This window comes from Hypanus sabinus, chromosome 10, assembly GCF_030144855.1.
Source record: "Hypanus sabinus isolate sHypSab1 chromosome 10, sHypSab1.hap1, whole genome shotgun sequence".
NCBI lineage: Eukaryota > Metazoa > Chordata > Chondrichthyes > Myliobatiformes > Dasyatidae > Hypanus > Hypanus sabinus.
The window spans coordinates 29,525,851-29,670,029 of record NC_082715.1 but is presented as its reverse complement, the minus strand read 5'-3'; the positions used below and the strand labels follow the sequence as shown (position 1 = coordinate 29,670,029).

The 144,179-nt window shown below is 41.9% G+C and overlaps 1 protein-coding gene across 1 annotated transcript; it reads left to right on the top strand.

Annotated features, from left to right (window-relative positions):
* The first annotated feature begins 26,383 nt into the window (after positions 1–26,383).
* LOC132400537 (adhesion G protein-coupled receptor F4-like) lies at positions 26,384–143,037 on the top strand. Its single transcript, XM_059981579.1, has 16 exons — positions 26,384–26,963; positions 53,513–53,568; positions 53,713–53,851; positions 66,008–66,074; positions 68,767–68,931; positions 88,247–88,627; positions 92,976–93,082; positions 95,639–95,697; positions 101,076–101,194; positions 102,933–103,105; positions 108,241–108,405; positions 122,395–123,771; positions 124,942–124,983; positions 125,071–125,127; positions 136,887–136,953; positions 139,185–143,037. Exons 3-16 carry the CDS (start codon positions 53,738–53,740, stop codon positions 139,256–139,258), a joined length of 2,967 nt encoding a protein of 988 aa, XP_059837562.1. The 5' UTR covers positions 26,384–26,963; positions 53,513–53,568; positions 53,713–53,737; the 3' UTR covers positions 139,259–143,037.
* The last annotated feature ends 1,142 nt before the right edge of the window (positions 143,038–144,179 follow it).

Sequence of the window (144,179 nt, the reverse complement as noted above, 5' to 3'; positions counted from 1 at the left end):
AGCACAGCCTCTCCTCTTGTAGGCTTATCTACATAGTATGTCAAGGAACCTTCATGAACATACCTAACAAGCTCCACCCCATTTTAACCCTTTGCCCTAGGGATATGCCAATCAATATTGAGGAAATTAAAATCTCCCATCATGACAACTACACACCTTTGCAGATCCAGGATCTGGATATCCCTGTTACTAGGGCGGCCTATAAAACACACCCATTAAAATTATTGACCCCTTTCTGTTCTTAACCTCCACCCACAGAGACTCCGTAGACAACCTCTCTGTGGCATCCAAATTTTCTGCAGCAGTGACACTATCTCTGAACAACAGTGCCACACCCCCATCTCTTTTGCCTCCCTCCCTGTCCCTCTGAAACATCTAAAACCCAGCACTTCAAATAACCATTCCTGTCCCTGAGCCATCCAAGTCTCTGAAATGGCAGCCACATCATAGCTCCAAGTACTGATCCATGCTGTAAGCTCATCCGCTTTGTTCACAACACTCCTTGCGTTAAAACAGACACATTTCAAACCTTCGGTCTGGGGGCATCCCTTCTCTATCATCTGTCTATCCTCCTTCTCGCACTGTCTACAAGATTTCTCTATTTCTGAGCCAACCTTCCCTTCCCAGTAATTTGATGGTGCATTCAATCACAGCCGCTTCTGTGGGGTCAACCAGATAGTTTTTATGATCACAAGACTCTGCTGGACATTAAGAACTTCAAATACTGCAGGTCTGCTGTATCAGTGAGTTGCTTGTTGGCGGCGAAATGGAAGGAACTGGACTTGGTTTGGATTGTGATACTGCCTGCGTCAGAGAGGCTTCGGAGGAGTCGGTACACGGAGGTGTTGTACCGTCTAACAGTGAGTGATCATCTTAGTCACTTTTCTTGTGATTGCAAGACCCCGGCTAGACATTGCTAATGTGGAATGCTGCAAGTCCAGTTCACTGATTTATCGGCAGATGGCCAGGGACCTCTGTGACCTCGATTGAGGCAAGGACTAGACCTCATCCCACAGCGTCGTCCTTGACAGCCGCCCAGGAGAGAGGCATCAGATTCCGCATGCTCCACTGGGGTCAGTGTGGCGTGGCAACCAAACTGGAGTTGTTGCTAACCCACCCCTCCACCCACTGCCAGAGTTCACTCAGCGGAAGGCAAGCTGTCTTTTGTTCGGCTACAGGGTCCTGGACTCTATATTTTTCAAAAGTTTCAAAAGGTACATTTAATGTCAGAGAAATGTATACAATATACATCATAAAATTCTCTTTCCTTGCAAACATCCAGGAAAACAGAGGATTGCCCCAAAGAAGGAATGACAGTTAAATGTTAGAACCCCAAAGTCCCCCCCAGCTCCCCAATCCCACGCATAAGCAGCAGCAAAGCAAGAAACCCACCCCCCAGCAATAAAAAACATTGGTGCCCCCACCACACTGAGCACTCAATCGTGCAGCAAGGCACCAATAAAGACATGTAGTACCCCAAAGATTACTCGTTCACCTGGTAATTCAACATACCACAGGCTCTCTCTCTCCCTAATAGGGGAAAAAGAGCTATGCACTTTTCACAGCGAGAGTGCAGACAGAACAAAACAACTCACTGATCTACGATGTTAAACATCTGTTGGGTCGCTTTTTCCTAGCTCTGTGCCCGAGGAACTCAGGTCTCTGGGCACACAGCCAGTATCCAGCTCACTGCTTATGATCTTCCGTCTCCAACAACGCGCCAGTTTCTTGCAGCGGCACTGACCTCGAGTTGGCCGACCTTCAGAGCCACAGAATCCCGAAACCCTGAAGGTGCACTAGTCTTCTGGGCTGCGACCTTGATGTATCGAATAGCCGCCGGGCATGAAGCACTGCAAGCGGGACCCATTCCCGCAAAGAACCACAGTCAGTATGTAACTCCAGGTCAGGGTATCCAATTGAACTCTGAAGAGGGAAGAATAGAGATATTAAAGATAGAAATAGAGCTGTTTCAGAAGGGAAGAGTCACGGTTAGGCACCAGGACTTGCTGTTTTTATGTGACTGTAACTTACTGACATCTTGTATGTGCTATATGTGCCTTATGCTGTGTGTGATGTTGGTGCAGTGTTTTGTTCCTGCTCCAGAGTGACACTATTTCATTTGGCATTGGTATTTAGGTATGGTCTTATGGAATGACAATTAAACTTGAACTTGAATATTGGAAATTGTTGAATTCATTGTTAGATCTTGAAGATAAAGCTTGCATGCAGCATTATTGACATTGTGGGAGACCAACAAGTCAGAACAGAGATAAGATGGAGAACTAAAGTGACAAGTGACTGAATGTCAGCTTTATCCTTGCGGGCTGAATGGACATGTTCTGTAAAGCAGCCTGATTTCCATTTGGAGTTCCTGATGTACAGGAGACCACATAGTGAGCAGCAGATGCAGGATACTGAACTGCAGGAAGTTCAAGAGAATTGCTACTTAACCTGTTAGGCAACAGAGAACGACGGGTAAGTGGACAGGTATTGCAACTCCTGTGCGCGCGTGGGGTGTGTATGCGTGTGTGTGTGTTGTCGATGGTGGAGTTGTCGGGGCGCCGACATGACAAGCTCTTTGCACCGATCTTTTTGGTGATTGCTCATCGGATGGCGTGTCTTGGGCATCTGAAACCTGGCGGAGCCCATCCCTCTCCAGGTTTTTTTTATGAGGTCGAGTTGCTAGCTCGACATTCACGGATGGAGTGCGTGTAATGGAGTCGGCCGGATTCGAGCTTCGGACCTCTTACGCAGAAGTTCAGCACTGATGCCACTATGTCACCGGCATGACATAGCGAGTGGATATTGATTGAAGTGAAGAGTGAACGATGGATTTTAATGCAATAGTAGTCCTTTTGTAAAGCTAAAAGAGAAAGGTGGAGAGTAGCTGTTTCTGACATCACATTGGAGCTATCATAAATTAGGGAGGATGATCTGTTTGCTGATGGCAGCTCCTGGGGTAAAGGTGAAGCCAATCCTCCCTCTGGGAAGGACTGGGTGGTGATAAGGAAAAGGCAGAAAGTGCAGAAAGTATAGCAGATGTGTATCACCCCACCTGCTCAAAATGGTGCAGGAAGTATCAGGAATGAGGCAGAGGGAAGATCTCTGAAGAACGGGCATGCAGCAGGACACAATGGATGTGGAGAATTTGGGGCAATGGAATGAAAACCATAAATAAGGCAGGATGGACGAGAATGTAGTTAAAACATAGAAACATAGAAAACCTACTGCACAATACAGGCCCTTCGACCCACAAAGCTGTGCCGAACATGTTCCTACCTTAGAAATTACCTAGGCTTACCCATTGCCCTCTATTTTTCTGAGCTCCACATACCTGTCCAGGAGACTCTTAAAAGACCCTATTGTATCCGCCTCCACCATTGTCACCAGCAGTTGAGGTGACAATAAAAGTTTAAGAGCTTGTGGTGGATATTAATCATTAACCTTGCCGCTGAGGTAAAAGTGCATAAGTAAAATAGGGGAAGAATCAGAAGTGGACCTGGCCAATGTGAATGGGAATCAACAGGAAAGGTAAACAAGGATTTGAGTCAGTACAGGGAACATAGCATATATCTAGGTAATATTTAGATCCGGGATGATAAATAGCAAGGATTAAAGGTGAAAAGGAAAAGAAAAAAAATGTTTTTTTAAATTTGAATACAGGTAGCTTCCATACCAAGTTAAACAAAGTAATGACACAAAGACATCACAAAAACATGTTTACAAAGTGATCAAAGTTGCAGATGAACTATTACAGAAACTTAGTTGTAACAAGGGCAGGATGGACTTGAAGTAGCAGGGTTTAGATGCTTCAAAAGGGACAGGGTGGAAGGTTAAAAGCATTTGGGAAAGGTGTGATGAAATAACATTCGGATGATGTGCTAGCTGCAGAAATGAAGGATGTCGTGGAGGTGGCATCTACTGAGTTGGTGTAAGTGGAAGTCAGAAATGGGAAGGGAGCAATTACTCCATCAGGAGTGTTCTTCAGCCACATCCACCATCACCACCACCACCGCCCAACAGGGACATTAAGGAGCAGATCATTAGGCAACTTCTGGAAAGGTCCAAAAATAACAGATTGTTTTCTTGGGTGTCTTCAACTTCCCTCAATTTTATTGGCACCTCCTCAGTGCAAGAGGTTTAAATTATGCAGAATTTGTTAGTTGTGTCCAAGAAGGATTCCCAACACAATATGTGGATAGGCCAACTGGAGGAGAGGCCATACTGGATCTAATACTGGACGATGAACATGGTCAGTTGACTGATCTCTCAGTGAACAAACATTATGAAAGTGGTGAGCTTTAGCATACCATTGGACAAGGATGGGAGCAGATTGTATGAGTAAGTTTTAATTTTGAGAGGACTACTTATTAAACAGTATTAAGCAGGAACTTGGGAGCATAAATTGGGAAATGCACAGCAGAAATGTGGGGGCTGTTTAGGGAGCACTTGAATGGGGTTCTGGATAGGTTTGGCCCACTAAAGCAGAGTAAGCATGGAGAGAAGTTCTTGTTGCCAAGAAAGGTGGGACATTTAGTTAAGAGGAAAGGGCAACTATAATTAAGGTTTAATAGTCAAATAGGGCTCTTGAGAGTTATATGGCAGCCAGAAAGGAGCTTAAGAAGGGACTGATCAGGCTGCACTTGGAGTATTGTTAACAGTTTTGGGCCCCATATCTCAGAAAGGATATATTGTCATTGGAGAGAGTGCAGAGGAGGTTCATGATGATTATTCAGGGAGTGAAGGGGTTAACTATGAGGAGAGTTTGGTACTTTTGGGCCTGTACTGACTGGAATTTAGAAGAACGTGGTGGGAGTGTCTCATTGCAATGTACTGAATGTTGAAAGGACTAAATAAGGTGAATATAGAGAAGATGTTTCCTATGGTGGGGATATTCAGAACTAGAGGGCACAGCCTCAGAATTGAGGGGTGACCCTTTAGAACAGAGGTAAGGAGGGATACTTTTAGCCCAAGAGTGGTGAATCTGAGGTATGCTCTGTCATAACAGCTGTGGAGGCCAAGACCATGGGTATATTTAAAGTGGTTAAGGGCTGGAGATGAAGGAATCTGACAGGACAGGAGAGTGGACCAGTGAAGAAAGGGAAGAAGGAGAGGACCTGGGGAAGTGCTATGTAGGTGAGAAGAGGTCAAAGGCCAGAGTGAGAGATAGGCAAAATTTAAAAAAACTGCTTGCACTGATTAAATGCTGGTTAAATGCAAGTATCTTAACTTGAAAAACTGAATTTGAATCAATCTAGCTAGAGCTAAGAAACAGCAAGGGATTGAAAGCATTAAGGGTTATTATTTATAGCTGCTCCAAATGTAGTGGTTATCCACAGCATTGTATGAATTAGGAGATTACAGGCACTTGTAGCAAGGGTATTAGAAAAACCATAGAAGAATATGCTTTCTTATACTAGCAAACCAAACTAGCAGTTATTTGATGGAGCCCAATACCAGTATGAAACAGTTCTCTAGAACACCTTGTTGAGTAACCAACTATGAAACGGGCTATTGCAGATCCAATAAAGGGCAATGAAAAAATACTTAATTAATAATCCTGCTGTTTATATGGAGGAGTGAGCATGATTGAAGTTCTCATAAAGACCAAACGAGATTTATTTACAGGATCTTACCTCTAAATAAAACAAATCGACTCAGTCAGAATCAAAAACAGTTTACTATCACATATACCGTGTAATTTGTTATTCATTCCTTATTTATTTTCATACCTTTTAACGTAATGGTAGATTGGTAGATAAAATGTTATAAAACTAAATAATGCATAACATTTAAACAATTGTTAAATAGTTTGCAACTTTTGTACACTCAGTGGCCACTTTATTAATTTTTAATTCAAGCCAATCATGTGGCAGCAACTCAATGCATAAAAGCATGCAGACATGGTCAAGAAGTTAACTTGTTGTTCAGACCAAGCATCAGAAAGGGACAAAAATGTGATCTAAGTGACTTTGACTGTGGAATGATCGTTGGTGCCAGATGGGTTGTTTTTGAATATCTCAGACACTTCTGACCTCCAAGGATTTTCACACACAGCAAACTCTCGAGCTTGGTCAGAATGGTATGACAAACAAAAAAAAACATCCAGGGAATGCCATTTCTGTGGGCAAAAATGCCTTGATCATGAGAGAGGTTAGAGGAGAAGGGACAGGCTGGTTCAAGCTGACAGGAAGGCGACAGTAACTCAAAGATCCATGCGTTACAACAGTGATGTGCAGAACATCTCTGAATGGACTCATCACGTCTGACCTTAAAGTGAATAGGCTACAGCAGCAGAAGGCCACATTGGAGACAACTCCTTTACTTAACAAAGTGGCCACTGAATGTATCCCTTCAAGAGCAACAACAGGAAGAGTGGTTTGAATTCTGGCTAACCAAAAAAAAGATAAAGGTAGTATTAGTTAAGACAAAAAATATGTTGCGAAAAGGAACAGCATAACTAAGTGCTGAAAAACAATTCCAACTGAACAAAGGAACATGGCTTTGAAAAGGGAAAAAATGAGAAACATTAAAGCATACTATGAGAGCTTCCATCGATACAAAAATGGAAAGGTTAGTACTGCTGCTACTTTACAGATTGAGAGGAGAAATTACATTGCAGGATAAGGAAATGGCAGAGAAAATATGCAAGTATGTTGCCTTTACAAAGAACTCAATGCAAAGAACTCAGTTCACTCAACCTGTTTTCATAAGGCATGCTCCCCAATCCAGGCAACGTCCTTGTAAATATCCTCTGCACCCTTTCTATGGCTTCCACATCCTTCCTATAGTGAGGTGACCAGAACTGAGCACAGAACTCCAAGTAGGGTCTAACCAGGGTCCTATATTAGCTGCAACATTACCTCTCAGCTCCTAAATTCAATTCCATAATTGATGAAGGCCAATACACCATATGACTTCTTAATCACAGGGTCAACCTACGCAGCTGCTTTGAGCGTGCTATGGACTTGGACCACAAAATCCCTCCGATCCTCCACACTGCCAAGAGTCTTACCATTAATACTATATTCTGCCATCATATTTGACCTACCAAAATGAACCACTTCACACTTATCTGGGTTGAAATCCATCTGCCACTTCTCAGCCCAGTTTTGCATCCTATCAATGTCCTGCTGTAAACTCTGACAGCACTCCACACGATCCACAACACCTCTAACCTTTGTGTCATCAGCAAACTTACTAACCCATCCCTCCACTTCCTCATCCAGGTCATTTATAAAAATCATGAAAAGTAAGGGTCCCAGAACAGATCCCTGAGGCACACCACTGGTGACCGACCTCCATGCAGAATATGACCCATCTAGAACCACTCTTTGTCTTCTGTGGGCAAGCCAGTTCTGGATCCACAATGCAATGTCCCCTTGGATCCCATGCCTCCTTAGTTTTTCAGTAAGCCTAGCATGGGTTACCTTGTTGAATGCCTTGCTGAAATCCATATACACTACATCTACTGTTCTTCCTTCACCAATGTGTTTAGCCATATCCTCTAAAAATTCAATCAGGCACGTAAGGCAGGACCTGCCCTTGACAAAGCCATGCTGACTATTCCTGATCATATTATACATTTCCAAATGTTTCTAAATCCTGCCTCTCAGGATCTTCTCCCATCAACTTACCAACCACTGAGGTAAGACTCACTGGTCTATAATTTTCTAGGCTATCTCTACTCCCTTTCTTGAATAAAGGAACAGCATCCCCAGCCCTCCAATCCTATGGAACCTCTCCCATCCCCATTGATGGGATCATTGCAAGAGTCTCAGCAATTTCCTCCTTCACCTCCCACATTAGCCTGGGGTACATCTCATCCGGTCCCGGTGTCTTATCCAACTTGATGCCTTCCAAAAGCTCCAGCACATCCTCTTTCTGAATATCTACATGCTCAATCTTTTCAGTCTTCTGCAAGTCATCACTACAATCACCAAGATCCTTTTCCATAGTGAATACCGAAGTAAAGTATTTGTTAAGTACCTCTGCTATTTCTTCCAGTTCCATACACACTTTCCCACTGTCACACTTGATAGGTCCTATTCTTCCATATCTTATTCTCTGGCTCTTCATATACTTGTAAGAATGCCTTGGGGTTTTCCTTAATCCTGCCCACCAAGGCCTTCTCATGGCCCCTTCTGGCTCTCCTAATTTCCTTCTTAAGCTCCTCCCTGTTGGCCTTACAATCTTCTAGATCTCTAACACTATCTTGCTTTCTGAACCTTTTGTAAGCTTTTCTTTTCTTCTTGACTAGATTTATTACAGCCCTTGTACACCACGGTTCCTGTACCCTACCATAACTTCCCTGTCTCATTGGAACGTACCTATGCAGAACTCCATACAAATATCCCCTGAACATTTTCCACATTTTTTCTGTACTTTTCCCTGAGAACATCTGTTTCCAATTTAAGCTTCCAATTTCCTGTCTGATAGCCTCATAATTCCCCTTACTCCAATTAAACATTTTTCTAATTTGTCTGTTCCTATCTCCCTGCAATGCTATTGTAAAGGAGATAGAATTATGATCACTGTCTTCAAAATACTCTCCCACTGAGAGATCTGACACCTGAACAGGTTCATTTCCCAATACCAAATCAAGTACAGCCTCTCCTCTTGTAAGCTTATCTACATAGTATGTCAAGGAACCTTCATGAGCACACCTAAAAAGCACCACCCCATTTTAACCCTTTGCTCTAGAGATATACCAATCAATATTGAGGAAATTAAAATCTCTCATCATGACAACTGTGTTATTATTACATCTTTCCAGGATCTGTTTCTCTATCTGCTCCTCGATATCCCTGTTACTATTGGGCAGCCTATAAAAAACACCCAGTAAAGTTATTGACCCCTTCCTGTTTCTAACCTCCACCCACAGAGACTCTGTAGACAATCCCTCCATGGCATCCACCTCTTCTGCAGCCATGACATTATCTCTGATCAGTAGTGCCATGCCCCCACCTCTTCTGCCTCCCTCCCTGTCCTTTCTGAAACATATAAGACCCAGCACTTGAAATTATTATTTATGTCCCTGAGCCATCCAAGTCTCTGTAATGGCTACCACATTGTAGCTCCAAGTACTAATCCATGTTCTAAGCTCATCCACTTTGTTCACACCCCTTGTGTTAAAATAGACACATCACAAACCTTCGGTCTGAGCGCGTCCCTCCTCTATCACCTGCCTATCCACCCTCTCGCACTGTCTAAAAGCTTTCTCTATTTGTGAGCCAACCTTCTCTTCTTGGTAATTTGACGGTGTGTTCATTCACAGTGGTTTCAGTGTTTGAATACAAAAATAAGAATATGAATCAGACTCAAGTTTAATATTACCAGCATGTGTCGTGAAATTTGTTAACATTGAACTACATGATAAATAAATATAGAGAAAAAACTGAATTACAGTAGGTATATATAGATATATGTATAGATCTCTTAAATAGTTAAGTTAAAATAAGTAGTGCAAGAAACAAATAGAAGGTAGTGAGGTTGTGTTCATGGGTTCAATGTCCATTTAGAAATAATAAAAAAAAGATAATAGTACATATATAATAAATAAATAAATAAACAATAAATATCAAGAAGATGAGATGAAGAGTCCTTGAAAGTGAGTCGATTGGGGTAAGTGCAGTGAAGTTATTCCCTTTGAAGTCAACTATACAAATAAATGTTTTGAAATTGTATCTAATCATCCTCTGTTGTCTTTGTGTTACAGAGTACAAAACTTCACGTATTTTGAATTCAGAGAATTCCTCTTGGAGATTTAATTAAGGGAGATTCCTGCCTTGTGCTGAATTATGAACATTTAAGATTACGATCTCCACATGGCTCATTCAAGATTACAACTGTAACCCTCTCACCCTAGACTCATAATGATTTAAGTATTACTTTAAATACAAGCTAACAGCAACATTCTGGAAGACCCTTGTGGAGGCCCCATGTGCCCTAAGAGGCTAGACTGCGCAGGCACATGATGTAGTGCGCTAATGGTTTAAAAAAAGAGAGGAATTTTTCAACGGTCTTTTTAAATCGAAGCAAGAGGCTGAGAGTGAAGGACTAAAGGCATCTTGGAGAGAAGTCTTTTTTTTTACTGCTCGGGGAAAAGAGGCTGGACTGCGCAGGCGCGTGACTTAGTGCACCAAAGGTTTAAAGAAAGATCGCCATATACAGCGGCCATCATCGGAGCGAACTGAGTCAGCGTGGGACGGCTTTGGCTCAACAGGGTTCAATGTGAACAGGCAGAGGTGAGGGTAGGTTCCGGTAAGTTTTGTTTTGTTTTGTTTAGAGTATAGAGAATACCAGGCAGGATGTTGGAATGCTCCTCTTGCAGAATGTGGGAAGTCAGGAAAACATCTGGTATCCCTGACAATGACACCTGCAAGAAGTGAATCCAGCTGCAGCTCCTAACAAACTGCGTTAGGGAACTGGAGCAGGAGCAGGATGACCTCCGGATCATTTGGGAGAATGAGGAGGTTTTAGATAGTAGTTTCAGGGATGTGGTTCCACCAAAGGAGCAGCACACAGGTAATTGGGTTACCGTCAAGCGAGGGAAGGGGAAAGGGTAGGTCATTCCCTGTGGCCATTCTCCTCAACAACAAGTATACCGATTTGGATACTGTTGGAGGGCTTGACTTACCTGGGACAAGCTGCGGCAGCCGGATCTCTGGCACTGAGTCTGGTTCTGCAGTGCAGAAGGGAGGGTGGAAGAAGAGAGGAGTGGTAGTGATAGGAGACTCAATAGTTAGAGGTACATACAAGAGGTTCTGTGATCGTGACATGGTTTGTTGCCTCCTGGGTGCCAGAGTCAGGGATGTCTCTGATCGCATGCACAGCATTCTGAAATGGGAGGGTGAGCAGCCAGATGTCATGGTACATGTCGGTACCAATGACATAGGAAGGAAGAGTGAGGAGGTTCTGAAGAGAGACTATAAAGAGCTTGATAGGAAGTTAAAAAGCAGGACCTCAAGGGTGGTAATCTCAGGATTGATACCTGTCCCATGTGCCAGTGAGGGTATAAATAGGATGCTCTGGAGGATGAACACGTGTGAACAGGATCATTGGGACCTCTTCCGGGGCAGGTGGGACCTGTACAAGAGAGACAGGTTACACCTGAACTACAAGGGGACCAATGTCCTTGCAGGGAAGTTTGTTAGTGCTATTGTTATTGTTAGTGCTTTCCTGCCCTTTTGGACAGAAAAGGAATGGAAGGTTATGGGTTGAGTGCGGTCAGTGGGACTAGGTGAGAGTAAGCATTTGGCACAGACTAGAAGGGCTGAGATGGCCTGTTTCCATGCTGTAATTGTTATATGGTACATGGTTATATGGTGTTTAAACTAGATTTGCAGAAGGGTGGGAACCAGAGTGCCAGAGCAGATAGTGGAGCGGAGGTGAAAAAAATGATGTTAATTGTTCATGCAAAGTTACAAATAAATGACTTGCTTCCAAGGAAAAAAAGTTAATCTTTTCCCTCTTAATGACCTTCTTAGTTTCCTTTTGTAAGCTTTTAAAAACTTCCCAATCTTCTGTCTTCCCACTAATTTTTGCTTCTTTGTATGCACTCTCCTTTGCTTTTACTTTGGCTTTGACTTCTGTTGTCAGCCACAGTTGCATCCTTTTTCCATTCGAAAATTTCTTCTTCATTACAATATATATCTGTCTTGCACCTTCCTCATTTCTCGCATAAATACCAGCCACTGTGCTCTGCCGTCCTTCCCGCTAGTGTCCCTTTCCAGTCAACCTTGGCCACCTCCTCTCTCATGCCACTGTAATTTCCTTTACTCCACTGAAATACCGACACATCGGATTTCGGCTCCTCTTTCTCAAATTTCACAGTGAACTCAAATCGTGTTGCAATCACTGCCTCCTACTTCACCTCAATCTCTCTAATTACCTCTGGTTCAATACACAATACCCAATCCAATACAGCTGATCCCCTAATAGGCTCAACAACAAGCTATTCTAAAAAGCCATCTTGTAGATATTCTACAAATTCTCTCTCTTAAGATCCAGTGCTGACTTGATTTTCCCAATCCACTCGCATGGTAAAATCCCCCACAATTATCATAACACTGCCCTTCTGGCAAGCCTTTTCTATTCCCTATTGTAATTTGTAGTCCACATCACTGCAGCTGTTAGGAGGCCTGTATATAACTGCCATCAGGGTCCTTTTACCCCTGCGATTTCTTACCTCAACCCATAAAGATTCTGCACCTTCCAATCCTATGCCACCTCTTTCTAATGATTTAATATCATTTCTTACCAATAAAGTATCAGTGCCTATCCTTCCGATACACCGTGTATCCTTAGACGTTCAGCTCCCAGGGACATGCATCCTTTAGCCACGTCTCAGAGATGGCTGCAATATCATACCTGCCAATCTGTAACTGTACAACAATATCATCCACCTTATTCCTTATGCTGCTTGCATTTAAGTATAACACCCTAAGTCCAGTATTTGGTACTTTGTGCTCTGATTGCACAGCAACTCATCCCAATGGCTGCAAATTTGCCCCATCACCTGTCTGTCCTTCCTGACATCTTTACTGCTCACTATCATAGATTTATTTCTGTTTTCCCCCTCCTTTGCTCTATCATTCCAGTTCCCATCCCCCTGCCAAATTAATTTAAACCCTCCTTAATAGCTCTGTTAAACCTTCCCGCCAGGATATTGATCCCCTTCGGGTTCAGGTGTAACCATCCTTTTTGAACAGGTAATACTTCCCTCTGAAGAGATCCCAATGATCTAAGAATCTGAAGGCCTGCCCCCTGCACCAGTCTCTGAGCCACACATTCATCTGCCTGATCCTACTATTCTTGCCCTCGCTAGCATGTGGCGCAGGTAGCAATCCTGAGATTACTACCCTGGAGGTCCTGCTTCTCAGCTTCCTTACTAACTCCTGGAAATCTCTCTTCAGGACCTTCTCCCTTTTCCTATCTATGTCATTGGTACAACATGTACCAAGACAGCTGGCTGCTCACCCTCTCCCTTCAGAATATTTTGGACCCGAACCAACACATTCCGTGCCTTAGCACCTGGGAGGCAATACACCATGTGGGTATCTCTACCAGGCTCACAGAATCTCCTGTCTGTTCCCCTGACTATGGAATCCCCAATGACTACCGCATTCCTCTTCTCCCTCCTTCCCTCCTGCACAACACTGCCAGGCTCACTGCCAGAGACCCGGTCACCGTGGCCCTCCCCTGTCAGGTCATCCCCCTCAACAGCATCCAAAACGATATACTTGTTGCTGAGGGGGCAGCCAAAGGGGTGCTCCCCACTATCCCGGCATTTCCCTTCCCTCTCCTGACAGTCACCCAGTTTTCTGACCCCTGTAGCCTAGGGATGACTACCTCTCTGTAGCTACTTTCTATCACCTCTTCACTTTCCCTAATAAGTAGTCATCAAGCGGCAGCTCCAGGTCCCTAACACGGTCTCTGAAGAGCTGCATCTTGGTGCATTGGGCACAGATGTGGCCATCGGGGAGGCTGGAGATCTCCCAGGATTCCCACGTCTGACACCCTGAACAAAGCACTAACCCTGCAGACATGCTACCTAATTCTACAGGAATGAAACAAGGAAAAGTCAGTCTACTCACCCACTTACCTCGCCAAACACACAAACTTTTTAAACCATTAGCTCGTACCATTAGCTGTGTGAGCCCTGCTGTTCCTCTGTCTGTCCGGACTGATTCGCCAAGGGGAGAAAAAGAGTTGGTGCCTTGCTCTCGCCTCTGCCTGTTACCGCCAAAGCCCATTGAGCCAAAGCCCTACACTCTGCTGCCACTCACTCCACTTTAAGGGGAACATTAAAGGCGGCTTCTTCACACAGAGAGTGGTGGGTGTGTGGAGTGTGTGGCTGCCAGTTGAAGTGGTAAATTTGGGCTCACTTTTAACATTTAAGAAAAACTTGGACAGGTACATGGATGAGAGCTGTATGGAGAGATATGGTCCAGGTGCAGGTAATTGGGACTAGGCAGAAAAATGTTTCTGCACAGCCAAGAAGGGCCAAAAGGCCTGTTTCTGTGCTGTAATGTTCTATGGTTCTATAAAAGTGTAAGTGTTTCTTTAAGGGAAATTAAGATTATTACTTGTCTGAGTACTGACACACTCATGCAAATTTATCATTCACCAGGAAGCAATAATGTAACTCATACCACTATAAACTGAGATTAAAGTTATATAAACAAAATATTTGGAATTGGCAGAGGGGAAGAAGCTGCTCCTGAATCACTGAATGTGTGCCTTAGGGCTTGTGTACCTCCTAACTGGCAGTAACAATTAGAAGAGGGCATGTCCTGGGTGATGGGGGTCCTTAATAATAGACACCTCCTTTCTGAGACATTGCTCCTTGAAGTTGTCTTGGACACTATGGAGGCTAGTATCAAGATGGAGCTGACTAATTTTACAACTTTTTGTAGCTTCTTTCAATCCTGTGCAGTAGCCACCCCCCCCACCCCTCCCATACCAGACAGTGATGCTCTCCATGGTACATCTGTAGAAGTTTTAGAGTTTCTTAAGTGACAAACCAAATCTCCTCAAACTTCTAATGAAATATAGCTGCTGTCTTGCCTTCTTTATAGCTGCATCAATATGTTGGAACCAGGTTAGATGCTCAGAGATCTTGACTCCCAGGAACTTGAAACTGCTCACTCTCTCCACTTCTGATTCCTCCATGAAGATAGGTTCCCTTGTCCTACCCTTTCTGAAGTCTACATTCAGCTCTTTGGTTTCACTGACATTGAGTGCAAGGTTGTTGCTGCGACACCACTCCACTTGCTGGCATATCTCGCTCCTCTACACCCTCTCATCTCAATTTGAGATTCGGCAAACAATGGCTGCATCATTAGCAAATTTATATATGGCATTTGAGCTATGCCTAGCCACACAGTCATGGGTACAGAAGGAGTAGAGCAGTGGACTAAGCACTCATCCCTGAGGTGCACCAGCAAGTTGAGAATCCAATTGCAGAGCGAGGTACAGAGGCCCAGGTTCCATAGCTTATTGGTCAGGATTTAGGAATGATGGTGATACAGGCTGAGCTATAGTCAATGAACAACATCCTGACATAGTTGCTTGTATTGTTCTTGTGATCTAAAACCATGTGAAGAGCCATTGACATTGCGTCTGCTGTAGACATATTGTATTGATATGTAAATTACAATAGATCCAGGTCCTTGCTGAGGCAGGAATTGATTCTGACCATGACCAATTTCTCAAAGCATTTCATCACTGTAGATGTGAGTGCTACTGGACAACATTAATTACGGCAGCTCACACTACTCTTCTTGGGCATTGGTGTATTTTTTGCCCTTTTAAAGCAGTTGGGAACTTCCAGTTGTAGCAATGAGAATGTCCTTGAATACTCCCGCCAGCTGGTTGGCACAAATTTTTCAGAGCCTTACCAAATACTCCACTGAGGCCTGCCACCTTACAAAAGTTCATCCTTCTGAAAGACAGCCTGATATTGGCTTCCAAGACAGCGATCACAGGGTCACTGGGTGCAGCAAGGATCTGTAGTTATATTCTTTCTTTCAAAACAAGCATAAAAGGCATTGAGCATATCTGGTAGTGAGACATTGCTGCCATTCACGCTATTGGATTTTGCTTTGTAGGGAGTAATGTCCTGCAAACTTGCCAAAGTTGATGCATATCCGATGTTGCCTCCGACTTAGCTCAGAATTCTTTCTTCGCTCTTGAAATAGTCGTCTGCAAGATTGGACACAGTAAAAGTGTTCGCACACAGGTCCAGAGTGGAGCTTGAGAAACCCGGTCTCCTTAAAAGAGGAGTACTGTCTTGCGGAGTGGCCATCGTTGGGAGTGGTCTGAGTCAGTGGTAAGGCTTCAGCTCAACAGGCTTTGGCGAGGACAGGTGAGGCGAGGTAAGTAGGTAAGTTTATTTCTTATTTCTTTTTCCTATTTCACTCTTGAAAGATTAGTGGGTATGTCTGCAAGGCCAGTTCTGGGTGTCAGATGTGGGATTTCCAGGAGACTTCCAGCTTCCTGGATGGCCACATCTGCACAAGGTGCATCAAGATGCAGCTCCTTAGAAAACATGTTAGAAACAGGAGCTGCAATTCAATGACCTTTCGCTTGTTAGGGAAAGTGAGTAGCTGTTAGAGAGGAGCTACAGGGAGGTAGTCTCCTCAAGCCTACAGGAGACTGATAAATGGGTTACAGTCCAGAGAGGTAAGGGAAAACATCAGATAGTGGAGTCCCCTGTGGCTTTCTCCCTCAACAAAAAGTACTCCTCCACTTTGAGTACTGTTGGGGATGACAACCTACCTGGCGGAAGCAACAGTGGCCATGCCTCTGGCACTGAGTCTGGCCTTGTGGCTCAGAAGGGTAGGGAACTGAAGATGATGGCAGCAGTATTAGGGGACTCTATAGTGCGGGAGTTGGATAGACTATTCTGTGGACACAAAAAATAAAGAAGGATGGTAGTTTGCCTCCCAGATGCCAGGGTCCACGATGTTTCTGAACGCATCAGTAATATCCTAAAAAGGGAGGGTGAGCAGCCAGAAGTGGTGGTACATATTGGTACCAAAGACAGGCAGAAAAAGGGAGGAGGTCCTGAAAAAAGAGTATAGGGAGTTAGGAAGGAAGTTGAGAAACTGGACCTCAAGGGTAGTAATGTGACCGTCAGGTTAAGACCATAAGATCATAAGGCATAGGAGCAGAATTAGGCCACTCAGCCATTGAGTCTGCTCTGCCATTACACCATGGCTCATTCTAGAGCCCACATACTTGCCTTTTCACCATATCCTTTGATGCCCTGACCGATCAGGAAATGATCAACTTCCACCTTACATATACCCACTGATTTCGCCTCCACTCCAGTCTGAGGCAGAGTGTTCCACAGATTTACTACTCTCCAAATAAAAAAATTCCTCCATACGTCTGTTCTAAAAAGTTGCCCCTCAACTGTGAGGTTGTGCCTGCTAGTTCTGGGTACCCTCACCATAGGAAACATCCTCTCCACATCCACCTTTTTCAGTCCTTTCAACATTCTTTCGGTTTTAATGAGACCCTTCCCCACCACATTCTTCTGAATTCCAGTGAGTACAGGCTCAAAGATACCAAATGCTCCTCTTATGTTAACCCCTTCATTCCCAGAATCATCCTTGTGAACCCCCTCCGGATTCTTTCCAATGACAACACATCCTTTCTGAGATCTGGGGCTCAACACTGTTGACAATACTCCAAGTACAGCCTGAATAGTGTCTGATAAAGCCTCAGCATTATCTCCTTGCTTTTATATTCTATTCCCCTTGAAATAAATACCAACATTGCATTTGCCCTCTTTACCACAGACTCAACCTGTAAATTAACCATTTGGGAGTCTTGCACGAGGACTCCTAAGAATTTAGAAGAATGCGGGGGATTCCATTGAAGCCTACTGAACATTGAAAGGACTAGATAGGGTGGAAGTGGAGAGGATGTGCCCTATGGTGGAGGTGTCCAGAACTAGAGTGCACAGCTTCAAAATTGAGGGGGCGACCCTTTAGAACAGAGGTAAGGAGGAATTTTTTTTAGCGAGAGAGTAGGGAGTCTGTGGAATACTCTAAAACAGACAGCTATTGAAACCAAACTGTGGGTACAGTTAAAGTGAGAATTGATAGTTTTGTGATTGGGGGCATCACAGGGCATCAAAAGTTATGGCAAAAAGCAGGTGAATGGAGTTGAGTCGGATCCAGGGTCAGCCATGATAGACTGGCAGATTAAACTTGATGGGCTGAATGGCCTGATTCAGTTCCTATCACTTATGTTCTTATACCTGGTTTTCTTCTACAGGCTTAACCAGACTTAAATGCCACAGATCTAGCCCTCAATAGACAACAAACCTCCTGGTTCTTCATTGTCTTTTGGTTTGGAATGTACAACAAATTTTCATAGGCCTCTTTCATACACCCTCTTTCACTCATGTTTCAATGAAGTAGGTAACAATGGCAGCATACTCACCCAGGTTCAAAGAGGAATCTGTCAATATGGTGCAGTTCACTGATTCACCATTTTCTTCCGCTATATTCATTGTCTGTTTCCCTTCTCCACCTTGCTTCAAACCCCTTTGATCCCGTGTTCCCTGTAGAAAATCGCTACCCCATTCTTTTCCGCGCTCTCTCTCGAATGTTCTTGACAAATCCTGTTGGCTAAGTCAACAAGTATAGCTTATTAATCAACTGAATTTTTATTTTAAACAGCAAAAAGAATTAAATACCTGATAGCATAAATGGAACATTTATTGCGTTTTGAAAAATCTGCAGAAAATAAAATGCCCAACAGCATCACAAACAAGAGAAAATCTGCAGATGCTGGAAATCCAAGCAACACAGACAAAATGCTGGAGGAACTCAGCAGGCCAGGCATCATCCATGGAAAAAAGTACAGTTGACCTTTTGGCCTGAATTGACTGTGCTTTTTTCCATGGATGCTGCCTGGCCTGCTGAGTTCCTCCAGCATTTTGTGTGTGTTACCCAACAACATAACTATATTAATAAAATAAAGCATAGTCTTAAAACAGACTATTACACAATAAATAAAGCCAATCAATAGCATGCATTTAGACTTTCAGAAGGAACTTAAGTCAGGGAATGTGACACTGGGTGATATGCTGCCTGCCATTCAGGATTGGTCAATGAAAGCAAAATTGAGAATTGTAATAAACTGTTATTACTCTGGCTTGGTTGTGTAACTAGTAAAGTTACACAACCTCTATGATGGAATCCAGCTTTTCATGAGCACCCCCTCACTCAATGTCGGTAAGACCAAGTAATTGATTATTTATTTCAGGAGGAGGAAACCCTGAGCTGTGTGATCAGAAGCGGAGAGGGTCAGCCACTTTAAATTCCTCTATGTTATCATTTCGGAGGGCCTGCCTGGCCCCAGCACATAAGGGCCATTATGAAGAAAGCACGGCAGTGACTCTACTTCCTTAAAACTTTGTGAAGATTTTGCATGACATCTAAAACTTTGACAAGCTTCCATTGATGTGTGGTGGAGAGTGTATTGATTGGTAGCGTCAAGGCCTGGTATGGAAACACCAATGTCCTTGAATGGAGAATCTCAAAAAATAGTGGACATGGTCAAGTCCATCAAAGGTAAACCCCTCCCCACTACTGCGCACTTCTGCATGGAGAGTTGTCGCAGGAAAGCAACATCCATCAAGGACCTTCAACTCAATCCATGTTTTTTGATCGCTGCTGCCTTCAGGAGGAAGATGCAGGAGTCCCAGGACCCCCACCACCAGGTTCATGAACAGTTATTAGCCCTCAGTGATCAGGCTTTTGAATCAGAGGGTATAACTTCACTCATCCCATCTCCGAACTGTTCCCACAATCTATGCACTCACTTTCAAGGACTTTTCTTCTCTTGTTATCAATATTTATTGTTTATTTATTTATCATTATTTTGGTTGACTGCTTTTTCATTTCTGTATTTACAGTTTGTTCTCCTTTGCATAATGATTGTTTGCCTGTCCTTTATGGTGCGGTCTTTCATGGATTCTGTGGTATTTCTTGAATTTACTGTAGATGCCTGCAAGAAAATGAATCTCAGGCTTGTATATGGTGACATATATGTACTTTGATAATAAATATACTTTGAACTATGAACTTTGGTAAAAACAAAAATATCTGAGTACTTTTTGAAAGATAACACTGTTCAGAAGGCCTGGGTGCCTTTGTACATGATTTACTGAAGCTTGTGCAGTTATTGAAAATGAATGATATTCCTTCTGAATATATATTTCTAAAGAAGCATTTGTCTATACCCAATATATTGAAGTAAACTATGCAAATGAATTGTCTGAAACTGCATCGAATCACCCTCTGTTGCCTTTGGACCTCCATTGCAAAATGGTTTGAGATTTAGAGATTACTTGCTCTAACCACACAGAGCCCTGGTAAGACTGGACCTGTGTCCAGGAATGCTTTCTCTATTTACAGATTGATATACTTGCAATAGAAGGATTGACACCAGGGAAAAGGGAAATGGCCCTTTTGCTGAGAAAACATGAAGCAGAATGCAGTGATACTCTCTTACGGTTAAAAGGAAGAGAGGGGATCCTGGTAAATCTCAGATGATCAAATTCTTATGGAGTATGAATGGTTAGAAGCTTGGTTAATGGGATGCCCAAACACAAAGGTCATAATCCCAAAACAGGAGATCAGCAATTCAGAATTCAGAGGAGACATTTCTTTACCCAGCTAGCAATAAATGTTTGAAACCAAATCCGAGGGAGCTGCCACATCTCAGTCAATGATGAGGTTTTAAGTGTGAGAGATTTTTGGTTATTCAGGATGTCAAGGGAAATGGGTCTGTTAGTACAGGATGACAAACCATAAATTCCGGTGTATAATCTGAGAACTTGGCCCTAAATTTTGGTCCTAAAATTAGGGGGTTGGCTTATACAGAGGGTGCCAACTTTGGAAAAACGAATACACGGAAAACAGGTTGTATTTATTGGCTGTTTTTTGAGTCAAATTTGTTCCACTGTCGACACATTAACTCTTTGCTTTGTTTAAACTCACATCTAGTGGCTGGAGCACGGCCATCAAACCACAAAGCAATGCTGCTTTTATCTCACCTGACAAGCGTGCTTTGAACACGTCCCAGACAAGTAGCGACTTTTCCTTCCTGACACCTTCGGGACGTCGACACCACACCTCTTTAACCCGCTTCAAGCAACCCGCTTCATCCATCCAGCAGCGTTCTTGACCATAAACAACACCCCACGGGAATTTTCTAAGCAATCTTTGTTTTTTGTCTCAACACTAGATCACGTCTATTCATAAATCCGAAGCACTAACTTCGCGTAGCTTTGAAATTTTTGCTGACATCACGGTGTTTTTCCTCCCATTTCAACGCTTGAACTCGAATCATTTCTCTGGTAACAATGTATCAGGACGATCGCTGGTGATTCACCCACTCAAACATTTTCTTCCAGTTCTGGCCACTGGCATGTTTTCCCGCGGTTTGCACATTCAGCCTTTGGCATTTCCCTCAGCGTGTCCTCTACCTTTCTCCACTCTCTCACTTTCTCTCGTTTACACTAAACTTATTAGCAGCTGCAGAATTATTCGTCCTTTAGGAAAATCAATAACCTTCAGCTTGAAGCCAGCATCATATCGCATTTGTTTTAATCTTTTGTACATGGCGGTCACAAACTCAATACTGAGTACACATGCTGATCCCGCCACCCTGTGCTATGTTTTAACGAGATTACGATGGGCGCTAAATGGGGTTACATTTCAGAGGATTCTTTACCATTGGAGACCTAATCCAAAATTTCTCTCCCTAATTTATTTATTAAGAATTCGCCTATAATGCTCTACAATGTGTAGGCCTGTTTTCTTAGCAGGTACTGGTTCACAAAATTTCCAGGGTCCGGTTCTGGCAAAGCTGAGTTCTGGCATGTGAGATCTTGTGATTTTTTCTGGTTAAATCAAAAACTGCTACAAAAGGGGTCGGCTTATACAAAGGTAACAGGAAAAAGTCACTTTTTTTAACCTTGAAAATGGGGGGTGGGGTTGGCTGATACTCTAGAATATACGGTAAAAGAGCAGTCATGATTCTCCTGGATGGTGGAGAGTGAGAACGATGCTGAAGGGCTATTTCTTGTTCCTACTTGTTAAGCTTTTATCCTGGTACGTTTCCCAGGTGGCATGCTAGCATTGTGGCTTGCACAAAGCTTTACAGTAGCAGCAACCTGGGTCAATTCACGGCACTGTCTGTCAGGAGTTTGTATGCTTGCACATAAGGACTTTGTGGGTTTCCTCTGGGTGCTTTGTTTTCCTCCCACAGTCTAAATTGCCCCATGATTATGCAAGGATTAAATCATGAGATTGCTGGGCAGCGTGATTCAAAGGGCTCAAAGGGCCTACTTTATGCAGTATCTTAATAAGTAAATATATATCAGGTAAGGATTATTTCCAGGAAGTGAAAGCTAAGCTAACTATCCTTGACATTCAATGGCATTATCACTGATGTCTTATGGATATCCCTTTGTCAAATGGTGCAAGCTGAATCATCTGCAGCTCAACAGCAGTGAGTGGAAAGGAGATGGTAATGGACTTTGGGAAGGCTACGCCTGCACTACTCCCTGTTGCTACTGATGGTGAGGACCTACAAATACCTGGGGGTGCACCTGGATGACAAACTTGAGTGGAGCACCAACATCGAGGCTGTGAAGGGCCAGAGTTGCCTCTACTTCCTGAGGAGACTGATGTTCTTTGGAGTATGCAGGCCTCTTCTTCACCTGTTCTACTAGTCTGTTGTCGCCAGTACAATCTTCTAAGCAGTGGTGTGCTGGGGCAATGGCATCAACACCGGTGATGCCAACAGGCTCAATAAACTGATTAGAAAGGCTGGCTCTGTTATAGGACTCAAACTGGACACACTGAAGGCTGTGGTAGAACAAGGGCCTCTACGAAAAATTCTGGCAATTCTGAAAAATGTTTCTCACTCTCTGCACGCCACCTTAGCTGAACAGAAGCACACTTTTAGTAATAGACTAAGACAACAGCTATGTGTCTACTGAAGTCTGAGTGCATATTTGGAGGGCCTTCTGTGAATAGTGAACAGTTCTCTGCCTCTACTTCCTGTACCAGGAACTACAGTTTGGTGTTTAACAATCATGAAGTCCATCATGTGACAAATTGCTGTGACCCCACACTGAATTTCACACTACTCAGAGCATCATTCCACTGACCATTTGCGGTGTATTCTGATTTTAAGTTACACAGGCTAGCTGGAGATCAGCTTGGTTACTGGTGAAATGGCTGCTCCACTCCTCCCCAGTGCTGCTGGTACTATTGGAACAGGTGAGCCTTACCCCAGCATGCCCCTAGTCCCTGCCCGAGAGACTAACCCTCTCAGAGGACACAACCCATTGTTGAATAGAAATGCTGGACTCCCTTGGAGGGTACCACAGAAGCAGGAGGGCACCATAGGCAAGGATCACGGTCATCATTACGTGCCCCAGTGGTCGGCGATCATTCATGGTCAGATGAATGTTCTTGGCAAATTTTTCTACAGAAGTGCAGTGGTGTATCTAAGTTATGGCAGTTGTGACATGTGCCTTGGGTGCCACTTAAAGGGGGCATCACTGAGCAGTTTCTACTAAAGTCAGACAAGCCATCCTCAGATAGTGAAAAAAGAATTTTCTTCAGATGTATGATCTGTCTTTGATTATCATGGGTGAGAAGCACTGGGATGGCCTTATTTCGGAGCATTGTGTAAGAAGACCATGAAACGTTTCTTCACGAAGAAGAAGGAAAATGGAGCTGAAGGACAGAAGAGAAGACAGTTAGAGGTGGAGGTAGCCAAGAAGTCGAGCAAGTTCTTCATGCCCTTCTTTGAAAAGCCCGGAACAAGTAATTCGACACGTTCCATGGAGTCGCCTGCACCTGCTACAAGTTTGTTAGAATCTGAAGGTGGATCAAGTACAAATGTGTCACAAACTGAGGAGGAAGTCAAGTCAGATAAATCCGAATATGACGAGATTAAGAGTGAGGCAGCCACAGAGAACGTGGACGTGACAGGAGGGGAAGACGATGGCAGTGGTGGTGATGTTGGGTTTATTGATGAGATTGAACCTGACGACACTGAACCTAGTGAACTGGATGGTGTCAAAGAGCCTCGAACTGTCATACCAGAAGTGATTGAACAGCATGGCATTGGTCTTCTGAAGTTCGACAAGGAAACTGGAAAAGCAGTTCTGCCTGATGCATTGAGAACAGATTTAATAAAGCTGGGTTCAAAGTATTTCCATAACAGTGAGGGGCCCTTCCTACCAACAAATAACTGCTCAGTGAACAAAACTTGGTTCAAGAGGAAATTGGGAAATGGTCGTGGTGAGGAAGTGAGTCTCTCATGGCTGATCTATTCCCCTTCTAAAGAGTCTGCATTTTGCCTCTGTTGTCTTCTCTATTCCTGGTCAGACCATCAATCCTCATTGGAGCAGGAAAGTGGATTCAACCAGTGGAAAGCACCTGAAAGGATTAGTATTCATGAAAATGCCAAGAATCATCGGGAATGCTTCACACAGTGGAAAGAAATGGAAAGAAATTTAGCTGGTAACAGAGGAGTTATTGACACAGTATTTCAGTCACAGATTGAGAAGGTAAAGCAGAAGTGGCATGATATCATGACGAGAATCCTTCACTGCATAAAATTCCTTACGACTCAGAACCTGGTTTTGCGAGGACACAGGGAGTCACTTCAGCTAGACGATGACTCTAATGTGGGAAATTTCCTTGGCTTACTGAAAGTACTGGCCATCTTTGACCCTGTCATAAAAGAACACCCCACTCATTTAGAAAGTCATCCTGGATCCATGTCTTATCTTTCACCGGGCATCCAGAACAAATTCATCCACATGATGGCATCCTCCATTCGTGAGAATTTACTGAGAAGCATTCATAAAGCCAAGTACTATGGACTTATGTTCGACTCAACTCCTGATCAGGCACACTGTGAGCAGATGTCAGAAGTAGTGAGGTATGTGGAAGTTGATTTTGAGAGGAAAACAGTCCATGTTAGAAAGTCCTTCCTTGGTTTTATCCAGATAAGCCAGAAGGATGCTGAGAGCTTGGTTGAATATATCCTGAAACAGCTAGAGAAGGATGAAATGGAGCTACAAGATTGTCGGTCACAGTGCTATGACAACATTGCCTGTGATGACTGGACACAGAAGTGGTGTTCATCAAAGAATAAGTGAGAAAAACAACCTGGCAGTGTTTGTGAATTGCGACAATCACTCACTCAACTTGATGGGTATACATGCAGCCAAGCAGGATACAATGATGGTCATATTTTTTGGAACCATTGAAGCTCTCTATGTGTTTTTCTCTCGTTCAACACAGCACTGGGAAAAACGCAAAGATGCTGTGCCTGTGGTTGTTAAGTCGGAGTCCGAAACCAGGTGGAGTGCAAGGACAGAAGCAGAGAAGCCTGTCAACAACTACCTTGAGGAGATACTTTAAGTTCTCCAGGACATGATAGACAATGAAAACAAAACCAATGAAACAAAAAGTGACACAAGGCAGCTGTACAACCGTATGTTGAGTTACGATTTTCTGATTTTGCTAGGATTTTGGAACAAAGTACTCATTCGCATTGACCATATTCAAAAGAGGCTGCAGGATCCTAGCATGAACTTCCACAATGCTGCCCTGGATTTGAGAGCACTCAAAGATCATTTTTATGATGAAAGAGAAATGTTGGTCAGTGAGTCACTCAAAGAAGGAGTCGGTCTCTATCAAGAATGGAATATGGAAATTGAAAGATGTCTGAGATGAAAGAAACGAATGGCTCAGGAGAATTTGAGAGATGCTGGGAGGAAATGGAAAGAGTCATGAAGGGAACACTCGACCATCTTCACAGAGAAATGGACGAAAGGCTCACTCATTTGCACAACACTGATGCCAAGTTTGGGTTCCTTCTTGATGTCGAGGGACTGTGTTACGGCGCTGACAGTAACGACCTAAAGAAGAAGAGCGAAAATTTGGGTGAATTGTACAGCTCTGATGTTGATGGACAGCAGCTATATGAAGAAATTTTGGATTGCAGATTGTTGCTGTCAAGGTGAGTCAACATGAAAATATCTAGACATGAAGAGCTTCTTGAATTTATTGTTTAGTATGGAGATGAAAGCATCTTCCCCAATCTTCACATTGCTACTCAGATAACGCTAACCATCGCAGTTTCCATCGCCAGCTGTGAGAGATCATTCAGCAAGTTAATAATATTTTGTTCCAGTGAAACAAGAAGTGATGCAAGGCAGCGGTACAACCGCATGTTGAGTTACAATTTTCTGATTTTGCTAGGATTTTGGAATACCAGGGACCAGGAGCAGTACTTTATAGCCTCCATCGGTCAAGGCAGACTCTGTGATCTTGCTCTGCTGAGTGTAGAAGGAGAAGAAACTAAAAAAAACTGTCTTTGATCATATCATAGACCAATTTGCATCAGTGAAAGCAAGGAAGGTGCAGTTATTACTTTAATGCAGTGCCACAATTTTTTAATTAAAAGATTAACGAGCTTGACTTGTATTTTTGAGCTGATATTATGGTAAAGTTATCTAAAAGATGGGCGTCAGATGTTTGAATAGGGGCGCAATTTCAGTGCTTGCCCTTACGTAGATACGCCCCTGCAGAAACGGTTTGCTATTGCCTCCTGGCTAGCCATTATCAATACTCTTCACAGATTGGCCTGCCTGGCGTCAGTGTTTAACCAGGAGCTGCTCAGACGATCATCCACCACGTCCTCTCATGACTTCACGTGACCCTGACTGGCGGGGGTGGGGTGGGGGTCTAAACAGGCGCTCACCTTGCCCAAGGGCGACCTGCAGGCTCGTGGAGGGAGGAAACGCCTCACACCTCCTTTGGTGGAGACATACGGAGGACTTCACGCTTTTAAACACCCGAAGGAAAGGATAATATTTTTAATATGTGGAAGAAGTAAATTTGCATAGATTTTAATGAACACAATGTATTTAGTTAGATAAATACATAAATCATATAGGGTGTTGCTAGGTAACTTGTGCTGCTTCGTCCTTCTGTTTAGACTCAGGCAGCGGAACTATAGTCACCAAATATGAACGTTCCAACTGTCATGATGAAAGATAAATCGGTGTCTTAGAGAATCAAAACTTTGTGATCACCACAAACACATAAAAGTAAATGGAATGAGCCTCGGGTTGAGAATACATTCTCTGACTTAAAGGCTTTGCGCCAGAACTCACAGCTCCTCGGTCCCTGATATTGTTTTCCAGTAGCTGGTAGATTTTGCCAGTGGGTAGTGCCGTGTTTGAGGGGGCAGGGCTTCATTCGCCCGAAGTGCTTCTTCGCAGCAGACGAGGAAGTAGTTATTTAAAAACGACAAATCTCTTCAGAGGTTTCCCGCGATCGGCACCGGTGGTGGGCATTGATCGGAAACATCATCTTTCATTCCAGCGGAAAAAGGTAAGAATGGAAAGATGTTTATAAAACCAAAACTTAACGCTAAAGATTTTTTTTTTTTAAAAATTCGCATAACTTTACAAGATTTCCTTTGCCTGTTAATGAGAATGTACACAGGGAGTACATCAATTTACTGAGCTTTTGAGGAAGGCAGGTCTCCTTCGCCCTTCGAAGCTCTTTGCCTCCTTGATCATGAAACAACGGCGGGCTTTTGGGACACTTCTTCCACTATCCAGAAAAGTAGCTGTGTTACTTTTCAGTGACACCCTAGTGCGAATTGTGGACAGATTGATTCTTTGCGGAGAACAATTCCAGTCTGATGTGGCTTGCTTTAAAACAGCTAAGGTTGTCTATTAAACTACAGAGCTAATTAGTGCCAAACAAATCATCTGTATAATATACAAAATAATATAGTTGGAATAAGGATAATATAAGACTAAAACACTCAAAATACTGGGGCTCAGCAGGTTAGGCAGCATTTAGCAGGCCTGATGAAGCCGGAAACCTCGACCGTTTATTCCCCTCCATAGATGCTGCCTGACCTGCTGAGCTCCCCCAGCATTTTCTATGTGTGTTCACTCTGGATTTCCAGTATCTGCAGAATCTCTTGTGCTTACTGCAACCAGACAGAGACGAGGCAGGGGGAATAGGAAGAAGTAGAGATAGAGAGTAGGAAGAACCTTATTATTCCAAGCTGTTCAGTACAACCACTACACTACCATTTACCCGCACCTGTGGAAAATTACCAAGTCTTGTTAAGATAAAACCAGGACAAATCCAAAATGGCTAATTATTGACCAAGCCAATCTCACTAATTACTGACCATCTTACACTCTTACTCATTGGCAGAGTAGTTGACGGTGCGGTCGCGTAGCAATTAAGTATTAAAACATAAAACAGTACAGTATGTTACGTACCCCGTAACTGGGTGTCTGACCAGCAGAGAAAGAAGAATCTGTTGGAGTCTAGTGGTACCAACCTAAAGGTGTTTATTAGTAAACTACACAATAAAATATCAAAAATGGAAATATACATATAAAACAAGTTAGCAGTAATAAACCTAAAAGTGTAGGAATAATAATAAGCAATAATAAACAAGTTCTATCGATGTCTAGGGGTAAATGAATTGTCATAGGAAAGTATAGAGTTCAATTCATAAATGCTGAAGTAGTTATGGTTGTTGTATTGAAATTGTTGGAGAGAGAGAGAGAGAGAGAGCGAGCAAGATGCAACAGCAGCCAAACCTTTTGTGGCTTTCTTAATCCGTCGTGTTGTTGTGGCCATTCAGTTATGACCCCTCTGGTCTTCAGCTAGACCGTTCTTCTGTGGTGGACTCGTCACTCTGGCATGAGTGGACACACACACACAAGTCCCCACCGGCCCTGCTGTAACACTGTGAGCTTTACTGACCGATCTCCCGATTCGGTCTCCGAAGCCCCCACCTTTCTGTGGGTTCCCAACACTCAGTCAGTGTCCACTGGTGTTTCTGAAGGGTGTCTCTCCAGACCTGTCTTTTATCCCCACTCACGGGGTCTCAGCTATCCATCAACCCTGAATGACCGTGTCCATCAAATCAGGCCACTCCTGCTATCTCCTGAGGAATGTTAACGAGCAAAGTAAAGTTCTTGTATTGGAATGTAAATAATCCAGGAAGAGTTAAAATACAGTAAATCAACAGTCTCTCTCCTCCTGTTATCTGTAGCAAATGTTCTTGTCTGTGTTTCATATCTCTCTCTCATGAGCAGCATAGCAACAGCAATAGTTCATAGTTCTCGGGGGGAGGGGAAATGGTTAACTCTGCACCCCATTGTCCATCAGGTCTGTCCATCACTCATAACATCCCCATCCTTCTGGAAATTTTCACCAGGGTGAAAATTAACTAATAAAGCGTATTTCTGAATTACAGAGTTTAACAAAATACAGAAGTGGTCTTAACTACAAGAATAATACAGATACACTTTCAAATTAACATCTAGATAAACAATCAGCAATTACATTGTCACTCCCCTTTACATGTTGTATTTTAATATCGAATTCCTGTAACAACAGACTCCAACTTAATAACCTCCTATTTTTATTTTTCATGTTAGCCAAAAATACCGAAGGGTTGTGATCTTAGTTTTGGTGTATATTACAAAGTGTGAACCAATACATGTGTGATCATAATGTAATACATTATAGAGGTTTGTGCAAATACTAATCTCTATTTTAGTTTTAAACTTAACATTCAATGTTCCATGATGTCGTCTTTATTATTCACATTCTTTGTTCAAAAAAAAAGAAATTCCCGCAAAACCAGATCCTGTTATTCAAAGTAGCATTTGGTCAACCATTGCCTCTTCTCCACTTAACTCTCACGTGGTTAGCTTGCTCACCAGCTTGGAACAGGCCTTCACAGACTCCTTTCACAGGAGCTATCTTATCACCAATGTTTTCCAAACTAAGCCCATTTGCTGAACTTCCAAACCACTCATTAATTTTAAGCAGGTCATTAATTTTATCTTCAGGATCTTTCATTCTGTTAGTTTTTTGTTTAACATCTGCAGGTGATCCCTCTTGGTCAAAACAACACTTTAAGTTCTGCCTCTCCAAATCACATCCTTGAACAACATCACCAAGTTGTTTATCCATAAATTCCAAAACAAACTGTAATTGACTCACAGGCACCTTGTTAACAAGCCACTGTTCAGTTAACGGTTCCTTCACTTTTGTCAGCAGTTCTGACACCAAACGCGACTTTAAATTTTCTTTATTCAAAAGTCTAGGAACAACACTTTTCCCTTTCTTTTCAATAATATTCACATCACCAGCTTTCATCTCATTACTAACTTTTAACACAAGGGACTGAGAATTCTCACTTTCTCCCGGTGCCACGGTTAACCCTTTCTTCACTGAACCAAGTCCATCTGACCCAAAAGGATTGCATTCCTTTTCAACTAAATCAGATACCTCATATTATTTCTGAGCTTCCACACTAGGTTCAGTACCCTGTGACTCACATCCTTCACATCCTGAACACAAGCAAATGGGACATCTGCCTCTCCTAGGCTTTCAATACCAGTCCCTTTTTCAAATTCTAAGTTCCCCTGATCCTCCCAGTTACTCTCTAGGCAACTCCCCTTCAGAGTAAACTCAACCTTGCGGGTTAAGACAACTTTGTCTGCCAACCCAGCAGACTCCCTCAAGGTAGCGGCATCCTTTTCATCTTGGACTGCTGTCATGTCATCGGGAACACACTTAACTTCTTCAACTGCAAACAGCTCTGTCAAACCAGATAGATCATTCGTGTCCAACCCTGGACCTTCTAATTGCCTCATCTGTTTCTCATCTTTACTCTGTGCCTCCATAACCTCCTTCCTCACTCCCAAGTGTCCACTTATGAACCAGGTTCAAAATCTCGTTCCTTGACAACACTAAATCTGCTTCATCTCCCTTACTTTCCTTAGCTCTGCTATTCTCCATTTTACCATGCTCTAACCTCTCCTGGTACAAGATCGATAAAAACGTCTCTGCTAAATCAACACTGGACTATTTAAACTGGCTCCTTTCTCAGCCACCTTTCTAGACATGCTGCGAGTGATTGCACATGCGGGATAAATCTTGGAATCTATGGGCGGAACCTCAGCATTTAGCGTCTTACTTGTTAATTTCACTGCTGAATACACATCCCCAGTATCTCTCCAGATCCGCACTGGAACTAGGGTTTCACCCTCCTTCACAGACACCATCCCTTCTGAGATAAACTTCTCACGCCCCTCTTGTGCTCTATCTAACTTTGTCTTCCCCATTGATCTGTTGACCGACTCAATGCAACCAGTCGGGATTGCCGTTTTCCCTTTTCCTGTCTCCTTCTTCGGAGCAAAGCACTTAGATGCTATATGACCAGCTTTCCCACAATTATAACACGTAGAGTTGGGAACCATCCTACCAGCCTGTTTTTCCTCCTCCTTACCTTTTCCACTAGCTCCCAGCTTATTCTCTGCCTTAGCCGGTGGGCTTTCTCTGCCATCCCTATTGCCTTTCTGGTAGCTCTTATTTAGGGAAAACTTTGTTTTGTGGGTCAAGGCATACTCGTCTGCTAATCTGGCAGTCACAGATAGAGTCATTGTCTCCTTCTCATCCAAATACATCTTCATACCTTCAGGGATACAACCTTTGAACTGCTCCATCAGTATTAACTGTAATAGTTTATCATAATCTCCAATGACCCCTTTTGAAGTGCACCAATGCTCACAATACATTTGCATCTCATGGGCAAACTCTGAATACGTGTGGTTCCACGGCTTTCTCAAGTTCCGGAACTTCTGCTGGTATGCCTCTGGCACCAACTCATAACTCCTCAATACAGACCTTTTTACTTCCTCATAATCCTTAGACTCATCCGTGGACAATGCCGAATATGCTTGCTGAGCCTTCCCCCTAAGTATGCTCTGTAACAGAACAGCCCATTTCCCCTTAGGCCAGTTCTGATTCACAGCCACTTTCTCAAAATGAAGGAAGAACTTATCGACATCCATCTCCTCGAATGGAGGTACCAATTGGATCTCCTGACCAATCTTCAACCCCTCATTTGGGGTTGCAACCCGGTCTCTTCCCTGCGATGCCTTTAACCTCTCCATTTCCAGCGCAAACTGCCTCTCTTTCTCTCTGTCCTCCCTCTGCTTTACAGCTTCTATCTCCTTTATCTGGAGTATCTGGAGCTCATGCTCCCTTTTCTCCTTCTCCATAGCCAACCTTAATCTTTCTATCTGTATCTGAAGCTCACCCTCGACTGTTTTTTCTCTCAGGGAACAGGTCCAATACATCCGACGTGAACACAACCTCGGATACATAATGCACAGCTATTGCTCTCTGTATATCCAACTTACTCATCAACAATTTCACCGCCGAGAGATTTAATCATTTTGCAACGCTCACCAATTCCACCTTCTTGGCATCCTCTAATGCCCCCGAAGTCGGGTCTTTAAAAAATTTGTCAATTTCCATCTCTGCTGGTTTCCTGTCTGGTTATCCACACAACCAGATCAGATCAGGGACTTTTATCCCGATTCACTGGCCCCCCAATTTGGTAATCAAATCCCGGATGAGCCCCCAATGCTCTGCCATTTGATCATGGCAGATTTATTATCCCTCTCAACCCCATTTTCATGCCTTCACCCCATATTCTTTGACACGCTTATGAATCAAAAACCTATCAAATTATATTCAATGTCTTAGTCTGTGCAAAGAATTCCACAGGCTCAGTTCCATCTGGCTAAAGAAATTCCTCTTCTTCTCTGTTCTAAAGGGACGTTCTTGTATTTTGAGTCTGTGCCCTCTGGTCCTTGACTCTCCTATTAATGGAAACATCCTCTCCATGTCCACTCTATGTAGGCCTTTCAATATTCCACAGGTTTCAATGAGATGTTACAAAGTGAATTAGAATAGAGGAATTAGAATGAGGGATATGTCATGAAAATTGTTGTACTGCAGCGGCAGTTCAGTGCAATGCTTAAAAACAGTTTGTTGCAATTATATATATATATACACACACAGTATGTTGTCTGAGATTTATTAACTTTCAGCCTTTTCAGTTGAAGCAGGAGCTCACTTACTAAGATCTCTAAGTCACTTAATACAACCTTATTTTTCTCTACACTTACTGCCGGCTTGGTAACATCTTGACAGGTGAATACTTCAGCAAAGTATGAGTTAACAGTATTCACTATATCCTTCTCTGCATAATTTAAAACTCCACTATTATTCCTATAACAGTTAAGTTCCTTCTTGATTTTTCTTTTATTACTAAAGTATTGAAAACAATTGTAAGGGTCAACCTTAGCATTATCAGCAACTAAGCAGGCTGAATGAAGTGTTAGAAGCACTTTTGATTGGAGGATTGAATTAGTTTGCCAAAGTGATCCTTCTGGAAAATGTCCTGGGTCTTTAACCAAACTCAGAGTAGCAAGCTTGGAATGAAGGATTTGAAGCTTTATCTGCAACCTGACAATCTATTTTGCATAATAGATTTTAGTGTCACCTGTTTCTGTGTTCAAATTCCATTTCAGCTGCCAGGTAATGCTAATCAATTCTTGAATTTTAATTCCAAAATTATTTTGTTTAACAGGAGAATTAGGGATTCACACAGATCTTTTGCCAGAATTCAGCATTGGGATGTTTGAAACACCAGGGACATTGCAGGATATCCTGACTGGCTACTACCAGCACCCTGGCTGTCCTCAGGCACATCCCCGGAGGCTCCTTTCACTCATGTTTTGTAACACACCAATTGCTTCCACAAAGGAGAAGCATCATTGCATCTGCTTTACAGCGTAAATTGGACAAAGTTGGTAGAATAGGATTTCCCCTAAAAGAGGCGTTACTTCCTAAAATATGCTAATATTGTCAGTGTTGTATTGGAGGTCCTCCAGCCATATTGTATATTCTTGCCTAACATGGATATTCATATTTTCAATAATAACTTTACTATAAAGACAGCAAAAGCTGAGATGTGATTTATTTTATAGCATGTTAGTTTATTATGAACCGTCATCACACTCTAGCAATGTTGGAAGTTAATTGTCACCTATGCTGTATTATTTCTCTGATGGAACAGAAATATTGTAATTTCTATTAATTTATTTCTTTTATCCAGCTCACAACATGAGGGAGTAAACATTTTTATGTTGTGTCTCCGCCGCAATGTACAAGCCATAAGGAAGGGAATTGTGGAAGGTTATTGCTCAAACACTAAGACTGTATACATAATTCTTTTGTATATTTGCATCTACAGTCAGATACAACGTCAGATCACAGTGTATTGATAAATCTGATGGCCTGGTGAAAGAAGCTGTCCATAGCCAGTTGGTTCTGTCCTTAATGCTGTGGTACAGTTTACTAGTTGGAGCAGCTGAAACAGTTTGTGGTTGGATTGGCTGAGGTCTCTGATGACCTCTGGGCCCTTTTTAAGACCTGCTGCTGTAGAGGTCCTGAATAGAGGAAAGTTCACACAGATGCACTGGGCTGTCCACACCACTCCCTGCAGTGTCCTGCGATTGAGGGTAGTACAGTTCCCATACCAGGCAGTGACACAGCCAGTCAGGATGCTGATTTTACAACAAATTCCTGTTTCACTAAACTTCTACAGTATGATGTTCTGTCTGCTCTCAGGTACAGTAATCAGATCTCTTCACCAGGGAACAATATAGAGATCACCTACAGAAAAAGCCAACGGCTCCTCAAAACTCTCTCTCAAGTAGGATTAAATGTTACAAACCCTAAGCCTCCTCTCATTAGTACACACTTAGTTTTGTCAAGCTGTCGATTAGTTTTCTAGCTGAATAGCATATTGGCTCCACCTAAACTGCATTCTGACAGTTCACTGGCTTGTAACAACTCCTATCACCTAAAATGAACTCCCATTCTATTCTTTGCAAATAACTGTTCAACTACTCAAGGCACTCAAAACATTGAATGCTGCTGTCACCAAACAAGAAACAGTTCACCATGGTGCATTTCAAATCATAGTCAGGGATTTCAGTCAGGTTTGTTTGATGAAGCCTCTGTCCAGTTATCATCAGCATATAACCTGCAGTGCCAGGGGTCCCTATACACCAGAGCACTGCTATACCACGATAAGGAATTCCTACCAATCTGTGCCTAGACCGCATTTCAGAAAATCTGATCACTTGGCTGTCGTTCTCCTACAAGCAGAGGCTCCAGAGATAAGGACAATAAAGAGGTAATCATAGGAGACAAAGGAGCAGCTCCAGGATTGCTTCAAGTCAGTAGACTGGGCTGTGTTCAAGGACTCATCAGATGATCTGAATTAATACACTATGGTAGCCACAGTTTTTATAAAAACAGTTGTAGACAAGAGCCTCCACAAGATCATTCAGAGACTTCCCAAACCTGAAACCGTGGATGAACCATGAGATCTGCAATTTGCTGAGAGCCTGATCAGTCGCATTCAGGTCTAGTAATCAAATAAGATACAAGTGGTCCAGGTACAATCTCTGGAAAGTCATCTCACTGTCGAATTGGCAATTCTGGACCAGTCTTGAATCACTGAAGGATCCTCGACAGCAGTGGCAGTGCTTGAATGTTATCACCTCCTGCAAAGTGACATAGGTGATTACAAGGCTTTCCTCCAGATGAGCTTAATTCCTTCTGTGCTCACTTTGACCAGCAAAACCTGGAGGAGCCATCTCAAACTCACATACAGCCTCTGATGACCCTGTGATTTCAGTATCTGAGGCTGGCATGAGAGCATCCTTCAGGAAGATAAACCCGCAGAAAGCATCCGGCTCAGATGCTAGACCTGGCTGAGTACTAAAGACCTTGCTGATCAACAGGTAGGAGTGTTCACTGATAGCTTGAACATCTTGTTTCAGCAGCCTTAGGTACCCACCTGCTTCAAGCAGGCTTCAATTATACCGGTGCCTAAGAAGAATGTGGTAACCTGCCTCAATAACTACTTAAGTTCATTGTATGAAGTGCTTTGAGAGTTTGCTGACGAAACATATCAACTCCAGCCTAAGGACTTGGATCCACTCCAATTTGCCTACTGGCACAACAGATCTACGGCAGATGCCATTTTGTTGAGTCTTCATTCAACCACGGAACATCTGGACTGCAAAGATGGATACATCAGGATGCTCTTTATTGACCACAGCTTGTATTTAATACTAACATCCCCTCAAAGCTTATCAATAAACTTCAATACCTTGGCCTCAATACATCCTTTTACGATCAGATCCTCAATTTCCTTACTTGCAGACCCAGTCTTTCAGATTGGCAACATCTACCCCACAATCTCCATCAGCACACATGTACAACAAGGCTGTGTGCTTCACCCCTGCTCTACGCCCTTTGTACTTAGGACTGTGAAGCTAAGCACAGCTCCAATGCCATATTTGAGTTTACTAGTACACCACTGTTGTGGCCAAATCAAATGTGTGTAGTGACAAATCAGCATATAGGAGGGAGATTGAAAATCTGGTTGTATGTTGAGTGGTGCCATAACAAACACCTCTCATTCAATGTGAGCAAGACCAAGGAGCTGATTATTGACTTCAGGAGGAAGAAACTGGAAGTTTCTATTTTTTTCTCTTTCTACTCTTCCTCCTTTTTCCAGTCAAGTTTTAAATAATCAAAGTTTCCTAAAATAATAATGATTGATTTTGCTCATTTTCTGTCATTTTACAGATCTTCTTACATTTATTAGCCTGCAGTATATTCTGCCTAGAGTTCAACATCCCAATATGACAATTTCTCTTTTATTAAGTGTTTAACTATACAATTACATATTCTTTTTCTCAATCAAGTTAAGTTTATTGCCACTTAACTCTAGATGTGTATATCTTCGAATGAGACGACGTTTCTCCAGACCAGGGTGTAAAGCACAATAGTACACATAACACATATAACACACACTAACTTAGGAAAGTAAGAATTAAATCTACAAATGAATTACACATAAATAAAGTACAGTGCATAAATTAAATATTGTAAGGTACAGAAATTAATTGGTGACATTTCAAATACGATAAGGCAGGGAGATAAAAAAAAAAACCTAATGGCATGAGGGAAGAAATTGTTTCCCATGCTGACCATTCTAGTCTTTATACATCAGAGTCTTCTGCCTGATGGTAGAAAGTCAGAGAGAATGCTGGATGGATGGGTGGGATCCTTAATAATACTAAGTGTCTATGGAAAGGAATTAACAGTTTATGTTTTGGGCCGAGACCCTTTCATGCTGGAAAACCTCTAGTAAGTACTGTACATCCTTTCAATTTGAGAAAGACCATGCATTCTAATGTGATCGTTGGCTTTCCAACAATTTGAATGTGCATCCCCTAATACCATGTTCTGTAATCCCGTCCAACCTCCTTTTATATGTCACCTTTGCAATGTCTTCTGAAAAACACTCCATCCACAATTGATCAATCCTCAAATAACTCTATAAAATAGCTGTTGAATATGTTGACTTGGTTTGTTTTCTAACCGTCTAGCTGTTTTTTTTCTGTCTTGTAGATTCCAGTCACTTGTCAACAGGTGAACAGCCAGGGGTCATGGTACTTATTGGTACCAATGACATAGGTAGGAAAAGAAAGGAGGTTCTGAAAGCAGACTACAGGGAGTTAGGAAGGAAGTTGAGAAGCAGGACCACAAAGGTAGTAACCTCAGGTTACTGCTTGTGCCATGTGACGGTGAGTATAGGAATAGAGTGAGGTGGAGGATAAATACGTGGCTGAGGGATTAGAGCAGGGGGCAGAGATTCAGATTTCTGGATCATTGGGACCTCTTTTGGGGCAGGAGTGACTTGTAGAAAAAGGATGGGTTGCACTTGAATCCTGGAGGACCAATATCCTGGCAGGGAGGTTTGCTAAGGCTATTGGGGAGAGTTTAAACTAGAATTGTTGGAGGGTGGGAACTGAATTGAAGAGACGGAGGAAGGGGTGGTTGGCTCACAAATAGAAAAAGTTTGTAGACAGTGTTGTGAGAAGGAGGATAGGCAGGTGATAGAGAAGGGATACGCTTAGACTGATGGTTTGAAATGTGTCCATTTTAATGCAAGGAGTATCATGAATAAAGCTGATGAACTTAGAGTGTGGATCAGTACTTGGAGTCATGATGCTGTGGCCATTACAGAGACTTGGATGGCTCAGGGACAGGAATGGCTACTTAGAGTGCCAGACTTTAGTTTCTGTGGGCGGAAGTTAGGAAAAGGAAGGGGTCAATAACTCTACTGGGTGTTTTTTATGGACCACCCAATAGTAACAGGGACATCGAGGAGCAGATAGGGAAACAGATCCTGGGAAGCTGTAATAATAACAGGGTTGTCATGGTGTGAGATTTTAATTTCCCAAATATTGATTGGCATCTCCCTAGAGCAAGGGGTTTAGATGGGGTGGAGTTTGTTAGGTGTGTTCAGGAAGGTTTTCTGACACAATATGTAGATAAGCCTACAAGAGGAGAGGCTGTACTTGATTTGGTATTGGGAAATGAACCTGGTCAGGTGTCAAGTCTCTCAATGGGAGAGCATTTTGGAGACAGTGATCACAATTCTATTGCCTTTAATCTAGCACTGGAGAGAGATAGGAACAGATAGGTTAGGAAAGCGTTTAATTGGAGTAAGGGTGACAGAAGTATGTGTAGGTGAACATTTCGGGTCCAGTGACCATAATGTCATTAGTATCAAGTTAATTCTGGATAAGGATAGGTCTGGTCCTCAAGTTGAGGTTCTAAATTGGAGAATGGCCTAATTTTGTGCAAATGAGAAAGGATCTAGGAAGGAGTGGATTGGGATAAGTTGTTTTCTGGCAATGATGTGTTCAGTAAGTGGAAAGTCTTCAAAGGCGAAATTTTGAGAGTGCAGAGTTTGCATGTTCCTGCCAGGATGAAAGGCAAAGTTAACAGGCATAGGGAACCTTGGATTTCAAGAGATATTGGCAATCTCGTTAAGAAAACGAGGAGGTGTATAGCAGGTATAGGCAACAAGGAACAAATGAGGTACTTGAAGTGAATAGAAAATGTAAGAAAATACTAAAGAAGGAAATCAGGAAGTCAAAAAGAAGACATGAGGTTGCTTTAGCAGATAATGTGAAGGTAAACCCGAAGGGTTTCTACAAGTATATTAAGAGTAAAAGGATAGTAAGGGACAAAATTAGTCCCCTAGAAGATCAGAGTGGTCATCTATGTGTGGAGCCTCATGAGATGGGGAGATCTTAAACAGTTTTTTTTGCATCAGTATTTACTCAGGAAACTAGCATAACATAAATGGAAGAAGGGAAACAAGCAGTAGTGTTATGGAACATATAGAGATTAAAGAGGAGGAGGAGGTAGTTGCTGCCTTACAGCAAATAAAGGCAAATATATTCCCCAGGCCTGACATGATATTTCCTCGGATCTTGACAGAGACTAGTGTAGAAACTGCAGGGGCCCTGGCAGAAATATTTAAAATGTCCTTCACCATGGGTGCTTGCCGGAGGATTGGAGGGTAGCTCATGTTGTTCCATTGTTTAAAAAAGGCTCCAGAAGTAAACTAGGTAATTACAGGTTGGTGAGCCTGACATCAGTAATAGGTAAATTATTGGAAGGTATTCTGAGAGATTGGATATACAAGAGTTTGGACAGCCAAGAGCTGATTAATTATCGTCAGTGTGGCTTTGTGCATGGTAGATTGTGTTTAATGAATTTTGCAGAGTTTTTCGAGGAAGTTACCAAGAAAGTAGATGAAGGAAAGGCTGTGGTTGGTGTCTACATGGACTTTAGTAAGGCTTTTGACAAGGTCCCACATGGGAGGTTCGTTCAGAAGGTTCAGGCACTAGGTATCCATGGAGAGGTTGTAAACTGGATTCCAAATTTGCTGTGTGGGTGGTGGTAGTGGAGGTTTGCTTCTCATACTGGAGGCCTATGACTAGTGGTGTGCCTCAGGGATCTGTGCTGGGACCATTGTTTTTTGTTGTCTATGTCAATGATCTAGATGATAATGTGCTAAATTGGATCAGCAAATTTGCTGATGGCACTAAGATTGGAGGTGTTGTAGACAGCGAAGAAGGCTTTCAAGGCTTGCAGAGAGATCTAGACCAACTGGAAAAATGGGCCAGAAAATGGCAGATGGAATTTAATGCAGACAAGTGTGAGGTGTTGTGTTTTGGAAGGACAAATCAAGGTAGGACATACACAGTAAATAGTAGGCACTGAGGAGTGCGGAGGAACAAAGGGATCTGGGAGTTCAGATACGTAATTCCCTGAAAGTGGCATCATAGGCAGACAGGGTTGTAAAGGAGGCTGCTGGCATATTGGCATTCATAAATCAAAGTATTGAGTATAGGAGTTGGTATGTTATGGTGAGGTTGTATATGACACCGGTGAGGCCAAATTTGGAGTATTGTGTACATTTCTGGTCACCTAACTATAGGAAGGATAGCAGTAAGATTGAAAAAGTGCAGAGAAGATTTACTAGGATGTTGCCGGGTCTTCAGGAGTTGAGTTACAGGGAAAGATTGAACAGGTTAGGACTTCATTCCTTGGAGCATTGACGAATGAGGGGGGATTTGATAGAGGTTTACAAAATTATGAGGGGTATAGACAAAGTAAATGTTTGTAGGCTCTCTCCACTTAGATTGGAAGAGATAAATATGAGAGGACATGTCTTTAGGGTGAAAGGGGTAAGGTTTGGGGGGAACATTAGGGGGAGCTTCTTCACTCAGAGAGTGGTGGGAGTGTGGAATGAGCTGCCATCTGACATGGTAAATGTGGGCTCACTCTTAAGTTTTAAGAATAAATTGGATAGATACATGGATAGGAGAGGTCTGGAGGCTTATGGACTGGGTGCAAGTCAATGGGACTAGCAGAATAAAGCTGTGGTACAGACTAGAAGGGTCAAATGGCCTGTTTCATGTGCTGTAGTGTTCTATGGGGAAAATGAAGCTATCAGGCAGGAACTTGGAAGCATAAACTGGGAACAGATGTTCCCAGGGAAATGTATGGCAGAAATGTGGCAAATGTTCAGAGGATACTTGTGTGGAGTTCTGCATAGGTACTTTCCAATAAGACAGGGAAAGGATGGTAGGGTGCAGGAACCATAGTGTACAAAAGGCTGTAGAAAATTTAGTCAAGAAGAAAAGAGAAGCTTATAAAAGGTTCAAAAACTAGGGAATGATAGAGATCTAGAAAACTATGAGGCCAGTGGGAAGAAGTTTAAGAATGAATTTAGAAGAGCCAGAAGGGGCCCCTCCGGGTGAGCAGGATTAAGGAAAACCCCAAAGCATTCTAGAAGTATGTGAAGAGCCAGAGGATAAGACATGAGAGAATAGGACCAATCAAATGTGACAGTGGAAAAGTGTGTATGGAGCTGGAGGAGGTAGTGGAGGTACTTCATGAATACTTTGCTTCAGCATTCAATATGGAAAAGGACCTTGCAAATTGCAGGGATGACTTACAGTGGACTGAAAAGCTTGAGCGTATCGACATTAAGCAAGAGGATGTGCTGGAGCTTTTGGAAAGCATCAAGTTGGATAAGTCACCAGACCCAGATGGGATGTACCCCAGGCTACTGTGGGAGGTGAGAGAGGAGATTGCTGAGCCTCTGGCAATGATCTTTGCACCATCAATATGGACAGGAGAGGTTCCAGAGAATTGGACGTTGCAGATGTTGATCCCTTATTCAAGAAAGAGAGTAGAGATAGCCCAGGAAATTACAGACCAGTGAGTCTTACTTCAGTGGCTGTTAAGTTGATGGAGAAGCTCCTGAGAGGTAGGATTTATTTTTGGAGAGGCATAACATGATTAGGAATAGTCAGCATGGCTTTGTCAGAGGCAGGTCATGCCTTATGAGCCTGATTGAATTTTTTGAGGATGTGACTAAATCTGTTGATGAAGGTAGAGCAGTAGATGTAGTGTATATGGATTTCAGCAAAGCATTTTATAAGGTACCCCATGCAAGGCTTATTGAGAAAGTAAGGATGCAGAATTGGCTTGCACACAGAAGGCAAAGAGTGGTTGTAGACAGATCATATTCTGCATGGAGGTTGGTGATTAGTGGTGTGCCTCAGGGATCTGTTCTGTGACCCCTTTGCTTCACGATTTTTTAAGTGACGGATGAGGAAGTGGAGGGATTGGTTAGTAAATTTGCTGATGACACAAAGGTTGGAGGTGTTGTGGATAGTGCGGAAGACTGAAAACTGGGCTGAATAGTGGCAGATGGAGTTCAACCCAGATAAGTGTGAGGTGGTTCATTTTGGTAGGTCAAATATGATGGCAGTATATAGTATTAATGGCAAGACTCTTGGCAGTGTGGAGGATCAGAGAGATCTTGGGGACATTCAAAGCTGCTACGCAGGTTGACTGTGTGGTTAAAAAGGAATACAATGCATTGGCCTTCATCAACTGTGGGATTGAGTTCAAGAGACGAGAGGTAAAGTTAACAGACCTCACTTGGAGTACTGTGCTCAGTTCTGATCACCTCACTACAAGAAAGATATGGAAACCATAGAAAGGATGCAGAGGGGATTTACAAGGATGTTGCCTGGATTGGGGAGCAAGCTTTATGAGAATAGGTTGAGAGAACTTGGCCTTTTCTCCTTGGAGCGACGGAGGATGAGAGGTGACCAGATAGAGGTGTATAAGATGATGAGACGCATTGATCGTGTGGATAGTCAGAGGCCTTCTCCCACAGTTGAAATGGCTAGCATGACAGGGCACAGTTTTAAGGTGCTTGGAAGTAGGTACAGAGGAGATGTCAGGGGTAAGTTTGTTACACAGAGAGTGGTGAATGCATGGAATGGACTGCTGGCGACTGTGGTGGAGGCGGACACAAAAGGGTCTTTTAAGAGTCTCCTGGACAGGTACATGGAGCTTAGAAAAATAGTGCTATGGGTAACCCTAGGTAATTCTAAAGTAAGTAGATGTTCGGCACATGTATTGCCAAAGGGCCTCTATTCCGCAGTAGGCTTTCTATGTATTATGTACTATGTCAACGACAGATGTTAACTGGCCTATAGTAAACACTAAGGGAAACCAGTGAGAACTTGGTTCATTTCCTTGGTGTTTGTAGCGAATGCTGGAGTATTCTCCCTGGAAATCTCATTGGTAAGACAGTGGTGATTTGTTAACATTCTAATCTGACAACCTTTTCAGCAAAGAGGTTCAGTATGTCACCAATGCTTTGGCAATCTTCCTAATACCCTGCATATTCAAAGACTCCATATTGGATAGGGATTAATGTAATATTCTTCTAAAATACCTTTCCATTGGAGAAGAGGAATTAGTCATCCTATTGGGTGGTGGGGTGGAGATAGGTATCTATCAAAGGAGTTGTAAGGCACTGTTCCACCCTGCAGGTCATGCCTGGGCAAGTAGTAGCACCTGCTTAGTCCTCCAATCAGATTACGTGAAACATCACAATTCTGGTTATGCAAACACTGATGCCAGGCAGACAGTCTCTGAAAAGTATCGATAATGGCTCGGGTCACCCGTCGTGTAAAGACCCTGACCAGAAGAAGGCAATAGCACCTGTAGAAAATTAGCCATGAACAATCAAGACCATGATCGCCTGTGTCATACGACATGACACATAATGATGACGATAATTGGGCATAAGAGGAATTTCTGAGATGTTTTGTTGCTTATTGTCAGATGTTGGAATGTGACCATTGGAGATTCCAAGTCATATAATAAAATCTGATTTAATTAGAAGAAAATGTCACTCTGACTGGGTGGAGCCAATGGAGCACAATACTTCAGATAATTACTGAATTGTGATGAATTCTTTAACAATGGACAGTGCCTCTTCCATTCATTCTCATCTACTGTGAGCTTCCTCCTTCTCTGTAAATGCCACAGATTATGGAGGAGGGAATTTACCACTCTCTATCATCACTGCTTTACAAATTACTAGCCTCCAGGTATTATGCTTTTTCGAATCTTTAGGGTTGCACCCTAAACTCTTAGGTATAAAAGCTCTGGCTCTCAAGCCCTCTTCCCCTTCTCCTTCAGGGAGCTCTGGTAAATGTATGTGGGATTCCTCTGGGGGCTCTGATTTCATATCACATCACAATGATTTGGGGTTTGGAAGGTTAATTAGCCACATTGAAGAGTGTGTGGCAAGTTGATGAGGATACGGGGAGAATGTAAAACATGGGATTAATGTAGCATTAGTGTAAACGGTGATTAATGGTCAGCATGGATTCAGGGGGCCGAAGGGCCTCTTTATGTGCTGTATCTCTGTCCGATTCTGTGACTCCGTTTCCTTTGTCTGCTTGTTTCTGGTTATATAGCTGTGTTCCAAGAGTAGACAGTGCAATTCCTGCACATTCTTTGCTGACTAGCCTCAGGACAGTAAAGTGCCACTTCCTTGAAATAAAAACTGAAAATGCTGGAAAAACTCAGCAGGTCAGGTGGCATCTGTGGAAAGAAAAACAGTTACAGTTTTGAAGTTCAAAGTTCGAAGTAAATTTACTATCAAAGTACGCAGATTCACCATACACTACCCTGAGATTTATTTTCTTGCAGGCATTCACAGAGATACAAAGAAACACAATAGAATCAATGAAAGATTACATGCAAAGATGGATAAACAACCAAAGTGCAAAAGACAACAAATTGTGCAAATTCAAAAGGAAAAACAAAATAATAACAATAAATAACCCTTGAGAATAAGTGTTGTAGAGACCTTGAAAGTGAGTCCACAGATTGTGAAATCAGTTCATTGTTAGGGTGAGTGAAGTTATACACTCTGGTTCAGGAGTCTGATGGTTGAGGGGCAATAACTCTTCCTGAACTTGGTGGTGTGGGACCTAAGGTTCCTGTACCTCCTTCCAGCAAAACGAGAGCATGACCTGGATGGTGGGAGTCCTTGCCGATGGATGCCTCTTTCCTGTGACAGTGCTTCTTGAAGATGTGCTTAAAGGTAGGGAGGGTTTTATCTGAGATGGACTGGGCTGTATCCATTACTTTTACAGGTCCAGAATCCTACATCAGAACTCATAAGAACAGTGTTTATGGACTTGAAAGTCTAACAGTTTCTCTTTCCAATGATGCTGCCCAATCTGTTGAGTATTTCTAGCATTTTCTGTTTTTATTTCAGGATCTCTAAAATCCTCAGTTTCTTTTTGATTTTTCATTTAGTATTTATTGATGTGTCTTTCTGAGTTGCCGTAACAGTGTCCAGTCCAAAGTTAGAATGTTAGGTCCCACACTTGTTTATTGGGCTGGATTTTAGCTCGAAGATGTAGCTCCTCCAGAAGCACAGGGTTAATCACATCTAGAATAGTGTAGCTTTCTACTACTATTGATATAGACCTCCATAAAACAGCACTGATTTAAGGCAGCTGAATATCTCATAAGAAGAATTGAAGTTCTCATCTGTTACAATTTTCCTGTATACTTTACTGGTGGGTAACAAGTAAAATCAAAGTAGAAAAACTCTGCAAACCCACTAGAAAACGGGTCAAAGTAATTGTTTTGAATTTTAACAATAAGAATTTCTGGTGGTTAAAATCACTAAACTTTTAGAATTATGTCCAAGGAGAAGAATTGCGGTATTGTGTGTTAAAATAGGTTTATATTTCAGTTCCCTTTGCTGATAATTTTACATCCACAGCATTGAGACTGTTGCACAGAAAAGTAACATGAGTAGTTTCAATGTTATAATTGCTGCTTTGACTGGAAAATCTTGGTATGGCGGTTTACTTGTTTTACCAGTTTGCATGTGTTAATCTACATTCCACAAGTTAATGAACACCTCTGCCCTATATCATCAAACAAAGATGTTCTCCCACTTCCTTATGATTACGAGAGAGATTATCTGCTTTAATTCAGTCGCCTCATGCAATGGATGTGTGTAGGAAAACGTGCAACCCCAATGCATTGTTTTCTGCCTGTCGTTGAATTGGTAGAAGTTCACTGACTGGAAATTGGCAGTTTTACAGCTGATATCAGGAGTGCATTGGCAGCTCAGATTCTCTTTTAAGTTCAGTCTATGATGAAAAATATTCTTTCTTTAAGGCTGTCATAGCCAGGGGAGGGATCATTAAGGTTGTCAGAGCCAGTGGAATCAGTGACTATAAGCTACCATGACCTATCACAGGATCTTAATGGCATGCATCTCAAATAGCCTCTGACAACCAAGACAACCTCCTGGCCTTCACCTATGGCTTAGTTACTAAGCCTGGTGCAACTGTTTCTACTGACAGGAGAAGGGGCAAAGATGGGTGGGTTACTGGCGCCTTAAAACAAGTCACTTCGGTCAGATGGGGTTTGTCAACCATGGGGCTCATCTAGGAGAAGGAAAACTCTGATCTCAAACTTCCGCTACCTTGTGGCTATACCCATTCACTGGTAACGTTTCAGAAATAATCCTGAGGGAAAAAATCTCAAGCTGGAGTGCCTGAGGCTGTCCTACATTGAGTTCAATGCTGACTGTCAATTCCTGAGATGCTGCTGGTGTCAGACTGTATTGGAATCTGCTGTTCCGTTGGATTCATCTGCTGCATGGAGGGGGGAGCCTGCTGCATGGGCAACAGCTTGCTCTCCGTATCCTCCCTCCCTGACTTGTATACTGGATTATATATTGATTTTCTCATAGATGACCAGTAGAGGGTCTTACTTACATTGCTTTGCTATTAATAGAAGAATGTCACATTAAAGTAAAGGATTTAGAAAACTTGTTCAAAATTATTAATATTAATATTTTAAAGCAATTGAAATTTCTAAGCAGTATTGATATTGTACTGTGTATATACCATAGAAAATGTGAATGTGAAATTATAAATTTTGGTGCATATTCATAAAAAAAAGGAAAGGGAAACAAACGTGCCTTACTCTCAGTGAGACTTTTGTTACTGCACTCACAATGGCTAATATTTTTTATCCAGCTTGTATTTGGCTGTATTGAGAGCTATGCACACAGCACTAGTTTCTTCAGTAAGCTGACTCCTACAATTCGACTTGACTAAGTTTCTCACTGAAAACAATGACTATGTCAATGAAAATGCTGGGTGTACCATCAGTTGTCACGGAAACTATTTTTGATAAGTTGACTTGCCAACCAGACAGTTCTTTCACTACTGCCTTGTATATCTCAGCCCCTGTAGTGTGTTCAGGTAATTTTACCAAAATAGCCATTTCTTTGCATATTTCATCACACCTACACAATTAAACAATAATGGCTAGCCTAGCTAATTATGTAACATCTGTGGAAATAAATTTACAGGAACTAATATCTTTTGTTAGCTATTCTGCCATGCTTGTTCCAATCAGTAATATAGAGCAGCTTGTCGTTGAGTCTACTAGGTGATCAGCTACACTGGATTGGGTGTAATGTAATGAACCGGATGTGATTAGGGAGCTTAAGGAAAAAGAACCAGTGATCACAAAGTCTGATGTAGCAATATTTCAGTAGAGTAAAGGAAATTACAGTGGTATGAGAGAGGAGTTGGCCAAAGTGATTTGGAAGGAGCTGCTGGCAGGGATGTCAGCAGAGCAGCAAGGGCATGCGCTTCTAGGAAACATGAGGAAGATGCAGGGCATGAGTATTCCAAAAATGAAGGAATACACAAATGGTAAAATAGTGCAACCATGGCTGACAAGGGAAGTCAGAGCTATTGTAAAAGCAAAAGAAAGGACATACAACAAAGCAAAAATTACTGGGAAGATAGAGGGTTGGGAAGGTTTTAAAAATCTACAACCAGCAACTAAAAAATCATTAGAAGGGAAAAGATGAAATATGAAAGCAAGCTACTAAATAATATCAAAGTGGATATAGGACTGCTAGAAAATGAGGCAGGAGAAATAATAATGTGGCCAAGGAGATGGCTGATGAATTAAATGAGTATTTTGCATCAGTCTTCACTGTGGAAGACACTAGCAATATGCCAGATGTAGTGTGTGAAGGAAGAGAAGTGGGTGCAGTTACTATTACAAGAGAGAAGGTGCTCAAAAAGTTGAAAGAGCTGAAGCTACATAAGTCACCTGGACCAGATGAACTACACCCTAGGGTCCTGAAAGAGGTAGTGTTTGAAATTATGGTGGCATTAGGAATGATCTTTTCAAAAATCGTTGGATTCTGGCATGGTGCCAGAGGACTGGAAAATTGCAAATGTCACTCCGTTCTTTAAGAAAGGAGGAAGGCAGCAGAAAATAAATTATAGACCAGTTAGCCTGACCTCAGTGGTTGGGAAGATGTTAGAGTCAGTTGTTAAGGATGAGGTGATGGAGTACTTGGTGACAAGGGACAAGATAGTACAAAGTCAGCATGGTTTCCTTCAGGGAAAATCTTGCCTAACAAACCTGTTGGAATTCTCTGAGGAGGTTACAACTACTATAGATAAGGGGGATCCAATGGATGTAGCATATTTGGACTTTCTGAAGGCCTTTGACGAAGTGCCAAACATAAGGCTGCTGACCAAGTTAAGAGCCCATGGCTTTACAAGAAAGTTACTAACATGGTTAGAGCATTGGCTGATTGGTAGGAGGCAGTGAGTAGGAATAAGTGGATCCTTTTGTGGTTGACTGCCAGTGACTAGTGGTGTTCTGCAGGTGTTGGGGTTGGGACCACTTCTTTTAGGTTGTATGGAATAGATGGCTTTGTTGCAGATGATAGGAAGATTGGTGGAGCGGCAGGTAGTGTTGAGTAGACAGAGAGGCTGCAGAAAGACTTGGGCAGATTAGGAGAATGGGCAAGAAAGTTGCAAATGAAATGCAATGTTGGAAAATGCATGGCCATGCACTTTGGTAGCAGAAATAAATGTGTGGACTGATTCCTAAACAGGCAGAAAATCCTGGAATCTGAGATGCAGAGGGACTTGGGAGTCCTTTTACAGAACACCCTGAAGGTTAACTTGCAGATTTAGTTGGTGTTGAGGAAGGCAAGCACCATGTTAGCATTCATTTCAAGAGATCTAGAATATAAGAGCAAGGATGTGATGCTGAGGATTTATAAGGCACCAGTGAGGCCTCAGCTTGAGTATAGTGAACAATTGTGGGCCACTCATCTCAGAAAAGATGTGCTGGCATTGGAGAGGGTTCAGAGGAGGTTCACAAGGATTATTCCAGGAATGAAAGGGTTATCATATGAGGAAAGTTTGATGGCTTGGGTCTGTACTTGCTGGAATTCAGAAGGATGAGGGGGGATCTCATTGAACCTTTCGAATGTTGAAAGGCCCAGATAGAGTAGAAATGGAGACGATGTTTCCCATGGTGGGAGAGTCTATGACAAGAAGGCACAGCACCAGGATAGAGGGGCACCCTTTCAAAACAGAGATGGAATGAAATTTCTTTAGCCAAAGGGTGGAGAATTTGTTGCCACATCCAGCTGTGGAGGGCAGGTTGTTCGGTGTATTTAAGGTAGAGATTGATAGCTTCTTGATTGGACACAGCATTAAAGGTTATGGGGAGAAGGCCGGGAACTGGGGTTGAGGAGGAGAGTAAAAAAAAGGATCAGCCATGATTGAATATTGGAGCAATCTCGATGGGCAAGATGGCCTAATTCTGTTCCTATAGGTTTCCCCCTCTATCTGAAGGTAGAGCGTTCCTATGAAACTGTTTGTAAGCTGAAATGTTGTAAAGTGAAGAAGCAATTACCCATTAATTTATATGGGAAAAATTTTTGAGCATTCCCAGACCTAAAAAATAACCTACCAAATCATACCAAATAACCCATAAAACCTAAAATAACATGAACATATAGTAAAAGCAGGAATGATATGATAAATATCCAGCCTATATAAAGTAGAAATATTGTAATTACGGTGTAGTTTCCCTTATCAAAATCAGGAAGACAGCGAGCCATAATTGATTTGAAGAAAACAAATCTGCACGTAGAAGCATACGCACGCACATGCATATGAACACAACTGCCCGCACAAGGCTTCACGGTCATGGTAGTCTTTCCAGGGTAAACACACGTATAAAGTGGGCGTCTTTTTATCGTAAAAGCGAAAATGCTCTTTGGTTAGCGAAAACAGGTACTAATGTAATAGTGAGCTGTTGTAAAATGAACGTTTGACAAATGGGGGCCACCTGTATGTTGTATGGTCTAATATCTTATCTTTTACTGTATTCTGCTCACTGGCATGTCATTAATAAGTTAAGTAATTTTTTCTTGTCTGGAAAAATGGCAGAAATGAGCTGTGATTTTTAAACATAATCTGTATCACTGAGTGGTTTTCCATGTTTAGCAATATCTTTGAAACCTCAAAATTAGCAGAACTAGTTTGGATCTATCTAAAATAGATGTCATTAAAATATTTGACTGCATTTTTGATGTTGCCAATTTCTTGAGAAATGTGTTCATTTTGTTCTTGCTCACATTCATCGCAAAGCCATTTCTTAACAGTTTCATAATGGTACTGTTTAAGGACATAAGATGTGTGATGCTTTATCTTTCACTCTAACATCATAAAAATATGTACTGGTTCTCCCATTTTTTGAATGTTTTTGTTTCTTTGCAGATGTATCTGACATTCTGAACAATTTGAAAAGGCTAAAAACAATTTAAAAATAACTTACCCATAAATTTAAATACCATAGTTTTAATGTCTATTGCAAAAAATTCATGTAGATGCTAAAATACGTACATCATTGACTGTTATTATCATTGAATATCCAGAAGAAAAAATGTACCAGAGTGAAGCCATTTACAAACTAAGTCCTGATATATACACTAGGTTTGTGAGGATTTCAAATTATATCGTCCAATATCATGCATTCGTGCAGCTGTCTGGCTGGTGCCAGGCTAGTGTTAGGCATTTCATTTGACAACACCTCACTGCTCTTGGGTTGTAAAGATAATCATTATGTATCTTTATGGTATGGATAGGGTTTAAAGAAGGGTAGCACTGCATATTGCCTGCTAACAAAAGTTTTGCATGTGCTATCATGTGCACACATGTCACCACCCCTGACCTATGCTATATTATCATAAGCTTATGCACAATTTAGTTTATTCCCTGCCCCAGCAATCCCATTCCAATGTGTTTTCTTAGAAAGCTGCTCTCTCACACTGAAGATATATAGTTAATTTTTCATGAGACTAGTGCTGATAAAGGGTGCTGGTCCATAAGGCCATAAGATATAGGAGCAGAAGCAGGCCATTTGGCCCATCAAGTCTGCTCGGCCATTCAATCATGGGCTGATCCAATTGTTCCAGTCATCCCCACTCCCATGACTTCTCCCCATATCCTTTGATGCCCTATCTATCTCTGCCCTAAATACACCCAATGACTTGGCCTCCACAGCCACTTGTGGCAACAAATTCCACAGATTTACCACCCTCTGACTAAAGTAATTTCTCCACATCTCAGTTGTAAAAGGACGTCCTTCAATCCTGAAGTCATGCCTCTTGTCCTGGACTCCTCTACCATGGGAAATAACTTTGTTATATCTAATCTGTTCAGGCCTTTTAACAGTTGGAATGTTTCTATGAGATCCCGCCTAATTTTCTTGAACCAGGGAATACAGCCCAAGAGCTGCCAGACGTTCCTCATATGGTAATCCTTTCATTCCTAGAACCATTCTCATAAATTTTCTCTGAACCCTCTCCAAAGTCAATATATCTCTTCTAAAATAATGAGCCCAAAACTGCATGCAGTACTCCAAGTGTGGTCTCACAAGTGCCTTATAGAGCCTCAACATCACATCCCTGCTCTTATATTCTATACCTCTAAAAATAAATGCCCATTTAGTTCTTCCATCAAAATGCATGACCATACAGTTTCAAGCATTGTATGTTATTTGCCACTTCTTTGCCCATTCCCCTAAACTATCTAAATCTCTCTGCAGGCTCTCTGTTTCCTCAACACTACCCACTCCTCCACCTACCTTTGTATTATCAGCAAATTTACCCTCAAATCCATTAATCCCATAGTCCAAATCATTGTATTACATCATTAAACGCAGCGGACCCAACACCTACCCCTGTGGTACTCCATTGGTAACCGGCAGCCAGTCAGAATGATTTTTTTATTCCCACTCTCTGTTTTCTGCCAGTCAGGCAATACTCCACCCATGTAAGTAGCTTCCCTGTAGGTCCATGGGCTCTTATCTTGCTAAGCAGCCTCATGTGTGGCACCTTGTTAAAGGCCTTCTGAAAATCCAAGTACACCACATCTAATGCATCTCCTTTGTCTACCCTGCTTGTAAGTTCCTCAAAATATTGCAATAGTTTAGTCAGGCAGGATTTTCCTTTCAGGAAACCATGCTGGCTTTGGCCTACCTTGTCACATGCCTCCAGGTACTCTGTATTCTCATCCCTAACAATTGATTCCAACAACTTCCCAACCACTGATGTCAGACTAACAGATGTATAGTTTCCTTTCTGCTGCCTCCCACCCTTCTTAAGTAGTAGAATAGCATTTGCAATTTTCCAGTCATCTGGTACAATGCCAGAATTGATCAATTCTTGAATGATCATTGTTAATGCCTCCACAATCTCTCCAGCTACTTCCTTTAGAACCTGAGGGTGTATTTAATCAGATCCAGGAGATTTATCTACCCTCAGACCATTAAGCTTCCTGAGGACCTTGTCAGTTGTAACTTTCACTGGACCTACTTCACTTCCCCGACACTCTTGAATGTCTGGTATACTGCAGATGTCTTCCACTGTGAAGACTGATGCAAAATATGCATTCAGTTCCTCTGCCAACTTTTTGTCTCTTACTAAGTATCTCTAGTGTTATTTTCTATTGGTCCTATATCTGCCTCAACTCTCTTTTACCCTTTATGTACTTAAAAAAGTTATTAGTATCTTTGATATTAGTTGCCAGCTTCCTTTCATAATTCATCTTTTCATTCCTAATGACCCTCTTAGTTCCCTCTGCAAGTTTTTAAAAACTTCCCAATCTTCTACCTTCCCACTAGCTTTAGCTTCCTTGTATGCCTTCTCTTTGGCCAGTTCCCTCTCATGCCATTGTAATTTCCTTTATTCCACTGAAGTACTGATACATTGGAATTTAGTTTCTCCTTCTTAAATTTCAAAGTGAACTCTATCCTATTGTGATCACTGACTCCTTTGGGTTCCTTAACCTTAAGCTCTCTTATCATCTCCAGATTATTGCACAATACCCAATCCAGCACAGTCGATCCCCTGGTGGGCTCAGCAATAAGCTATTCTAAAAAGCCTTCCCTTAGACATTCTACAAATTCTCACTCTTGAGGTCCAGTACTGGCCTGGTTTTCTCAATCCACTTTCATGTTAAAATCCCCAATGATTATCATGACTTTGCCCTTCTGATATGCCTTTTCTATTTCCTGCTGTAATTTGTAATCCACATCCTGGCTGCTCTCTGGAGGCCTGTATACAACTGCCATTAGGATCCTTTTACCCTTGTCATTTCTTAACTCAATCCATTGAGACCCTACACCTTCTGATCCTATGTCATCCCTTTCTAGTGATTTAATATTATTTCTTATAAACAGGGCCACATCACCACCTCTGCCTACTAACCTATCTTTCTGATACATTGTATATCCTTGGACGTTCAGCTCGCAATGGCAGCCATCCTTTAGCTAAGTTTCCAAGATGGCCACAATGTCATACTTACCAATCTGTAGCTGAATTTTAAGATTGTCCATTTTATTTCTTATACAACATTCAAATACAACACTTTCAGTCCAGTATTTGTTGCTTTCTGTTCTAAATCATCCCACTGGCTGTGATTATGCCTCATCTCCTGCCTGTCGTTCCTATCATCTCTGTTGCACACTATCTTTAATTTATTTCTGTTTTCCCCTTCCTCAGCCCTATCACTCCGGTTCTCATCCCCCTGCCAAATTAGTTTAAATTCTCCTTACCAGCTCTACTAAACCTGCCTGCGAGGAGATTGGACCCCTTTGGGTTCAGGTGTAACCTGTCCTTTTTGTACAGGTTGTACCTCCTCCAGAAGAGGCTCCAGTGATCCAGGAACTCAAAGTTCTGCCCCCTACACCAGTCTCTCAGTCATGCATTATTATGCCTGATCATTCTGTTCTTGCGGTCACTGCCACATGGCACAAATTTTCCTCTTTCCATAGATGCTGCCTGGCCTGCTGAGTGTTTTCAATATTTTCTGATTGTGTTTTTATTTCAGATTTCCAGCATCTGCACTTTTTCGTTTTGACATACAGGAAGGATGTCTGAATGACAGTAAGTAAAAGGAGATGACATAACTCCAGTAATAAATTTTTCCTGTTGCATTGAAGCTACAGTTTGTCTCCACCATAAATGTAATTGCAAAGAATGCTAGATAGCTTTTACTTTCTAATCATGTGATTCAATCTCTGCTTCCAGTAAATCCAGCGTAAAGACAATTGTGATGATGCTATCATTCAGGCTTGTAATACACTGCCTGTTGCTTATTATTTTCTGTCAACATGTTGAAGTTGAAGTTAAAGTTGATCAACTACATAGCTCAGATTCTCCTCTTCCAGTAAGTACCCGCTTCTGATAAATATTTTTCAATTGAAAATATTAACTGCAAAAATTAGAGCTTTGCAGTAATGTGCTTAAATTTTGCACTCTCCTGTTTTCAAGGAAATAATCAATCCTTGCTCAGGCAAGTTAATGAAAAACATGTCACGTACCTTTTACATGCAGGTGGTTGTGAAATAATGTCATTCATGTTGTTTGTGTTTCAGGTTTAGGGCAGACTAGCTCTGTGGCCGGCAGGCAACAAATGACAGTATAAAATTGAACTGAACTGAACGAAATGTTCCTAGATTGTTTCATTGACGGTGGTTTATTGTGTTTTTTGCTCGATTTTTGCTGTTTGTGCAATTTGTTCTTTTTTGCCCTTTGTGTGTTTGATGCTTTTTTTGAACAAGTTCCGTGGTTGTCTTTGTTTTGTGGCCGTCTGTGGGAAGTCGAATCTCAGGGGTGTACACTGCATACATACTTTGATAATAAATGTTCTTTGAATCTTTGAATTCCAAAGCCAGTTATTCGTGACCTCATATGTTTGAGAGGAGGGGATTTCAATCAGGTTGGCAGACCAGGTAGTAAAACGCAGCACCAGACCGTGACAGTTGAGCTCTGACCAGTGACCAGTCGGTGTTTGGGATTGATTAGTAAGAGCAAATTAAAGGACTGCAGGGGCAAGCGTGGTGGCCATTGTCAGAGTGAACAGAGTTAGACTGATATTCTTGATACTTCAGTTCTCAAAACTGCAGCATGGAGAGTCTTCAGTCAGAGAAAGCAAAAAAAGAAAGAAAAGCTCTAGGTAACATTTTTTTTTCCCCTTCTCTTTATATCTGCTCAGAGCGAGCAGTAGAGATGCCAGGCAGGATAGTTGAATGCTCCTCTTACAGGATGTGGGAAGGCCGAGAGATCTCCGGTGTCCTTGATGACTACAACTGCGAGAAGTGCATCCCACTGCAGCTTCTAACAGTCTGCTTTAAGGAGTAGGAGCTGGAACTGGAGGAATTCTAAATCATTCAGGAGGCTGAAAGGGTGACAGATAGGATGTGTAGAGAGGTAGTTACACCCAAGGTGCAGGACATAGGGAACTGGGTGATAGTCAGGAGGAAGAAAGGGGTTAAACAGAGTAGGTGTAGGCATGAGGGCATAAGATTTTTGGATCGTTTTGCTCTCTTCCAGCGAAGGTGGGACCTGTATAGAAGGGATGGTTTGCACCTGAACTGGAGGAAGACTAATATCCTAGTGGGAAGGTTTGTTAATGCTGCAAGGTGAGGTTTAATCTAGAATTGCAGGGGAATGGGAATCAGAGTGCAAATGTTGTAGAGAGAAATGTTGACAAGACATTAGACAAAGTCAGGCATCAAAAGGTTGAGCATGGTGTGACTAGTGTCCCGAGCTGCAAGAAGTATCGTAGGAAAGGCCGATGAGCTCAGGTTATGGATCAACACTGGAAATTATGACTTTGTGACCAATATTGAGACCTGGTTACAGGAGGGACAGGACAATATTCCAGGGCTCCATTGCTTTAGACGTGACAGAGCAGGAGGGATTAAAGGCGGAGGGGTGACGTTACTAGTAAAAGAAAACGTCATGGCAGTGCTCGTCAGGACAGACTGGAGAACTTGACCAGTGAAGAGTTATAGGTGGAACTGAGAAATAAGAAAGGTATGACCACATGAATGGGGCTATACAGAGCAACTATCTACATCGCCAGATACTGCTACAATACAGAGATCGCCCAAAAACAGACCTTCATGAAGATCTGCTGGTTGAATTACGCGACCTCGGCTTGCTGAGGGGATTGGGCCTACTGTCCTCGGAGTCGCTTGATGCTGGTGGCAGGAGGTGGGGACGTCGTAAGTGGTGTGGGAGGAAGCAGAAGTGAGGGAAGCTGGCAGGGGTCCGTGCCAGGCAAAAAGCAAACCCTAGCCGGCTCGCTCTCATGTCCATTCTGCTCTCCAATGTCCGCTCCCTGGGCAATAAAATGGGCTACATCTGACTCCAATGAAATACTCGGCGCAGTACAGAGTCTGCTGTGCGTATGTTTTCACAGAGATGTGGCTCCCTGACAGAGTCCCGGACACTGCCGTTCAGCTGGACGGGCTCGCCTTATTTCAAGCGGACAAGGATGCAGCTCTTTCCGGTAAGACTCGCAGAATCACAGAATGGTGCAAGAGGTCTGTGCTGGTTTCCTGATACTGCTCATCGCTGGTGAAGATTCTAACTGTTAAATGCAGACCATTTTATATACCACGAGAATTCACCACTGTCTTCATAGTCAGCCTACTGAGGCGCTCTGTGAACTGTACAGGGCTATTAGTGAACTGCAAAATGCACACCTTGATGGACTGTTTTATGTTGCCGGAGATTTTAACCACGTGAACCTCATGTCAGTGATCCCCAAATTCCATCATTAGGTGGACTTTGCAACGAGGGGGGAGAACGCATTGGATCTTGTTTACACAAACATCTCCAACGCGTACCGGGAGGAGCCCTGCCCCCACCTCGGTTACTCAGACCATATCTCTGTTATGCTAATTACAGCATACAGACCACTCATCAGACGCTCCAGACCAGTTCAGAAGCAGGTGAAAACCTGGCCCACAGGAGCCATCTCTGCTCTTAGAGACTGTTTTGAGCACACTGACTGGTACATGTTCAGGGAGGCTGCAACCGATGTTGACTCTTCCAACTAGAGGAATACACCACATCAGAGACTAGCCACATCAGCAAATGCATCGATAACGTCACTGTGTCCAAGACCATCACTACACACACTAACCAGAAACCATGGATGACCACGGAGGTACGTGCGCTGCTGAGGACCTGGAACTCCGCCTTCAGAGCAGGTGACAAGGCAGCCCTAACAACAGCAAGGGCCAAACTGTCCCGGGCCATCAGAGGGGCAAAGCATGCACACGCTCAGCGAATCCACAGCCACTTCCAGGACAGTGGCGGTATGTGGCGCATATGGAAGGGCATTCAGGACAACACCAACTACAGGACAACATCATCTGACTGTGCGGGTGATGCCTACCTCCCAGAAAATGACTTGGTGGCGAGGAAGTCCACCCCTTCTCCAAATGACCAGGTGCTGTGTCTCACTGTGGCCAATATGAGGAGAACCCTGTGCAGGGTCAACCCACGGAAGGCTGCTGGACCAGACAATATTCCTGAAAGAGTGCTTAGAGGACGTGCAGACTAGCTAGCAGATGTTCTCACTGACATCTTCAACATCTCCCTGACCAGCGCCATCATTCCAACGTGCTTCAATGCCACCACCATCTTCACCGTGCCAAAGAAGTCTTCAGTGTCAATGACTACCATTCCATTGCTCTCACATCCATCATCATGAAGTGTTTCGAGAGGCTCGTCATGAGGCACATCAAGACCCTGCTGCCCCCCTCACTGGACCCCCTGCAGTTTGCGTACTGTCCCAACTGTTCAAGAGATGACACCATTGGTATCACCCTCCACCTGGCCCTAACCCACCTGGACAAAAAAGACATGTACGTTCGAATGCTGTTCATAGACTTCAGTTCAACATTCAACACGATCATCCCTCAGAAACTGATTGGAAAGCTGAGCCTAATGGGCCTGAACACCTCCCTCTGCAACTGGATACTAGACTTCCTGACTGGGAGACCTCAGTCAGTCTGGATCAGAGGCAGCATCTCCAAGACCACCACACTGAGCAAGGGCCCCCCCCAGGGCTGCGTGCTCAGTCCGCTGCTGTTCACTCTGCTGACCCACGACAGTGCAGCAACACAGCTCGAACCATATCATCAAGTTTGCCGATGACACAACCATGGAGGGTTTCATCAGCAAGAACAATGAGTCAGCATAGAGAGAGGAGGTGCAGCGGCTAATGGACTGATGCAGAGCCAACAACCTGTCTCTGAATGTGAACAAAACAAAAGAGATGTTTGTTGACTTCAGGAGGGCACGGAGCGACCACTCTCCACTGAACATTGATGGGTCCTCGGTAGAGATCGTTAAGAGCACCAAATTTCTTGGTGTTCACCTGACAGAGAATCTCACCTGGTCCCTCAACACCAGCTCCATAGCAAAGAAAGCCCAGCAGCGTCTCTATGTGAAGGCTGAGGAAAGTCCATCTCTCCCGCTCCATCTGCGTCACATTCTACAGAGGTTGTATTGAGAGCATCCTGAGCAGCTGCATCACCGCCTGGTTTGGAAATTGCACCATCTTGTATCGCAAGACCCTGCAGCGGATAGTGAGGTCAGCTGAGAAGATCATCAGAGTCTCTCTTCCTGTCAACCTGCGCAGCTGCTTTGAGCGTCCTATGGGCTCAGACCCCAAGATTCTTCTGATCCTCCTCACTGCCAAGAGTCTTACCATTAATATTATATTCTGCCATCATATTTGACCTACCAAAATGAACCACTTCACACTTATCTGGGTTGAACTCCATCTTCCACCTCTCAGCCCAGTTCTGCATCCTATCAATGTCCCGCTGTAACCTCTGACAGCCCTCCGCACCATTCACAACACCTCCAACCTTTGTGTCATTAGCAAACTTACTAACCCATCCCTCCACTTCCTCATCCAGGTCATTTATAAAAATCATGAAGAGTAAGGGTCCCAGAAGAGATCCCTGAGGCACACCACTGGTCACAACCTCCATGCAGAATTTGACCCGTCTACACACAAAGCAATTTTCCCTTGGATCCCATGCTTCTTTACTTTCCCAATAAGCCTTGCATGAGGTACCTTATCAAATGCCTTACTGAAATCCATATACACTACATCTACTCTTTCTTCAACAATGTGTTTAGACCCATCCTCAAAAAATTCAATCAGGCTCTTAAGGCACGACCTGCCCTTGACAAAGCCATGCTGTCTACTCCTAATCATATTATACTCTCCAAATGTAAATAAATCCTGCTTCTCAGGATCTTCTCCTTCAATTTATCAACCACTGAGGGAAGATTCAATTGCAACCCTCCAATCCTTCGGAACCTCTCCTGTCCCCATTGATGATGCAAAGATCATTGCCAGAGGCTCAGCAATCTCCTCCCTTACCTCCCACAGTAGCCTGGGGTAAATCTGATTCGGTCCTGGCGACTTACCCAACTTAAGCCTTCCAAAAGGTCCAGCACATCCTCTTTCTGAATATCTACATGCTCAATCTTTTCAGTCTGCTGCAAGTCATTCCTACAATCACCAAGATCCTTTTCCATAGTGAATACTGAAGTAAAGTATTCATTAAGTACCTCTGCTATTTCCTCCTGTTCCGTACACACTTTCCCACTGTCACACTTGATAGGTCCTATTCTTTCTTGTATTATCCTCTAGCTCTTCACATACATGTAGAATTCCTTGGGGTTTTCCTTAATCCTGCCCACCAAGGCCTTCTCATGGCCCCTTCTGGCTCTCCTAATTTCCTTCTTAAGCTCCTTCCTGTTAGCCTTATGATCTTCTAGATCCCTAACATTACCTAGCTCTCTGAATCTTTTGTAAGCTTTTCCTTTCTTCTTGACTAGATTTATTACAGCCTTTGTACACCATGGTTCCTGTACTCTACCATAACTTCCCTGTCTCATTGGAACATACTTATAGAGAACTCCACACAAATATCCCATTAAAATTACCACATGTCTTCCGTACTTTTCCCTGAGAACATCTGTTTCCAATTTAAGCCTCCAATTTCCTGCCTGATAGCCTCATAATTCCCCTTACTCCAATTAAATGCTCTTCTAACTTCTCTGTTCCTATCTCTTTCCAATGATATGGTATAGAATTATGATCACTATCTCCAAAATGCTCTCCCACTGAGAGATCTGACACCTGACCAGGTTCATTTCCCAATACCAAATCAAGTACAGCCTCTCCTCTTGTAGGCTTATCTACAAGAAACCCTCCTGAACACACCTAACAAACTCCACCCCATCTAAACCCCTTGCTTTAGGAAGATGCCAATCAATATTTGGGAAATTAAAATCTCCCATCATGACAACTCTGTTGTTATTATACCTTTCCAGGATCTGTTTCCCTATCTGCTCCTTGATATCCCTGTTACTATTGGGTGGCCTATAAAAAACACCCAGTAAAATTATTGACCCCTTCCTGTTCCTAATCTCCACCTTCAGAGACTCCATAGACGATCCCTGCATGGTGTCCACCTTATTTGCAATCATGACGCTATCTCTGATCAACAGTGCCACGCCCCCACCTCTTTGGCCTCCTTCATAGAAACAGAGAAAATAGGTTCTGGAGTTGGCCCTTCGGCCCTTCGAGCCTGCACCGCCATTCAGTATGATCATGGCTGATCATCCAACTCAGAACCCTGTACCTGCTTTCTCTCCATACCTCCTGATCCCTTTAACCACAAGGGCCATATCTAACTTCCTCTTAAATATAGCCAATGAACCGGCCTCAACTGTTTCCTGTGGCAGAGAATTCTACAGATTCACCACTCTGTGTTTTTCCTCATCTCGGTCCAAAAAAGGCTTCCCCTTTATCCTTAAACTGTGACCCCTTGTTCTAGACTTCCCCAACATCGGAAACAATCTTCCTGCATTTAGCCTGTCCAATCCCTTTAGAATTTTATACGTTTCAATAAGATCCCCACTCAATCTTCTAAATTCCAGTGAGTATAAGCCTAGTCGATCCAGTCTTTCTTCATGTGAAAGTCCTGCCATCCCAGGAATCAATCTGGTGAACCTTCTCTGTACTCCCTCTATGGCAAGAATGTCTTTCCTCAGATTAGGGGACCAAAACTGCACACAATATTCTAGGTGCGGTCTCACCAAGGCCTTGTACAACTGCAGTAGAACCTCCCTGCTCCTGTACTCAAATCCTTTTTGCTATGAATGCCAACATACCATTTGCCTTTTTCACCGCCTGCTGTACCTGCATGCCCACCTTCATTGACTGGTGTACAATGGCACCCAGGTCTCGTTGCACCTCCCCTTTTCCTAGTTGGCCACCATTCAGATAATAATCTGTTTTCCTGTTCTTGCAACCAAAGTGGGTAACCTCAGATTTATCCACATTAAATTGCATCTGCCATGAATTTGCCCACTCACCTAACCTATCCAAGTCACCCTGCATCCTCTTAGCATCCTCCTCATAGCTAACACTGCCGCCCAGCTTTGTGTCATCAGCAAACTTGGAGATGCTGCATTTAATTCCCTCATCTAAATCATTAATATATATTGCAAACAACTAGGGTCCCAGCACTGAGCCTTGCAGTACCCCACTAGTCACTGCCTGCCATTCTGAAAAGGTCCCGTTTACTCCCACTCTTTGCTTCCTGTCTGCCAACCAATTCTCTATCCACATCAATACCATACCCCCAATACCGTGTGCTTTAAGTTTGCACACTAATCTCCTGTGTGGGACCTTGTCAAAAGCCGTTTGAAAATCTAAATATACCACATCCACTGGCTATCCACTATCCACTCTACTAGTTACATCTTCAGAAAATTCTATAAGATTCGTCAGACATGATTTTCCTTTCACAAATCCATGCTGACTTTGTCTGATGATTTCACCTCTTTCCAAATGTGCTGTGATCATTTCTTTGATAACCGACTCTAGCATTTTCCCCACCACCAATGTCAGACTAACAGGTCTATGATTCCCCGGTTTCTCTCTCCCTCCTTTTAAAAAAAAGTGGGGTTACATTAGCCACCCTCCAATCCTCAGGAACTAATCCAGAATCTAAGGAGTTTTGAAAAGTTATCACTAATGCATCCACTATTTCTTGGGCTACTCCCTTAAGCACTCTGGGATGCAGACCATCTGGCCCTGGGGATTTATCTGCCTTTAATCCCTTCAATTTACCTAACACCACTTCCCTACTAACATGTATTTCCCTCAGTTCCTCCATCTCACTAGACCCTCAGTCCCTTACTATTTCTGGAAGATTATTTATGTCCTCCTTAGTGAAGACAGAACCAAAGTACTTCCCTGAACTTGACAGAACTTCCCTATCCTTTCTGAAACATCTAAAACCTGACACTTGAAGTAACCATTCCTGTCCCTGAGCCGTCTAAGTCTCTGTAATGGCCACCACATCATAGCTCCAATACTGATCCACACTCTACGCTTTGTTCACAACACCCTTTGCGTTAAAATAGACACATCTCAAACCTTCGGTCTGAGCGTGTCCCTGCTTTATCACCTGTCTATCCTCCCTCTTGTACTGTCTACAAGCTTTCTCTATTTGTGAGCCAACCTCCTCTTCCCCAGTCTCTTCAGTTTGGTTCCCACCCCCCCAACAATTCCAGTTTGAACTCTCCCCAGTAGCCTTAGCAAACCTCCCCTCCAGGATATTGCCCCCCCTGGGACTCCAGTGCAAACTGTCCTTTTTGTACAGGTCACACCTGCCCCAAAATAGGTCCGAATTATCCAGAAATCTGAATCCCTGTCACCTGCTCCAATCCCTCAGCCACGTATTTATCCTCCACCTCATCCTATTCCTATTCTCACTGTCGCGTACTGAGATTACTACCTTTGTGGTCCTGCTTCTCAACTTCCTTCCTAATTCCCTGTAGACTTTTTTCAGGACCTCCTCCCCTTTCCTACCTATGTTATTGTATGTGTTTGGATAGACATGGATTGATTAAAGGCAATCAGCATGGCTTTGTGCATGGTAGGTCATGTCCAATCAATCTTCCAGAGTTTTTTGAAGGAAGTTATCAGAAAAGTAGATGAAGGCAAGGCAGTAGATGTTGTCTACATGGACTTTGGCAAGGCATGTGACAAGGTCCCGCATGGGAGGTAGTAGAAGGTTCAGTTGCTCAGCACTCAGGATGAGATAGTAAGTTGGATAAGACTCTGGCTTTGTGGGAGAAGCCAGAGAGTAATAGTAGAGGGTTGCCTCTCTGACTGGAGGCCTGTGACTAGTGCTGTGCTGCAGGGATTGGTGCTGGGTCCTTTATTGTTTGCCATGTATATCAATGATCTGGATGATAATGTGGTTAACTGGATCAGCAAATTTTTGGTGACACCAAGATTGGGGTTGCAGTGGACAGTGAGGAAGGCTATCATGGCTTGCAGAGAGATCTGCATCAGCTGGAAAAATGGCAGATGGAACTTAATGCAGACATGTGAGGTTCTTTGCTTCAGTAGGATCAGCCAGGAACAGTAGGGCACTGAGGAGTGTGGTAGAACAAAGAGATCTGGAAATACAGGTACATAATTTACTGAAAGTCGGTTCACAGGTGGATAGGATCGTAAAGAAAGCTTTTGGCAAATTGGCCTTCATAAATCAATTTATTGAGGAAAGGGGATGCGATGTTATGTCGAAGTTGTAAAGACATTGGTGAGGGTAATTTGAGGTATTGTGTGCAGTTTTGGTCACCTACCTACAGGAAAGATGTAAACAAGATTGACGGAGTACTGAGAAAATTTACAATGATGTTTCTGGGTTTGGAGGAACTGAGTAATAAGGAAATACTGAATAGATTATGACTATATTCTTTAGAACATAGAAGACTGAGAGATTTGACAGAGGAATGCAAAATTATGAGGGGTTTAGATAAGGTGAATGTAAGCAGGATTTTTCCATTGAGGTTGGGTTGGACTACAATCGGAGGTCATGGATGAAGAGTGAAAGGTGAGGTTTAAGGGAAACACAAGGGGAATCATATGCAATCAAAGGATCATGAAAGTGTCAAATGAGCTGCAAGCACAACCTGTGCATGCAAGCTTGATTTCATATTTTGATAAGTACACGGATAATAAGGATACTGAGCGCTATAGTCCCTGTGCAGGTTGATGGGAGTAGCTAGTCTAAATGGTTTCGGCATGGACTACATGGACCAGTACGCCATTTCTGTGCTGTACCTCTATGATTCTATGAGTGCTTCTTGGATAGACTGGAATGAGAAAGTGGCTCTGAAGTGCCACTTTGAAGTGGTTAGTATTTTATTATCAATCGAGTATCTTCAAACGGGGCCACACAGAGTCTTTGTGCTAAGCTGGTATTCTAGTTGAGGATTGTTGTTGGATTGCCTGAGGGGAAAAAGATGTTTCATAAAAATGCAAATGTGGTATTCATAGAAAGGATACTTTCCATTAAATCCCTTGGATTCATATCCCCAGTTTTACATAGAGTATCAGCACCATCTGTTGGGCTCATCAGACAAGAATTCAAGCAATTAGTCACTAGAATGTTACCAGCTTTTAGGAATGTTCAACAACATAGCATTCATAACTGAAAAACTGCAGTGGAGAAAAGCTTTTGACAAGGAACAAGGAAAACTTAAATGATGTGTTTGTAGATACCTAAAGATTGCCAGATAGGTCAATAATATCTAAAAATGTGTGTAGAATGTTTTCCTTTATTAACTAAGACACTGATCAGAAGAATAGAAGGATTATACATCACTGTGGAATATTTAAACTAAATTGGAAGGGGGATGAAAACTAGAGTGATGGGGCTGAGGTTTGGGCAGTTGGTATCCTAGTTTCTTCAGTGTGCAGTGAGAGTGTGAGGGAGGGCAGGTAGAAGATAGGGCAAAATTTCAGTCCATAGGATTTTCTGAAATGTAAAATGGTGGCAAAATCAAAAAGGATGAAGAATACAGGACTGAAGATATTATATTTAAACGCATGCAGTACACAGAATAAAGTCGATGATCTTGTAACGCATTTAGAGATTGGCAGGTAAGATGTTGTGGGCATTGCTGAATCGTGTCTGAAAGACGATCATAGATGAGAGCTTAACATCCAAGGATATATACTGTGTCAAAAGGACAGACAGATAGGCAGAAAGGGTTGGATGGCTCTTGGTAAAATGAAAGAGGTGACATAGGATTTGATGTAGAATCCTTGTGGGTAGATTTACGAAACTGAAAGGGTAAAAATACCCTAATGAGACTAATATACAGGTATCCGAAGAGTAATTAGGATGTGGGATATATATTACAACAGAAAATAGAAAAGGCATCAAATAAGGACAATGTTAGAATAGCCATGGGGGATTTCAATATATAGGTAGATTGGGAAAATCAGGTTAATGCTGGATCTCAAGAGAGGGAATTTGTAGAATGTGTACAAAATGCCTTTTCAGAGCAGCTTCTCGTTGAGCTCACAAGAGGAAAGGCAATTCTGGATTGGGTGTTGTGTAATGAACCAGATTTGATTAGTGAACTTAAGGTAAAGGAAGCCTCAGGAGAAGGTGATCATATCAAGTGATGATGATTATTAGCCTAATTCTGCTCCTATGTCTTATGGGTATTTCCTATAGTGGGTGTCTAGGACCAGAGGGCAGAGCTTCAGAATAGATGGATGTCCATTTAGAACGGAGATGAGGAGGAATTTCTTTCGTCAGTGGGTAGTGAATCTGTGGAATTAATTTCTACGGATGGCTGTGGAGGCCAAGTCACTGACTATATTTAAAGCAGGGTGTCAAAGCTTACAGGGAGAAGGCAGAAGAATGGGGTTGAGAGGGTTAATAAATTAGCCATAATGGAATGTCAGAATAAATTTGATAGACTGAGAGACCTAATTCTGCTCCTATGTCTTATGCTCTTAACATTATTCAGCCATAGGATTATTGGTTCAGTAACTGCAACAATTTTAAACTGTAACTTCAGAGCAACCTAGTGACAGGGGCCAAGTTGTATCTCTTGTGCACAAGGGAATAAATTGTGTTTGAAGAATGTGGATGCATTTTCAAAGTCCAGTTAATCAGTGACCTCAGGACCTCCATCCCATTCAACAGAGAAACTTCTGAAAGTGCAGCATTACCTTGATTCAGCATTGCAAGTTTCATGCTCCTGTTTTAGTTTGGGATTTAAAATGATACCTGCTAAGTTCTTCAATGCATTATACATGATCTGTTACCACTAATTACTAAATCTTTAACATATCACATGCAGTCAATGGAGAGGGTTTTAGATGTGGAAGAGGGAGGGCAGATAATTGGGAGACAATTATAAATACAGTTGTTGATATCGCATGAATGGTTGGCTGCTGTCATCTGTACAAATCATATTGCTAATAACTTACTTAAATCCTAGTCAGGTTTGTCTCATTTTATCATACTTGTATTAAGTAGTAGGACAAATGTTGTTCATTTAGATAGGTGAACCAAACTGAAAAAATTATTGTAACAGACTTTAAGTATAATCTGAACTTGAAAGATTTTAAAGCAGTATTACATCTCAATTATTTCAATATGACAAAATTCAGGTTGAAGATAGTATACTAACAGAAGCAAGTAAAAGCCAAATTGTTCTCAACAGGCAAAAAAGAAATGGTAAGTAATTAATTATATTATGACATTATCATACCCTGCTACATCCCTTTAGAATGAGCAATGGCTGAAACTTGATTAAAAATATCATATTAACTTTTGAAATCAAGTTATTCTCTTTTTATGAATCAGTAAACTAAGTAAATTTGGGATTAATTGAAATCTGAATTTTATTGTGTCAATATCGCAACCATTTATTTTCAATCATTCAAAAAATCCTTTGATATTACTTATAATTTGCTCTATACTTGTCCAGTCCAGACTCTCATTCTGTATAAATTTGTAAACACATTTTGGAGATATGGTACAACAATTCCACCAAAGTACAAATGTCCAGTTATTCTCTCATCAGCAGTGTGAAGCAAGATGATGCAAAATCAGGCACCTTGAATTCGCTTTCCCCAGGTATCAGTCATGTACGATGGAGGCACCTGAAAATCAGAATCAGGTTATTATCACCAGCATGTGTTGTGAGATTTGTTAACTTAGTAGCAGCAATTCACTGCAATACATAATATAGAAAAAGAAGAATTTAAGAGTGTGGATGAAGAAGGGGACCTTGGGGTTCAAATCCATACATCTCTCAAGGTTGCCGCACAGGTTGATAGGGTAGTTAAAAAGGCCTATGGGATGCTAGGCTTCATAAACGGGGGGACTGAGTTCAAGAGTAGAGAGGTCATGTTGCAACTCTACAAATCTCTGGTGAGACCGCACTTAGAGTATTGTGTTCAATTCTGGTCACCTCATTATAGGAATTAATATGGACGCTATGGAAAGGGTGCAGAGTAGATTTACCAGGATGTTGCCTGGTTTGGAGAACAAGTCATATGAAGCAAGGTTAGCAGAGCTGGGACTTTTCTCTTTGGAGCGTAGTAGAATGAGAGGGGACTTGATACAGGTCTACAAGATTATGAGAGGCATAGATAGGGTGGATAGTCAGTACCTGTTTCCCAGGGCACCAATAGCAAACACCAGAGGGCATATGTACAAAATTAAGGGAGGGAAGTTTAGGGGAGACATCAGGGGTAAGTTTTTTTTACACAGAGGGTTGTGAGTGCCTGGAATGATTTGCCAGGGATGGTGGTGGAGGCTAAAACATTAGAGGTACTTAAGAGCCTCTTGGACAGGCACATGGATGAAAGAAAAATGGAGGGTTATGGGGTAGTGTGGGTTTAGTACGTTTTTTTAAGGATTATATGGGTCGGCACAACATGGAGGGCTGAAGGGCTTGTACTGTGCTGTAGTGTTCTATGGTTCTATGGTTCTAAGAAGAAAAAAGTTATAATAATAAGTAAATCAATTACAGTATATGTATATTGAATAGATTAAAAATTGTGCAAAAAACAGAAATATGTATTAAAAACTGCTCTCCACGATACATCTATAGAAGTTTTTGCGTGTATTTGTTGACTTATCAAATCTCTTCAAGCTCCTAATGAAGTATATCCACTGTCTTGCCTTCTTTATAACTGCATCGATATGTTGGGACCAGGTTAGGTCCTCAGAGATTTTGACACCCAGGAACTTGAAACTGCTCACTCTCTCCACCTCTGATTTCTCTATGAGGATACATATGTGTTCCTTCGTCTTAACCTTCCTGAAGGCCACAATCAGCTGTTTCATCTTACTGACATCAAGTTCAAGGTTGCTACTGTGACCCCACTCCACTGGTTGGGATATCTCACTCCTGTATGCCCTATCGTCACCACCTGAGATTCTAACAACAATGGTTATATCATCAGCAAATTTATAGATAGTATTTGAGCTATCCCTAGCCAGTCTTAATGAAACTTTCCTTTACGTTTCATAAACACATAAGCAGATGCTGGAAATCCAGAGGAACACAGACAAATGCTGGGGGATCTCAGCAGGTCAGGCAGCATCAATCAAGAGGATGAAGAGTCTCAACTCAGTCCATTGACTCTATGTTCCTTTCTACAGATGCTGCCTGACCTGTTCAGTTACTCCAGAAATTTGTATGTGTTACTCCTTTACTTTTATCAATCAATATGTTATTATTATTTCAAATGCTTTTGTACTTTATTTATTGCCAAATTTCACCTGATGACAATTTACATTCAATATTCTTGAATCCTCTTCATGCATCCCTGCAGAAATTGTCAGTCCAAGAAACCAGTTTCCATTTTATTCTCCCTATAGAGTTAATTTGTCTCAGGAGGGATTATTATTTCTCTTTCACAATCTTTTAGACACCCGCTACCCTGGGAACAGGTCCATTATCTGAAAAGTTATATATTCTGAGAAAACTTGCTACTGACTCCATTGGTAACCAAGACTCCCTCTATATTTCCCTGCATGTCTTTGTATTGACCCATGGTCCTAAGTTGCCATCAAGACTGCTGCAGTCTTGTGATCACTGGTGATGAGAGACGATTTTTAAGAGAGCATTCCAGTAGACTATATAATGATTATTTGTATGGTAGAGCCTTCTAGTTCAGCTCTACAAAATGAGTCTAAATTTTATGGAGAAATACTACACACCAGCTTGGTATATGCTTTTAAGTTATTATAATGCGTGGTAACACTACATGCTACTTTCCTTTGTCCAGTTGTTCCTTTTCAAACAAGTACACCTGAGTAGCTTGGTTTTGATAATCTTCAATGTGCTCAGAATTCATTTCCATTTATATATTAATGTTTTCACTCTTTTTCCTTTGTTTGCAATTTGGTACAGTCAATCAACAGACCGCATATACTGTCGACGTTGAATTAAGCATACCTGAAAATGGATTTTCTCTTGACACACTGAAAACGATCATGGATAATCTAACCTATCCATTTTCAGTATACATTCAAAATGGTAGCAGCGTCAATGTTACCAGGATCACTCCTACAACGGGTGAGTGTAGATAAAATATATGAACCACCTTGTACAAAATATGACTTTGACAAATCCATTTTGTCTCCTCAAAATTAACATAACATCATATGTAATGTCATAACATCAAATCTGAGTGTTATTCGGGATAAACATTTAAGCAAATAGTCAAGGGTTTTAGTGCTAATAAGGATGTAGCACAAAATGACTGCACTAACTGCAGAAATATAAACAATTCTTGTTTTGTTACAGTTGTGACTGAGTAGTGTACATGGGATCCTAGTGGCCAGATTCACCTTAGGTGCAGAGAGCCATGTTTGGAATATAGCCGCATGGTTCAGGGAATGACTGAAAAGGAAATTACTGTCAGCTGCAGCTCTAGAGGCTTTTTGGATGATGTCCAGAAGAGGAGGAATGCTCTGAGTTTTATATTAAGAAGGAGATGACTTCCACTTTTCCCGGCTATACTTCTTTCTCTTCCAATGGTTGCTACTGGTGTTCCGTCTCACCCCTGAGCTTTTCCACTTCCTATCCAGGCCTAGGGGGCCTCTGACAACATTGAAAACACAGCACTACTTCTGAAAGATCTGAGTACAAAAACAGTTCAGCCATGTGAAAAAGTGCGGGGCTTGATTTCACTGGACAACAAATTTTTTCCAAAGTGTTGCTTCCTCAGAATATTTTTTTGTTTATATTAGATTGTTAGAAGATGAACACATATATAATTTCAGATTACTTGTATAACGTAGGAATTTGGAGAAACAACAAATTAACTTTTATTGAATATAATGTGTTTAATTGCATAATGGTGCTGATGTTTTGTTAAACTTAGTTCAACTAAGTTAAAAATGTTTTGTTAATGATTTTCATTTGTACTCAATATCTGAGGCTTCACGTTTAATTGTCTAACAATAATTTGCCAGCATTGATGGATTCCAGTTGCCCTGGTATCTTTTCTCCATGACCGCATTGTCCTGGTGAAACCTTTCACCATGCTCGTCACTAACAGCACTAAGATTTGCAGGGAAGAAGTCTAAATGAGAATGCAGAAAATGAATCTTTAGTGACATGTTGCATTTCATGGTTTTATATGCTTGAAGCATGCTTTCAACCAGCTGCATGTAGTTTGGTGCTCTGTAGATGCCGAGAAAAATTTCAACAACTTTTGTATATGCCTTCCATGTGATTTTCTCTGGTCCCACTAGAAATTCTTCAAATTGCCTGTCATTGATGACCTGTTTGATTTGTGGACCAACAAAAATGCTTTCCTTAATCTTGGCATCAGTTATTCTGGAAGCATCTGTCTCAACTATCAAAATCTTTCATAGAAATTTTTGTGCCCGGTGAAAGCAAATTCCATCCTTACAGTCCTGAACCCAAAAATTATTACTAAAACCTGTCCTGCCATGCAGCAGCCGCACTGCCTAAGCAAGCCCAAGCATCCCTGGACAAGATAGGAAACTTTCCCGCTTACATTGTAGGCAACATTTTAATTGATGTTATCCAGCATTCTGTTGGTTAAACTTCAAGGAACTTAAGGGACGGGAGTACAAGGAAGACAGACAACTGCCTCCTTACACCATTGTCAATATTCAATATGAATTTGGCTGATCTTATCTCTTGTCTACTGTTTTCTATTTGATCTCTGTAACTTTCCCATTAAAGTCATACAGCATAGAAACTTGTCCATGTTGACCAAGATTCCAACCTAAGCTAGTGCCATTTATTCCGCATTTGGGTCATATCCCTCTAAACTTTTCCTATCCCTGTATCAGTCCGAATCCCTTTAAGTGCTCCCGTCTCGGTCACTTCCTCTGACAGCTCATTCCACATGCTGACCACTGTCCAGGTGAACATTCTGCTCTTATTAAATATTCCCCCTCTCACCTTAAATGTATGGCCTCTGTTCCTTGATACTCCATCTCTGGGAAAGAGGCTCTGCACATTCACCCTATCTGTGCCTCACATAATTTTATACACAGAAGACCGTATGAAGAACAGTAAGCTTTATAAAGTTTATAAAATTGCACTGACTGTCCATAATAACTCTGGACACAGCTCACAGGGTAGAGAATTCTAAGATTTCTGAATTGTTTGGAAGAAGAAATTCTTCCTTATAACAGTCTTAAATGGGTATCCACTTACACTAGATACACCTATCTGAGGGGGCATCTTCTTCGCATCTAGTCTGTCAGGTCCCTCAGGATCGCGTGTATTTCAATTGAAACACCTCCCAGATTCCAGATGGGGTAGGACCAATTTGCTATGTCCTTCTTCATAAAATAATTCTATCATAACTGAAATCAAACTGGTGAACCTTCTTTGTTCTGTCTCTCAGTTATGCATATCTGTTCTTAAGTAACAGGCCTGATCTCATCAACACTCTGTACAGCTGAAACAAGATTTCCTTAACTCTAAATGATATCATCTTCACCATAAACATTTCATCCATTTGCCTTTGCTGTAGCAACATGTTAAATTTTTTTGTTCAAATATACAAAGGAAATAAAATGGAAGTGGGGTTGGAAATGATTCTTGGGGATAGTAGTTCAGAGCAATTGGAAAACCATGACCTAATTATAGACAGACAGCATGGCTTTCTGTGAGACAAGTTGCATCTTACTAACAGGATTGATTTTTTGAGAAGGTGATTGATGAAGGTAGAGCCATGTATATTGTCTACATGGATGTTATTAAGGTATTTGACAAGGGCTCTCATGGGAGGTTCATCTAAAAGCTGTATAGCATTCTCAGTGAATTGGCTATTTGATGCCTGCTGGGTACTCTGTCCTTATATCCTCTGCTGTTTTATATATACTATATATAAATGACCTGGATGAAAATGTAAATGGGTTGGTTGGTAAGTTTGCAGAAATTTGGTTCAGAAAAAGAGGGATGTCTACAATAGATATAGGCAGCATGGAGTAAAGGAATTGCTCGAGGAATATAAATAATGTAAAAGGAATCTTAAGAAAGAGATTAGAAAAGCTAAAAGAAGATACGAGGTTGGTTTGGCAAATAAGGTGAAAGTAAATCCGAAAGGTTTCTACAGTTATATTAAAAGCAAGAGGATAGTGAGGGATAAAATTGGCCCCTTAGAGAATCAGAGTGGTCAGCTATGTGTGGAACCGAAGGAGATGGGAGAGATTTTGAATGATTTCTTCTCTTCGGTATTCACTAAGGAGAAGGATATTGAATTGTCTAAGGTGTGGGAAACAAGTAAGGAAGTTATGGAACCTATGACAATTAAAGAGGTGGAGGTACTGGCGCTTTTAAGAAATTTAAAAGTGGATAAATCTCCGGGTCCTGACAGGATATTCCCCAGGACCTTGAGGGAAGTTTGTGTAGAAATAGCAGGAGCTCTGACGGAGATCTTTAATATGTCATTAGAAACGGGGATTGTGCCGGAGGATTGGCGTATTGCTCATGTGGTTCCATTGTTTAAAAAGGGTTCTAGAAGGAAGCCTAGCAATTATAGACCTGTCAGTTTGACATCAGTGGTGGGTAAATTAATGGAAAGTATTCTTAGAGATAGTATTTATAATTATCTGGATAGACGGGATCTGATTAGAAGTAGCCAGCATGGATTTGTGTGTGGAAGGTCATGTTTGACAAACCTTATTGAATTTTTTGAAGAAGTTATAAGGAATGTTGACGAGGGTAAGGCAGTGGATGTAGTCTATATGGACTTCAGCAAAGCCTTTGACAAAGTTCCACATGGAAGGTTAGTTAAGAAGGTTCAGTCGTTAGGTATTAATGCTGGAGTAATAAAATGGATTCAACAGTGGCTAGATGGGAGATGCCAGAGAGTAGTGGTGGATAATTGTTTATCGGGATGGAGGCCGGTGACTAGCGGGGTGCCTCAGGTATCTGTTTTGGGCCCAATGTTGTTTGTAATATACATAAATGATCTGGATGATGGGGTGGTAAATTGGATTAGTAAGTATGCCGATGATACTAAGGTAGGAGGTGTTGTGGATAATGAGGTGGATTTTCAAAGCTTGCAGGGAGATTTATGCCAGTTAGAAGAATGGGCTGAACGTTGGCAGATGGAGTTTAATGCTGAGAAGTGTGAGGTTCTACATTTTGGCAGGAATAATCCAAATAGAACATACAGAGTAAATGGTAGGGCATTGAGGAATGCAGAGGAACAGAGAGATCTAGGAATAACTGTGCATAGTTCCCTGAAAGTGGAGTCTCATGTAGATAGGGTGGTGAAGAGGGCTTTTGGAACGCTGGCCTTTATAAATCAAAGAATTGAGTACAGAAGTTGGGATGTAATGCTAAAGTTGTACAAGGCATTGGTAAGGCCAAATTTGGAATATTGTGTGCAGTTCTGGTCACCGAATTATAGGAAAGATATCAATAAATTAGAGAGAGTGCAGAGACGATTTACTAGGATGTTACCTGGATTTCAGCAATTAAGTTACAGAGAAAGGTTGAACAAGTTAGGTCTCTATTCATTGGAGCGTAGAAGGTTGAGGGGGGATTTGATCGAGGTATTTAAAATTTTGAGAGGGATAGATAGAGTTGACGTGAACAGGCTGTTTCCATTGAGAGTAGGGGAGATTCAAACTAGAGGACATGATTTGAGAGTTAGGGGGCAGAAGTTTAAGGGAAACACGAGGGGGTATTTCTTTACTCAAAGAGTGATAGCTGTGTGGAATGAGCTTCCTGTAGAAGTAGTAGAGGCCAGTTCAGTTGTGTCATTTAAGGTAAAATTGGATAGGTATATGGACAGGAAAGGAGTGGAGGGTTATGGGCTGAGTGCGGGTAGGTGGGACTAGGTGAGATTAAGGGTTCGGCATGGACTAGGAGGGCCAAGATGGCCTGTTTCCGTGCTGTGATTGTTATATGGTTATATTGTTATATGGTTATTACAAAGACTGGTTGTGTTGTGGAATGTGTAGAAGATTGCCAAATGATGTAGCAGGATATAGATCAATTGCAGATATGGGCAGCAAAATGGAAGTTGAAGTTTAATCCAGCCAAGTGTGAAGTGTGATCAAATGTAAAGGGATGGTACTCTAAATGGCAGGACCCTTAATTGCACTGGTGTATAGCGGGATCATGGGGTCCAAGTTCATATCTCCCTGAAACTGGCTGAACAGGTTGATAGGGCGGTGAAGAGTCTGCCTTTCAAAGGTCAGGCATTGTTTTCAAAGGTCAGGAAGTTATTTTGCAGTTTTTAAAAACTGGGTAGGCCACATATAACATATAACCATATAACAATCACAGCACGGAAACAGGCCATCTCGGCCCTCCTAGTCCGTGCTGAACTCTTAATCTCACCTACTCCCACCTACCCGCACTCAGCCCATAACCCTCCACTCCTTTCCTGTCCATATACCTATCCAATTTTACCTTAAATGCCACAACTGAACTGGCCCCTACTACTTCTACAGGAAGCTCATTCCACACAGCTATCACTCTCTGAGTAAAGAAATACCCCCTTGTGTTTCCCTTAAACTTCTGCCCCCTAACTCTCAAATCATGTCCTTTCGTTTGAATCTCCCCTACTCTCAATGGAAACAGCCTATCCACGTCAACTCTATCTATCCCTCTCAAAATTTTAAATACCTCGATCAAATCCCCCCTCAACCTTCTACGCTCCAATGAATAGAGACCTAACTTGTTCAACCTTTCTCTGTAACTTAAGTGCTGAAACCCAGGTAACATCCTAGTAAATCGTCTCTGCACTCTCTCTAATTTATTGATATCTTTCCTATAATTCGGTGACCAGAACTGCACACAATATTCCAAATTTGGCCTTACTAATGCCTTGTACAATTTTAACATTACATCCCAACTTCTGTACTCAATGCTTTGATTTATAAAGGCCAGCATTCCAAAAGCCTTCTTCACCACTCTATCTACATGAGACTCCACCTTCAGGGAACAATGCACTGTTATTCCTAGATCTCTCTGTTCCTCTGCATTCCTCAATGCCCTACCATTTACCCTGTATGTTCTATTTGGATTATTCCTGCCAAAATGTAGAACCTCATACTTCTATTCCTGCCAAAATGTAGGTATTGCATTCAATTCTGGTCGCCCCATTATAGGAAGTAAGTCACGGCTTTGGAGAAGATGCAGAAGAGGTTCGCCAGGATGCAGTCTGTATTAATGGACTTGGTATATAAGGAAAGCCTGGAGAATATGGAGTTGTTTTCTCTTGAGGAGAGACCTGATAGAGGTTTATAAGATTAAGAAAGGCACAGGTAGAAAAGTACTATCTTTTTTCCAGGGTCAAAATCTCAAATACTAAAGGGAGTGCATTTAAGGAGAAGGAAGGGATGTGCGGGCAAGTTTTCTTACACAGAGATTAGTGGGTGCCTGGAATACACTGCTAGGGATGGTGGTGGAGGCATTTAAGAGATTCTGAGACACGTAAATATGTAGGGAATTGAAGGATGTAGACATTGTGTAGGCAGAGGGATTCATTTAGTTAAGACATTTAATTGGTTCAGCACAACATTGTGGTCAAAGGGAACACTTTTGTGTTGTATCCTGCTAGAATATATTCAATAATAATAGTGGCTGATCCTTCATTTCATTGGCACTCCCCTGTATCAACCCACGATCTTTGATGTCTAAAAATCTTTTGGTGTCTGTATTGAATATAGAGAGTAACTGAATCTCTATGGACCACTTGGCAACAAATTTCAATGATTTACTCACCACTGAATGACAACACTTTGCCTCAGCCCTATCTTGAATGCCCCATCTCATATTTTGAATCTGTAACCATTGGTTCTAGACAACTTAGTCAAAGGAAATTTTATTTCTATATGAACCCTGTTAAGGCCTATAAGAAGTCTGTCCAAATCAATTTGATTTTTTCTCATTCTTGTAAACTTTAGCAAGTATAGGCCCAGTTTGCTTCATCTTTCCTTACAAAACAAAAATATCTCAAACTCTCCTTATTGCTTCTAAACTTCCTTGGACAAGGAAACCCTATTCTGGATGCAGCTTTACCATTGCATTTTATAAATACAGCAAGCCCTCTTCATTCAAATATTTAAATACTCTTGCAATAAAAAGGTGAACATACTACATTTCTTTTCAATTGCTTGCTTCAGATCTGGATAACAATTACTTTGTTCTCTTTTACAATATGTTCAGGAAGTGATATTAATAATAATTTTGAATCTTCCAATGATACATGCTCAAGGGCACCCAGGTGCCTCGATCACCAACATCTTTCAATCTCTCATCATTTAAAAACATACTCAACCTGTTTTTTACTACCAAGGTTTCACATTTTCCCACATTGAATTTCATTCCCCATATCTTTGACCATTCACTTGTCTACATCACCCTCACGCCTTTCTGCATCCTCCTCACAGTTCAAACTATTGCCTAGCTTTAGGTCACCAGCGAGCTTGGTTGTACAACATTTCATCCAAATAATTGATGTAAACAGTTGGTACTGTAGCACCAATCCCAGTGGTACTTGTGGTTACAGACTCCCAATCCAAACACAGTTCATTTATTCCAAACAAGAGAAAATCAGCAGATGCTGTAAATCCAAGCACCACACAGAAAATGCTGGAGGAACTCAGCAGGCCAGGCAGCATCTATGGAGTAGAGTACACTGGGATCACTCCAGACCCACCATTTTAATTCCACTTCCCATTCCCATTCTGACATGTCAGTCCATGGCTTCCTCGACTGTGGCAATGAGGCCACACTCAGGTTGGAGAAGCAACACCTTATATTCCTTCTGGGTAGTCTCCAACCTGATCTCGAACTTCTAGTAATGCCCTCCCCCGCCTTCACCATTCCCCTCTCTCACCTCATCTCTTTAACTGCCTTATCACCTCCCTCTGGTGCTCTTCCTCTTTTCTTTCTTCTCCTATCAGATTCCCTCTTTCCAGCCCAGTATCCCATTCGCCAATCAACTTTTCAGCTCTTTACCTCACCCCTCCTGCTTTCACCCATTACCTTTTGGTTCTTCCTCCTCTCCCCCAACTTTCTTCCTCTGACTCCTCATTTTATCTCCAGTCCTGATGATGGATCCTGGTCCAAAACGTCAACAGTTTATTCATTTCCATGGATGCTGCCAGCCTGCTGAGTTCCTCCACCATTTTGTGTGTGTCACTCATTCCAAATTCCTGCTTTGAGTCTGTTACCCAATCCATAATCAATATATTATTCCATATAGCATGCCACAAAATCTTTTTGAGTGACAGTATTCATTACTCTCACACCACTTAAAACATTCTGCTTTTCCAGGAGGATCATCTATTTGTATTTCTCAACGTTGTACACTGTTTGCCGTAACTTTCCTCACTCTATGTATTTATTTATTCATTTATTATCAAAGTATACAATACTGAAATTCATCCATTCTTTGGGTAGCCATGGAAACAAGAAAGAAAAGAAAGGCAGCACAATCATCAACCCCCAAATCCCACCTCCCCGCACAAAAACATAAACAAAACACATTAAGCACATCGGCCCCCAAATTCCTCCTCCTACACAAAAAAACGAACAAAACAGATCAGGTGTATCAACCCCCTAAAGTAAGGACAATAACGGAGGGAAAAGCCAGCCTTAGGTAAATAAGGAAATACAGGAATGCATCAGACTAAAAGCTTAAGCATATAAAGTCACCAGGAGTAGCGGGAAAATGGAAGATTGGGAAAACTTTAAAAAGCGACAAAGAACCACTAAAGAGCAATAAAGAAAGGGAAGTTAGATTATGAAAATAAACTAGCACAAAATAGAAAAACGGATAGTAAAAGCTTTTTTAATTATATAAAGTGGAAAAGGGTGGCTGAGGTGAATGTATGACCCTCGGAGGACGAGAAGGGGGAATTGATTTTGGGTAATGAGGAAATGGCCAAGACTTTGAGTGACTGTTTTCTGTCGGTGTTCAAGATGGAGGACGCATCTAACATGCCAAAGAGCGATGTTATGGATGTGATGGATGGTGAGGACCTCAATACAATAGCTATCACTAAAAGGGTAGTGCTGAGCAAACTTGCGAGCCTGAAGATAAGATACGTCCCCTGGTCCTGATGGAATGCATCCCAGGGTACTGAAAGAAATGGCAGAAGTTATAGTAAGGCTTTGGTGATAATTTACCAAAATTCTCTGGACTCTGGGCAGATCCCAGCAGATTGAAAGAAGGCGAGTATCACGCCAATGTTTCAAAAAGGATATAGGCAAAAGGCAGGTCACTATAGGCCAGTTAGTTTAACATCCGTAGTTGGGGAAATGCTTGAAGCTACCATTCAAGTAGAAATGGGTTAGTCAATTTGCTGATGACACAAAGGTTGGGGGTGTTCTGGATAGTGTGGAGGGCTGTCAGAGATTACATCGAGACATTGATAGGATGCAAAACTGGGATGAGAAGTGCAGATGGAGTTCAACCCAGATAAGTATGAGGTGGTCCATTTTGGTAGGTTAAATATGATGGTAGAATAGAGTATAAATGGTAAGAATCTTGGCAGTGTGGAGGATCAGAGGGATCTTGGGATCCGAGTCCATAGGACACTCAAACCTGCTGCGCAGATTGACTCTGTGGTTAAGAAAGCATATGGTGCATTGGCCTCCATCTGTCATGGGATTGAGTTTGGGAGCCAAGGGGTAATGTTGCAGCTATATCGGACCCTGGTCAGATCCCACTTGGAGTACTGTGCTCAGTTCTGGTTGCCTCACTACAGGAAGGATGTGGAAACCATAGAAAGGGTGCAGAGGAGATTTACAAGCATGTTGTCTGGATTGCAGAGCATACCTTATGAGAATAGGTTGAGTGAACTCGGCCTTTTTCCCTTGGAGTGACAGAAGATGAGAGGTGACCTGATAGAGGTGTATAAGATGATGGGAGGCATTGATTGTGTGGATAGTCAGATACTTTTTCCCAGGGCTAAAGTGGCTAGCACGAGTGGGCACAGTTTTAAGGTGATTGGAAGTAGATACAGAAGAGATATCAGGGGTAAGTTTTTTACGCAGAGACTGGTGAGACTTGGAATGGGCTACTGGCGACAGTGGTGGAGGTAGATATGATAGGGTCTTTTTAGAGACTCCTGGATTGGCACATAGAGGTACATGGAGGTAAATGAAAAATAGGTTATAGGTAATTTCTAAGATAAGGACATGCTCGCCCCAGATTTGCAGGCCGAAGGGCCTGTATTGTGCTGTAGTGTTTCTACGTTCTATTCTATGTACCTATACAGGAGTCTCTTTAACCCTGATCAATGCCTCTCATCATCTTGTACACCCCCAACCTTTGTGTCATCAGCAAATTTACTAACCCATTTCTTCTTTAATGATAGCTACAAGCATTTCCCCAACTACAGATGTTAAACTAACTGGCCTATGGTGACCTGCCTTTTGCCTACATCCTTTTTGAAACAGAGGTGTCATCAGCAAATGTACTAACCTATCCCTCCACTTCTTCATCCAGGTCATTTATAAAAATCACAAAGAGTATGGGTCCCAGAACAGATCCCTGAGACACACCACTGGTGACTGATCTGCATGCAGAATATGACCTGTCTACAACCACTCTGCCTTCTGTGGGCAAGCCACTTCTGGATCCACAAAGCAACTTCCCCTTGGATCCACAAAGCATTTTCCCTTGGATCCCATGCCTCCTTACTGTCTCAATAAGCCTTTTATGGGGTAGCTTGTCAAATGCCTTGCTGAAATCCATAAACATTACATCTACTGCTCTACCATCATGAATGTATTTAGTCACATCCTAAAAAAATTCAATCAGTCTTGTAAGGCATGATCTGCCTTTCATAAAGCCATGCTGACTAGTCCTAATCATATTATGCCTCTCCAAATGTTCATAAATCTTGAATCTCAGGATCTTCTCCATCAAATAATCGACCACTGAAGTAAGACTCACTGGTCTATAATTTCCTGGGCAATCTCTACTCCCTTTCTTGAATAATGGAACAACATCCGCAAACCTCCAATCCTCCAGAACCTCTTCAGTCCCCATCAATGATGCAAAGACTATCGCCAGAGACTCAGCAATCTCCTCCCTTGACTCCCACAGTACCCTGTGGTACATTCTCCTCTGGTCCCAGTGACTTATCCAACTCGATGCTTTCCAAAAGCTCCTGCACATATTCTTTCTTAATATCTACATGCTCAAGCTTTTCAGTCAGCTGCAAGTCATCCCGACAATCACCAAGATCCTTTTTGCATTGAATGCTGAAGCAAAGCACTCATTGAGAACCTTTCCTATCTCCTCCGGTTCCATACACACTTTTCCACTGCCACTCTTGATTGGTCCTATTCTCTCACTTCTTATTCTCTTGCTCTTAACAGACTTGTAGAATGCCTTGGGATTTTCCTTAATCCTGTCCACCAAGGCCTTCTCATGGCCCCTTCCGGCTCTCCTAATTTCTTTCTTGAGCTCCTTCCTGCTAGCCTTAGAATCTTCTAGATCTCTATCATTACCTAGCTTTCTGAACCTTTCGCAGCTCTTCTTTTTTTCTTGACTAGATTTACAACTGCCTTTGTCCACCACGGTTCCTGTACCCTACCATCCTTCCCCTGTCTCATTGGAACATATCTATGCAGAATTCCATGCAAACATCCAGCCAACATTTGCCACGTTTCCCTGAGAACATCTGTTTCCAATTTATGCTTCCAAGTTCCTGCCTGATAGCCTTATATTTCCCCTTACTCCAATTAAACACTATCTTAACTTGTCTGTTCCCATATCTCTCCAATGCTATGGTAAAGGAGATAGAATTGTGATCACTATCTCCAAATGCTCTCCCACTGCGAGATTTGACACCTGACCGGCTTCGTTTCTCAATACCAGATCAAGTACAGCCTCTCCTCTTGTAGGCTTATCTACATATTGTTGTCAAGTAATCTTGTTGAACACAGCTAACAAACTCTACTCTATCCCAACCCCTCGCTCTCGGGATATGCCTTTCAATATTGGAGAAATTAAATTCTCCCACCACAACAGCCCTGTTATTATTACATCTTTCCAGAATCTGTCTCTCTATCTGCTCCTTGATTTTCCTGTTATTATTGGGTGGTCTATAAAAAACACCCAGTGGAGTTATTGACCCCTTCCTGTTCCTAACTTCACCCACAGAGACTCTGTATACAATTCCTCCATGTCTTCCTCCTTTACTGCAGCCGTGAATACTATCTCTGATCAACAGTGCCACGCCCCCATCTCTTTTGCCTCCCTCCCTGTCCTTTCTGAAACATCTAAAGCCAGGCACTCGAAATAACAATTCCTTCCCCTGAGCCATCCAAGTCTCTGTAATGGCCACAACATCATAGCTCCAAGCACTGATCCATGCTCTAAGCTTATCTGCTTTGTTCATAATATTCCTTGCATTAAAATGGACACATGTCAAACTATTGGTTTGAGCGCATCCCTTCTCAATTACCTGCCTATCTTCCCTCTCGCACTGTCTCCAAGCTTTCTCTATTTGTGAGCCAACTGCCTCTTCCTCTGTCTCTTCAGTTTGGTTCCCACCCCCCAGCAATCCTCGTTTAAACTCTCCCCAACAGCCTTAGCAAACCTCCCACTAGGATATTGGTCCCCCTGGGATTCAAGTGAAACAGGTCTGTCCTGCCCTAAAGGAGGTCCCAATGATCCAGAAATCTGAATCACTGCCTCCTGCTCCAATCCCTCAGCCACGCATTTATCCTCCACCTCACTTTATTCCTGTACTCACTGTCGCGTGCCACAGGCAGTAATATCGAGATGACTACCTTTGTGGTCCTGCTTCTCAACTTCCTTCCTCACTCTCTGTAGTCTGCTTTCAGGACCTCCTCCCTTTTCCTACCTATGTCATTGGTACCATATTTACCACGGCCTCCTGCTGTTCTCCTTCCCACTTCAGGATATTTTGGATGCGATTAGAAACATCCTGGACCCTGGCACCTGGGAAGCAAACTGCCATTTGTGCTTCTTTCCTGCATCCACAGAATCGCCTGTCTGACCCCCTAACTATAGAGTCCCCTATCACTGCTGCCATCCTTTTCCTTTCCCTACCCTTCTGAGCCAAAGGGCCAGACTTTGTGCCAGAGGCACGGCCACTATTGCTTCCTCCAGGTTCCCCCCAACAGTAGGAGTGCTTATTGTTAAGGGGTACAGCCACAGGGGTGCTCTCTCGTCTCTGACTCCTGCCCTTCCCTCTCCTGACTGTTACCCATTTATCTGTCTTATAGAATCTTATCGACCATTTAAAATTATGAAAGGAATAGATAAGATAGTGGCAGGAAAGTTGTTTCCATCAGTAGGTGAGAAAAGAACTAGAGGACATAGCCTCAAGATTTAGGGGTAAGACTTAAGATGGTGATGAGGAGGAATTGCTTTTCCCCAGAGCGGTGAATCTGTGCAATTCTCTGACAAATGAAGCAGTGGAGGCTACCTCAGTAAATATATTTAAGACAAGGATGGACAGCTTTTTGCATATTAGGGGAATTAAGGGTTGTGGGGTAAAGGCAGGTAGGTGGCCGTTAGTCCATGGCCAGATTAGCCATGATCTTATTGAACGTCAGAGCAGGCAGGCTCGATGAGCCAGATGGCCTACTCCTGCTCCTATTTCTTATGTTCTTCAATCCCTCCCTCCCCACATAAAGTAAATCAACATGAGCCTGGAAATCCAGACAAAATGCTGGAGGAACTCAGCAGGCCGGACAGCATCTGCGCGATACAGTACAGTTGACCTTTGGGGCTGAGGCCCTTCATCAGGATTGGAGAAAAAAAATGAGGAATCACACTAGGAGAGTATGAAGAACCACAAGCTGTTAGGTGAAACCGGGAAGGGAAGGGGTGAACTAAAGAGCTTGGGCATTGAATGTTGAAAGAGATACAGGGCTGGAGAAGAGGGAATCTGTTAGAGGACAGGAACCCATGGGAGAAAAAGGGGGAGGAGCACCAGAGGCAGGCGAAAAGCAGTCAAGGAAATAAGGTAAGAGAGGGAAATGGGAATGGGGAAAGGTGTTGGGGGGCATTACCAGAAGTTCGAGAATTTTTTTCCAGCCCTGATGAAGCATTTCAGCCTGAAACATCAATTTTATTTGTTTTCATAGATGCTGCCTGGCCTGCTGAGTTCCTCCAGGATCTTGAATCTGTAGATTTAATATTATTTGTGATCGAATATTAACCTGTTTATTATCTTCCTTTCCCAACTTTTTTTTTAGCTATGGGAATGCACCAAGACTTGTGTTTTATATGTGGGAATCATGCATAAAATCTCTACACATATCTCAGTATGCTTGTATCCAATACTTTGTAAGTCCTGCCCTTTGGGAAAGCAGCGTAGCAATTTCTGATTGCAAAATGATTTGGTGCACTGTTGATTTGAGTATAACATTTGCACTTATTCGATTATTTTAGAAGTTGCCTTTAGAAGTCACTACCTATGGCTTTTCCTCTACACTCACATTCAACAAGAAATCCTTCCTGTAGCCAGACAGTATCTTCCTGCGAGTCACAATCAAAATCAGAGTCAGATGATCCATCTGTGGAATAGATGGTTTGCTGCATACTTGGGTGTAATAGAGTCAGAGAAAGCTACAGCATAGAAGTAGGTCTTTTTAGCTGATTTAGTTCATGCCAACCCATTTAATCCCATTGAACCGCACCGGGACCATAGTCCTCCATATTTCTCCCATCCAGGTACTTATTCAAATTTCCCTTAAATGTTGAAATCAAACCCACATCCATACTTGCGTAGGCAGATAACTGCACACTCTTACCACCGTGTGAGTGAAGAACTTTCCCCCCGTGTTCCCCTTAAACATTTCACCTTTCACCCTTAACCCATGACCTCTAATTGTAGTCTCACTCAATCTCAATATACCTCTCTCAAATCTCCCAATCATTTTGTTGCATTGTGATTTTCTCCACATAGGTTAAAGATTGTAGTATCTCCATGTTATGTTTCTCAGTGTAAGATGCAATGATCATTTGCCCTGTCATTATCCTATGCCTAGCAGAGGACCATTTACTTGAAGGCAGTCCATTGGGTCAGACTAACACAAGGAGTGCCTCCAATCACTCTAGTGACTTCTCCTTCAGCTCTCTGCTCCCACCCTCTGAGATTGTCCTACCCTACAGCTGTCACCCATGTTGGCCAAGAAGAAGCACATTAGATCTGAGCTCTGACAAGCCTCCCAGTAATCAGAGTGGGATTGATGAGGTAACTTCCAGTATATGTATACTGGAATAACCATATTCATCTGCATTTGGGGAATGCTTGCACCTAAATTCTTTTTACCACTTAAATGTTTCTTTAAGTAAACTTTACTTTGAAAATCCTTTATGACCTGTCTTTACCCCATAATGTACAAAGAATTGGTGAAATGCAATTTATGAGCATTTTGCTACTCATGACCCCTTTTCCCATCTATTTTTATGTATCACCAGTAAATGTTAATTCAATACACTTGCTTCTTTCATCTTAATCATTATTATACTCACTGCCTGTTATGTGAGTGTTGTTTAGGGGATCAATGACGGTCCACCATCTCTATCTGCAGAGAAGGATTTGTTCATTGTTGTCTCTGTAACAACTGTTTTTTGACCAGTCAGGGTTGTTAGCCCTGAGCTGAACCCTTGGACTTGGAGGATCAGTTGACCACTCTTAGTCCAGCCTCTACCCTTTGACCTGTTTGTGATGGGTGACCCTACCAAGTGCAAAAGCACAAGGCACTGACTCCAGCCAAAATAACTCTCTGAATCATTGCATCTCCAAAGCCTCTGGCAATGTTGTGGTCCTCCTGGAGGAATCATTATTTTAGGTTGTGAATAACTAAAGCCTCAGCACTGATCCCTGTGACAAATTTGGAGTTGAACATTCCCACCTGACAATCTCTGAGGGTTGCCTGATTGACCCCAGTCTGTGTGCAGAGTTAGTTAGAAACTGAAAGTGTAACATTGCTATATTACAGGCAAATGAGGGGTGAAACTAGCTCCCAATTGCTTACCAGTGTAGCTGATGAAAAATGACACTGACATTCTGTGATGAATGAATCAGGCTTGCTGGGGTGCCACACATCAGATTACCAGCCAGGAATTACTATCAGATCTCACGATGGAGATGAGGTTTATCAATAAAATATTATATTTCTTGTCTTAATTGCAGGTCTGGACCTTCAGGGAAGAAGAGAAACTAAGAATCAAAACTCAATAAAGTTGTTAAATTTTCAAATCACCAACACAATGACCATAGTGACCATTTCATAAAATAATCATTATAGTGATAGGCATATGTTTAGGAATACACATTGTGCAAACATTCTGCATTTGCACCAATTTTAGCAACCAAGTGGTCAATTAAGAGTTATATGCGTGTTCAGTTCAATTTTCATTGATTTCAAAGTCAAGCATATTTCTCCATCTAGTGGCCAGAAGTTGCTGAACAATGAATATGTCTTAACATCCGATTGTCACTGGCCTTGGACAATGGGAGACAAACTTCCATTCATCTCCTTTCAGAGCACAATGAAGCTTATCTTAAAGAATTAAAAAACAAGCTTTTAAATAAATTTCTTTTCCTTTAACTAATAGCGGGTGCATATGAAGTATGTATTGCAGAGAGTGAAGAATAGTTTAAATGAATCCACCTAAATTACAGATATGTCATCATACACAATCCTGGGATTTATTTATTGTGGGCATCCTCAATAAATCTATAGAATAATAACGAAAGGTTCAAAAAACTAGGTAATGATAGTGATCTAGAAAATTATAAGGGGCTAGCAGGAAGGAGCTTAAGAATGAAATTAGGAGAGCCAGAAGGGGCCATGAGAAGGTCATGGCGAGAAGGATTAAGGAAAGCCCCAAGACATTCTATAAGAATGTGAAGAGCAAGAGAATAAGACGTGAAAGACTAGGACCAATCATGTGTGACAGTGGAAAGGTGTGTACGGAACTGGAGGAGGGAGGGCTGCTGAATACTTCGCTTCAGTAATCACTATGGAAAAGGAACTTGGCGATTGTAGGGATGACTTACAGCGGACTGAAACACTTGAGCATATAGACATTACGAAAGAGGATGTTCTTGAGATTTTGGAAAGCATCAAGTTGGATAAGTCACCAGACGATATATACCCCAGTCTACTATGGGAAGCATAAGCTAAGCCTCTGGTAATGATCTTTGCATCATCATTGGGGACAGGAAAGGTTCCAGAGGATTGGAGGGTTGCAGATGTTCCCTTGTTCAAGAAAGGAGTAGAGATAGCCCAGGAAATTACGGACCAGTGAGTCTTACTTCAATGGTTGTTAAGTTGATGGAGATGATCCTGAAAGGCTCATTTGGAATGAACATTTGGAGAGGCATAATATTAGGAATAGTCAGCATGGCTTTGTCAAAGGCAGATCATGTCTTACAAGCTTATTTGAAATTTTTGAGGATGCCACTAATCACACTGATGAAGGTAGAGCAGTGGATATAGTGTATATGGATTTCAGCAAGCCATTTGATCAGGTACCCCATGCAAGGCTTATTGAGAAAGTAAGGATGCATGGGATTGAAGGGACCTTGCTTTGTGGATCTAGAATTGGCTTGCCCACAAAAGGAAAGGAGTGGTTGTAGACAGGTCATATTCTGCATGGAGGTTGGTGACCAGTGGTGTGCCTCAGAGATCTGCTCTGGGACCTCTTCTCTTCGTGATTTTTATAAAAGACCTGGATGACAAAGTGGAGGGAGGGGTTGGTAAATCTGCTGATGACACAAAGGTTTTGGATGATGTGGAGGGCTGTCAGCGGTTACAGTGAGACATGAATAGGATGCAAAACTGGACTGAGAAGTGGCAGATGGAGTTCAACCCAGATAAGTACAACATAGCTAATTTTGGTAGGTCAAATATGATGGCAGAATACAGTATTAATGGTAAGGTTCTTGGCAGTGTGGAGGATCAGAGGAACCTTGGGATCTGAGTCCATTGACACTCAAAGCTGCTGCACAGTTTGACTCTGTGGTTAAGAAGGCATACAATGTATTGCCCTTTATCAACCATAGGATTGCCTTCAAGAGCTGAGAGTTAATGTTACAGCTATATAGGACCCTGGTCAGGCCCCACTTGGAGTACTGCGCTCAGTTCTGGTCACTTTACTATAGGAAGGATGTGGAAAATATAGAAAGCGTGCAGAGGAGATTTACAAAGATGTTGCCTGGATTGGGGAGCATGCCTTATGAAAATAGGTTGAGTGAACTTGGCCTTTTCTCCTTGGAGCGACAGAGGATGAGAGGTGACCTGATAGAGTTTTATAAGATAATGATATGCACATGGAGCTTAGGAAAATAGAGGGCTATGTTTAACCCAAGGTAATTTCTAAAGTAAGTACGTGTTTTGGCACAGCATTGTGGGCCATAGGGCCTGTATTGTGCTGGAGGTTTTCTGTGTTTCTAAGAGCATTAAGTAACCAGATAAATTTTTAAAGTTTTAGTCAAATAACTCATCTCCATGTCATCTCCAGAAATATTTTATTTATCATTGGTGACACTGCTTCACATTCCATAGCTTTTAACATATTGCATTTAAGTGTCTTGATAGCGTATGAACCAATGTCTCTGATCTCTAGATAATAATTCAATAATAGAACCACTATGTGATTTTAGGTTAATTTTCTTATAATTTCACATTTACTTCATTATTTCCAGCAAATTAAATGCCACATTCTTTCTGCATTCTTTCTGGCTAAATGAATGGCATTCAGTTCCATATTCCATCTCAGATGAACACTTTGGGTAACATGAATATATGCACTGAATGTCTACAGTATGAAGAAGTGGGAGAGGATGGACAGAATTAAAGTTGGTTAAAACTTGAGTTAACAACCTCTCTAGTGCATGTTTGTGTTCACCTAGAATGATGAAATGAAAAACTCTGTTCATAAACTGTCATTATTTATGTAAGAAATCAATAATTATAATCATTAATCTGTCAGGCAATACATAGGAGTTTCTGGATTATGCCAAGCCATACACTGACTAGAGTGTAGCCAATCAGTTTGGATGGGGATACCATAATAATCCCTTTGACAAATATCTGTTAAACCAGGCTATGTCTAATATCAGTCTATTATTTAAATTTGAGAATGTGCTGATGAAGCTACAATGCAAAAAAAAAGATAAACCAGAGATTAGTTTCTGGGCAATAATCTTTTGTTCGATTTTCAAAGTTCTTGTTTAGTAAGATGGAATTCCTGAATTTGTGAGTCAAGGCATCTAACAAGTTGCTATTCGGCATTGATATACCCTATGAGGTATACTTTCTATATTGTGACTTCATTCCTAAATTTAGAGGAAGACAACACCACTGTGCCCATTGTCAGTAATCTGTCATTTTAAATTTTAACTTTTGCTTTTTGTTTCTCTAGTCTGCCAGTTGGTGAACAATGAAATTCAATGTACATGCATCAGTGAATTTACTTGGAACTCAACATTTTGTAGAACGTACGGTTCTTGCAGTGCAAATACTACAGCAGACCAGACCTGTACATGCATCAGAGCCTACCCAGTAGAACGGCAATTCTGTGATCTGACACCCACAGTAATAACACCCACACAAAGTACATCAACAAGTACATCAACATCAACAAGTACATCATCATCAACAAGTACATCAACGTCAATAGGTACGTCATCATCAACAAGTACATCAACGTCAACAAGTACATCATCATCAAGTACATCATCATCAACAAGTACTTCAACGTCAATAGGGACGTCATCATCAACAAGTACATCAACGTCAATAGGTACGTCATCATCAACAAGTGCATCAACGTCAACGTCTCTCAGTACTCTGGGATGTCGTCCCTCTGGTCCAGGTGGCTTATCCACATCAGGGCCTTTGAATTTGCCTCTCACTTTTTCCTTTGTATTAGCAATGGCACTCACTCCTGCTCCCTGACACTCAGGGATCTCTGCCACACTATTAGTCTTCAACAGTGAAGACAGCAAAGTACCCATTGCATTCATCTGCAATTTATTTGTCCCCCATTAAAACCTCACCAGCACCATTTTCCAGTGGTCCAATAACAACTCTCACCTCCCTTTTACTCTTTATATAACTGACAAAACTTTCAGTATCCTGCTTTATATTATTGTCTAGTTTGCCCTCATTTTTCATCTTTTCCCTTATAGCTTTTTTAGTTGCCTTTTAGTAGATTTTAAAAGCTTCCCAATCATACAACGTCCCACTTACTTTTGCTACATTATATGCTCTTTCCTTTGTTTTTATGCAATCCTTAACTTCCTTTGTCAGCCATTGTTGCCTAGCCCTGCCATTTGAGAACATTTTCTCAGTGGGACATATCTATCCTGCACGTTGTGATTTATTCCCAGAAACTTCAGTCAGCTCTGCTCTCCTGTCATGCCCGCCAGCATCCTCCTCCAATCCACCTCGGCAAACTCCTCCCTCATGCCTCTGTAATTCCCTTTATTTCATTGCAATACTGACACAGGTGAGTTATACTACCTCTCACATTCTTCTTCCCCTTCATGTGCCTTGCGTGTTACACCATCTTGGCGATCATGGCTCTCTACATCGAGCGATCCCTTGCAGTGTCGATGATATCTCGCACACTTAGATCTGTTAGTTCTTTCACAGTGTCCATATATTTTCTTCTTACTTCTCAAATTGCAGTATAAATTAAATTATATTATGATCACTGCCTCCTAAGGATTCCTTTACATGAATCTCTCTAATAAGAACTGGGTTACTACACAACACCCAGTCTAAGATGGCCTTTTCCTGAGTAGGCTCAAGTACAAGCTGCTCTAAAAAGCCATCTTGCAGGCATTCAGCAAATTCCCTCTCTTGTGATCTGTTACAAATCTGATTTTCCCAATCCCCATGGATATTGAAGTCCCCCATTACAATTGTATCATTACCCTAATTACATGCCTTTTCCAACTCCCTTGGCAATCTTTGTCCCACATTTTGGCTACATAAGAAATAGGAGCAGGAGTAGGCCAACTGGCCCATTGAGCTGGCTCAGCCGTTCAATAAGTTCATGGCCGATCACCTCCACCTACCTGCCTTTCCCCATAACCCTTAATTCCCCTACGATGCAAGAATCTATCCAACTTTGTCTTTAATATATTTACTGAGGTACTTGTTGGAATTTAGAAGAATGAGGGGGAATCTAATTGAAACCTATCAAATGTTCAAAGGCCTAGGTAAAGTGGATGTGGAGAGTGAGGAAGGAGGCATGGCTGCATTTCATTCTGAGAAAGGAAGTGGGTCAGATATTCCAAGTTTCAGTAAGGAACACATTGAAGATAGAAATCATAATGCCATAAAATTTAAAGAAGCCTTGGAAAAAGAGACGGTGCAATCAACAAAAAATGATTAATTAGAGGAAGGCCATTTTCAATGGGATGATAGTGGATCTGCCAGTTAAACCTGAACCAAAAGTTGACAGGCAGGCTAAACCATAACTGAACAATCACCAACATTAAAGAGATGGCTCTGGTGCCACTTATTCACTCTTCCATGAGATATAAAAACATTAACAAACAAATCCAGAGCTCCCAGGATGATGTAAGAGATACTGAGGATGAGAAAGTTCAAAAAAGATGGTGGAAGACAAGTACGCCAATGAGAATCAAAATGGTTACATAGAAATCAGAAGGACGTTGTAAATGGCAGCAAGATATAAACAGGCTGGTGAAAAAGGCAGATGAAATTTACTGTGGAGAAATGTGAGATGATGAATTTAGGTGGGAAGGTTGAAAAGAAGCAAAATGGTTTTAAAAGGGGAACAGAGCAGAGGGACCTGGTGTGTGGGTGCATAGATCGGTGAAAGAGCAGGTTGAATTGAATTGAATCGACTATATCTTACATCCTTCACATTCATAAGGAGGAAAACACTTTACATTACGTCTCCATCTAAATGTGCAATTTATAGTAGTTTGTAATAAATAGAATGTACAACAGGGCAGTCAATATAGCATAGAGATACAATTGTATCAGTGTGAATTAATTAGTTTATAGTCCTTGTGGAAGAAGCTGTCCCAGAGCCCGTTGATCCTGGCCATATTAAGTGGTTAATATGCCATACATAATTTTGGGCCTTATCAAAGCAGAATTAAAAAAGAAAAGTCCTGCTGAATCCTTATAAAAGTAGAGGTCAACCCTTGAATGGATATTGCATTCAATTCTGCTCATCTCATTACAGGAAAGATTTTAAGAGTGAGTCCAGAATAGATTTAAGAGCACTGTTCCTGGGAGAAAGAAATTGTTTTACAAAGCAGAGGAGAGAGGCTCAGGCTGCTTTCTTTGGGTAAAAAGGTAGATGACAAGAAGTATATAGAATGATAAGGGGTCTGGACAGAATGGAAAGTGGCAGGGTCTACCTGCTGGTGGAGGCATGAAGACCAGAGATCATTGGTAAAGAAAGTGGAAGAAAATTAGGAGTGGCATGAGGAAGAACTTCTTTTGCACAATACATGGAATTTACAATACAGGGGCTGCGGACACAGAAGAGGCATGCTCCCTAGTGACCTTCATTATAAAATAATAAATAGTTAAGAAAAAAAATGGAAAACTGCAGAAAAAGGGCCAGGGAGTGAAGCTGTTGAATTGTTCTGGTAGATGGTACAGACATAATGTACTGAATGACCTACCTCAGTGACTCTATGAAGTTGATCAATTCTTGGGCATGAGGAGAATATGCGGACAATACAGGAAAATGAAGCTGAAATGGACATTCATGCTAAATGATAGACCAGTTCTGAAGGGCCATGTAGCCGTCTCCTGCTTCGGTTTCTTATTTTCCCATTTTTCTGTAAAATGCTTAAAATTCCTGCTTCATAATATGTGTACATGTACAATATCTACACTTTTGAAGATCACTGAGAACCACATTCCATTCTGTGTCCTCTCAATGAACATCGGGAGTACATCACACACATGCTAATGAGATTGGCACAAAGCACATTAATAGTTTGCTTTTAGATTCAAATGAAAATTCTCTGCACCAGTTTCCTTGTATTCTCTCAGCTGTATTTTTGGAAGCTAACAGGTGTCGGAATAACTTGTATGTCTGCATCATTTCTGAGTCAGGTGTATTTCATCTGTCTGCTAAAACCAGGTTCTTCACTGATATTTTCTAGGACAAAGTATCATAAGACCAGAAGACATAAGAGTAGAATTATACCTTTTGGCCTATCGAGTCTGCTCCACCATTTGATCATGGCGGATCCATTTCTCTCTCAACACCATTCTCCTGCCTTTTTTCCACAACCTTTCCTGCCCTGACTTATCAAGAATCTATCAACCTCTGCCTTAAATATACTTAATAACCCGGCCTCCACAGCCACCAGTGGCAACAAATTACATTGATACACCACCCTCTGGCTAAAGAAATTCCTCCTGCTTTCCTTTTCAAATGGGCATCCCTTTCTTTTGAGGTTGTGCGGTCTGATCCTAGATTTCACTAGAATGGGAAACATTCTGCACTTAAGGACATAAGAAATAGGAGCAGGTGATGGCCATCTGATCCGCCGAGCCTGCTCCGCTGTTCAATAAGATCATGGCTGATCTGACCATGGATTCATTCCACCTACCTGCCTCTTCTCATAACCCTTAATTCCCCTACTATAAAAATCTATCCAACATTGTCCTTGTCAGAGCGCTCAACCTCAAAATAGAGGGCTGTACAATTAGAGACCATGGGTTAAGGGTGAAAGGTGTATTGTTTAAGGGGAACATGAGAAGAAACTTCTTTAACTCGGAGAGTGGTGAGAGTGTGGAGCAAGCTGCCAGTGCAAGTAGTGGATACGATTTCGATTTTAATGTTTAAGAGAAATTTGAGGAGGTAAATGGACCTTCGGGGTATGGAGGACTATAGTCCATGTGCAGGTCGATGGGAGTTGGCAGATTAAATGGTTTGGCATGGACCAGATGGGCAGAAGGGCTTGTTCATGTACTGTACTCTATGACTCTATGAACTTTTTGAAAAATAGCAACTGTATTTTCTTGTAGAATACTGAATAGTACAATCATAAAAATTTATTATAAACTACAGTAATTGCAAAATATTGCACACCTTTTATAGTTGAAATAATAAAATGGTTAATAATACATATCTGTTACAGAAAGTAAAACATATGCATTGATTATTGAAAATCTGATCTTCACTAATGAACTGAAAAATTCTTCCTCGGCCGAGTATAAAAGTCGTTCAGCAGAATTCACTTCATTGGTATGTAACTGAGTGAATAACATTCTGAACTCTGAAAGGATATAATGTGCTGCTGATGATAAGTATTGACCTTCAGGTTTATATAACAAATACAACAGAGTTTGCAGATGCTGGAAAATCAGAGTAACACACACAAAATGCTGGAGGAACTCAGCAGGTTAGGCAGCATCTATGGAAATAAAGAAAAGATTGACGTTTCAAGCCTAGACCCTTTATGAAGGCAAAAGAATTTCTGCCTTAGGCCCAGGCTAACATGTTGAAGTACAATCTTTAATAAAGATAATAAAGTCTCTGGGCAGCTAAGGAAGAAAATGGAATTTCTGGCATTATCCAATACAAATTTTTGTATTATTTTTAAAAGAATTGATTTGACACCAATTTGTGGGAAGAGTGAATTCTGTTAATGTAGGAAACACTCAGGAAGTATTTGGAGAGGATCACTTGCTGCTTCAAATAACAATGATGCATAGATTATTGTATATTGGCTCAAGATTTCCTTTAACCCGTTTGTTGCCTGAATTACTGGTGTCCTACTGACTAAATGTGTTCTTAATGATAACAGAGGTCTCAGGCACTGACAGAGATCTGCTAGTAGTTTCTCCATCATCAGGGTTAGGAAAATGTGGAAGTTTGCCCACCATCACAGGACCATTTAAATGAGTCTGCCATGAACAGCACTGAGAGCAGTTGCACGACTGTGCAGGAGTTTAGAAAGGGCTTGTTTACACCTGCTTATACAGGAATCCTGAACTTCTGCTGAGTGACAAGGCTAAGATGAAGGAGTTCCAACCATTATTTTCCTCATGTATGTGTTTTGATATGACTGTCCAAAATCAAAATATTGAAGTTGATACAGATTTTGAAGAAAGACACAAACTATCAGAAATGTATGGAGGAGCAGGCAGTGTCTATGAAAAGAAAAATGGAATTAACATTTCTACACCAAACTTGCTGCTTACTCTGTTGACTATTTCCATGTTTCTTTTTGTATTCTATGTGATTGACCAACTTAGAATGTTAAAAGAAAGTTTAACAGGAATTCAGTAACATGAATATTTCTGACACAAGAGACTTTATTGCAAAATATGTATGTATAGCAATATCTTATTTTTAACATGAGTGACAAAACTGACTTACTACTAGAGAATATTTGTCTTGGTCTTTTTGTACCTCAGGTCTTGATAATATCTATGGTTTACTCTTTCATTCTCTTGTGAGTGAGATGCTCATTTTAAGCCCCATGAAAGAACCTACTTCAAACTGAAACAAATTCTTGTCAAAATTAGTAGAAAATCCATCCTACATTATTTGCAACTATGATTGAATTCTCAGTTATTTGATATGATTTTATTGGTATTAAGTCATTATGAATGCTGTACCAATGTTTTTTTCAAATGGTGTGTTTATTCACTTGAAAAAAGTTCTTCAAACCAAAGTGAAGAATTGGTTCAGCAACCAGAGATAATTTCTTCAAAGTCAAGCTATTCCTAGCGGTTATGTTAATCCAAATGTAAGTATTTTTGAGAATAAGTGATGTGCCTAGGAGTCAAAAATTATCTTATAATATACGAATCAGCGGATCTCTCATACTTTTACTTCGCAAATCCATTAACACTGCAATAGATATGTAATGAAGGGTGGAGGTTCAGAAATGGCAGAAGCACACCTTCGTATATTAAGACAGTGTACAAGGCAGCATTATGACGTTAATCCCATTGAGAAACTATCCAGATGCAAGTAGTGTTCAAAGAAGAACTCTGAGATACATAATGTATCCAGATTTTGTAGCCAAAATAATAGTAGGCCAAGTGAAACTTGTTATTTTTAGGTAGATGGTACAGCAATTTTAAGTAAGCCTCAGATTATTTATGAAACTGAAACATCCAAAGGCTGTAGTTCAGGATGTACTGCTTTGTAAAACTTAAAACAACACCGCACCGTCTGCTACATCATCGCAATGCATTCAGACCTATGATGTCTGAAACAAAAGAGTATTAAATTCAGCATAGAGGGATAATCCTTGTCGATTTCTGGTTAAGCATCCTCTCAATTATCCTGTTATTGAAAATTAACCATTAAAAGTGGGCAGTTTCACTTATTTGTGTTTAATTGCTGTAATTTTATATTGTGTAAATGGTAAAATTGTACTTTAACTTTTTTAAAACTTTTCCTTCCTGTTCTTGTCATCTCAATCTATTTTCTCCTTTCTTTAATTCCCCTTCTGCTCTTGATTGACATTTGAATTACTCCCTCTATTCACTCCTCATTATTGCACTTACTTTTACGGACCAGACAGATATTCAATGTTTCTTCAAATGTTATTTATTTCATTGCCTGCATTTTAGCAATATGCCTTGCAAAAAGAAACATAAACAGCAACTATATATGGAAACGCCTAACCAACAGCAAACAGCTTCAGCTGCCATTGAAATTAGTAGCAATTTAGAATATTAACGTGGATTTTATTTTACACATGTTAATATAGTAAAATTGTGTAACTTCTGTTTTTTCTGTTTTTGAAAATGTGTTCTTTTTATATTTCTATCCTTTCCTCAGCTTAATAAAGCATACAGAAAGGTGGATCAAAGCGCTTTCGTAAAAGTTTTGGGATTCTCGTAAGTGAAGTATTTAGAGAGTAGATATTTATTTAGTTTTAAAGAGTTAATGGCAAACTACAGAAAGCCTGATTAATAGGAGGGAACTGCAAAATGCACAAGAAACAATGAAATATTTCTGGAACGTTTACATGGGGCTAGTTTTCATCCTTATAATCATTTTACCTTATAATATCTGATGTCTGATCTTATAATATCTAGATATCTGATGGATAGGGGAATCAAGGGATATGGGGACAAGGCAGGGACTGGGTATTGATAGTGAATGATCAGCCATGATCTCAGAATGGCGGTGCAGACTCAAGGGGCAGAATGGTCTACTTCTACACCTATTGTCTATTGTCTATAATCCTTATAATCAACATTAACCCGGCAGTTATTTAAAAAAAAACAAGAGACTTTATAGGCACATTTGAATTGCTTCCAGAAGTGAGTAGGGTACCTGTGCACCACAATCTAGGTAATTTTATATACTCTCCAGACTCTTCATAGAGTGCAGTCTGAGCACCACCTCAGGCTGGTTTCCACATGCAAATACACCTACTCTTCATGTCTTAGGGGTGGGGTTGGGGATTCAACCTTAGTAACTGTGTATAAAATAAATGCATGGTGGCACACGGGGCCAACTGTAGCGGCTGTTAGTGTTCATGAGATATGAAACCTAGGGATCAACCAGCATCTTGCACCTGCCAGTGAAGGAGAAGTGTTGGAATAAAAATGTGACTCTGCACCAGTTGTTTTGGGAAGGGAGAACTCAGGTTGAATTGGATATTACAGTAGCCCAAGACACATTGTAAGTGCACCAATGGTCACAATATGAATGAAAAGTTCAAACAAACAGCTTTTGTATTTGCTTCAGTTCAAGTTACATTTTCCCTTCATTTAAATTATCTTCTGAATACCAGAAATTAATAAGACTTGGCAACCAGCATTGCTGGGATAAAGTTGATGGAAATTATGTCAGATGACATATTCTCAATACTGGAATGTACTGCAAGCATTGAGCGGGCAGCAGAGTCCGTGGAAGCAGAGTCCTGGGCTTTGGCTAAGTGGGCTTCGGCGTAAGGGGACTTCGGTAAGCTTGTGTGATTGCTCGCTGAGGGGAAGAAGGTAAGGTCACTAGGTGCTTTTTAGACATTCTATTAATCCAGTTCAGGTATGGGGGAGACAGTCAGAGCAGTGGTGTGCTCCGTATGCAGTATGTGGGAGGTCAGGGTCAACACAGTTGTCCCTGATGACCACACGTGCAAAAGGTGCGTCCAGCTGCAGCTCCTATCAGACCGAGTTAGGGAGTTGGAGCAGGAGCTGGATGAACTACGGATCATTCGGGAGGTGGAGGCAGAGGTAGATAGGAGATAGGAGTTATCAGGAGGTAGTCACACCAAAAAACCAAGAAGTAGGCAGATGGGTGACGGTCCAGAGAGGCAGGGGGAGCAGGCAGAGCGAGCAGAGCACCCCTGCAGCCATTCCCATTAACAATAAGTATACCGTACTGGATACTGTTGATGGGGATGACCTACCAGGAATGAGTTGTAGTGGTCCTGCCTCTGGCACAGAGGTTGAACCCTCAACTAGAAAGGGGAGGAGGGAAGAGAAGAGAGCGATAGTTTTAGGGGACTCTATAGTTAGGGGGGCAGATAGGAGATTTTGTGGGGCAGATCGGGAGTCTCGGATGGTATGTTGCCTCCCTGGTGCCAGGGTCCGGGACATCTCAGATCGGGTGCAGGCTATTCTTGAGAGTGAGGGCATGAACCCAGATGTAGTGGTCCATGTAGGGACCAATGATGTAGGTAAGGTGAGTGAGGGGGTCCTGCTTAGAGAGTTCAGGGAGTTAGGAGTGAAGCTGAAAGGCAGGACCTCCAGAGTGACAATCTCGGGATTGCTACCTGTGCCACGAGCGAGTGAGGCGAAGAATAGAATGATTATGCACATTAATACGAGGCTGAGAGCATGGTGCAGGAAGGAAGGGTTCAGGTTTTTGGATAATTGGTCTTTGTTCCAGGGACATTGGGATCTGTTTCGAAGGGACGGTCTACATCTGAACCGAAGGGGTACTAACATTCTTGCAGGAGTGTTTGCCAGTGCTGCTCGGGGGGGTTTAAACTAGATGTGCAGGGGGCAGGGATCCAGATCCAGAGGGTTGGTCAGAAGGTGCATGGGGTTAAATGTGTACAAGGTTTGGGTGATCTTGAGAAGGTCATCAAAATTCAGGGTGCAATTTGCCCGATGGAAGTTCAAGGAGCTGGGTTAGTGTTTTAAGCAAAGAGAGGAGGAATGGGCTAAGAATTCTATACTTGAATGCGCGTAGTGTCAGAAATAAGACAGATGAGCTTGAAGCTCAGATGAAAATGGGGAACTACGATATTGTTGGGATAATGGAGACATGGCTGCAAGGGGATCAGGCCTGGGAATTGAGTGTACCAGGGTATACGTGCTATCGTAGAGACAGAAATATGGGAAGAGGGGGTGGGGTGGCCCTGTTGGTGAGGAATGAGATTCAGTCCATAGCAAGAGGTGACTTGGGAACAGGGGAAGTAGAGTCTGTGTGGATTGAGCTGAGGAACAGTAAGGGTAAAAAGACCCTAATGGGTGTTGTGTACAGGCCCCCAAACAGTAGCGTGGATATTGGGTACAAGTTGATTAGGGAGTTAACATTGGCATGTGCTAAAGGTAATGCAGTCGTTATGGGAGATTTCAACATGCAGGTGGACTGGGAGAATCAGGTAGGTGCTGGACCCCAGGATAGGGAGTTTGTGGAGTGTCTAAGGGATGTATTTTTGGAACAGCTTGTGCTTGAGCCAACCAGGAATGAGGCTATTTTGGACTTGGTGATGTGTAATGAACAGGAATTGATAAGTGATCTTGAAGTAAAGGAGCCATTAGGAAGTAGTGATCATAACATGATAAGTTTTTATCTACAATTTGAGAGGGATAAGGGCAGATCAGAGGTGTCAGTGTTGCAATTAAATAAAGGAGACTACGGAGCCATGAGGGATGAGCTGGCCAAAGTTAAATGGGCGGATGCCCTGGCAGGAAAGACAGTGGATCAGCAGTGGCAGATATTCTTGGGCATAATACAAAAGATGCAAATGCAGTTCATTCCAATGAGAAGGAAGGATTCAAAGAGGAGGAAGGGGCCACAGTGGTTGACAAAGGAAGTCAGAGATTGTATAGCATTAAAGAAAAAGAAGTATGTCAGGGCTAAGATGAGTGGGAATACAGATGATTGAGAAAGTTTTAAGAAACAGCAGATCTTAACTAAAAAAGCAATACGGAGAGAAAAAATCAGGTATGAGCTCAGTCTAGCCAGGAATATAAAAGGGGATAGCAAAAGCTTTTTTAGCTATGTGAAGAGAAAGAAGATAGTTAAGAACAATGTTGGCCCCTTGAAGAATGAATTGGGAGAAATTGTTATGGGAAACGAAATGGCAACAGAATTTAATGCATACTTTAGATCTGTCTTCACCAGGGAGGACACAAGCAATCTCCCAGATGTATAGATGGGCCAGGGTCATAAGATATCAGAGGAATTGAGACAGATTGACATTAGGAAAGAAACTGTGATGAGTAGACTGGTAGGACTGAAGGCTAATAAATCCCCGGGTCCAGATGGTCTGCATCCGAGGGTTCTAAAAGAGGTGGCTCAGGAAATTGCGGATGCATTGGTAATCATTTTCCAATGTTCCTTAGATTCAGGATCAGTTTCTGAAGATTGGAGAGTGGCTAATGTTGTCCCACTTTTCAAGAAGGGAGGGAAGGAGAAAACAGAGAACTATCGCCCTGTTAGCCTAACGTCAGTCATGGGGAAGATGCTTGAGTCCATTATTAAGGACGAAATAGTGGCACATCTAGATGGCAGAAATAGGATTAGGCCGAGCCAGCATGGATTTACCAAGGGCAAATCATGCTTGACTAATCTGTTGGAGTTTTTTGAGGGTGTAACAAGGATGTTAGACGAGGGTAACCCAGTAGATGTTGTGTACCTAGATTTTCAGAAGGCATTCGATAAGGTGCCACATGGGAGATTGGTGAGTAAAATCAGAGCTCATGGCATTGGGGGCAGGGTTTCAACATGGATAGAAAACTGGTTGGCAGATAGAAAGCAAAGGGTAGCAGTGAATGGGTGTTTCTCAGACTGGCTGGAGGTGACTAGTGGGGTACCACAGGGCTCTGTATTGGGACCACAGCTCTTTACGATTTATGTCAATGATTTAGATGAGGGCATTGAAAACTATATCAGCAAGTTTGCTGATGATACTAAACTGGGTGGCAGTGTGACATGCGAAGAGGACGTTAGGAGAATACAGGGAGACTTGGATAGGCTGAGTGAGTGGGCAAATACTTGGCAGATGTCATTCAATGTGAATAAATGTGAAGTTATCCACTTTGGAAGCTGGAACAAGAGGGCAGAGTATTGTCTGAACGGTGTCGAGTTAGGTAAGGGAGAAATGCAAAGAGACCTAGGAGTCCTAGTTCACCAGTCAATGAAGGTGAATGAGCAAGTGCAACAGGCAGTGAAGAGGGCAAATGGAATGTTGGCCTTTGTTACAAGGGGAATTGAATACAAGAGCAAGGATGTTCTTTTGCATTTGTACAGGGCCCTGGTGAGACCACACCTGGAATATTGTGTACAGTTTTGGTCTCCAGGTTTAAGGAAGGACATTCTGGCAATTGAAGAAGTGCAGCGTAGATTCACTAGGTTGATTCCTGGGATGGCAGGGCTGTCTTACGCAGAGAGATTGGAGAGATTGGGCTTGTACACGCTGGAATTGAGGAGATTGAGAGGGGATCTGATTGAAACGTTTAAGATAATTAAAGGATTTGATAGGATTGAGGCAGGAAATATGTTCCAGATGTTGGGAGAGTCCAGTACCAGAGGGCATGGATTGAGAATAAGAGGTCAGTTATTTAAAACAGAGTTGAGGAAGAGCTTCTTCTCCCAGAGGGTTGTGGAGGTGTGGAATGCACTGCCTCGGAAGACGGTGGAGGCCAATTCTCTGGATGCTTTCAAGAAGGAGCTGGATAGATATCTGATGGATAGGGGAATCAAAGGATATGGGGACAAGGCAGGGACTGGGTATTGATAGTGAATGATCAGCCATGATCTCAGAATGGCGGTGCAGACTCGAGGGGCCGAATGGTCTACTTCTGCACCTATTGTCTATTATTGTCTATAAATCCCTGTCACTTTTGAGTGAAGGAGACTTTGAATCACTAGGACAAAAAGTCTTTTGCATCTCCAGATTTACATTTTGAAGAGAGAAACCAGGATCTAATTCTGTCTTAATTACTCCAAAACAGGCAGGGAAGTCATTCAATAGATTGGTATTGGGCTGTTCATCTGTTCTAATACTTTTTTTCTGCTTTTATTAATTCAGAAGTGGGAGCACCATTCTGGTTCATCAAGTATTCTCTAGCTTGTCTCTGACCGAAGATGTTGTGAAAGCAGTGGATGAGACTCTTTCTGAAGGAAACTACAGAACAAAGTTTTTACCAAGTAAGTAGATTTCTGAACAGTAAATTATGTCTTGACAAAGGGAAATTAACATTATCAATTAAGTTAGTATTGTATGACTCAATTGAACAGATGGCAACGCAATACAGGGGCTTTTGCACAGAATTGTAGGCATTTTATGTAGCACTGTACTGCTGCCACAAAAAAAACTAGCAACAAATTTCGTGACATATGAGAGTGATGAGAAAAAGAGCTTTGACCTGCGGCCAAACTGGACATTGGAAGTTTTGAAGGTAGCGGACATCAATCAGGTCCCCTGCCTGAGTATAAAAAGGCAGCAGCAGGTCATGATAGTGAAACAGAGCTTTGATCAGCGACCAATCAGCATTTGCGATTGATTGACAAGAGTTAATTAAAGGAAGGCAGGGATAGTGCAGAGGCTATTGTCACTGTGTCAGTCATCTGAGTGGACAGAGTCAGAGTGGTGACCATGAGGCTTTAGCTCTTCAACGCTTCAACAAAGAGAGGCTTCAGTAAAAAAAGAAAAGGAAAGAAAAGCTTGAGCTTAAGTTTTTTTCCCTTTTATATCTGCTCAGCTAGGAGAGTAGAGATGCCAGATAGGACAGTTGAATGCTCCTCTTGCAGAATGTATGAAGGCAGGGAGACCTCCAGTGTCCCTGACGACTACAACTGTGAGAAGAGCATCTAGCTGCGGCTTCTAACAATTCGCGCTAAGGAGTTGAAGCTGAAGTGCACAAAAACAGTGCAGGCATTACAATAAATAATAAACAGGACAGTAGGGCAAGGTGTCAGTCCAGGCTTCGGGTATTGAGGAGTCTGATAGCTTGGGGAAATAAACTGTTACATAGTCTGGTCGTGAGAGCCCGATTGCTTCGGAGCCTTTTCCCAGACGGCAGGAGGGAGAAGAGACTGTTTGAGGGGTGCATGGGGTCCTTCATAATGTTGTTTCCTTTGCGGATGCAGCGTGTAGTGTAAATGTCCGTGATGGCAGGAAGAGAGATCCCAACGATCTTCTCAGCCGACCTCACTATCCGCTGCAGGGTCTTGCGATCCGAGATGGTGCAATTTCCGAACCAGGCAGTGATGCAGTTGCTCAGGTTGCTCTCAATACAACGCCTGTAGAATGTGATGAGGATGGGGGGTGGGAGATGGACTTTCCTCAGCCTTCGCAAAAAGTAGAGACGCTGCTGGGCTTTCTTTGCTATGGAGCTGGTGTTGAGGGACCAGGTGAGATTCTCCGTCAGGTGAACACCCAAGAAATTTGGTGCTGTTTACGATCTCTACCGAGGAGCCATCGATGTTCAGCGGGGAGTGGTCGCTCTGTGCCCTCCTTAAACTTGGAGCCAAAACTGCAATGCATGTCCAATGCAGGTATCTGTCTTTTGCCACACCGGCTGATAGAAACTTTTGCCAGCATGAGCTAAAGCAGACAACTTAGTACAAATATTCCTCCAAGTACCTGTCTGTAAGATTAAAGAGGATTTTAGTTTCATGTCCGAGTAGCATAAGGCTGCAGTGTTAGCCCCTGGCATTGTCGTCTGAGGAGCATCAATTCTAGTTTAACACAAACAAGCCAACGTGGAAAGTACTGGGCAGGTGAATAATAAAGTATGAGAAACAGGAGCAAGACTAGGTCAACTCCGTCAAAGCCCTCTCTGCCAAGACAGAACTTATCAAATACACTCATGGAGTATGACATAAGCTTGGGGAAACTAGATTATTTACCTTTTGGAAAGCTATATAATTTTTCTTTCAACAGAAGACAAAATTCCATGCACTGATAGCGAATTTGGAACGACAAAATTTAATTCTACTGCAGAAATCCCCTGTATGGGAACGAAAGGTGTCAGGAGAAGAAGATGTGGAAAGAATGGGCAATATGAGGATGAACATGATTTCTGTCTAATACCTGAAATTCATCAACTTCTTGAGGTAGGTACTGCAAAGAATGTATTCAAATATAAGATTTAACCAAAATTCAAAGTCCAACGTAATTTTAAAAATCAAAATAGATATATGTCATTATATTCAACACTAGTATTCATTTTCTTGTGGGCATACACAATAAATCCAATAACCATTAACCATAACAGAATCAATGAAAGATTGCACCAGCTAGTCTATACAACCAGTGTGCAAAAGACAACAAACTGTTCAAATACAAAAGGAAAGAAGAAATAAAAATAATAATTATTATTATTATCAGCTAGAAAGAAACCAAAAAAGACAACAATGATGCTATGCAAGAAAACAATAGAGATGCAATCCACTGAAACACTGATGAAAAACAATTACTTCAACTGCTCCACAACTTGATAGCAGCAACAACAAACACAGATGTTGAACCTCAGCAGAATGCTGACAATGAAGCTGAGCTTACAGACAAAATTATCCTAATATTTAACAGAATATATGGGCATTGACCCAACAAAAATACCTTACATTCCAAAACAAAATACGACATCAAAGTTTGCAAAAATTCTTAATACTCTCAACAATATTATAATACCACAATATTTTGGAAAACTTGAAACATTTGAAAAACTACACACAATAACATACTGTGCAGCATTAATGGCACTTTAATATAATGACTCCAAGCTAGAGGCACTCATTAATAGAAACATCAAAATGGGAGAAAAGATTAAGAAACAAAATTGAAATCTTCAGAGCAGAAATAACCCACCTGATGGAGTATAAAATGGATAACCTGAGCAAGAAAATTAAGAGAAAAGCTAAGAAGATATTAAAGAAATATGAAGTCCACATAAGATATGATAATCTTAACAAAAGCATTTAAGAATTTAGAGAACAACACACACAAAATGCTGGTGGAACACAGCAGGCCAGGCAGCATCTAAAAGGAGAAGCACTGTCGATGTTTCAGGCCGAGACCCCTCATCAGAATTTAGAGATATGCTAAAACAAAAGCTTGGTGCATACAAAGCAAGACTTAATACACAAAATGTGCCAGTTGAAGAAAACAGAGTTATCAGTACAGAAACAATGAAAAGAGGTTTTACAGGACATTGAAACTAAATTTGATGTGCCAAAATATTACTAACCCTAGCCACAGAATTACCAACAAACACAGAGATGATGAACTTCTGGTCAAGCAGTGTGACACACAATGATGAAGTAAGCTAGATCAGGGAGGTAAAAGAGCACACTCATACAAATGGAGAAATGCAAACACCTGAAATTACAATGGATTTGCTAAAAGCAGTTATAAAAATACTTACAACTGGAGAAGTACAAGTAGTGGTAATATTTGTAATTATTGGTATAACAATTTACTTGCCTTCATCTGTACCTATCAATACATATCAAAAATTTTCTTAAAAATTCTGAAAACCTACCCAAATTTTTGAAAGAAGGTAAAGCATATCTCTTATCTAATGCAGAAATCACAAATTATCCATCAAATTATTGTCCTATTACTTATTTATAAACTATATATAAAATTGTAGCATCATGCATCTCGCAATGAATCACCACTCACGTAGATAATCACAATATACTTACATAAGAGCAGAAAGAGTGTCGTAAGGGTATGAAAGTATGTAAAGCATTTTCCTGGGAGACTCTCTAAGCCTGCAATGGTTCTGTCTACCTTTAAACCCACTTTCTAATGTACTGCATTGAAGGAAAATTGGGAATCAAATCCGAAACAACCAACTGAATTAGACCTTCTATATATGGACACATCTTCGTCAGTAAAGCTAAAACAATTAATTTGAACAGTAGAACTATTTTCTAAAGATATAAACATTAATTTTGAACTTGATACATGCACAGCATCAAACAGAAAGAAAGATGCAATAGAGCTGCTGGAATACAAAACAGAGCAGCGGGATACAATACAACCAATGGATGAATATTAAACATACAAGTATCTGGGATATCAACAAGCAAAGAAAATCGATCACAGAGCAATGTAAGAAAAACTTCCAACAGAATTTATTTCAAGGCTTAAGAAAATCTCTCAAACAGAGCTCAATAGTAAAAATATAATAAAGAAATATCCATATTAAAGTGTTCTTTTGATATAATACCTTGGTCAAAACTGAGCTGGCAAATTTACAAAGAAAAATAAGAAGAGAAATGACAAATTTTAGAAAGCACAATGCACATTTGAACACGTTTAGATTACCACTACCTAGGATAGAAAGAAAGGGAATGACAGATATAATAAATTTACACAACAGTTGTAAACAGCTTGTAAGCATCTACTTTCAGGATTCAGCACTCCACCCACTGCAATTCTGATCAGAAGTCCGCACCATTAAACTTCAATGAAAGCACAACCAAGAAAAATGAAGGAATTATAAATATAGAAGTAAAAATTAATCAATAGAAGAGCATGATCATGATCTCAGCAGATCAGATCTTGACAAGAAAGCATCAAATGCATGCCTCAGAGTTGGAGACCTCTTTCCAGAAACAGAAGGGATCCTTGTGGCAATGCAAGACCAGGTGGTTAAAACAAAAAACAATCTAAAATACATAATGAAAGACCAACACATACAAGACCATAAATGTAGAAAATGCCAAAAGAAACAGGAAACAATTCAATACATTACAGGACCCTGCATCAGTTCAACTCAATCTGATTACTTACACAGGCATAATCAAGTGGTAAACATAGTTCACCAAGATCTTGCTTTAAAATACAATCTCATAAAAGAAACTATACCTTACTATAAATACAAGACTAATCAAGTTTTAAATTCAGAGTCCTGCAAATTATATTATTCACCAATATGTTAGTGCAGTTCAGAAAATCCATAATAACCATTTGGATATAATAATACAGGATAAACAAGCAAGAACAATTTTACTTAATAGATCCACAAACATGAGAAAACTTGCGGACGCTGGAAATACAAAGCAACACACTCAGAATGCTGGAGAATCTCAGCAGACCAGGCAGCATCTATGGAGAAGAATAAACAGGTTTGGGCCGAGACCCTTCAACCAGATTACATTGTTCCAATAGTAACATCTACAGCTGGTATCATCCCAAAGTCACTACACAATAGAATTAAACAATTAGGCCTACACAGCAGTATTTATGTAAATCTTTAGAAACCACAATACTAAACAACACTATAACAGTCCGAAAGTTTCTAGCAATTGAGAAATGAATGTGCTTGGTTGTGCCTGTACCTCAGGTTTTACCAGTTGAGCTGAGAAAAAATAAAAATACCCCAATAATAACAATAAATAAGCAACAAATATTGAGAACGTGAATGGAAGTATCCTTGAAAGTGGGTCCACACGTTGTGGGAACAGTTTAGTGATGGGGCAAGAGAAGGTCAATGAAGTTATCCCCTCTGGTTCAAGAGCCTGATGGTTTAGGGGTAATAACTATTCCTGAACCTGGTGGTGTGAGTGAGCTCTGAGGCTCTTGCATGTTCTTCCTGATGGCAGCAGAGAGAAAAGTGCTTGACTTGTGTGGTGGGATTCCCAATGTGATACAACGTAAGGATTTAACCAAACTCTGCAGTAATTTAACACATCTGAGAGTTGTTTTAAAGTTGTTGTGCTATTGATCACTTGAAACATAGAAACATTGAAAACCTACAGCACAATACAGGCCCTTCGGCCTACAAAGTTGTGCCGAACATGTCCCTACCTTAGAAATGATTAGGCTTATCCATAGCCCTCTATTTTTCTAAGCTCCATGTACCTATCCAAAAGTTTCTTAAAAGACCCTATCTTATCCGCCTCCACCACCGCTACCGGCAGCCCATTCCACGCACTTACCACTCTGCGTAAAACAACATACCCCTGTCATCTCCTCTGTACCTACTCCCCAGCACCTTAAACCTCTGTCCTCTTTTGGCAACCATTTCAGCACTGGGAAAAAGCCTCTGACTATCCACACGATCAATGCCTCTCATTATCTTGTACACCTCTATCAGGTCACCTCTCATCCTCTGTCGCTCCAAGGAGAAAAGGCCGAGTTCACTCGAACTGTTTTCATAAGGCATGCTCCCCAATCCAGGCAACATCCTTGTAAAGCTCCTCTGCACCCTTTCTATAATTTCCACGTCCTTCCTGTAGTGAGGCGACCAGAACTGAGCACAGTACTCCAAGTGGGGTCTGACCAGTGTCCTGTATAGCAGCAACATTACCTCTCAAATTCCACGATTGATGAAGGCCAATACACCGTATGCCTTTTTAACCACAGAGCTTGCTTTTGGAAAGGTTTGAAGAGATGATAACAATAATAAAGAGATCACACTTTGACCAGTTTTATACTCAAATAGTCATCCCTCAACACTGTAACCAAAGGAGTATAGCTTGGGTGTCTGAAGATTGTGCTCAGAAGCTCTCAGAGCAGTTACCCTGATTGAATATTCACAGGGATTCTGCTAGTTGGGATGTGCTCTCATTGTGTAAATGTAACACTTACCCAACAGGCTGGTATACTTCTAGGAGAAAAGGAGATCCAGCCACTCACCAACCCCACCTCCTGTACATGCAGGTGCTGTGAGAGTAAAGTTTATGCCCTGCGTAGATACACAATATCAAACTCACACCAGATACCGTTATGGAATACACTTTAAAGATTTTACTAAAACTAAAAGAGTACTATGCAATACAGTATATACGAAGGAAAAGAAAATAAAGTAAAAGGCGCCAACTTATCAAAGTTCAATCAGTTTAGTTGACATCGTTGGAGCTTAACCATCGAACCAATCGACCCCTCATCACTTTCCTCCGACCTCCACATCCTCGCACCTGGGACCACCCTGGTGGTCGACCGAGCAGTGCAGTGCACGTCCACCTTCCTCGGCATCTTCTTCCCGACACCCTGAAAAGACCGCAAAAACCCCCAAGCTCCCTGCCCCACAAGACAAAATAACATTCCCCCATTGGTCAACAAATGAATACAATTCTGATATCAGCAAGTCTAAAGCTAAACAGCTGTGAGAGAAAGCACTTATCATACAAAGAAGCATTCCTACTCTTAACAGAACAAAGAAGCCATTTTGATTAACATACACAGTACATTGTACATAAAGGTCCTTAGAAGCATTTCTACTTTGATTTTGCAGAAGACTCCTGCTGAAGTGACAAAGAATTTTTCCAGTCTTCTTCATGAATTATCTACGGCCTCACGTAAGCAAAACATCAGCAAACCTGGAAATGTAGAAGCTGTCGTAACCATCCTGACGAAATTTTCAGAAGTAAATAATACTGTTAATGAAACAGATTTGCAGGTAAGAACAAGCATCTAGCAGGAAAAGTCCAGGGCATTTTCTGCAATGTGTCTTTTACCATTAAAGTGGTTCAGCAAGGTGAACAGTATGTAAGCAGTTTGTGGAACCATACTTGAGGCAACACAATATTAAGCCCTGAAGCCCATGGGATCACCTGCAAATCATTGTGAAACGGAAGAAAGCTGTGTTTGAAATGATCTATGGTGCATATATAGGGTCAAGTGTATTTCCCAGTAGTTCACCTCATTCTCTACAGTGGTCACAGAGGGTATCAGCATTTAATGCCACATAAAGAGGCGACACAACTCCACCAACCTTGGAGGAAATAGAGGCTTCAGCGATAAGACAGGCAGCCTGTAGATTTACTGAACAAGATCTGGACTTTCTCATTAGTTAGATAGATATAAAGAGGGAGCTCCTGTGTAGAGTGAGCCCAGAGCTCTACCAAAGACACTACATGAAGAACCTGGTGTCAATGTGTGGCTGCTTCCTCCATTGTGTCAATACGCCCTCACATCCTCAGGAAATGTCAGGGTGAGCTGCTCAGTTATATTGACAGACTTCAGCAATGGGATCAGAGATTCTTTCATTACTATGTTCTGATTGTTGCAGGTAGTCCTGCAAATGAGGGACATGTCATCAGGGCTCACTTGGGATAATAACTGATGAACATTACAGGTGTTAGAGACAGTGACACACACAAAATGCTGGTGGAACACAGCAGGCCAGGCAGCTTCTATACATAGATGTTTGAATTTCCAGCATCTGCAGATTTCCTTGTGTTAGAGGCAGCGGGTGGTTTTCTGGACTATGATTATGTATTCTCCTTTGATAAGATGTTTCTTGTCAATGGGCTCTTTATTACCGGTGTTCTCCTGGAACATCCTCCTGCTCCTCTGCCTACTCCTCATGCCCCGAAGGATTTTGTTCTGTGTGCTGACACTTACTACTCTCTTGCTGATGCACCATCAATAACTCTCTGAGACGTGAGGCGAGATATCAGCTTTTATTGGCTGGAAGAAAGAACAAGCAGCAATTGACCACTATACTTGGGGCGGAGTCCCCAATCGCCTTTATACCGGGGTCCGTGGGAGGAGCCACAGGAGCAGTCAGCGGTGGAGGGGGGGGGAGGGGGTTGTCCAGGTAGGTATATGTAGTTCACCACACTTGCAATGTTCAGGTTGTGGAGCAAACACAAGAAAATTGGAGCAGGAGCTGGCCACCAGGCTTCCCCAAAGCCTGTCCTGCCATTCGATATGATCCTGGCTGATCTCAGCCAGCCTAAATTCCTCTTCTGTGTCAGGTCCCAAAAGCCTGACGTTCTCTGATCTTTCAATTACCCTAACTATATCTATTTATCGATTTCTGATTATCCATCATCCACAGGGGTGGCAATTCCAGATTCACTACCCTCCAAGAGAAGGAATTTCTATGTTTCTAAGTTTTAAGTGACTGGCCTTGTAACTATAGAGCACACAATGATGTTACCCCCGCACCCAATGAGGGTGGCAACTTTGAGGTTGCCTCAGTTAATGCTAGTTTTATAGCCAAGTCCACATTCTGTTGGTGGATAATGTAAAGCAAAATCCAGCATTGTTCCCTTAAGCAGCACTTTTAAAACACACTGTGCCACAGAGGATGACTTCATTGGCCCAGGTACTTTTAAAAGGTAAGCAACATGGATAGCAGAAATGCACATAGGTATGCAAATACCAACATGAAGAGATAACTGACTATGCAGATAAATGATAGAACAAGAATTTTCAGAAGGCATTTGAGCATTTTCTACATTGGTTCTGATAATTCTTATTGCTGTGACATCCAGCTGCTGTGGCTGGTTTGTGAAGTGGTGTGAGGAATTATGGAAGTGGCAGGTAGCCCTTGAACAACATCCTCCTCCACTCCATCACTCACACACACACACACACACACACACACACATGATAAATTTCTCTGAGTGGTGCTGGTCATAGAAAATATTTAGCTTTTCCATCTTTCTGAGGCATGAAGAGATTATTGCACTGCCAGGGAATATAGCATTTATCGTCAGGACAACCAGACAATAATACACAACCACCTGCACATTTGGAAGTGTAAAGCTTTGTATGTCAGTAAATGATCTGGATTTTTATGCCTTTGTTGGGACACGAGTGTACAGTATTCAGTGATGCCTGACTGATCTATGCAGGCCTCATGTCCTCTCTGTACCAGGTCCCGGTAAATTCTACTACATTTGTGAGAAACCAACAATATGTCACTGCACAAGCAATTTTGCAGAGGCTGAAAATCTGGATCAACAAACACAAAATGACAGAGGAACTTAGCAAATGAGGCGGCATCTGCAGAGGGGAATATACATTCTGTGCAAACACGAGGAAATCTGCAGATGCTGGAAATTCAAACAACAACACACACAAAATGCTGGTAGAACACAGCAGGCCAGGCAGCATCTATAGGGAGAAGCGCTGTCGACGTTTTGGGCCGAGACCCTTCGTCAGGACTAACCAAAAGGAAAGATAGTAAGATACATTCTGTGTTCTGGACTGAGACCCTTCATCAGGACTGAACCATTGACAATTCCCTTCCCTTGATGCTGCCTGACTTGCTGAGTTCTTTCAGCATATTCTGTTTGTTGTTCAGTATCTCACTGCACAACGTCCCACCTGCTCTTCACTGAAATGAAATTATCTCTCTGTGTGAGAACAGTGCCTGATGCAATCATGAGCAGCAGATTGCAAGACAAAGCAGAGATTTAGAGAAGGTGTGGTGGGGAATTGGTGAATCCACATGACCCTGAGCTTTATGAAGCTGAGTGTGGTTAATTTGTTTTTAGCCTATTGCACCAGTCAGCCATTCTCGTCTGGCGAATGGTGTCAGGATTGGTCTCCTTTCGGATTAACCGGGTCCCGATATGAATATTCCTGTCTCAACCCTTGTATTGTTTATGGGGCCGAGTGGCCAGCTCAACACTCAACCCAGCATGGATGGAAAGCATGCTCGGGGGTGGCCCGACATCGATTTGAACTCAGGATCCTTCACTCCAGAGTCCAGCGCTGTTGCCACTGTGCCACTAGCTGGGTGTGTGGTTAATGATACTTATTCAGCATTTCACATATTTCAGTGATGACAGACTTATGGTCTCATAAGTAGCTGAAAATTTTCAGTGTGATGGATATCGAATTTTCTACCCAGAGTATTGTGGGATTGGACCATAAGACCATTGGAGGAAGTTGGAAATAGATAACCTTTTGAAAAATCAGGGAATTGAAGGCTAGGGGAACTGGCATAAAAAGGAGATGAAGCCTGGAGCAGGAAAGCCTTATTCTTATTGAATGGAAGGGCAAATTTCAGAGACCAGGTAGACAGCCCCTGTTCCATTTTTTATATGCCCTTATGTAGATAGGATGTGGTGATTTTGAAGATGGTGGAAACAGGCTCTTTGCATATGGCCTCCTGCCCTGTGCTCCTCAATCAGTTCTGCAAGACTAATCAGTCCAATGATGCAGTTGTTTCCTTCAGTAATGGGGTGCTGCCTGCAGTGGCTATCTTACAACAGTGGGAATTTGATGCCTTGTATTAAGAATTAGATCCAGTTCTTTGGTCAATAATCAGTGAGGCATGAATTACCAGCTCTGTTCCTTTAGCAATAGTGTCAGACACTACAGCCACATCTGTGTTTGTGAATGGCCTTGAAAGTGATGTTTATCATCATGGTGAGTACGTTTGTTAACAATTTTGAAATTTCTTCACTTGAAGTTTTCACGGTGATGGGAGAATAGGTTAAAAGTCGTATTGCTTAAAAACAATACACATTGATGGTCCCAGCAGAGAATGCAGCTTTCAAATTAGATGAACTATGTGCACAGGTCACTTCAATTCCATGAGTAATCCAGAGAACCACTGGCAGAATAAACAGGATATTGAATGATATTTATAGTACCATTAAGTACTTGTCAAGAAATATAAGTTCTGAATAGATTTTTTGGGACACATTGCATAATTTTTGCTCCTTTAAATGGTTAAAGGTACAAAAGTATGGTTAACATTTGGAAAAAAAGAGTAACTCATAACGCAGAACAATTTACAGGTTTGGCAATTTAACAGTTAGGGAGGACTCAGGACAGTGTATTGGCCTTTCCAGAAGGAAGAGGAGGAAACTGCTCTTTTTGCAGAGCAGCTGAAATGTTTTGCTGGCTTGGGTTGTCCCTCTGCAAGCCTTCAAAGAGAAAGTGCAAAAATTCTTGGCAGATTACATTATTACATTGTAAAAAAATGGGTGCTTCCAGTTTTTTTACACATTACAAGTATTTTCTGGAATAGATTTGCCACAGATGACCATGGAGGTTAAGGCATTGGGTATATTTAAAGCAGAGATTGATAAGTTCTTGATTAGTATCAGTGTCAAAGGTTAAAGCGAAGAAGGCAGTAGAATAGTGTTGAGGAGGATAATAAATCAGCCATGGAGTGGAGCAGACCTGTTGTGCCAAATGGCTTAATTCTGCTCGTATCACTTATAAACTTAAAGTCATAGGGTCATAGAAAGGTACAGTACAGAAGCAGGCTCTTCAGCCCATCAGCCCTGTGCTGAACCGTTTAAACTGCCTGCTCCCATTGACCTGCACCCGGACCATAGCCCTCCATGTACCTATCCATGCAAATGGAATGTTGGCCTTCACTGCTAGAGGGATTGAATTTAAGAGCAAGGAGGTTATGCTGCAACTGGACAGGGAACTGGTGAGGCCGCATGAGTATCACATGCAGTTCTGGTCTCCTTACTTCAAGGAGGATATACTGGCTTTGGAGGTGGTGCAGAGGAGGTTCACCAAGTTGATTCCAGAGATGCGGGGGTTAGACAATGTGGAGAGATTGAGTCGCCTGGGACTGTACTTGCTAGAACACAGAAGGATGAGAGCAGATCTTATAGAAACATATAAGATTATGTCATATAATCTTATATAACATATAAGCCATCATCGTAGCGACCGTCGTTGGAGTGGACTGAGGCAGAGTGGGTCGGCTTTGGCTCAATCAGGCTTCGGTGAGCTTTGAACAGGGCACAATTGCGCAAGTGTGTGGAAGTCGGCCTCTGAGATCAGCGGGGGAATTTAAAAAGCGAGCAGAGGCTGAGTTTGAGCTTCACTCCAGGTGAGGTAAGGCCGGGTAAGCTCCTTTAATTAATCTAATTAGATTAGGAGTAGGGAATGGATGAGGCAGTCGGGTGCTGCGTTTGCAGCTTGTGGGAAGTCAGGGTGAGCACAGTTGTCCCTGATGACTACACCTGCGAAAGGTGCATCCAGCTGCAGCTCCTGACAAACCGTGTTAGGGAACTGGAGCTGGATGAACTTCGGATCATTCGGGAGGCAGAGGCAGAAATAAATAGGAGTTTCAGGGAGATAGTCATCCCTAGGAGTCAGGAGACAAGTAGTTGGGTGACTGTCAGGAGAGGGAAGGGGAATAGACAGGAAGAGCAGAGCACCCCTGTGGCCGTTCCCACCAATAATAAGTATACTGTTTTGGATACAGTTGGTCGGGAAGACCTACCAGGGACAAGTTGCAGTGGTTGCGTCTCTGGCACCGAGACTGGACCCTCAGCTCAGAAGGGAAGGAGGGAAAAGAGGAGAGCAGTAGTGATAGGGGATTCCATAGTTAGGGGTACAGATAGGAGGTTCTGTGGAAGAGATCGAGAATCCCGGATGGTCTGTTGCCTCCCTGGTGCCAGGGTCCGCGATATCTTGGATCGAGTTCTCAGTATTCTCAAGAGGGAGGGTGAGCAGCCCGATGTCATGGTCCATGTAGGGACCAATGACGTGGGTAGCAAGCGTGAGGAGATCCTGAAAGGTGAGTTTAGGGAGTTAGGTGCCAAGTTAAAGGACAGGACCTCTAGGATAGCAATCTCAGGATTGCTACCAGTGCCACGTGCAGCTAGCTGGGTTTAGAAATAGTAAGGTAGTGCAGATCAACATGTGGCTGAAGACATGCTGCAGGAGGGAGAGCTTCAGATTTATAGATAATTGGGCAGTTTTCCTGGGAAGGTGGGACCTGTTCCGGTGGGATAGTTTATATCTGAACTGGAGGGGGACATATATTCTTGCAGGTAGGTTTGCTAGAGAGGCTCCAATGGATTTAAACTAGATACGAGGGGGGAGGGGAACCGGAGTGTAGGAACAGATGTATGGGAGAAGAAAGAAAAAGAAGACAGTAAAGTTCTTTATACTGTTAGAGATAAATAGAGAGGAAGAGGTGGAGAATTCTTTAAATGCATTTATTTTAATCCTAGGAGCATTGCAAGAAAGGTGAATGAGCTTAGAGCATGGATTGATACCTGGAAGTATGATGTTGTAGCTATTAGTGAAACATGGTTGCAGGAGGGGTGTGATTGGCAACTAAATATTCCTGGATTTCATTGCTCCAGGTGTGGTAGAATCGGAGGGACAAGAGGGGGAGGTGTTGCGTTGCTTGTCAGAGAAAATATTACAGCGGTGCTCTGGCAGGATAGATTAGAGGGCTCATCTAGGGAGGCTATTTGGATGGAATTGAGGAATGGGAAAGGTGTAGTAACACTTATAGGGGTGTATTATAGACCACCTAATGGGGAGCGAGAATTGGAGGAGCAAATTTGCAAGCAGATAGCAGATATTTGTAGTAAGCACAGGGTTGTGATTGTGGGAGATTTTAATTTTCTACACATAGACTGGGAAGCCCATACTGTAAAAGGGATGGATGGTTTGGAGTTTGTAAAACGTATGCAGGATATTTTTTTGCAGCAATACATAGAGGTACCAACTAGAAAAGGGGCAGTGTTGGATCTTCTGTTAGGGAATGAAATAGGTCAGGTGACGGAAGAATGTTTAGAGCAAACACGAGGAAATCTGCAGATGCTGGAAATTCAAACAACACACACAAAATGATGGTGGAACACAGCAGACCAGGCAGCATCTATAAGGAGAAGCACTGTCAATGTTTCGGGCCGAGACCCTTCGTCAGGACTAACTGAAAGGAAAGATAGTAAGAGATTTGAAAGTAGTGGGGGGAGGGGGAAATGTGAAATGATAGGAGAAGCCAGAGTGGGTGGGATGAAGCTAAGAGCTGGAAAGGTAATTGGCGAAAGTGATACAGAGCTGGAGAAGGGAAAGGATCATGGGACGGGAGGCCTCAGGAGAAAGAAAGGGGAAGAGGGAAGCACCAGAGGGAGATGGAGAACAGGTAAACAACTAAATATGTCAGGGATGGGGTAAGAAGGGGAGGAGGGGCATTAACAGAAGTTAGAGAAGTCAATGTTCAAGCCATCTGGTTGGAGGCTACCCAGCCGGTATATAAGGTGTTGTTCCTCCAACCTGAGTTTGGATTCATTTTGACAGTAGAGGAGGCCATGGATAGACATATCAGAATGGGAATGGGATGTGGAATTAAAATGTGTGGCCACTGGGAGATCCTGCCTTCTCTGGAAGACCGAGTGTAGGTGTTCAGCGAAACGATCTCCCAGTCTGCGTCGGGTCTCACCAATATATAAAAGGCCACACCGGGGGCACCGGACGCAGTATACCACACCAGCCGACTCACAGGTGAAGTGTCGCCTCACCTGGAAGGACTGTCTGGGGCCCTGAATGGTGGTGAGGGAGGAAGTGTAAGGGCAGGTGTAGCAATTGTTCCGCTTACAAGGATAAGAGCCAGGAGGGAGATCGGTGGGAAGGGATGGGGGGGACGAGTGGACAAGGGAGTCACGTAGGGAGCGATCCTTGCGGAAAGCAGAAAGGGGAGGTGGGAAAGACGTGCTTGGTAGTGGGATCCCGTTGGAGGTGGTGGAGGTTACGGAGAATTATACGTTGGACCTGGAGGCTGGTGGGGTGGTAGGTGAGGACAAGGGGAACCCTACCCCAAGTGGGGTGGCAGGCGGATGGGGTGAGGGCAGATGTGTGGGAAATGGGAGAGATGCATTTGAGAGCAGAGTTGATGGTGGAAGAAGGGAAGACCCTTTGTTTAAAAAAGGAAGACATCTCCTTCATCCTGGAATGAAATGCCTCATCCTGAGAGCAGATGCGGTGGAGACGGAGGAATTGTGAGAAGGGGATAGCATTTTTGCAAGAGACAGGGTGGGAAGAGGAATAGTCCAGGTAGCTGTGAGAGTCTGTAGGCTTATAGTAGAGATCAGTTAATAAGCCATCTCCAGAGATGGAGACAGAAAGATCAAGGAAGGGGAGGGAGGTGCCGGAAATGGACCAGGTAAATTTGAGGGCAGGGTGAAATTTGGAGGCAAAGTTAATTAAGTCAACGAGCTCAGCATGCGTGCAGGAGGCAGCGCCAATGCAGTTGTCTATGTAGTGAAGAGGGGGACGGATACCCGTATAGACTGGACTGTTCCACAAAGCCAACAAAAAGGCAGGCATAACTGGGACCCATACCCCTTGATCTTGAGGAAGTGGGAGGAGCCAAAGGAGAAATTATTGAGAGTAAGAACTAATTCCGCTAGACGGAGGAGAGTGGTGGTAGAGGGGAATTGGTTAGGTCTGGAATCCAAAAAGAAGGAAAGAACTTTGAGACCATCCGGGTGGGGACTGGACATCCATGGTGAAAATAAGGCGGTGGGGGCCAGGGAACTTAAAAACATTGAAAAAATTCAAAGCATGAGAAGTGTCACAAACATCGGTGGGAAGAGATTGAACAAGGGGAGATAAGACAGTGTCAAGGTATGCAGAAATGAGTTCAGTGGGGCAGGAGCAAGCTGAGACAATAGGTCTACCTGGACAGGCAGGTTTGTGGATCTTGGGTAGGAGGTAGAAACGGGAAGTTCGGGGTGTGGGAACTATGACATTGGTGGCAGTGGATAGGAGATCCCCTGAGCTGATAAGGTTGGTGATGGTATAGGAGACAATGGCCTGGTGCTCCTTAGTGGGGTCATGATCAAGGGGTAAATAAGAGGAGGTATCAGAGAGTTGTCATTGTGCCTCGGCCAGGTAGAGGTCAGTATGCCAGACAACAACAGCTCCCCCCTTATCAGCAGGTTTTATTGTGAGGTTGGGATTGGTGCGGAGGGAGCGGAGAGCAGAGCGTTTGGAAGGAGAGAGATTGGAATTGGAACAGGGTGCAGTGAAGTCGAGACGGTTGATGTTCCGTCGGCAATTAGCAATAAAGAGATCCAGAGCAGGCAGAAGACCAGAGCGGGGTGTCCATGAAGAGGAAGAGGGTTGAAGATGGGAGAAGGGGTCATCGGTGGGTGTAGGAGAGTCTTTGTCAAAGAAGTAAGCTCGGAGACAGAGCCGGCGGAAGAAGAGTTCAGCATCATGGCGTACGCGAAACTCGCTGAGGTGTGGGCGAAGGGGGACAAAGCTGAGGCCCTTACTGAGGACACAGCGCTCTGCCTCAGAGAGTTGAAGGTCGGAGGGAATGGTAAAGACCCAGCACAGATGAGAGATGGGATCAGAGGGTGGAGGGAGGCTGGTGGTATCGGTGGAGAGGGAAGGGTTAGGGTGAGAGGAAGATGGAGCCTCTGAGGGCCCAGGAGCTGATGATGGGATCTGAGGGAGCGGATTGCAGAGTGGTGATGGGGGAAGGGGAGACAGGAATCACAATCGCAGCATGTGAAGACCTGGCCTGGAGTTGAAGACTGGAGTCGCAGTCGGTGGTTGCGCAATCGCTCTGAAGCTGTCCATGGTCGTTGGAACCCATGTTGACTTTCGCCACCTCCAACGGGATCCCACTACCAAGCACATCTTCCCCTCCCCCCACTTTCTGCTGGGATCGCTCCCTACGCGACTCCCTTGTCCACTCGTCCCCCCCATCCCTTCCCACCGATCTCCCTCCTGGCACTTATCCTTGTAAGCGGAACAATTGCTACATCTGCCCTTACACTCCCTCCCTCACCACCATTCAGGGCCCCAGACAGTCCTTCCAGGTGAGGCGACACTTCACCTGTGAGTCGGCTGGTGTGGTATACTGCATCCGGTGCTCCCGGTGTGGCCTTTTATATATTGGTGAGACCCGACGCAGACTGGGAGACCGTTTCGCTGAACACCTACGCTCGGTCTGCCAGAGAATGCAGGATCTCCCAGTGGCCACACATTTTAATTCTATGTCCCATTCCCATTCTGATATGTCTATCCATGGCCTCCTCTACTGTCAAAATGAATCCAAACTCAGGTTGGAGGAACAACACCTTATATACCGGCTGGGTAGCCTCCAACCTGATGGCATAAACATTGAAACAACACACATAAAATGCTGCTGTGTTCCACCAGCATTTTGTGTGTGTTGTTTGAATTTCCAGCATCTGCAGTTCCTCGTGTTGGCATGAACATTGACTTCTCTAACTTCCGTTAATGCCCCTCCTCCTCTTCTTACCCCATCCCTGACATATTTAGTTGTTTGCCTGTTCTCCATCTCCCTCTGGTGCTTCCCTCTTCCCCTTTCTTTCTCCCGAGGCCTCCTGTCCCATGATCCTTTCCCTTCTCCAGTTCTGTATCACTTTTGCCAATCACCTTTCCAGCTCTTAGCTTCATCCCACCCCCTCCGGTCTTCTCCTATCATTTCGCATTTCCCCCTCCCCCCACTACTTTCAAATCTCTTACTATCTTTCCTTTCAGTTAGTCCTGACGAAGGGTCTCAGCCCGAAACATCGACTGTGCTTCTCAAAGATCCTGCCTGGCCTGTTGTGTTCCACCAGCATTTTGTGTGTGTTGACGGAGGAATGTGTTGTGGAGCAATTCGGGTCCAGTGATCACAATGCCATTAGTTTCAATATAATTAGGGAGAAAGATAGGACTGGACGCAGGGTTGAGATTTTTGATTGGAGAAAGGCTAACTTTGAGGAGATGTGAAAGGAGTGAATTGGGACAATTTGTTTTATGGGAAGGATGTAATAGAGAAATCGAGGTCATTTAAAGGTGAAATTTTGAGGGTACCGAATCTTTATGTTCCTGTTAGGTTGCAAGGAAAGGTTAAAAGTTTGAGAGAGCCATGGTTTTCAAGGGATATTGGAAACTTGGTTAGGAAAAAGAGAGATATCTACAATAAATATAGGCAGCATGGAGGAATATAAAGAATGTAAGAAGAATCTTAAGAAAGAAATTAGAAAAGCTAAAAGAAGATACAAGGTTGCTTTGGCAAGTAAGGTGAAAATAAATCCAAAGGGTTTCTACAGTTATATTAATAACAAAAGGATAGTGAGAGATAAAGTTGGTCCCTTGGAAAATCAGAGTGGACAGCTATGTGTGGAGCCGAAAGAGATGGGGGAGATTTTGAACAATTTCTTTTCTTCGATATTCACTAAGGAGAAGGATATTGAATTGTGTAAGGGAAACAAGTAGGGAAGTTATGGGATCTATGACGATTAAAGAGGAGCAAGTACTGGTGCTTTTAAGGAATATAAAAGTGAATAAATCTCTGGGTCCTGACAGAAAGTTCCTGAGGGAAGTTAGTGTAGAAATAGCAGGGGCTCTGACAGAAATATTTCAAATGACATTAGAAACAGGGATGGTGCCGGAGGATTGGGGTATTGCTCATGTGGTTCCATTGTTTAAAAAGGATTCTAAGAGTAAACCTAGCAATTATAGGCCCGTCAGTTTGATGTCAGTGGTGGGTAAATTAATGGAAAGTATTCTTAGAGATGGTATATATAATAATCTGGATAGACAGAGTCTGGTTAGGAACAGTCAGCATGGATTTGTGTGTGGAAGGTCATGTTTGACAAATCTTATTGAATTTTTTGAAGAGGTTACAAGGAAAGTTGACGAATGTAAAGCAGTGGATGTTGTCTATATGGACTTCAGTAAGGCCTTTGACAAGGTTCCTCATGGAAGGTTAGTTAGGAAGGTTCAATTGTTATGTATTAATATTGAAGTAGTAAAATGGATTCAACAGTGGCTGGATGGGAGATGCCAGAGAGTAGTGGTGGATAACTTAGTCAGGTTGAAGGTCGGTGACTAGTGGTGTGCCTCAGGGATCTGTACTGGATCCAATGTTGTTTGTCATATACATTAATGATCTGGATGATGGGGTGGTAAATTGGATTAGTTAGTATGCAGATGATGCTAAGGTGGGTGGCATTGTGGATAATGAAGCAGGTTTTCAAAGCTTGCAGAGAGATTTAGGCCAGTTAGAAGAGTGGGCTGAACGATGGCAGATGGAGTTTAATGCTGATAAGTGTGAGGTGCTACATTTTGGTAGGAATAATCCAAATAGGACATACATGGTAAATGGTAGGGCATTGAAGATTGCAGTAGAACAGAGTGATCTAGGAATAATGGTGGACAGTTCCCTGAAGGTGGAATCTCATGTGGATAGGGTGGTGAAGAAAGCTTTTGGTATGCTGACCTTTATAAATCAGAGCATTGAGTTGGGATGTAATGTTAAAATTGTACAAGGCATTGGTAAGGCTGAATTTGGAGTATTGTGTACAGTTCTGGTCACCGAATTATAGGAAAGATGACAACAAAATAGAGAAAGTACAGAGAAGATTTACTAGAATGTTACCTGGGTTTCAGCACCTAAGTTACAGGGAAAGGTTGAACAAGTTATGTCTTTATTCTTTGGAGTGTAGAAGGTTGAGGGGGGGACTTGATAGAGGTATTTAAAATTATGAGGGGGATAGATAGAGTTGATGTGGATAGGCTTTTTCCATTGAGAGTAGGAGAGATTCAAACAAGATGACATGATTTGAGAGTTAGGGGACAAAAGTTTAATGGTAACAAGAGGGGGAATTTCTTTACTCAGAGAGTGGTAGCTGTGTGGAACGAGCTTCCAGTAGAAGTGATAGAAGCAGGTTCGGCATTGTCGTTTAAAGTAAAATTGGATATGTATATGGACAGGAAAGGAATGGAGGGTTATGGGCTGAGTGCAGGTCAATGGGACTAGGTGAGAGTAAGCGTTTGGCATGTACTGGAAGGGCCAAGATGGCCTGTTTCCGTGCTTTGATTGTCATATGGTTATATTATGATAGGGATAGATAAGATAGAGGCAGGAAAGTTGTTTGAGACTAGAACTAGGGGACATAGCCGCAAGAATTAGGGGAGTAGATATAGAATGAGGAGGAAATGCTTTTCCCAAAGAGTGGTGAATCTGTGGAATTATCTGCCCAACGAAGCAGTGGATAGATCTTTACACAGTAGGAGAATTAAGGATTATGAGGAAAGGGCAAGTAGGTGGAGATGAGTCCATAATCAGATCAGCCATGATCTTACTGAATAGCAGAGCAGGCTCGATGGGCCAGACAGCCTACTCCCACTCCAATGTCTTATGCACCTATCCAAACTTCTATTAAATGGTGAATTTGAGCTCGTATTCACTACCTGATCTGGTAGCTTGTTCCATACTCTCATGACCCTCTTGAGTGAAGAGGTTTCCCTTTATGTTGCATTTAAACTTTTCATCTTTCACACTTAACCCTTGACCTCTAGTTGTAGTCCCACCCTACCTCAGTGGGGAAAACCTGCTTGCATTTACCCTATCTATTCCCCTCATCATTCTGTATACTTCTATCAAATCTCCTTTTAATCTTTTACGTCCTAAGGAATAAAGTTCAAATCTATTGAAATTTTACTTGTAACTCAGGTCCTTCAGATCCAGCAACATCACTATAGATTTTCTCTGTACTCATTCAACCTTATTTACATTTTTCCTGTGGGTAGGTTACTAAAACTCTCCATAATACTACAAATTAGGCCTCACCAATGTGCTATACAACTTCAACATAACATCCCATCTCCAGTATCGGTGTCTTATATTCATCCAAGGATGTGGGGAAGACCTTTTACCATATTTTTGTTTTGACTTTACTAGCCCTGGCTTTTTCTGGTTCAGTATCTCTAAAGATATTTTGTGACTGGTTGGGTGTTGCTGGGGGGGGTTGAATGAAGTTCGCGTCAACTTATTTCAGTCATTTCTTGGATGCTTTGCATGTTCAAGTCTTTATCTTTGTCCATTTTCTATTTCAAAATTATGTGAATTGCTGAGAATTACATTTGATTGATTAATAAAGAATTCCTTTGTGTTTTTCAGAATTTCTTGGAAGCTGTAAACTCCGTGATTTCTCATGAATCAATAGAAACCTGGGGTATTCTCTCCAGCACGAAAGATCAAACTATCAGTTCTAAATTATTACAGTCAGTGGAGACATTTAGTCGTCGTCTCAACCTGACGAATAACACCTTAGATGTTGAAAAGAAGAATCTACAGCTCAGAGCTACTAAAATTGACAGCCGTAAAACAAAAAGCCCCTTTAATGTAACCTTCCATAATTTTAGCACTGAAGGCTACACCAATTTATCTACTAATTTAATAATTCCCACTGATGAACTTGAAAAGTTGGTAACCAACGTAGTTGTCACAATTGCATATCCAACATGGATTGATATCTTACCCAGCAATACAAACTTTGAAGGAGATTTCTCAATTAATGGTCTTGTCGTGACAATAACATTAAGTAATAAGAAATCAATTAACATTAAGATGAACTTCTCAGCAAGAAACCCTACACTTGATTTTAACTCTGCCCAATGTGCATTTTGGGATTTTACTCTTAATGGTACATGGAATAATGATGGCTGTACACCGGAACATGATGGAGAAAACATCATTTGTAATTGTGAGCATTTAACATCCTTTTCCATTTTAATGTCCGCTAAGCCAGTGAAGGACAGTATTCTGAGTTCTATAACCCAAATTGGAGTTGCTGTTTCTCTAGCAAGCTTAATAATAACCATCATTATAGAAGCAGTGGTATGGAAGCACGTGACCAAGAGTAAAACATCACATATTCGCCACGTGGCAATTCTGAACATTGCTATCAACTTGCTGATAGCAGATGTATGGTTTATTGTGGCAGCCTCCGTAAAAGAAGGTTCAGGAGCTTGTGTGGCTGCAACCTTTTTCATTCATGTTTTCTACCTCGCCTTATTCTTTTGGATGTTCACCCTTGGCCTTCTACTTATGTACCACCTGGTTTTCCTATTCCACGATTTCAGCAAATCTGTTTTGATGGGAATCTCATTTGGCATCGGCTATCTGTGTCCAATAATAATTTCTGTCATTACAATCGGAGTTACCTATCCACAGGACAGTTACATAAGAAAAGATGCCTGTTGGCTCAGTTGGAGGGAAAAATATCCGCTACTTGCTTTCATTATACCGGCTTTGTCTATCATCGCAAGCAACGTTATTGTTCTAGTTGTGGTCATATTCAAGCTCCTACGACCAACAATTGGAGACAGGCCCAGGAGCCATAATGAGGAGAAGGATACAATAAAACCAATTGTGAGGAGCATTGCAGTGCTAACCCCAATCCTTGGACTCACGTGGGCATTTGGAATACCAACCTTTATGGAGGACTCCCATATTGCTTTCCATTATATATTTACAATTCTCAATGCATTTCAGGTATGTATTAAAAAAGATTTATGACTTTTGATGGAGAACTGCATAGTTATAATTATGTACTAGATTTTATGTAAAGCAATCAAGATCAACTAAATATCTTCTAGTGGTTCAGTTCAATAGATGATTTGATTAAAGTCTGCACAACATTTTCTATGTGACAGTAACTAAAGTCCAACACATGGATGAGTCCTGCAGCGTAGGGATCATGGAAAATTATGTTTTTTGAGAGCCCATTCGCCATGACAGTGAAATAGAATATCACTGAAGTTGCTTGATCTGAGTGTTTGCAGCACTTTGTTTTTTATTTCAGATTTCCAGCATCTGCAGTTTTCTTGATTTCTGTGTCACTACTACATGGGGCGCTTCTCTGAATTGCAATTTCAACATTGCCAGCGCATCTCAACATGCATCATGGGGGAGCACTGCCCTACTTCTAAGAGATAACCACAATTGTAGTGAAGACAAAGAACAATAGATAATAGTTAATCAAACCACTGAGGCACTTCAAGGTTAAATAAGTGACACAAATCTCAATCCAAAAATAGCAGCTGGAAAATTTAAGTTCAATAAGTTAATAGTGAATCTGAGGAATAAGCTAGTACCGTAAACACTGGGCTAGAATACTAGAACACTAGAATATTACAGCACAGTACAGGCCCTTCAGCCTTCAATGTTGTGCCGACCCATATATTGCTTAAAAATGTACTAAACTGGGTTATGGTAAAAAAAACCAGATTCACTGCTGTTCACTGGGGAGGGAACTTGTTTATATTGGTAATTGGTAAATTATTGTCACATGTCCTGAGATGCAGTAAAAAGTCTTGTCTGCTCACCATCCATGTAGATCATTCCGTACACAATACATCGAGGTAGTACAAAGGAAAGAAATCAGAATGTAGAAAATAATGTATTATAATGACAGTAAAAGAGCAGTACTTTCTTAGTTACCTACTGCCTGTTACACCACTGACTTTTTGGGCAGTGATTAATGTCCTCAATCTCTGTCTATATAAAAGCATTCTTCATTGCTGTTTCTGTAACTTGTTTTTTGACCAGTCAGGGTCGATAGTTCTGTGCTGGATCCCTGAACCTAGAATGGAATGTTACAAAATGTTTGAAAGGTTTTAAGGATCTATTTGTTAATTTCTGAAATTTATTTTTCATTTCTAGGGTTTCTTTATTTTGGTCTTCGGAACATTCATGGATAAAAAGGTGAGCTTCTGCTGTTATTTTCACCAGTTTTCCTGCGATTTGTTTTGTGTCGAACTTAAAAAATGTTTTATTCTTTTGCTAAAACAGGTGCGAGAGGCTCTATTGAAGAACTTCTCATTGACTGGATTTTCTTCACGATCAAGGGTAAGGCAGTTAAAATAATACACACGCGCACACACACACATGGTTGATGCTGAAAAAGAAAATAACTTTTCACGGTATGTTTAGGGGTTTGGAGAAATGTGGGTAAATGTGAGGTCAGAAAGATGAGTTTGGTATTGGTTTCTCATGGAAACTGGAGAATTAGAGACATCAAAACACCTGATGGTCCTCGGGACAGGGATCAGGCAGCACAAACTTCCTGTGCAAATGAGAATGTAGACAGCAAGAAAAAAGGACAGTGTCAGGAGTCTGAGAGATGGAGATAGAAAAGGATGAAAGAATTGGACAAGATGATAAGTGTTTCTAAGGCAGAGAGTTGTGGAGGAAGGGTCACCCACCCACCACACCAACTCCACCTTCACCATCAACAATCACTGAGTATGTTAACGATGTGTGACAAAGTGTAATATGGTGAATGCATCTCTCCATGAATGGTCCAATTTCAGTTCATGTGCACACTTCTCAAAAATCTGGAACACCTGGAGAATAAAGATGCATATCCTAAGTCTTAGCACTCAGATCTGCAGCTGGATCTTCAACTTCCTCACAGACAGGACCCAGGCTGTAAAAATAGTGGACAAGCTCTCCTCTACAATCACTCTGAGCACTGGTGCCCCACAAGGCTGTGTACACAGCCCCCTGCTGTACTCACTGTACACCCTTGATTGTGTAGCCGAGTTTCCATCGAAGTCAATGTATAAGTTTGCTGATGACACCACAATTGTAGGCCGTATCTTGGGTAATGATGAGTTTGAGTACAGAGAGGAAATTAAGAACCTGTTGGCATGGTGCGAAGACAATAACCTATCCCTCAACATCAGAAAAACAAAGGAATTGGTTGTTGACTTCAGAGTGAGTAGTGGACCGCACAAACCCGTTTACGTCGGTGGTGTGCAGGTGCAAAAGGTCAAGAGCTTTAAGTTCCTCGGGGTGAATATCACAAATGACCTGACTTGGTCTAACCAAGCAGAGTCCACTGCCAAGAAGGCCCACCAGTGCCTTTACTTCCTGAGAAAGCTGAAGAAATTTGGCCTGTCCCCTAAAACCCTCACTAATTTTTATAGATGCACCGTAGAAAGCCTTCTTCTAGGGTGCATCACAACTTGGCAGGGAAGTTGTCCTGTCCAAGACTGGAAGAAGCTGCAGAAGATTGTGAACATAGCCCAGCACATCACACAAACCAATCTTCCATCCTTGGACTCACTTTACACTGCACACTGTTGGAGCAGTGCTGCCAGGATAGTCAAGGACACGACCCACCCAGCCAACACACTTTTTGTCCCTCTTCCCTCCGGGTGAAAGTTCAGGAGCTTGAAGATTCGTATGGGCAGATTTGGGAACAGCTTCTTTCCAACTGTGATAAGACTGCTGAACGGATCCTGACCCGGATCTGGGCCGTACCTTCCAAATATCCGGACCTGTCTCTCGGTTTTTTTTTGCTCTACGTTACTTTCCCTTTTCTATTTTTTTTATTTATGCTTTATATTTTAAATTTTTATTATATTTACTATCGATTTGTACTCCAGGGAGCGCGAAGCGCAGAATCAAATATCGCAGTGATGATTGTATGCTTTAGTATCAATTGTTTGGTGACAATAAAGTAATAAAATAAAATCCTATCAAGTGTAATTGTCATTCGAACCATACGTGGTTACAGCCGAATGAGACAGCATTCCTCTATGCTAAGGTGAAGAAACAGACACATGCATTCAACATAACGAGCAGAGAAAAGAAGTACAAAGTCATATAAGTAAACACATGTTTAGTCCAAGTCAATGAGTGACAAAGTCCACAAATTGCTGGTTCCTGGCAGTACAGCCTGGAATTCCACCAACCCAACACTCGAGGGCAGCACTGACAGCTGGACACCACACTGCAATGCAAGCTTGAGGATTGAACCCTCGTCCTTGCTACAGCTGTGGTGACATTGCCGCTTCAGTGACTGTCTGACCACCTATCAAAGGAACTAGGTCTGTGACAATCAATGTCCAATAGGGTCTTGTGATCACAAAAGAAACTTATCGTTTCACTACACACTGCCTTCACGCCAACTTGAAAGCACCAACTATGGAGGCTTCAAGCAGCAGGCAGCAGCATAGTCTGCACCCAGGTCAGCTCTTCTGAACAGAATCCAGCTTCTTCTGCAGCCTGATGACACGACTCGGCTCCCTGGGCTTGGTGGCCTGACTCAATTCCCTCAGCCCGACACACCTTCCTCAGTCCAACATCCCTGGCTCAACAACATCCCAGGCAACTATTCCGAACAGTAAGCAGCTCACTGATGTGACAGACCAGCTGTATATAGTGATTGCGGTCAAGAATAGTCTTACTATGTATTAAAACACATTTAACAAGGAAAAAAGCAGCTTTGGTTGGACTCCAAGTGGCTGCTACATGTATACACACCCCCATCTTATCGGAAGAAACCCTGCCAAAGGCTAAGACAAGGAAACATGAACCAATCCTCCTAGAGGAATCAAAAATGGAAAGAGTGAGCAATTTCAAGTTCCTGGGTGTCAATATCTTTGAGGATCTAACCTGGTCCCAACGTATCAATCCAGCTTCAAGAAGGCAAGACAGTAGCTAAATTTCAACAGGAATTTAAGATTTGGTTTGTCACCTAAAACACTCAAAAAACTTCTAGAGATGTACTGTGGAGAGCATTCTGACATGCTGCATCACTGTCTGATATGGGGCAGTGGGGGCATGTGGAAATACTGCACAGGGTCAAAAGAACTACAGAAAGTTGTAGAACAAGTCAGCTCCGTCATGGGTACTAGCCTCTTTAGTATCCTAGATATTTCCAAGATCGGTCCCTCAGAAAGCCAGCCTCCATTATTAAGGACCTCATCACCCACGGCATGTCCCTTTCTCAATGCTACCGTCAGGAAGGACGTACAAAAATCTGAAGGCACGCACTCAGCAATTCAGGAACAGCTTCCTCCCCTCTGCCATTTGATTCCTAAATGGGCATGAAACCCATGAACATGACTTCACTTTTTATTTCCGTTTTTGCACTACTGTTCTTTATTTAATTATTTAATATACATAGATGTACTTATTCTAATGAATTTATTTATAATGTATTGCTTTCTACTGCTGCTGCTAAGTTAGTAAATTTCACAACATATGCCAGCGATATTAAACCCGAACCTGATTCAGATTCTTCATCTGAATTGTGGAGAAATTGTGAAAAAAGGTGGAATCAATATTGGCTTTTCAGTGCATATATAACAATATGAAGATGGAATTAAAGAGCTAGCTGAGGAGATTGTGGAGACATAAGTAATGATCCTTCAAGAATCACATTGTGTTGGAGGACTAGAAAATTGCAAATATTGCTCCACTCTAAGAAGAGAGAGATGCAGAAGAAAGGAAATTATAGACCAGCTGCCACAACTTCTGTGGTTGGGAAGTTGTTGGAGTCCATTAGTAAGGACGAGGTTTCAGGGTACTTGCTGGCAAGTGATAAAATAGGCTGAAGCCAGCATGGTTTCCTTAAGGGGAAATCTTGCCAGATAAATCTATTGGAACTCTTTGAGGAAGTAACAGGCAGATAGATAAAGGAGAGTCAGCAGATGTTGTTTACTTGGATTTTCAGAAAGCTTTAGACAAGGTGCCACATATGAGTCTGCTTAACAAGAGCCTGTGGTATTACCACAGTATCTATGGGTACCTTTTCTAGTTAGCTGCTATTGGCTAGTAGCATTCCACAGAGGTCGGTGTTGGGACTGCTTCTTTTCACATTATATGTTAATGAATTGGATGACAGAATTGATGGCTTTATGGCCAAGTTTGTAGATGATAGAAAAATAGGTGGATGGAGAGGTAATGTTGAGGAAGCACCAGGTCCACAGAAGGAATTACTCAAAGAGGAGAATGGACATAGTGGCAGATGGAATGTCATGCACTTTGGTAGAAGGAATAAAAGCAGACTATTTTCTAAGCAGCGAGATAATTCACCAATCAGAAGTGTAAAAAGACTTGGGAGTCCTTATGTAGGATACACTAAAGGTTAACTTGCTGGTTGAATCGATGGTAAAGATGGCCAATGCAGTGATAGCATTCATTTCAAGAAAGCCAGGATGTAATGCAGTGTCTTTTTAAGGCACTGGTCAGGACACAAGAGTATTGTGAGCAGCTTTGGGCCACTGAATCTAAGAAAAAATGTGCTGACCAAGAGGAGGTTCATGAGAATGATTACGGGAATGAAATGCTTGTTATATGAGGGGTGTTTAATGGCCCTGGGCTTATACTTGCTTAAGTTTAGAAGAATGAGAGGAGATTTCACTGAAACCTATGGAAAATTTAAAAATGAAGATAGAATGGATGTGGAGAGGATGTTTCCTATAGTGGGTGAGTCTAGAACCAGAGGACACAGCATGAGTATAGAAAGAGCTCAAACAGAGATGTAGAGGAATTTCTTCAACCAGATTGTGGTGAATCTGTAGAATTCATTGCCACAGATAGCTGTGGAGACCAAGTTATTGGATGTACTTAAAACAGAGTTTGACAGATTCTTGATTAGGAAGGGTGTCAAAGGTTATGGGGAGAAGGCATGAGAATGGGATTGAGAGGGATTATATCATCTTGATAGAATGGTGGAACAGACCCAACGGACCAAATGGCTGAATTGTGCTTCTATGTATTATGGTCTTATGGTCTAATTCCATAGAAACATGGGGATATTGTTAGGTTCCAATTATCATAGTTGTTGGTTTTTGCCCTTTATTGCAAGATGCATAAGGTGTATAAGATGATGATAGGCATTGATCGTGTGGATAGTCAGAGGCTTTTTCCCAGGGTGGAAATGGTTGCCACAAGAGGACACAGGTTTAAGGTGCTGGATACTAGGTACAGAGATGTCAGGGGAAAGTTTTTTACTCAGAGAGTGGTGAATGCATGGAATGGGCTGCTGGCAACGGTGGTGGATGCAGATGCGATAGGGTCTTTTAAGAGACTTTTGGATAGGTACACGGAGTTTACAAAAGTAGAGGGCTATGGGGAAGCCTAGTAATTTCTAATGTAGGGACATGTTCGGCACAACTTTGTGGGCCATTGTGCCTGTATTGTGCTGTAGGTTTTCTGTGTTCTATGTTCTATGTGCCAGAGGCATGGTGAGCACCAGGTGAGGAATTCCTGCTGTCACTGTGTGAGGTCAACTTATTTATCGAAAGTTATACTTGCTTTGGGAGTAACACATATTTTCTCATTTGACTTCATCCTGAATACATGTAATGAAAGAAATGTGCTTAGTCCAGAAAAGTTAAAGATTTCATAGCCCAAAAGGATGTTATTCCCAGTTTGCCTAGCACTTTTTCCTTTGTAATAGCAATGATGCTCACACCTGCTCCCTGACACTCATGGACCTCTGGTATACAGCAAGTTTCTTCACACAGTGAAGACAGCTGCCAAGTACTTAAGTTCATCTGCCATTTCTTTGTTTCCCATTAATACCACACCAACATTATTTTAACCATATAACCATATAACAATTACAGCACAGAAACAGGCCATCTTAGCCCTTCTAGTCCGTGCCGAACGCTTACTCTCACCTAGTCCCACCTACCTGCACTCAGCCCATAACCCTCCATTCCTTTCCTGTCCATATACATATCCAATTTTACTTTAAATGACAATACCAAACCTACCTCTACCACTTCTACTGGAAGCTCGTTCCACACAGCTACCACTCTCTGAGTAAAGAAATTTCCCCTCATGTTACCCCTAAACTTTTGCCCCCTAACTCTCAAATCATGTCCTCTTGTTTGAATCTCTCCTACTCTCAATGGAAAAAAGCCTATCCACGTCAACTCTATCTATCCCCCTCATAATTTTAAATACCTCTATCAAGTCCCCCCTCAACCTTCTACACTCCAAAGAATAAAAACCTAACTTGTTCAACCTTTCCCTGTAACTTAGGTGCTGAAACCCAGGTAACATTCTAGTAAATCTTCTCTGTATTCTCTCTATTTTGTTGACATCTTTCCTATAATTCAGTGACCGGAACTGTACACAATAATTCAAATTTGGCCTTACGGATGCCTTGTACAATTTTAACATTATATCCCAACTCCTATACTGAATGCTCTGATTTATAAAGGCCAGCATACCAAAAGCTTTCTCCACCACCCTCTCCACATGAGATTCCACCTTCAGGGAACTATGCACCATTATTCCTAGATCACTCTGTTCTACTGAATTCTTTAATGCCCTACCATTTATCATGTATGTCCTATTTGGATTATTCCTACCAAAATGTAGCACCTCACACTTATCAGCATTAAACTCCATCTGCCATTGTTCAGCCCACTCTTCTAACTGGCCTAAATCTCTGCAAGCTTTTGAAAACCTACTTCATTATCCACAACGCCACATACCTTAGTATCATCTGCATACTTACTAATCCAATTTACCACCACATCATCTAGATCATTAATGTATATGACAAACAACATTGGACCCCGTACAGATCCCTGAGGCACACCACTAGTCACTGGCCTCCAACCTGACAAACAGTTATCCATCACTACTCTCTGGCATCTCCTATCCAACCACTGTTGAATCCATTTTACTACTTCAATATTAATACCTAACGATTGAACCTTCCTAACTAACCTTCTGTGTGAAACCTTGTCAAAGGCCTTACTGAAGTCCATATAGACAACATCCACTGCTTTACCCTCATTAACTTTCCTCGTAACCTCTTCAAAAAGTTCAATAAGATTTGTCAAACATGACCTTCCACGCACAAATCCATGTTGACTGTTCCTAATCAGACTCTGTCTATGCAGATAATTATATATACTATCTCTAAGAATACTTTCCGTTAATTTACCCACTACTGACGTCAAACTGGCAGGCCCATAATTGCTAGTTTTACTCTTAGAACCCTTTTTATACAATGGAACCACATGAGCAATACGCCAATCCTCCGGCACCATCCCCGTTTCTAATGACATTTGAAATATTTCTGTCAGAGCCCCTGCTATTTCTACACTAACCTCCCTCAAGGTCCTAGGGAATATCCTGTCAGGATCCGGAGATTTATCCACTTTTATATTCCTTAAAAGCGCCAGTACTTCCTCCTCTTTAATCATCATTGTTTCCATAACTTCCCTACTTGTTTCCCTTACCTTACACAATTCAATATCCTCCTCCTTAGTGAATACCAAAGAAAAGAATTTGTTCAGAATCTCCCCCATCTCTTTTGGTTCCACACATAGCTGTCCACTCTGATTCTCTAAGAGACCAATTTTATCCCTCACTATCCTTTTGCTATTAATATAACTGTAGAAACCCTTTGGATTTATTTTCACCTTAAAACAAATTGTCCCAATCCACTCCTTCCAAATCCTTTCGCATCTCCTCAAAGTTAGCCTTTCTCCAATCAAAAATCTCAACTCTGGGTCCAGTCCTATTCTTCTCCATAATTATATTGAAACTAATGGCATTGTGATCACTGCACCCGATGTGCTCCCCAACACATTCCTCCGTCACCTGACCTATTTCATTCCCTAACAGAAGATCCAACACTGCCCCTTCTCTATTTGGTACCTCTATGTGTTGCTACAAAAAACTATCCTGCACACATTTTACAAACTCTAAACCATCCATCCCTTTTACAGTATGGGCTTCCCAGTCCATGTGTTGAAAATTAATATCTCCCACAATCACAACCCTTTGCTTACTACAAATATCTGCTATCTGCTTGCAAATTTGCTCCTCCAATTCTCGCTCCCCATTAGGTGGTCTATAATACACCCCTATAAGTGTTACTACATCTTTCCCATTCCTCAATTCCATCCAAATAGCCTCCCTAGACGAGCCCTCTAATCTATCCTGCCAGAGCACCGCTGTAATATTTTCTCTGACAAGCAACGCAACACCTCCCCCTCTTGTCCCTCCGATTCTACCACACCTGGAGCAATGAAATCCAGGAATATTTAGTTGCCAATCACACCCCTCCTGCAACCATGTTTCACTAATAGCTACAACATCATATTTCCAGGTATCAATCCATGCTCTAAGCTCATTCACCTTTCTTACAATGCTCCTAGCATTAAAGTAAATGCACTTAAAAAAGTCTCCACCTCTTCCTCTCTGTTTATCTCTAACAGTACAAAGAACTTTATTGTCTTCTTTTTCTTCCTTCTCCCATACATCTGTTCCTACACTCTAGTTCCCCTCCCCCCTTTGTATCTAGTTTAAATCCACTGGAGCCTCTCTAGCAAATCTACCTGCAAGAATATTTGTACCCCTCCAGTTCAGATATAAACCATCCCACCGGAATAGGTCCCACCTTCCCTGGAAAACTGCCCAATTATCTATAAATCTGAAGCCCCCACCTCTTGCACCATGTCTTCAGCCACGTGTTGATCTGCACTATCTTACTATTTCTAAACCCAGCTAGCTGCACGTGGCACTGGTAGCAATACTGAGATTGCTATCCTGGAAGTGCTGTCCTTTAACTTGGCACCTTGCTCCCTAAACTCACCTTTCGGGACTTCCTCACTTTTCGTACCCACGTCATTGGTCCCTACATGGACCAAAACATTCGGCTACTCACCCTCCCTCTTGAGAATACTGGGAACTCAATCCAAGATATCGTGGGCCCTTGCACCAGGGAGGCAACAGACCATCCAGGATTCTCAATCTCTTCCACAGAAACTCCTATCTGTTCCCATAACTATCGAATCCCCTATCACTACTGCTCTCCTCTTTTCCCTCCTTCCCTTCTGAGCTGAGGGTCCAGTCTCGGTGCCAGAGACGCAACCACTGCAACTTGTCCCTGGTAGGTCATCCCCACCAACAGTATCCAAAACGGTATATTTATTGTTGATGGGAACGGCCACAGGGGTGCTCTGCTCTTCCTGTCTATTCCCCTTCCCTCTCCTGACAGTCACCCAACTACTTGTCTCCTGACTCCTAGAGGTGACTATCTCCCTGAAACTCCTGTCTATTTCTGCCTCTGCCTCCCGAATGATCCGAAGTTCATCCAGCTCCAGCTCCAGTTCCCTAACACGGTTTGTCAGGAGCTGCAGCTGGATGCACCTTTTGCAGGTGTAGTCATCAGGGACAACTGTGCTCACCCTGACTTCCCACATGCTGCAAACGGAGCATTCAACTGCCCTAACTGCTGCCTCCATTACCTACTCCTAACCTAATTAGATTAATTAAAGGAGTTTACTGGGCCTTACCTCACCTGGAGTGAAGCTCAAACTCAGCCTCTGCTCGCTATTTAAATTCTCCCGCTGCCTCACGGGCTGTCTTTCACACGCTTGCGCAGTCGTACCCTGTTAACCTCGCCTCTGCCTGTTCTCGCTGAAGCCTGATTGAGCCAAAGCCGACCCACTCTGCCTCAGTCCACTCCAACAATGGCCGCTACGATGATGGCTGCTGTATATGGCGGTCTTTCTTTTTAAACGTTTGGCTGCACAGTCTAGCCTCTTTGCTCTGATCAGTTAAAAAAAAAGCTTCTCTCCAAGCTTCTTTTACCTCTTCCCTCTCCACCTCTTGCTGCGATTTAAATAACCGTTGAAAACTTTCTCTTCTTTTTAAAACTGTGGTGCGCTATGTCACGTGCCTGCGTGACCAGTGGTCTAATATCAACACTCACTACCCTTTTACTCTTTATATAACAGAAAAAAATTTAGTATCCTACTTTATATTATCAGCTAGTTTGCCCTCATACTTCATCTTTTCCTTTCTTATAGCTTTTTTAGTTGCCTTTTGTTGGATTTTAAAAGCTTCCCAATAATCCAACTTTCCATTCACTTTTGCTACCTAACATCTGGGTTAGGACACAACACCAAGTATAGGACAGCCTTTCCCCAAGTAGGCTCAAGCACAAGTTGCTCTAAAAAGCCATCTCAGAGGCATTCAACAAATTCACTCTCTTGTGATCCAACACCAACCTGATTTTCCTAATCACCTTGCATATTCAAGTCCCCATTACAGTTGTGACATTCTCATTACAAGCCATCTCTAGCTCCCTTTCCAATTTTAACCTCACATCTGGACTACTATTTGGAGGCCTATATATGACTCCACTAATGTTTTTTCACTTTTGAAGTTTCTTGATTCCACCCACAAAGATTCAACATTCTCTGTCCCTATGTCACCTCTTTCTAAAGATGTAATTCCATCTTTTACCAACAGAGCCACACCCCACCTATGCCTACTGCCTGTCCTTTCAATACACATTATATTCTTTGATATTAAGCTCCCAACTATGGCCTTTCTTCAGCCATGACTCAGTGATGCCCACAATTCTGACCAATCTCTAATTGCATCATGAGTTCATCCACCTTATTCTAAATGCTATGTGCATTTAACTACAGCATGGTCAGTCCAGCACAGCCACCCCCTGGTAGGTCATTCCCCCCCCCACCAATAGTATTCAAAATGGAGAACTTGTTGTTGAGGGGGACAGTCACAAGGGTGCTTCCCACTATCTGACATTCTCCCTGCCCTCTCCTGACAGTCACCCATTTATCTCTTTCCTGCAGCCTTGGGGTGACTACCTCCCTGTAGCTCCTGTCTATCCCCTCTTCTCTTACTCTAACAACTCAAAGGTCATCTAGCTGCAGCTGCAGTTCTTTTAACACGGTCTCTAAGGAGTTGCATCTCGATGCCCCTGATGCAGATGTGGCCATCAGTAGACTCCTGAAAATCCCTCATCTGGCACCCAGAGCAGAAGACTGGCCCTGTAGACGTACCCCCTATCCTCACAAGAGTTAATTCAGAAAAAAATAAGAAATGAACTTACCTGCCTACTTTGTCTCTACCTATTCTCGCCAAAGCCTTACCACTCTGAATCAGACCACTCCGACGATGACTGCTCCCACAATGACCACTCTGCTAGACAGTATCCATTTTAGGGAGACTGGGTTTTGGAGAGCTGGGGGGTGGAAAGAGTTTTCTGAAGGACAGCAGCCTGCTTTGGGGTCTTTTGGTGGGAGGTGAACAGAGAAGAGCACCAGGGAAGACACCTGGACAACCCCATCTAAAGGGGAGATCTGATTGCAAAGAGTGCTCATGAGGTGGAGGATTCCAAGAAGGGTGATGCAAATTCAGTAGTGAGTAAAGTGATACACTGAGCTGATACAGGAATGAGCTGCAAACTTTATGTTCAGTCCTGATGGAGGGGCTCAGCCAGAAACGTCGACTGTTGCTGTCTGGCCTGCTGAGTTGCTTCAGCTTTTTTATTTATGTGCACATTTAAACTGGTCTAACTGTAATGGGCTGTTTGAAACAGATGAAAATTGGTAAATATACATGATTTATAATTTTATGCTGGTGTATGATGTCTTTTCTATGCTACTGATGACTGTGAATGAGCAGTATTTACAAAGAATTTAGACCATGAGACATAGGAGCAGAATTAGGCCGTTTGGCCCATTGAAACTGCTCCAACAATCAATCATGGCTAATCCACGATTTGAGCATTTGCTCAAATTGACATTGCTTTAATTGTAACATTATGACCTTCCTGTTTGGATAAACCCCAAATCATACTGACCCTGGGCATATACTGCTTAGGAAAAGTGGTCTTCTTACCGCTGAGTAATACGGCTGTTTGCAGAGTTAGCTAACGAGCCAAGTTGGTGTTCGAGCCCCGGTGACAGGATTGCACTGAGATAAGTGTTAAGAGACATTCTGAACTGAGAAATGGATGAAGGAGGAATTGGAAGGAAGCTGTTGCTTCTTGCATTGACACCATCCCTTTACTTTTGCAGACAGTACAGAGTGCTTCCACAGGAAGATTTACCTCCAAGCATGGAATTGCAGTTCCTGGGAGAAGAAGTAAGTATAACATAAAACTGTGCACAGTTGCTTTGAAGTAATTACTGTAACTTCACTTTCTTAATAGTTATCATTTAGCAGTAAATCAGTAGCTTGTAGTATTTTAATGATTTGATTAAATTGACTCTGTGGACCTGATTGAGCATAGCACAGAACAAACAGTACGTCACAGGAACAGGCTTTTTGGCACAGAATATTGTGCCAAAAAATTAATAATCAAACAGCCAACCAAACTATTCCCTTATGCCGACACAATGACCATATCCCTCCATTTTCCTCACATTCTTGTGCCTATCCAAACGTCTCTTAAATGTCCCTAATATATCTGCCTCTACCACCACCCAGGCAGCACCAACCGGTCACCCACCACTCCGAGTAAAAAATCTGGTCTCTCACATCTCCTTTAAAATTACACCCCCCGAAACACTTTAAATCATGCTCTCTGGTATGAGGCATTTCAACTCTCAGAAGAAGATGCTGTCTGTCTACTTTATCCATGCTTCGCTAATCTTATAAACCTCCATCCGATCTCCCCTCAGCTTCCACCACCCCAGAGAAAACAACCCAAGTTTGTCCAACCTCTGCAATAGCACAAGCCCTGTCTGCCAGTAAGATTGCGTGCTTACCCCCTCAGTAATATTCGCTATCTCCACTCTTGCCTCTCTCCCACTTCTGCCTGTTTCTATGCCTGATTAATCCTCCCTTCCCAATCACCCAACTTAGACTAAAACTCATTCCAGCTTCTGCCCTGCCAGGGATTCTATCGTTAGAGGAGCAGAGAGCAGATTCCGTTGATGTGAAAGAGAGCAGCCAGATGGGATATTGCCACCCAGGTGGCAAGGTCAACGATGTCTTAGATTAAGCCTACAGCATTCTAAAGAGCTGAACAGCTGAAAGTAGTGGTTCATATTGAGACCAATGTCATAGGTCGGAAATGGGAGGAGGTCCTGAAAAGAGAATATGAGGCATTAGGCAGTAAGCTGAAAATCAGGACCTCCAGTATTCTCTGGATTGCTGCCCATGCCATGTGCCAGCGAGTATAAGAAAAGAACACTTGGCAGATGATTATGTGGCTGAAAAATTGGTGGAGGGGGTGGGGTTTCAGATTTCTGGATCATTGGAATCTCCTGAGGAAGGTATGATGCATAAGAAGGATAGGTTACACCTGAACCTGTGGGGACCAATATCCTCGGGGCTAGAGATGTGGGTTTAAAGGTCCAAATTAACATCAGAGAAATGTATACAATATATATCCTTAAATTGTTTTTCTTTGCAAACATCCACAAAAACAGAGAAGTGCTCCAAAGAATGAATGACATTTAAACCTGAGAACCGCAAAGTCCTCCCCCCCAGCTCCCCCCCACCCGCATGTAAACGGTAGCAAGCAACAGCTCCCTCCCAATAAAATAAAGCGCACCACTACAGAGCACAAGCATGTGCTCGGCGATAGCAAAGACACAGACCTTGCAGTTACCCCAAAGACTATCGCATTTCATCCAGCATTCGACTAAACACGGGTTCTCTCTCTCTCTCTCTAATAGGGGAGAGGGAGGCGTCCCCCATTTTCACAAGGGGAGGGTTTAAACTAATTTTATTCCGTTGAAGCCCATTAATGGGAACTAACAATTATTTGCACGTTCTATTATCACCATTAATGTTAGTGATTTATTCTAATTTATTTATTGCTTGGAATTCTCCTGCTGCTGTAATTAGTTTTGAAATCAGATCTTCTGGGTTTTTTACCCTGAGCTCTAGACAAGCAAAAGCATAATCACAATGCAAATGTATCTCATAATGAACTCCACAGTGAATTACTTTTAAAAATTCTGCCCATGCTACCTTATTCTTCATGTGTTTGACACCTCCTCCAGAATTACGTTATAGTCTGTGTTCTCTGCTTTTCCTCCTCACTCAACCCATTAGATGATAACATTTGGGAATCTCAGTTTCACACTCTGAGCTCTACCAATCCCTCTGCATTTCTGTCTCTCATCCTTTTGATGATTCCTCATATGATCATAACTTTGCTCATCTTTCCTCGCTTTTCTCCTATCAGATTCTAATCACAGTGTTTCATTTGAAGAGAAATTGCACTGGAAGTACAATCTGTTGTTAAAACTGATGTCTTGTTCAGTACAGAAGTAAAACAGCAGATGAACCAGTAAAAAGATGTGCATTAATATGGCATTACTGCTTAACTTTAACCATATAATTTCTTCTTGCTCTTTCAGAGAAGCTCAATATTTCAGGTCACTTGCATTCAGATAGCAAGGACAAATTCCTGAGCTATTCTACTCTGAGTTAACTGCTGGAGCTCGGAAGATAAAACTGACTCTTCAGATGCAGAGGAAAATTCATTACAATCTTAACAAAACCCATTTCAGCAGTGAATTAAGAAGAAAAGATGATTTATGACAGAAGTTTCAAAACTGTAGAGAATGTTTGGCATGTAATTAATATTATCAAAAGGATAATCAATTTTTTCTTTGTATTCTAGGGTAATAATTAATACTAATGTGAAGAATAAGCACATTGTGGATAATAAAAACAATTATCCATTGTATTGTATAGATTGGCATAAGATTTTGCCATTAATTAAAGAATTCACACATAGATTTTTCAAACTGGGTAATTTGCTTTTGTTTATTTTTTTCATTTTAGTTAGCTATATTTGTGTACTGCTTATTTTGTCTGATTACAGGTCACTCCCCCTACCTCTCCCCAACAGCCAGTGCAATCTCAGGTATATTCTTTATCTCCTATAATGAATCTGCTGAATTTCTCATGGCTTCTTGGGTTTTGTACTTTTCTAAAAGCATAGGATTACTCTCAGCCTCTATAATTTGCTTTGTTTCTCATTGGAAAGGCGTAGAACTTTGCAGAAACACTTCTCAGGCCCATTGGACATTGTTACCTTCCTTTACTAACCTTCTTATTGAATACACCACAGATCAGCATGAAGATATCATTTGGGTGTACAGAAGATAATAGTATTCCATGGGCGAGGACAATGAAATAAAAATATGGGTAGGAAAGGGGATATAAATTTGCCATAGTATCCACTTTTGATTGCTGTTCCCTGAACCCTGCTGTAACATTTACTTGTTTGGAAGCTGCGTGATGTGACAGGAGGAGGCTTTGGTGTGATTGAGTTGCCTGTTGTCACTTACCGACCAAGTTCACACATCCATTCATCCTCAGTAATATGACTCTATTTGGTTTGTCTGGGTTTAGAGTTAAAAAATTAAAGGGTCTTTTCCATGTTTTTTCAAACAGGATTGATTAATTCCCAAATCCTATCAACAATACCATTTAAATTCATCAATATAAGTCAGTCGCGTATTCCTCTCACTTCATTATTTTTTCAATTCATACACATGATTTAATACTTCTTGTGAAGCCAGGAGCAAAGCAATGGTTCTGAATGAGCCACACAGCCTTCTCTAGAGCATTTCTGTTGGCTTAGCATATGTCACATCGAGAAAATAATTCATTAAATCAACTCATTAGGTGGAATCAAAACATTTCAAGTGCCCTCTAACTAACAAATGCAACAGTATGATAGGTTATAGTTCGAATTACTCCTACCACAGTGCAATTGTTGCCTTGTTCTGTTTGTTCGACATCATTACTGCTCACTGTGTTCTCCTGTTTCTGGGCTTCCACATGTCTCACATTGTGGTACCTTCTACAAATTTGTGTGTTCATTCCACAGCAAGATTCAATTGAATGGTAGATCACTCACTGTTGAGAGGGAGCAGGATGCTCATTCAATATGAATTTCCGAACTTTCTGGCTGTTAATTTGAAATTATAGAATATTGCTCATATTATTGAATATTGATAGATCTAGATAGAGTGGATATGGAGAGAATGTTTCCTTTCGTGGGGGATTTTCGGACCAGAGGGCACAGGCTCAGAATACAAGGATGTCACATTAGAACAGAGATGAGAAAGAATTCCTGTAGTCAGAGGGTGGTGAATCTGTGAAATTCATTGCCACAGATGGTGATGAAGGCCAAGTCACTGTGTATATTTAAAGTGAAGGTTGATAGTTTCTTGATTAGTTACAGCATCAAAGGTTATGGAGAGAAGGCAGGAGAATGGGGTTGAGGGGGATAATAAATCAGTCATGATAGAATGGCAGAGAAGACTGGATAGGCTGAATGGCCTAATTCTGCTCCCATGTCTTATGGTCTTAAATGCTGTTTGAATTAATGGGTAGTGCAACAATAATATTGAGTTGTATTCTGTTGAGTCTTTCGATTACATGACATTTCAAGATGCATTTTGCTTTCCCTTTGGAAAAATTCCCAGATAAATGTTAGTTTAGTGCTTTTGTTTCAAAGCATGATATAAAGGAGAACATCCTGGGAATCAAAGATAAGGAGAAATGACTTTATTTGGACGGTGATGAATCTGTGGAATTCATTGTCACAAATGGCTGTGGAGGGCAAATGATTGGGTACATTTAAAGCAAATGTTGATAGGTTCCTGATTAGTAAGGGCATCAAAGGTTACAGGAAGAAGAAGGGCAATGGAGTTAAGTGGGAAAATAAATCCGGCAAGACCAAATGGCAGAGCCGACTCGACAGGCCAAATGGCCCAATTCTGCTCCTATGTCATATGGTCCTATGTCTAATTCGCAGCTTGATCAGTTGTGGGTGCTAGTAATAGGTAATTATCAATCCAAATTATTGGTCATGTATGTATGAATAGATTTCAGTTCTGCTTTTATCTTGCACTCTACTTCACCGCAATACAATTATTTATTAATTTGAATTTTCTGAACAATCTCATTCACCTGCTGAAGACTATAAGATATAGGAGCAGGATCAGTAATTCAGCTCATTGACTCTGTTCCGATAAGCCATCCAAAAGTAGAGCTTAGATATTTGGTATGGATGAACTGAATTAATGGAAGATGATGAATTAATAATTATGGTATGACTGTGTCAGCCCATTGAATTCTGATAACTGAAGCCACAGAAGGAATAAAATTAAATTTTATTAATAGCTGATTTATATAAATTTAACAATATGATTATGTTTAAATACTCTTGAGTACTGAGGAGAGATCTGATAGAAGTAGATATTGATAGGGTAGACAGTCAGAAGTAGTGTAGAAATACCAAACACCAGAGGATATAATTTTAAGGTTAGTTGTTAAAGTTTTTTTTAATTGATTTTTTAATGCATTTTCTATGACACTACAAACTAAAACAAAACCCCAAAAACAAAATAGGAAATTAGTTCAGTGCAAGATAAACATACAATAGTAATATAATACAAAATAAAATAATTGAAAAAGCACCCGTTGAAGTCGTGTAAAATTAGTGTCCACCCCCAACCCCACAAAAAAAACTGCAGACCAACCAAAACAAAATGTAGAAAATATAAATCAGAACATTGAAACCCCCAAAACTGTAAATACAATTGAAAACAGAAGATAATAATGCCTACTACCAAAAAAAAAAAGCTGAAAGCAAGGTTTAAGGTTGATATGAGGGGCAAGTTTTTTTCTGCACAGAATTGGTTACTGGGTAGTGGAAGCCGGCAGTTTGCTGGATTTAAATAGATGCATGAATATGAATGGAATGAAGGAATATGAAGTAGGTACAGGAGGAGGACATTTAGTACCAATTGGCATCAAGATCTGTACAACGCTATTCTATGTTCAATGTATTATAGCAATTTTAAACTGTTAGAGATAATTAACAAGGTTCAAAAAACTCCTGTGAAAAGCATTTTTGTGGCAGATGGAAGCATGTTGTTGCTTTCATACTTCAAATTCCCTTTAATAATATCTTAAGTATTGAAAAATATGTTTGTTTAAAAATAATTTTTATGTTAGGGGACCTTTTAACAACAAAGAGTTATGAATGGAGAAAACTTTTGTAAAAAGTCATAGTAGCGGACACCTGTCATTGTACTCTGTTCCTCTTCGTGCCTTACTATTCTACTTTATGGTACTTGTGAATACAGAAAACAATTGTAATAGATGTGATGTAACGCTAAATAAGTGATATGCTGTCAATCAATAAAATCAATGTAAAGTGAATGTAATAAACATATTGACTGGCAGTGCAAAGTCAATTCTCACGATTCATTCTACTGTAATATACACAGATTTTCATTTGTTCTCAATATAGTGTTTACTTATTTCTGTAACCTCCAAGAGGACCACAAACTTGTTGTGGTTTAAAGGCTTGCATGCCTCAATGACTGGAATGGCTGGAATTAGTGCTATATGCTTTGGCTCTTGGTAGGATCACCCATGCCCAACAGGTCAAAGAGTAGAGGCCAGACTAAGAGTGGTTCATCAGTCCTCCAAGTTCGGGGTTCAGCTCAGGGCTAACAGTCACTGACTGGCAAAGCAAAATTGTTATGGAAATAGCAATGAAGAATCCTTCTACATCTGAGTGTCTAAAGACAGAGATGGAGGACCGTCATTGCTGCCCTAAGTGCCAGCAGCATAACAGGCAGTAAGAATGTAAGTTAGTTCTGTAAATATTGTATCTTGATACAAAGATTTAATAGATAACAGGAAAGAAATACATTTCAGGTTATCAGCATTAGAACTGATGAGAGACAGAGACTCTTACAATATTTAAGAGGTATCTAGAAACATATTTGACTTGCTAAGACAAAGAAGGCCACAGACCGACTACTGTAAATGGGGTAAGTGTCATTGGGTATTCGATGGGCAAGCTGGGCCAAAGGGTCTGATTCTGTGCTGTATAATTCTATCACTCTTAGAACTCCCTACCCAAGCCCTTGTTACCAAAAGTAGAGCTTTGGCTGAATTATTCCACTCTAACAAGGGAATCAGTTTAGTGATCAAAGTTGTTCAAGCAGAGAGCAGTAAATTCAACACAGGCCATTGACTAAGTATTTGCTTTCATGAAACAAATGCCTTAGATTTTTAATCTGCTTTAAAAAAAAACATTTCAAAGTAATATTAGCAGCAAAGTCTCACTAATAGTTTGGCCACACACTGAGTAAATTTGCTAAATTGCTGTGAAAACTTGACCTGTGTAATTCCTCATATGATAATTGTTATTTAATGAGACAACATTAAGTTTGTTTCAAATCTAATAACAATCCATGCTGTGGTGTATGCACCAACATGATGCCAAAATCTGTGCATTCTGGACTAACTCTGGACAACACTATGAAGAACCTGAACAAGAATTGACCCTAAAAACCTGTCAAAGTTGAAATCTG

Excerpts from the sequence above, each read along its gene's own strand:
- LOC132400537 (XM_059981579.1), top strand. The coding sequence starts at position 53,738 with ATGATGCTATCATTCAGGCTTGTAATACACTGCCTGTTGCTTATTATT. Across the intron at positions 53,852-66,007 it reads GCTCAGATTCTCCTCTTCCA|GTTGAAGATAGTATACTAAC; the intron begins GTAAGTACCCGC and ends GACAAAATTCAG. Across the intron at positions 125,128-136,886 it reads GATTTTCTTCACGATCAAGG|ACAGTACAGAGTGCTTCCAC; the intron begins GTAAGGCAGTTA and ends TTACTTTTGCAG.